The sequence below is a fragment of the Pristiophorus japonicus genome, chromosome 9 (genome assembly GCF_044704955.1).
Source record: "Pristiophorus japonicus isolate sPriJap1 chromosome 9, sPriJap1.hap1, whole genome shotgun sequence".
Taxonomy (NCBI): Eukaryota; Metazoa; Chordata; class Chondrichthyes; family Pristiophoridae; genus Pristiophorus; species Pristiophorus japonicus.
Genome location: NC_091985.1, coordinates 187,837,009 through 187,981,187, shown reverse-complemented (window position 1 = coordinate 187,981,187; position 144,179 = coordinate 187,837,009). Strand labels below are relative to the sequence as shown.

Genomic DNA, 144,179 nt, shown 5'->3' with positions numbered 1-144,179 from the left:
GACGGTTATTACTAAAGCATACACAGTCCTTGGCTTTCCAAACAGAAACATCGGCCCTGAATTCACGGCGCCTCCGGGCTCCCGCGGGGACAATGCAATTCCAGGTTTAGGTCTGTGATCAGTCAATAATCCTCTGACAGATCGCACACATCTGGAAGTAGAGCATTTCCACGAGTGGTAATTTGGGCTATTTGTCCAACTTCTGCGCAGCAAATGCCCGTGAAATTCATCGACTGATAAAAGCAGGCAAAAAGCAGGCTTTTATTAGCATGAGAAAAATTAAAGACAGAAGAAGACATTTTTAAATAATCCAAACATTTAAAATCTGGTTGAATAAGGTAAGTTTATTTATATGCTCTTTAACATATGTACATTTATTTTCAATTGAAAGAAAACGGAATTAAATAATTAAATAAATTCAATTTTGATGAATTTTACATACGTGTTTTCTAAAAAATGAATATTTGAAGTGTGTTTTGGGGATATTCCCTTTCATGCTTAGGGTGACATACGGAACTTACCACAAATATGACAGGGACTACCCTACTTTGATTGGTTATACCAGGACATATATGAAGCACATACCTTCCTGGAATATGTCGGCCTCTACTTAGGCCTTCAGGTAGAACCCCAGGACCGAAAGTTTCCGAACCAAACAGACCACCAGGAAAGTTACTGCAATTTTTTTAGGTCGGAGGTCACCGCAATTTTGGGGCCATAGAGTAACAAAACTCAGGAAGAAATGCTAACATTTTCTAAATCATTGGTCAAGGTCCAGTGGGAATACTGTGTCCAATTCTGAGCACCACACTATTGCAAGGTAGTCAACGATCAGAGAAGACGCAGAAGAGGTTGATTAGAATGGTACCAGGGATCTGAGACTACAGTTCCTTGGAGAGACTGGAGAAGCTGTGTTTGTACTCCTTAGAGCAGCGGATGTTAAGGGGAGATTCACCAAAATGGTATCAGGATTGGAGACTACAGTTACGTGGAGAGACTGTAGAAGCTGTGTTTCAACCCTTTAGAGCAGCGAATGTTAAGGGGAGATTTACCAGAATGGTACCAGGGATGAGGGACTTCAGTGACCTGGGGAGACTGGAGAATCTGGGATTTTTATCTTTCGAGCAGAGAAAGTTAATGAGACATTGACCAGAATGGTACCAGGGATGAGCGATTTCAGTTAAGTGGAGAGAGTGGAGAAGCCGGGGTTGTTCTCCTTAGAGCAGAGAAAGTTAATGCAACATTGACCAGATTGGTACCAGGGATGAGGGACTTCAGTGACATGGAGAGAGTGGAGAAGCCGGGGTTGTTCTCCTTAGAGCAGAGAAAGTTAATAGAACATTGACCAGAATGGTACCAGGGATGAGCGACTTCAGTTAAGTGGAGAGAGTGGAGAAGCTGGGTTTGTGCAATTCGGAGAAGTGACAGTTAAGTGGAGATTTAATATAGATGTTTAACCTCAGATAGTTACAATCTATAGATGACTGGACTGAGTTTGCCAACGATACTAAGCAAGTGGGAAGGTAAGCAGTGAAGAGGGCACAACGAGCCTGCAAAGGGTTATTGACTGATCAAGTGAGTTTACAGCTGGAGTATAATGTTCGGAAATATAATTCACTTTGGGAGGAAGAATAAACAAACAGAATATTTTTAAATGATAAGAAACGATTAAGTGCTGGTGTTCAGAAAGATTTAACGATACTTGTACAGAAAACACAGAGGGGATGAAATTGGTGAATTTAGGGTGGCAATTTTTATTATTGGAGAAACCTTAGAACCCGGATAGATGGATTTTCAAATTGTGGCATATAGGGAGTTTTCACCATAGCAGTGAGGGTGGGGATCGATAAATGAGGCACTAATGGCCTCAGCTTGGCATTTCCAGGGTGCAGCCATGTGACTCCAGCTCCAGGCCTGCGCACATCCTGACGTACACGCACTGCAACGTGCAGTCAAGAGAGGCTTCCAGACCAAGATCTCGCGTGGTGGCATCAGCTTCAGGTAGGTGGGCATAATTTTTCTAAAATCTATTCGAACACCTGCTGAAAGCCGGGATTTCAGGGCCGCTCTTTTTTTTTTACCCTTTGCTGTTCATTGCATCTTTCACATTCACCATTTTTGTATACCTTTTCCTGTAGTTTTATGCTGCACTCTATCGCTTTAGTCATACATGGATGTTTTATTTTTGACGTGTGAAGCTCTTGACCCTTAGGTCTATTAACTGGTTCTATATCACCTTAAATACAGTTTGAAAACCTCCCAGATCTAATAGCTGGATATAGAGAATTACCGCGGAAACCAATAGCAAAAAGAAAAGAGTAGATTACAAGAAGATTTACACAGTTACAGTTTGTAGAGTTAATAGCTGGCTATAGAGACATACGTGGAACACCTAAGCAGAAAGTAAGGCAAAGTAAATGACAAGAACAGTAATAGAGTAAAGCATGATTTACAGAATTAATACAGAGACTTACCAGGGATATCAAGAGCAGCAAGGAGAGGATAGTAAATGTATTGAATAATCAAAAGTGCAACCCGTATTCGCTCTTCTAATGATAGTATATTGAAATATACAGAAAATGAGTCAATATCCGAGATGAAACTTCTATCCATTGTTGTAACATTCCATTCCACTGTTTTCAGATTCTGATCCATTGTTGTAGCATTCCAATCCATTTATCTCCAATTCCAATCCATTGTTGTAGCCTTCCAGTCCACTCTTCTCAGATTCCGACTGACACTCTGTTAACAGCGCACTGATCCCTGTTAATGCCAGAGGTGATGCTCTCACTGACACTATGGGATAACACATTGAAATGAATCTCTTATTAATAGAAGAGGGAAACCCTTCACTGATACAATTAGGTCCATGGAGACTGACATTAATTACAGTCACTGAACAAACAGGTTCAGTTAACCCGCGGAGATTGACATTAAATAAAATCCCTGGAGAAATAGCTTCAGTTAACCCCTTTCAATCTATGACTTGTTGTACCACAGTAAAGTAGAACATTTACCCGGTCCGTATGGGATGAATGAGGGTTGTTGAGTGAAGAAATGGTGGAAATAACTTAGGCTCAGGCCAGAATCTTTCAATCTTCCTTGGATTTGGGAGTGAAGCCAGAGGTCTGGAGGGTTGCAAATGTTACAGCCATTTTAAAATGGAGAGAATTATAAACTCTAATTACAGGCCAGTCAGCCTAAAGTCGGTGGTGGGGAAAAATCAACAGGCCATAGTCCCGAGACAAAATTATGTGTCACTTGGAAAAACATGAATTAAAAAATTACAACCAGAAGAGATATTTTAAAGTCAACGTGTGTCTGGCAAACTTGATTGAGTTATTTGATGAAGTAACGGAGAGGGTTGACGAGCCTAGTGCGGTTGATGTTGTGTATCTGGACTTTCAAAAGGCGTCTGATAAAGTACGGCTTAACACAGTTGAGAGGAGAACAGATAAATCTTGGGATGAATGGGGCAGTGACTGTGTGAATACAACATTGGCTAAATGACTGACATCAGAGAGCAGTGATGAACAGTTGTTTTTCACGTGGAAGGGAGGCATACCGTGGTGTCACCCACCCCAGGGTTCGATATTAGGCCCAGTGGCCATTTTAATAGAGATTAATGGTCTGGACATAAGTCTAGAGACATAATTTCAAAGTTTGCAGATGAAACAAAACTCAGAAATATAGTAAGCAGCGAGGAGAGTAGCAGAATTCAGGAGCAAATAGACAGTCTGGTGAAGTGTGTAGAAATGTGGCAAATAAAATTTAACAAGTGCGAAGTGATACATTTTGGGAGAATAAATGAGGAGAGGCAATATAAACGAAATGGCACAATTTTAAATGGGGTGCAGGTACAGAGGGACCTGGGTGTTTAAGTTTTCTAATCTTTGAAGGCCAAGTGATAAGATTCTAAAAAGCAATTGCAGGATCTTTGACTGTAAAAATCACTGGGTACGGTAGTATAGTGCTTATGTTACTGGACCAGTAACCCCAAAGGATCAGACTAATGTTCCAGAGACATGAGTTCTATCCCACCATGGCAGCTGTGGAATTTAAATTCAATTAAATAAACCTGGAATAAAAAGATAGTATCATTAAGGGTGAGCATGTAACTATCAGATTGTCGTAAAATCCCATCTTTCCTGCACTAAACCCGTATACCTTGATTCCCTTAATATACAAAAATCTATCGATCTCTGGCTTGAATATAGTCAACGACCGAGCCGCCTAAGATTCAACACCAAATACATTTCTCCTCATCTCAGTCCTAAATAATGGAGCGCCGATTCTGAGATTGTAACCCCTAGTTCTAGATTCGCTAGTCGGTGGAAACATCTACCCTGTCAAGCCCTGTAAGAATTTTGCATATTTTAATGAGATCAGCTTTAATGTCAGAGAATATAAACGTAATCTACATAATCTCTCCTTATAGGAAATTCCCCCCATCCCAGGAATCAGTCTGGTGAAACTTCGTTCCATTCCCTCTACGGCAAGTCTATCCTTCCTTAGGTAAAGAGACCAAAACTGTACACAATACTCCAGGAGGGTCTCACCAGGGCCCTATATAATTGCAGTAAGATGTCATTACTCTTATACTAAAATCTTATGTAATAAACATAGAAACATAGAAAATCGGTGCAGCAATAGGCCATTCGGCCCTTCGAGCCTGCACCACCATTCAATGAGATCATGCCTGATCATTCACCTCAGTACCCCTTTCCTGCTTTCTCTCCATACCCCTTGATCCCTTTAGCCATAAGGGCCATATCTAACTCCATCTTGAATATATCGAATTAACTGACTTCAACAACTCTCTGCGGTAGGGAATTCCACAGGTTAACAACTCTCTGACTGAAGAGGTTTTTCCTCATCTCAGTCCAAAATGGCTTAGCTCTTATCCTTAGACTATGTCCCCTGGTTCTGGACTTCCCCAACATCCTGCATCTACCCTGTCCAGTCCCGTCAGAATCTTATACGTTTCTATGAGATCCCCTCTCATCCTTCTAAACTCCAGTGAATACAGGACCAGTCGATACAATCTCTCTTCATATGTCAGTCCTGCCATCCAGGGAATCAGTCTGGTGAACCTTCGCTGCACTCCTTCAATAGCAAGAACGTCTTTCCTCAGATTAGGAGACCAAAACTGAACACAATATTCCAGGTGAGGCTTCAAAACGGCCCTGTACAACTGCAGTAAGACATGCCTGCTCCTATACTCAAATCTCCTAGCTATGAAGGTCAACTTACCATTTGCCTTCTTCACCACCTGCTGTACCTGCATGCCAACTTTCAATGACTGATGTACCATGACAGCCAGGTCTCGTTGCACCTCCCCTTTTCCTAATCTGCCGCTATTCAAATAATATTCTTCCTTCGTGTTGTTGCCACCAAATTGATAACCTCACATTTACCACATTATACTGCATCTGCCACTCATTTGCCCACACACCTAACCTGTCCAAGTCACCCTGCAGCCTTTCAGCGTCCTGCTCACAGATCACACCGCCACCCAGCTTAGTGTCATCTGCAAACTTGGAGATATTGCACTCAATTCCTTCATCCAAATCATTCATGTATACTGAAATAGCTGGGGCACCAGCACTGAGCCCTGCGGCACTCCACTATTCACTACCTGCCATTCTTAAAAGGACCCGTTCATCCCGACTCTCTGCTTCCTGTCTGCCAACCAGTTCTCTATCCACAGGTACATTACCCCCAATATCATGCGCTTTAATTCTGCACAACAATCTCTTGTGTGGGACCTTGTCAAAAGCCTTTTGAAAGTCCAAATACACCACATCCGTTTGGTTCTCCCTTGTCCACTCTACCAGTTACATCCCCAAAGAATTCTAGAAGATTTGTCAAAAAGGATTTCCCTTTGATAAATCCATGCAGACTTAGACCAATCCTGTCACTGCTTTCCAAATGTGCTGCTATTTCATCTTTAATAATTGTTTCCAACATTTTCCTCACTTCTGATGCCAGGCTAACCGATCTATAATTACCTGTTTTCTCTCTCCCTCATAAAAAGTGGTGTTACATTAGCTACTCTCCAGTCCATAGGAACCGATCCAGATTCGATAGACTGCTGGGAAATTATCACGAATGCATCCATATTTCTAGGGTTACTTCCTTAATTACTCTGCGATGCAGACTATCAGGCCCCGTGGATTTATCGGCCTTCAATCTCATCAATTTCCCTAACACAATTTCCCACCTAATAAGGATTTCCTTCAGTTCCTCCTTCTCACTGGACCCTCGGTCCCTTAGTATTTCTGGAAGGTTATTTATGTTTTCGTTCGTGAAGACAGAACCAAAGTAGTTGTTCAACTGTTCCGCCATTTCTTTGTTCCCCATTATAAATTCACCTGCATCTGACTGCAAGTGACCAACGATTGTTTTCAATAACCTTTTTCACTTCACATATCTATAGAAGCTTTTGTAGTCAGTTTTTATGTTCCCAGCAAGCTTCCTCCCATACTCTATTTCCCCCTCCTAATTAAATTCTTTGTCCTCCTCTGCTATATTATAAAATTCTCCCAGTCCTATGGTGTGCTGCTTTTTTTGGCCAATGTATATGCCTCTTCCTTGGATTTAACACTATCCTTAATTTTCCTTGTTAGCCACGGTTAAGCCACCTTCCCGGTTTTATTTTTACTCCAGACAGGGATGTACAATTGTTCAAGTTCATCCATGCAATCTTTAAATGTTTGCCATTGCCTATACTCCATCAACTCTTTAAGCCTCACTCGCCAGTCTATTCTAGCCAATTCACGTCTCATACCATCGAAGTTACCTTTCCTTAAGTTCAGGATCCATAAAGGCCAATATACCATTTGCTTTCTTAATTGCAGGTCAATTTAGTGTTACTGGTTTCGTTTAAAGATGCTGAGGACCTTTATTGTTGCTGATTTAGATTATAGATATTTGGTTACTTTGTTGGCGCTTGTTTCATTTATAGATATTGGATTATATTATTTTTGCTGGCTTAGTTTATAGATACTGGTTGACTTTATTGCTGTTGGTTTAGTTCACAGAATCATAGAAACACAGAAATGTACAGCAAGGAAGGAGTCTATTTCGGCCCATCATGTCCGTGCCGGCCAGCAAGAGGCTATCCAGTCTAATCCCACTGTCCAGATCTCGGTGCGTAGCCCTGCAGGTTACAGCCCTTCGAATGCATATCAAAGTATATTTAACTGTGGTGCGGGTTTCCGACTCTGCCACCCTTTCAGCCAGTGAGTTCCAGACACCCACCACCATCTGGGTGAAGGAATTTCCCCTCAAATTCCCTCTAACCTTCTACCAATTATTTTAACTTCATGCCCTCTTGTTGTTGGCCTCTCTGCTAATGGAAACAGTCCCTTTCTATATACTATATCTAGGCCCCTCATAATTTAAAAAACCTCAATGAGGTCTTGTAGTAGCCTCATCTGTTCAAAGGAAAACAAACCCAGCCTATCCAATTTGTCCTCCTAGCGAAGATTCTCCACTCCCGGCAACATCCTCATAAATCTCCCCTGTAACCTCTCTCGTGCAATCACGTCCTTCCTGTAATAAGGTGACCAGAACTGCACGCAGCACTCTAGCTGTGGCCTAACCAGTGTTTCATACCGTTCAAGCATAATTCCCCACCCCAGCCTCCTCCACCATGCTCTTGTATTCTATGCCTCGGCTAATAAATGCAAGCATTCCGTATGCCTTATTAACCACCTTATCTGTCTGGCCTGCTACTTTCTGGAATCTGTGGACATACAATCCAAGGTCCCTTTGTTCCTCTACACTTCTTAGTGCTACCATTTAATTTGTATTCTCTTTCCTTGCTAGCACCCCCCCCCCCCCCCCACCAAGTGCAATACATCGCATTTCTCTGGATTAAATTCCATTTGCCACTGTTCTGCCCACCTGATCAATTGACTCAGATCTTCCTGTAGTCTGCAGCTCTCTTCTTCATTATCAACAACACAGCCAATTGTAGTATCATCTGCAAACTTCTTAATCATGCGCCCTATATTCAAGACTAGATCATTGATGTTAATCACAAAAAGCAGGGGACCTAGTACTGAGCCCTGGGAACACCACGGAAAACATCCTTCCATTCACAAAAACACCCATCAACCATTATCCTTTGTTTCCTGCCTTTGAACCAATTTTGTATCCAACTTCTCACTTTGCCCTAGATCCGATGGGCTTTTACTTTCGTGACCAGTCTGCCCCATACCAGGAACCAGTCTGGTTAACCTTTGTTGCATTCCCTCGATGGCAAGTATATCCTTCCTTTAGTAAGGTGTACACAACACTCCAGGTGTTGTCTCACCAATGCCCTATATAATTGCAATAAGATATCTTTACTCAATACTCAAATCCTTTTGTAATAACGGCCAACATACCATTTTATTTCTTAATTGCTTGCTGTACCTTCATGCTACCTTTCAGTGATTCGTGTACAAGGACACCCAGGTCTCTCAACAACATTTCCCAATCTCTCACCATTTAAAAATTCTTCAGCTTTTGGATTTTTACTTCCAAAGTGGATAAGTTCACATTTCTGCACATTATCTGCCATTTGCTCTGATCTTGCCCATTCACATAGCCTATCTATATCTCCATGAATCCTCTTTGCATCCTCCTCACAACTTACATTCCCACCTAGCTTTTTATCATCAGTGAACTTAGATATATAACATTTGGCCCCCTCATCCAAAATCATTGATATAGATTGTAAATATCTGAAACCTAAGCACTGATCATTGTAATACCCTACTTGTTATAGCCTGACAACCCGAAAATAATGTTTATTCCTACTCTCTGTATTTTGTCCATTAACCATTCCTCGGTATATGCTAATATATTATGCCCAATTCCATGAGCTCTAAATTTGTTTAATAACCTCTTGTGTGGCGCCTTAGCGAAAGCCTTCTGAAAATCAAATAAACCACCCTTATCTATTCTGCTATTTACAACCTCAGAAAGTCTAACATATTCGGCAAACAAGATTACCCATTAATAAATCTGTGTTGAATCTGCCCAATACTATTACTATTTTCTAAGTACCCAGCTAACACGTCCTTAATAATAGATTCTACCATTTTCCCTATTACTGGTGTCATTCTAACTGGTCTGTAGCTCCCCGTTTTCTCTCTCGCTCCTTTCCTAAATAGCGGTGTTACATTTGGTAACTTCCAATCTGCAGAAACTGTTATAGAATCTATGGAATTTGAAAAATGACAGCCAATGCATCCACTATCTTTATAACCAGCACTTCCAAAACCTAGGATGTAGGCCAAAAGGTCCAGGGGATGTATTGACTTTCAGTCCCATTAATTTCACCAGTATTATTTTTTTACAAATACTAATTTCTTTCAGTTACTCATTCTCGCTAGACCATTGGTTCTTTGATATTTCTGTGAGGTTTCTTGCACATTCTTCATGAAGGCAGTCACAAAATATTTGTTGATTTTGTAGTATTCTCTATTATAATTGCTCCTGTCTCAGCTTCCAAGGGACCCACATTTACTTCCTCTAATTTTTTTCTTTTGCATACTTATAAAACTTTTAGTCTCTTTTCATTGTTTTTGATAGTTAGCTGTCATATTATATTTTCCCTTTCTTCATAAATGTATAGGTCCTCCTTTGCTGTATTCTAAAATCCCCCCCAATCCTAATGCTTACTCCACCTTTTGGCAACATTAGAAGTTTCTTCCTTTGTTCTAATAATACCTTTGCTTGTCTTTTTAGCCACCATTGGAGCACCTTTCCTATCGGCTTTTTGTGCCTTAAAGGAATGCATATTTGTTGTTAATAATATATTAATTCTTTAAATGGCAGCATTGCTTGTCGACCATCATAACTCTTAATGTAGTTTGTCAATATTCTGCAGCCCATCGCTCATAACTACGTAGTTGCTTTTTTACATTAAAGACCCACGTTTCGGATGTAACAAAATCACGTTCAAAGTCCCTTTGTCCCTCCCTCCCCGCCTCTCTAACTCTCACTCTCTATTGCTGCATTTCTCTTCCCTCTGTATCTCTCTGCTCCTCTGGCTCTCACTCTCGCTATTTATGGCTCCCCACGCCCTAGCTTGTATATCTCTTTTTTTTATCTCTCCGTCTGCCCATTCCCTGTGTGTCTCTTTCTCTATCTGTTTATCTCTATCAGTCTAGCTCTTTTTGCCCCCTCTATTTCTCTCAATCTCTCTCTCAATATTTCTCTCAATGTCTCTCTCAATGTTATTCTGTTTCCTATTCTGTCTTTTTCTCTGGCTCTTTCCTTCTCTGTCTCGTTCAATGACTCTCATAATTGTTCAGGGTGACGAGGAGTTTATTGGCCCATTTCATAGTGGCAGCGAAACAGTTAAAAAACGCACCGCGCAACCTGTTAATTCAAAGAATAGTCATTTAATTCAAGGCCACATTTACACCCAGTTCACCATTCGGCCATTCCTTAAAATCGAGGTTGACTTGCTTCCACTCTAAAAGTGAGTTCTCACGTGATTGTACAGTTCAATACGGGAATTACAGTCTCTGTCACAGGTGGGACAGACAGTCTTTGAAGGAAAGGCTGGGTCGGGAGTCTGGTTTGCCGCGTGGTCCTTCCGCTGCCTGCGCTTGTGTTCTGCATGCTCTCTGCGACGAGACTCGAAGTGCTCAGTACAATCCCAAATGCTCTTCCTCCACTTAGGGCGGTCTTTGGCCAGGGATTCCCAGGTGTCGGTGGGGATGCTGCACTTTATCAGGGAGGCTTTGAGGATGTCCGTGAAATGTTTCCTCTGCCCACCAGCGGATCGCCTGCCGTGCAGGAGTTCCGAATAGAGTGCTTGCTTTGGGAGTCTTGTGTCGGGCATGCGGACAATTACTGACTAATGGAAACATATTTTCTAATTTCCAGCCCTCCAGTATAGAACACGCAGATCAAAGTTAAACAAGAGAATGTAATTATTGATGGAACAGTGAATAATTTCTGCTCCGACATTATACTCGGTGATGTGGGCAGCAGTTCTATTTCAGATTGGACAGGACTGTTATAAAATACAATAAATTACTGTATGTGTAAAGCAACTGAAAAACGGTTTCAATATTCTGAAACTCAATCTAACAGGAGAATGTTTCTGGACAAGAAAAGGCTATTGGTCCTCAAAGCCTCTCCCTGTTAGAGAGATGAACCACCAACCGCTCCTCCTAGTTTATCCACAGAAACACGTTCAATTATCTGTGGACCCTATTTACACTGATCCTTTAGTGTCCTTCCCAGGTATCTAATACCACGCTCTATTATGCTCCGGATGAACAATATCACCTTGACTTCATTCTCAGTCCTCACTTCACAATCTCAGCTGATCCGTTATTAAATCATGTTGTTATTTGCGAGTTTGTTTCCCGCATTCATTTTATGAACTCCCTTCAAAATATAGATCAATAATTCAACATGATTTGTCTCATCCCGCAACAATACAAATCCAACTCTTACAGCCTTTCCTCTGTCGATATTCCTGGCACACACAATATTTTTGATTCTTCTTTGTATCTTCAATGTTGTAAAAACAGTGTTCCTATAGTCAGAGAGTTGGAAGTGCACACACTACCCCAGATAACCTGCCCACAGTCTGATACAGTAATAGTGGTACCCTGATCATTCATAGTCTGTCCCTCTCCCAGTGTACACAATACCCCAGATAGCCTGCCCACGTTCTGATACAGTAACAGTGGTACCCTGACCATTCACAGTCTGTCCCTCTCCCAGTGCACACAATACCCCAGATAACCTGCCCACAGTCAGACACTGCAACAGTGGTACCCTGACTATTCACAGTCTGTCCCTCTCCCAGTGCACACAATACCCCAGATAACCTGCCCACAGTCAGACACTGCAACAGTGGTACCCTGATCATTCACAGTCTGTCCCTCTTCCCGTGCACCCACTTGTCCAGATAGCCTGCCCACAATCTGATACAGTAATTTTGGGACTCCTGACCATTCACACGCTGTCCCTCTCCCAGTGCCCACATTAAACCAGATAGCCTGCCCACAGTCTGATACAATAGTAGCCTGACAATTCAAAATCTGTCCCTCTCACAATGCACACAATAGCCAGATAACCTGCCCACAGTCTGATACAATAACAGGGGGACTCCGGGCTATTCACACTTCCTCTCTCTCCCAGTGCACACACACAACACCCTAGATAATCCGCCCCTGGTCTGATTCAGTCACAGTGGTACCCTGACCATCCACAGTCTGTCCCTCTCCCAGTGCACACAGTACCTCAGATAATCTGCCCACAATCTGATAAAATAACAGGGAGATTTCGGGCTATTCACAGTCTGTCCCTCTCCCAGTGCCCACACTAAACCAGATAACCTGCCCACAGTCTGATACAATAACAGTGGTACCCTTACCATTCGCAGTCTGTCCCTCTCCCAGTGCCCACACTACCCCAAATAACCTGCCCACGGTCTGATACAGTAAAAGTGGTATCCTGACCATTCACAGTCTGTCCCTCTCCCAGTGCACCCAATACCCCAGATAACCTGGCCACCGTCTGATACAGTAACAGGGGGACTCCGGGCTATTTACAGTCTGTCCCTCTCCCAGTGCACACACTGCCCCAGATAACCAGCTAACTGCCCGATACAATAAATAGGAACTCTTCATTGATGGAGGCCATTCGTCCCCTCCTGTCTCTGGCAACTTTTTGTCAGAGCTTTCCAATTAGTCCCAGTCGCCTACTCTTTCCCTTGACCCTGTTATCTTTCCTTCAAGTATTTATTTAATTGCCTTCTGATAGTTAATGTTGGATCTGATTCCACCACCCTTTCAGGCAGTGCATTCCAGACAATTATAACTTGCTGCTTAAAAGAGTGTTTTCCCCATGTCGCCTCTGGTTCTTTGGCCAGTCACTTTCAATCTGTGATCTATGGTTACCGACCCTTCAGCCACGGCCAACTGTTTATCCTTATTTATTCTATGAAAAGCGTATATTATTTTGAAAACCTACCAAATCTCCTCTTAAGCTGCTCGGCTCCAAGGATAACAGTACCATCTTTTCCAGTCTCTATTCATCTCTAGTCCCATTCTAGTAAATCTCTTCAGCACCCTGTCATATTTCCTAGTGTGGTGCTCAGAATTCGACGTAATACTCCAGCTGAGGCCTAATCAGTGTTTTATAAGGGTTTATCATAAATATGCTTTTCAACTGTTCCTCTATTTACAAAGCCAATGATCCTATATCCTTTTTAAAAGCTTTCTCAACTTCTCAAACAAAGACTTGTGTACATACAAACCCAGGTATAATATTGTACAGTTTATTTTATATTGCCTAGACCTCTGCAGTACGCACAATATCCTAGATAACCTGTACAAGTTTGTAAGTCACCTTCTCCAGATGGAATGCATCCTAGATTGCTGAAAGAGGCGTTGTTCACAATCGTTCAATCCTCATTGGATTCAGGTGTAATGCCGCAGGACTAGAGGGTGGCTGATGTTATACCACTATTCAAGAAAGTGGAGAACCTGCCATGGATTTGTTAAAAGGCAAATCGTGTCTGACTAATTTGATTAAATTATTTGAGATACCAGAAGGTTGATCAAGGTACTGCAGTATATGTTATATATATGCGCTTTAGGAAGGCATTCGGAAAGATGCGACACACGCGGCTTAGTAAGAGGATGGAATCTTAAAGAATTAAGGGGAACGCGGTGGTATGGTTGCAAATTTGAATCAGGGACAGGAAGCGAGGGTTGGTGGTAGTTGGATGTTTTTTTCAGACCAGGAGGTAGTTTGCAGTGGTATGTCCCAAATGTCAGTTTTGCATCGACATGTATTATTCATTTTAATCTTTATAACTGACCTAGAATCTGGTTTAGGAAGCAACATAACAAAGTTTGCAGGTGATACGAAACTTGGCAATGTTGTCGATCATGATAATGGCAGTTATAGGCTTCAGGATGACATAATCAGGAGAGTGAGATGTGCAGAAACATGGCAGATGGAGTTCAATGCGGAGAAGTGTGAAGTACTGCACTTTGGGAGGTCTAATATGGAATGGCCATATGCTATAAATTGCACGATTTTGGAAAGTGTAGATGAGCAGAGAGACCTTGGCGTACATATACACAAATCCTTCATGGTGGCAGAGCAGGTTGAGAAGGTGGGGTAAACAGCTATAATTTAATTGAGTTTATAACTCTAATTGGGCTTCCAGAAGGCATTTGAGAAGGTGCCACATAAAAGGTTACTGCACAAGATAAAAATTCACGGTGTTGGGGGTAAACTATTAGCATGCATAGAGGATTGGCGAACTAACAGAAAACAGAGAGTCGGGATAAATGGTTAATTCTCTGGTTGGCAACCAATAACTAGTGGGTGCTACAGGGATCAGTGCTGGGACCCCAACTATTTACAATTCATATTAACGACTTGGAAGAAGGGACTGAGTGTAACGTGGCTAAGTTTGATGACGGTAGAAAGGTGGGAGGAAAAGCAATGTGTGAGGAGGACACAAAATATCTGTAACAGGATATAGACAGGTTAAGTGAATGGGGAAAAATTTGGAAGGTGGATATAATGTTGGAACGTGTGAGGTCAAGCACTTTGGCAGAAAAAAAATCAAAGAGCAATTTATTATTTAAATGGAGAAAGATTGCAAAGTGCTCAGTACAGCTGGACTTGTGCATGAATCGCAAAAGGATAGTATGCAGATACAGCAAGTGATCAGGAACGCCAATGGTATCTTGGCCTTTATTGCAAGGGGGATGGAGTATAAAAGCAGGGAAGTCTTGCTACAGCTATACAAGGTATTGGTGATGCCACACCTGGAATACTGCGTGCAGTTTTGGTTTCCATATTTAAGAAAGGATATACTTGCTTTAGAGGCAGTTCAGAGAACGATCACTAGGTTGATTCCAGAGAGGAGATAGTTGACTTATGAGGAAAGGATAAGTAGGTTGGGTCTCTACTCATTGGAATTCAGAAGAATTAGAGGTGATCTTATCAAAACGTATAAGATTATGAGGGGGCTTGACAAGGTGAATGCAGAGAGGATGTTTCCACTGATAGGGGAGACTAGAACGAAAGGGCATGATCTTAGAATGAGGGGCCACCCATTTAAAACTGAGATGACGATAAATTTCTTCTCTCAAAGGTTGTGAATCTGTGGAATTCGCTGCCTCAGAGAGCTGTAGAAGCTGGGACATTGAATACAGTTAAGACAGAAACAGACATTTTCTTAAAAGATAAGGGAATAAGGGGTTTTGGGGAGCGGGCGGGGAAGTGAAGCTGATTCCATGATCAGATCAACCATGATCTTATTGAATAGCGGAGCAGGCTCGAGGGGCCATAGGGCCTACTCCTGCTCCTATTTCTTATGATACTTATAAATAGAGAAATAGAATATAACTGGAAAGAGATCATGCTCTAACGTTATAAATCACTGGTTCAGCCTCAGCTGCAATATTGTGGATAATTCGGGGCGCTACACTTCAGGAAAGATGCAAAACATTAGAAAGGGTAGAGAGAAGGTTCACGAGGGATGAGGGAATTTAGTTACGTGGAGAGGTTGGAAAAGTTAATTCTGATCTCCTTGGAACAGAGCACGCTAAGTGGTAACCTAATGCAGGTTTACAAGATGGTGAGAGGTATTGATAAAGAAGATAGAGGAAACCTATTCCATCTGGTGAAGAGATCAATAACTAGAGGTCATAGATTCAAATCATTGGATCAAAAGATCTGGAGGGGAGCCGAGGAGATATTTTTCATTGGTTGTTGGTGTCTGGAAAGCTCTACCTATAAAGATGCTGGAAGCTCATTCGATAAATAATTTTAAAATGGATTTGTGCAAGTACATGAGGATGAGGAACTGGCAGGGTTGCTGACAAAAAGCGTGGTAGGGAGGGCAGGATTAAGCATAACTGCTCATTCAAGGAGCCAGTACAGGCACGACGGGCCGAATCACCTTCTGTGCTGTATGATGCGATGATACAATAAGAGTGGGACTCCTGACCATTCACACTATATCCCATTCCCACTGATATACAATCCCATGATTCACATTTCTGCAGAAGTTAAGCCCCACTGGCTATTTCAAAGATTGATCCATAGAACCTCTATGGTACAACCAGTTTCGTGTGTGATTTGTAATGAGATGTCGATAGTACAGGGCAGGCTTGAGTGTATTGACCATTAGAGGGAAAAGATCGACTTCATAGAAAACTCCATATTCAGCAAATATTAGTATCCAGTGATGATTTGGAATTTGTCTCGGCTTTTGGTCACTTCAAGCGAGGTTTCCATTAACTGGGTTTTAATTTCCACACCTCTGTTGACGCTGTGAAAGAATTCTTATATATTTTACTGAATAGCAAAGGGGTATTTAGAAGATGTATTTTTACAATACAACTAATACTGAGAACCATTTTCTGTCCGTTCTAATTGAAGGTGTTCAATGGAAACACAAGGAAACACTTCGGGTACAAATTGCAACACTAATAGAAAACACTATCCTAATAAGGGAGAAAGTTAAGATTTTCCAGCTGGTTGATCGATGCGCTGAGCTATGGGTCATTTCTACTGTTCGACACATCGGACAGTTGTAGAAAATGAACTGCTGGCAAGAGGCCAGGACCATGAAGATTGGAGAGAGAAAAATCTCCGGAGTGAACTGGAAAAAATCCGAACTGATCAATTGTTCCAGAGCAGTTTTTCCCAGAGGCACAGTGTGCTTCAGAAAATGAAAGCTTTGATCCATCGACCCAATTCTGGGAGATCAGGAGCAGTGAGCGGGGTCTCGGGGTGTTCAGCAGCAGTGAGTGGCGTCCCGGGGAATGGAAAAACAACACTTGTACAAAAGATTGTTCATGACTGGGGCACTGGGAAAATATACCCACACTTTCAATTTGTTTTCAGTTTTATATTCCAGAATTTGAACGCTATTAACTGTAGATTAAATCTGAGGAATCTGATACTGGATCAGTGTCAATACTTTGGGAATATTCTGAGAGAGCTCTGGAAGAATCTTGAGGGATTGCTGTTTATAGTCGATGGTTTGAATGAATTCAAGGACAGTATCGATTTTGCTGACAATCGGAGAAATACAGAACCTCAGCACAGGTGCACAGATCCCGAAACTGGTGTGAAATGTCTGACATTGTATACAGTTCAATACAGCACAAGCTGCTCCCAGGATGTTCAGTGCGAGTGACCAGCAGCCCCACTGCATTACATTTAATGGAAAAGGCTGAGATCAGTGTCTGGGCTGAAATCCTGGGATTTGTTGGTGAAGAACGGAAGGAATATTTCAACAAGTTTTTTGAGGAACAGACGTTGGCAGCAGCTGTTTGGAGGAAAACGAGATCCTGTACACCATGTGCTACAACCCTTCCTACTCCTGGAACCTCGGTCTGTCACTGGACCCCTTCTTTACACAAAGAGACAGGAAACAGCAGCGAGTTCCCAAGACCATCACCCAACTGTATTCATATTATATCTATATTCTGAAAAACCACAGCCGCGAGACTGCAAGCCCCTGTGATGTGTTACTGAAGCTCGGTGAGATGGCTTTCACAGGAGTCTCCAAGAAGAAGATTGTGTTTAGAAATGAAGATTTGATCAAGTACAATCTTTCCAGTTCCTGTCTGGGTTCATGATAGAGCTTTTGGAGAGAGATGATTCTGCCCAGAGCGTGGTGTATACATTCCCGCACCTCACCATCCAAGAGTTTGTAGCTGCACTCGCACAATTCCTGACTACAGATCCCGGGGACATCTGGAAACTGCTCAGTAAATCCCACAGCAAAGAAGATGGGCGATTTGAGATGTTTCTCCGTTTTGCTGCTGGTCTCTCCTCCCCACACTCAGCTCGGCTCCTGGAGGAGTTTCTGGGTCCATTTCTTCATCAAACCTGCCGAATGATTGACTGGGTGAAGGAGAAGGTTGAAGGGCAGATTGGGAACACAGAGAGCGATGCTGGTAAAAGGAACCTCCTGAACATATTCCATTACCTTTTTGAGTCTCAGACTACAGCACTCGCTCGGTTCACAGTGGGATCTGTGGAAACACTGAGATTTCGTGGATTGCCACTGACCCCGATTGACTGTGCGATCCTGTTTCATGTCATTGGGCTCTGTAATACAATCAAAGACCTCGATCTGGAGTGATGCTCCTTTCAGTGTGAAGGACTCCAACGCTGGGTCCCGTACTGCACAAATTACGGGAGTTGAGGTAACTGTTTATTTATTTCTGCTGTTGTTATTTCCATTGTTGAGCAGTCATTGGCTACAGTAATGATTCATTATTAAAGAAAACCTTCCAGTTAAGCCACAGAGGGACACGGTGATAAACACGTCGCAAAGAAATAACAGGACAAGGGTAAAATTCCAAGGCGGAAAATGAGTATGGAGCCTTTGCGAGCAAGTGGTGATGTTACACTACTTATCAGTGACTGAAAGAGTGTGATAAGGAAATTATGGCGGGAAATTCCGTTACAGGGATTGGCAATGGACGGCAGAAAATAGACATATGGTCAGGTTCAACACCATTGCAAATAAAAATATTTAAAATTCTAAAATACGTTGCTATATCAATTGTAAACTGTATACAAATCACGAGGTAGAATTAGTCTTGTATATTATAATGAATGATCCAATGTCAGGCAAAATGTCTTGGATTTAGAAAATGAGGTAAAAGGACATCTCCAGGTCTAATTATTGCAAGTTGTTTCCAATCCTGTTAATTAAATAAAGAATGCTGTCGTTGTTTTACACTTCAAAGCTCCACTATTGTCCGGTTATGTCACAGGATGACTGGGAGGAATTTTCGCCAGGCTGGTTTTTGCACATAGTGCACAGTTACTGGTAAAATCACGGGTGATGATCACTGAATTTTTTGCTAATCTGCCCCCTGGGCAAAGATCTGTCGGGAGCAAGGATATTCCTCAAAATATAGCAATACCTGAATCTGAAATCAAAATAGAGCCAGTTTAATGGGTCAAAAATGAGAGACTCCCCTATAAATTAGGATTACAGGGACATTTAAAACTTATAATGGAACAGAATAAACTCTTTTTGTTACATAAAATCTTGGGGGAAGGATTTTCCAGCAGCATTTAGCGTCGTTTTACACTATAACTCACCCTGAGATATTATACAGAATAATATAATGCACAGAATACAACGTACAGGGAATCGCCGCTTCATCATTGAATTCGGGGAAAATCACCCCATTCCCATAAAATCCGTATATAATTGGCGGTCGATCCAATATCGTCCATTATACTGTGTCGACAAAAATTCAAAGTACCCCAACTGAGTTTAATTTTGAACCAGTATACTGTCTGCAATATTTTCCTGATTTTGGTTCCATGTTTCCTCTAATATGGGAGCGACAAAATTAGAATCACGACCGGAGTTTGACCCAATGTTTCCCACATTACAACTGTCACTACACTCCAAAAGTACTTCATTGGCTGTAAAGCTCTTTGAGACGTCCAATGGTCGTAAATGGCGCAATACAAATGCAAATCTTTCTTTCAATGTGTTTCTCACTCTTTGTCTGTGTTGAGTCTGCAGAATAATAAAATGGGAGATTCAGGAGTGAAGCTGCTGTCTTCGGCTCTGAGGAACCTGGGCTGTAAAATACAGAAACTGCAGTAAGTACCAGACTGTGTGAGATTGTGTTTATAATAACTGGATGTCTGACACTGAAAATTATTATCAGTGTCAGTAATAGTGATATTAATAAACACAGTACATTATTAGTATCATTAATAGTATTATTAATAATCACTGCATATTATTCGGCTCAGTATTAGTGTTATTAACATCCATCATTAGTATCAGTAATAGTGTTATTAGTAAACACTGTATATTATGAGCACCATTAATAGAGTAATAAAACAACGTACATTAATGTCAGTACTAATTGATGAAACACTGTACATAATTATTATATCAGTAATAGTGTTATTAATAATAACGCACAGTGTTTATTAATATCAGTAATAGAGTTATGAAACACTAAATTATTATAAATATCAGGAATAAGAACATAAGAACATGAGAAATAGAAGCAGGAGTAGGCTATTTGGCCCCTCGAGCCTGCTCCGCCATTTAATGAGATCATGGCTGAAACATAGCAAAATAGAAAAAAAGAAAATAGGTGCAGGAGTAGGCCATTCGGCACGTCGAGCCTGTACCACCATTCAATAAGATCATGGCTGATCATTCACCTCGGTACCCCTTTCCTGCTTTCTCTCCATACCCCTTGATCATACCCCTTGGCCATATCTAACTGCCTCTTGAATATAGCTAACGAAATGGCATCAACAACTCTCTGCAGTAGACAATTCTAGGTTAAAAACTCTCTGAGTGAAGAAGTTTCTCCTCATCTCGGTCCTAAATAGCTTACCTCTTATCCTTAGACTGTGACCCCTGCTTCTGGATTCTCCCAACATCAGGAACATTCTTCGTGCATCTAACCTGTCCAGTCCCCTCAGAATTTTATATGTTTCTGAGATCCCCTCTCATTCTTCTAAACGCCAGTGAATACCGCCCAGTTGATCCAATCTCTGCTCATATGTCAGTCCTGCCATCCCGGGAATTAGTCTGGTGAACCTTCGCTGCACTCCCTCAATAGCAAGGACGTCCTTCCTCAGATTAGGAGCCCAACACTGAACACAATATTCCAGCTGAGGCCTCACCAAGGCCTTGTGCAACTGCAGTAAGACCTCCGTTCCCCTATCCTCAAATCCCTTAGCTGTGAAACCAAGATCCCATTAGCCTTCTTAATCGCCTGCTGCACCTGCGTGCCAACATTCAATAACTGATGTATCATGACACCGGGTCCCATTGCACCTTCCCTTTTCCTAATATGCCGCCATTCAGATAATATTCTGCCTTCATGTGGATAACCTCACATTTATGAACATTATACTGCAACTGCCATACATTTGCCCACTCACTTAACCTATCCAATCAACCTGCAGCCTCCTAGCATCCTCCTTACAGCTCACGCAGCGTGGTGTCATTTGCAAACTTGGAGATATTACTCTGAATTTCTTCATCTAAATCATGGATGTATATTGTAAATAGCTGAAGTGCCAATACTGAGCCCTATGGCAAGCCACTAGTCACTGCCTGCCATTCGGCAAAGGATCTGTTGATCCCGACTCTCTGCTTCCTGTCTGCCAACCAGTCCTCTATCCACGTCAATACATTACCCCCAATACCATGTGCTTTGATTTTGCACACCAATCTCTTGTGTGGGACATTGTCAAAAGCCTTTTGAAAGTCCAGATACACCACGTTCACTGGTTCTCCATTGTCCACTCTACTAGTTACATCCTCATAAAATTCTAGAAGATCTGTCAAACATGACTTCTCTTTGATAAATCCATGCTGACTTAGACCGATCCTGTCACTGCTTTCCAGATGCGCTGCTATATCATCTGTAATAATTTGTTCCAACATTTTCCCCACTACTGATGTCAGGCTAACCGGTCTATAATTCCCTGTTTTCTCTGTCCCTCCTTTCTTAAAAAGTGGTGTGACATTAGCTACCCTCCAGTCCATAGGAACTGATCCAGAGTCGATAGACTGTTGGAAAATGATCACCAATGCATCCACTATTTCTCGGGTCAATTCCTTAAGTACTCTGGGATGCAGACTATCAGGCCTTGGAGATTTATCGCCCTTCAATCCCATCAATTTCCCTAATACAATTTCCTGACTAATAAAGATTTCCTTCAGTTCCTCCTTCTCGCTAGACCCACAGTCCCCTATTATTTTCGGAAGGTTATTTGTGTCTTCCTTCGTGAAGACAGAACCAAAGTATTTGTTCAATTGGTCTGCCATTTCTCTGTTCCCCCATTTTAAATTCACCTGATTCTGACTGCAAGGGGCCTACGTTTGTCTTCACTAATCTTTTTCTCTTCACATATCTATAGAAGCTTTTGCAGTCAGTTTTTATGTTGCCAGCAAGCTTCCTCTCATACTTTATTTTCCCCCTCCTAAGTAAACCCTTTGTCCTCCTCTGCTGAATTCTAAATTTCTCCCAGGTTTGCTGCTTTTTCTGGCCAATTCATATGCCTCTTGCTTGCATTTAACACTCTCCCTAATTTCCCTTGATAGCCACGGATGAGCCACCTTCCCCATTTTGTTTTTAGTCCAGACAGGGATGTACAATTGTTGAAGTTCATCCATGTGATCTTTAAATGTTTGCCATTGCCTATCCACCGTCAACCCTTACGTATCATTCGCCAGTCTATTTTAGCCAATTCACATCTCATACTTTCGAAGTTACCTTTCCTTAGGGTCAGGACACTAGTCTCTGAATGAACTATGTCACTCTCCAGCTTAATAAAGAATTCTACCATATTATGATTACTCTTCCCCAAGGGGCTCGCACAACAAGATTACTAATTTGTCCTTTCTCGTTACACATCACCCAGTCTAGGATGGCCAGCCCACTAGTTGGTTCGTTGACATATTGGTCTAGAAAACCATCCCTAATACACTCCAGGAAATGCTCCTCCACCGTACTACCACTAGTTTGGTTAGCCCAATCTATATGTAGATTAAAGTCGCCCATGATAACTGCTGTACCTTTATTGCACGCATCCCTAATTTCTTGTTTGCTGCTGTCCCCAACCTCACTACTACTGTTTGGTGGTCTGTACACAACTCCCACTAGCATTTTCTACCCTTTGGTATTCCGCAGCTCTACCCATACATATTCCACATCATCCAAGCTAATGTCCTTCCTTATTATTACGTTAATTTCCTCTTTAACTCGTAACGTTACCCCACCTCCTTTTCCTTTCTGTCTATCCTTCCTCAATGTTGAATACCCCTTGATGTTGAGTTCCCATCCTTAGTCACCCGAGAGTCATGTCTTCGTAATCCCAATTATATCATATTCATTAACAGCTGCCTGCGCAGTTAATTTGTCCACCTTATTACAAATACTCCTCGCATTGAGGCACAGATCCGTCAGGCTTGTCTTTTTCACACATTTTGTCCCTTTAGACTTTTGCTGTAATGTGGCCCTTTTTGATTTTTGCCTTATGTTTCTCAGCCCTCCACTTTTATTTTACTTCTTTCAATCTTTTGCTTCTGCCCCATTTTACCTCCCTCTATCTCCCTGCATAGTTTCCCATCCCCCTGCCATATTAGTTTAACCACTCCCCAACAGCACTAGCAAACAGTCCCCCTAGGACATCGGTTCCGGTCCTGCAAAGGTGCAGACCTTGGACTCAGTTCCACTACCCTGCCCGCTCCCCAAAGCCCATCACCCATTATCATTCAAAAATCTGTCTATCTCCAGCTTAAGTATATTTAATAATCCAGCCTCTATAGCTCTCTTGGTCAGAGAATTCCATAGATGTATGTCCCTTTGAAAAAAGAAATTCCTTCTCACCTCAGTTTTAAATGGGCGACCCCTAATTTTAAAACTATGCCCCTTAGTTTTAGATTACCCCACGGGTGGAAACATTCTCTCAGCATCTACTTTGTCGAGCCCCTCAGTATCTTATGTTTCAATAAGATCACCTCTCATTCTTCTAAACTCCAGAGTAGAGGCCCAACCTACTCAACCTTTCTTCATAAGTCAACCCTTTCATCTCATGAATCTACATAGTGAAACTACTTTGACTGCCGCCAATACAAATATATCCCTCGTAAATATGGAGACCAAAACTGCACGCAGTACTCCAGGTGTGGTCTCACCAATGCCCTGTACATTGTAGCAGGACATCGCTGCTTTTATACTCTATCCCCCTTGCAATAAATGCCAACATTCCATTTGCCTTCAGATTATTTGCTATACCTGCATATTAAGCTTTTGTGTTTCATGCACAAAAGCCCCAGGTCAGTCTGTACGGCAGCATTTTGTAATCTCTCTCAATTTAAATAATAATTTGCTTTTTTATTTTTCCTGCAAATAAATAATATGGTATTAATAAATAGTGGGGTGAAGCTGGACATGGCATGGAAGTAAAATGGGCGGAATTGCATTTGCGGGCTGCTATGACCATGCTTAACAGGTCTATTGAAAAAGATGCAATGGAGCATGTAATATGTGACCAGTGGTTTCCACCCGTGCCCAATTTTACCCTCGCTCTGATTTGCCCTGATTTCCATTATTTTTCTCCTTCTGAATGCTAGTCTTTCTGAAAACGATCTCACATATTCTTCTGCCGGAGATCTCGCCTCCCCTCTCAGTACAAAACGCTCACTGACGGTTCTAGACATGAGTTACAATAAACTGGGAGATTCAGGAGTGAAACTGCTGTCTGCAGCTCTGAGGGACCCGGACTGTAAAATACATAAAGTGCGGTAAGTAGCAGAGTGTTTGAGATTGTGTTTATAATAACTGGATGTCTAAAACTGTATATTTAGTGTCATTAATATTGTCATTAAAAATATTATGCTTTATTATCAGTATCAGTAATAATGTTAATAATTAAGCCGTGACTGCTGCAAACGAATGGGGAATTGTTGTGCACATGCGTGCTTCAGGATCATAACCGGAGTGGGCATTGAATTGTTTTCGGTCATTACGGGGAGAGAGCGCACTTCCGGGAAAATGTGCTGGGGAGGGAGTGTAAAATGAGGAATAATATCGGGGAGGGAGCGCGGAATGGGGAATAATACCGGAGAGGGAGCGGGAAATAGGGAATAATACGGGGCAGTGAGCTGGAAATGGGGAATAATACCGGGAAGGGAGCGGGGAATGGGGAATAATACCGGGGAGGGAGCAGGAAATAAGGAACATACTGGGGAGGGAGCGGGAAATGAGGAATAATACCGGGGAGGGAGCGGGAAATGGGGAATAATACCGAGGATGGAGAGGGAAATGGAGAATAATACCAGGAAGTGAGCGAGAAATGGGGAATAATACCGGGGAGTGAGCGAGAAGTGGGAATAATACCGGAGAGGGAGCGGGAAATGGGGAATAATAACAGGGAGTGGGAAATGGGGAATAATACCGGGGAGTGAGTGGGAAATGGGGAATAATACTGGAGAGGGAGTGGCAAATGGGGAATAATACAAGGAGGGAGCAGGAAATGGGGCATAATACCGGGGAGTGAGCGAGAAATGGGGAATAATACCGGGGAGGGAGCGGGAAATGGGGAATAATACCAGAGAGGGAGCGGGAAATGGGGAATAATACCGGGGAGGAAGCGGGAAATGGGGAATAATATCGGGGAGTGAGCGGGAAATGGGGAATAATACCAGGAAGGGAGCGGGAAATGTGGAATAATACCGGGAAGTGAGCGAGAAATGGGGAATAATACCGGGGAGGGAGCGGGAAATGGGGAATAATACCGGGGAGGAAGCGAGAAATGGGGAATAATACCGGGCAGGGAGCGGGAAATGGGGAGGGAGAGGGAAATGGGGAATAATACCAGGGAGGGAGCGGGAAATGGGGAATAAATGGTTCATGCTTCCGGTTCCAGATTAATGCACATTGCGCTCCTGCGCAGCATCGCGCCGTTGGCAGCGGTCACTCCCTATTAATAAACACTGTATTTATTATTAGTATCACTAGCAGTGCTGTTAATCTATGATTTATTTTATTTCTCTCTCTGTTCCCCAGGCTGTGTGATGTCGGTCTCACAGGTTCTTGTGCCGGGGATCTCGCCTCCGCTCTCAGTACAAACCGCTCGCTGATGGTTCTGCACATGGGTAATAATAATCTGGGAGATTCAGCAGTGAAACTGCTGTCACCGGGTCTGAGTTGTTCGGTCTGTAAAGTACAGGAACTGGGGCAGGTACCAGACTGTGAGAGATTGTGTTTACAGTACGTAGATCATCGCTGTGTTCTATTCCGTTCTGTCCAAAATAACGTCTCCATGCGTATATACTTTCCTACACCGATTCACGGCCAATCCATCATCACACGTGGCCTTGTTATTCCGCTTGTCTCAATCAGATTCCTTCTTTCACTCAACAATCGCATTCCCTTCCCCTTCTTTCACTACTTCCTGTTGTGTCTGCCGCTGCAAAAATCCTTCCCCATATCATTTCCAACCACGCTTTCAGATTTCCAACTGTTTAACCTCCATGCGCCACAATAATACATGTTTTTACTCATTCGTGGGATGTGGGCGTCACTGGCAAGGTCAGCTTTTATTGCGCATTCCCCATTGCCCTTGAGAAGGTTGTGATGAGCTGCCTTCTTGAACAGCTGCAGTCCTTGTGAAGGTACTCCCACAGTGCTGCCTTTGTCATAGCGGTTGGATGCGATGGAGTGGCTTGTTAGGCCTTTTCAAAGGGCAGTTCAGATTCAACCACATTGCTATGGGTCTGGGGTGACATATCGGTCAGACCAGGTAAGGACGGCAGATATCCAGCCCTTAAGGACATTAGTGAACCAGATAGGTTTTTATCACATTCTGGTAGTTTCATTGTCATCATTACTTACACTAACTTTTTAATTCCAGATTTATTTGCTTAACTGAATTTAAATTCCCCGAGCTGCCATGGTGGGATTTGAACTTACAACTCCAAATTATGAGTCCAAGCCTCTGGGTTACTGACAAAGGTCCCAAACCTGAAACTTTAACTCGGTTTCTCTGTCCACGGATGCTGCCTGGTCTGCTGAGTGTTTCCAGCATTTTCTCTTTTTGTCTCTGTATTACTGGTTCAGTAACATAAGCACTATTACCATCGATATACTCAATCACACCTTCACCTCTTTCTTTCAGGCCCTTGTCCCCAATATAACATTACTCCGACTGCCCTAGTATGTCACCGAGTATAACACCCATATACGCTCCTTTAATTCCAAGGGATGCTAATTTGAGCGTTTATTGAGGACGTTTGGTTAAGCCATTCATTGCCAGACGTAGCTGGACGACACATAGCACGATCGGGTCTTGTTCTTCTCTGGCAAAACTGTTCACCAATTAAGGATCATCCTGCAAGACAAATAAAACCCAGCTTCTCTTCTCCACTACCATGCAGCTTCTTAAATTCCGCATTTGTTGGAGGTGAGGTTGTAGTGGGCAGGGGAGAGGAGACCTCCTGGGCTCCTTTGTAATTACGATTTAGACCATTTGTTCAACTGCCTCCGCCGCTTCCTTCCCTACCCATAGCCCACGGGGAGAAACTTTCCTTAAGGTTTACCCTGCCCTAGCCCTGAATGTCTTTCTGTGTCTAGTTTCTCTGCTGTCTCCCCCGATGAGCTCTCCGAGATCATCTTGTCCATGAAAGTCAACTCCTGCTTTCTCGCCACTATTTCCAGTAAATGGCAAATCACCCACCTTCCCTTCCTGAGCCTCAAACTAGATGATATTGTTAAAGGTTACTGCTCCTCTTTCATTGACCCCTCTCCTTCAACTTTGCCTCATTACACACTTTTCAAAAAGCCCACCCTTGAAATCTTAGCCCCAGCAAACTACCGCCGCATTTCCAATCCTCCTTTCCTTTCTAAAGTCCTTGAACAGTTGTTGCCTCCCAAAACCATGTACATATTTGCCGAAGCTCCATTTTTGCACCTCTGCAGTCATGTTCCTGCACTTGCCACAGCACTGAAAATGCAGTTTTCAAAGTCACAAATGATATCATATGTGACTGTGGCTGTGGAAAACTATCCCACCTCATCCTTCTCGACCCGTCTGCTGGCTTTGACACCACAGCATCTTCCTCCAACGTCGCTCCCCCATAGTCCAGCCGGGTGAAACTCCACTCACCTGGTTCCATTCTTGTCAATCCAGTCGTAACCAAACAATCTCCAGGTATGGGTTATCTTCCTGCTCCCGCACCATTACCTCTGGAGTGCCCCAAGGATCTATATTTAGAAACATAGAAACATCGAAAAATAGGTGCAGGAGTAGGCCATTCGGCCCTTCGAGCCTGCACCTCCATTCAAAAAGATCATGGCTGATCGTTCACCTCAGTATCCCTTTCCCGCTTTCTCTTCATACCCCTTGATCCCTTTAGCCATAAGGGTCATATCTAACTCTGTCTTGAATATATCCAAGAAACTGGCATCAACAACTCTCTGCGGTAGGGAATTCCACAGATTAACAACTCTCTGCTTGAAGAAGTTTCTCCTCATCTCAATCCTAAATAGCTTATCCCTTATCTTTAGATTATCTCCCCTGGTTCTGGATTTCCCCAACACCGGGAACATTCTTCGTGCATCTAACCTGTCCAGTCTCATCAGAATTTGATGTGTTTCTACAAGATCCCCGCTCATCCTTCTAAACTCCAGTGAACACAGGCCCAGTCGATCCAGTCTCTCCTCATATGTCGATCCTGCCATCCCGGGAATCAGTCTGGTGAACATTCGCTGCACTCTCTCAATAGCAAGAACGTGCTTCCTCAGATTAGGAGACCAAAACTGAACATAATATTCCAGGTGAGGCCTCACTAAGGCTCTGTACATCTGCAGTAACACCTCCCTGCTCCTATACTCAAATCCCCTAGCTATGAAGGCCAACATACCATTTGCCTTCTACACCGCCTGCTGTACATGCATGCCAACTTTCAAGGACTGATGTAACATGAGACCCACGTCTCGTTGCACCACCCCTTTTCCTAATCTTCCGCCATTCAGATAATATTCTGCATTTGTGTTTTTGCTACCAAAGTGGATAATCTCACATTTATCCACATTATACTGCATCTGCCACGCGTTTGCCCACTCATCTAACCTGTCCAAGTCAACCTGCAGCCTTTTAGAATCCTTCTCACAGCTCACACCGCCACCCAGCTTAGTGACATCTGCAAACTTGGAGATATTACACTCAATTCCCTCATCCAAATCATTACTGTATATCGTAAATAGCTGGGGTCCCAGCATTGAGCCCTGAGACACCCCACTAGTCACTGCCTGCCATTCTGAAAAGGACCCGTTTATCCCGACTCTCTGCGTCCTGTCTGCCAACCAGTTCTCTATCTTCGTCAGTACACTACCCCAATACCATGTGCTTTAATTTTGCACACCAATCTCTTGTGTGGGACCTTGTCGAAAGCCTTTTAAAAGTCCAAATACACCACATCCACTGGTTCTCACTTGTCCACTCTGCCAGTTACATCCTGAAAAAATTCTAGAAGATTTGTCAAGCAGGATTTCCCTTTCGTAAATCCATGCTGACTTGGACCGATCCCGTCACGGCTTTCCAAATGTGCTGATATTTCATCTTTAATAATTGATTCCAACATTTTCCCCACGACCGATGTCAGGCTAACAAGTCTATAATTAGCCGTATTCTCTCTCCCTCCTTTTTTACAAAGTGGTGTTACATTAGCGACCCTCCAGTCCATAGGAACTGATCCAGAGTCGATAGACTGTTGGAAAATGATCACCAATACATCCACTATTTCTAGGGCTACTTCCTTAAGTACTCTGGGATGCAGACCATCAGGCCCCAGGGATTTATCGGCTTTCAATCCCATCAATTTCTCGAACACAATTTCCCACTTAATAAGGATTTCCTTCAGTTCCTCCTTCTCACTGCACCCTCGGTCCCCTAGTATTTCAGAAAGGTTATTTGTGTCTTCCTTCGTGAAGACAGAACCAAAGTATTTGTTCAACTGGTCCGCCATTTCTTTGTTCCCTATTATAAATTCACCTGAATCTGATTGCAAGGGACCTACGTTTGTTTTCACCAATCTTTTTCACTTCATATATCTATAGAAGCTTTTGCAGTCAGTTTTTATGTTCCCAGAAAGCTTCCTCTCATACTCTATTTCCCCCCTCCTAATTAAACCCTTTGTCCTTCTCTGCTGAATTATAAATTTCTCGCAGTCCTCAGGTTTGCTGCTTTTTCTGTCCAATTTATATGCCTCTTCCTTGGATTTAACACTATCCATAATTTCCCTTGTTAGCCTCGGTTGAGCTACCTTCCCCATTTTATTTTTACTCCAGACAGGGATGTAAAATTGTTGAACTGCATCCATGCGATCTTTAATTGTTTGGCATTGCCTATCCACCGTCAAAACTTTAAGTATCACTCGCCTGTCTAGTCTAGCCAATTCACGTTTCATACCATCGAAGTTACCTTTTCTTAAGTTCAGGACCCTAGTCTCTGAATTAACTGTGTCGCTCTCCAGCTTAATAAAGAATTCTATCATATTATGGTCACTCTTTCCCAAGGGGCCTCGCACAACAAGATTGCTAATTAGCCCTTTCTCATTACGCATCACACAGTCTAAGATGGCCAGCCTGCTAGTTGGTTCCTCGACATATTGGTCGAGAAAACCATCCCTAATACATTCCAGGAAATCGTCCTCTACCAAATTGCTACCAGTTTGGTTAGCCCAATCAATATGTCGATTAAAATCGCCCATGATAACTGCTGTACCTTTATTGCACGCATCCCTAATTTCTTCTTTGATGCTGTCCCCAACCTCACTACTACTATTTGGTGGTCTGTACACAACTCCCACTAGCGTTTTCCGCCCTTTGATATTCCGTAGCTCCACCCATATTGATTCCACATCATCCAAGCTAATGTCCTTCCTTACTATTGCATTAATTTCCTCTTTAACCAGCAATGCCACCCCACCTCCTTTACTTTTATGTTTATCCTTTCTAAATGTTGAATACCCATGGATATTGAGTGCCCAGCCTTGGTCACACTGGAGCCATGTCTCAGTGATGCCAATTACATCATACCCATTAACTGCTATTTGCGCAGTTAATTTGTCCACCTTATTCCAACTACTCCTTGCGTTGAGGCACAGAGCCTTCAGGCTTGTCTTTTTAACAGACTTTGCCCCTTTAGAATTTAGACCCTCCTATTTCACATCGACATGCTGCCCCTGGGCGACATTATCCGAAAACACAACCGCAGGTTCCACTTGTATGCTGTCGACACCCGGCTCTCGCTCAGCACTAACTGTCTCGATACCTCCAATGCATTGGAATTTTCAAGCTGCTGGTCCTAAATGCGCACTGGATGAGCAGATATTTTCTCTAATTAAATGTGAGAAAGACTGAAGCCATTGTCCTCGGTCCCCACCACAAACTGCATCCCTGAGCCATCGATTCCCTGCCCCTCTGGAACGATTATCCGTAGCTCAACCAGACGGTCCACATCCTCGACGGCCTATTTGGCCCTGAGCTGAGCTTTCAACTACAATCCCATCATCAAGATCCCCTACTTCCACTTCCGTAACATCGCCCATCTCTGTCACTGCCACAGCCCGTCTGCTGCTGAAACTCTCAGCAAGACCTTTGTTACCTCCAGACTCGACTATTCCAATGCTCTCCTGGACGTCCTCCTATTTTGCTCCCGACATCAACCTGGACTCATCCAAAATTCTGCTGCCCGTATCCTCACTCACACCAAGTCCCATTCACCCATCCCCCCTGTACTCGCTGAACCTACCTTTCCTCACGGTCTCACAACGACATTTAAAATTGTTATCCTTCTATTCAAATCCCTCGAAGACCTCGCTGTGCCCTCTCTCTGGCCCTCCGAGGTATCTGCACTCCTTCAATGTGTCCTCTCGCGCATCTCCGGTGTCCTTCATCCCTCGATTGATGGACATGCCGTCAGCTGCGTGACACTAAGCTCTGTAATTCCCTCCCTCAACCTCTCTGCCTCTGTACTTCTCTCCTCCTCTAAGACTCTCCGAAAAAACCTACCTCGTTGATCATGCCTAATTTCTCCTTATTATATTATATTATAGGAAAGACGTGATTGCACTAGAGAGGGTGCAAAGTAGATTTACTTGGATGCTGCCTGGAATGGAGAATCTTAGTTATGAGTACAGATTGGATAGGCTGGGTTTGTTCTCATTGGAACAGTGGAGGTTGAGAGGAAACCTCATTGAGGTGTACAAAATATTGAGGGGCCTGGACATAGTAACCCTGAAGGTTTACGGACCTCGAGCTTGTAATTGGGTTTGGAACATAAGAACTTAAGAAATAATAAGTGTTGTGTATGAAGAAAGAGTCAGACTGATCACTGTGAGCTCAAAGTAAAGTGTGACCTTAGTCTTTTATTGCAGGTCCCCAGAGTACCTCTACAACCTGTGAAGCCTCCTTAAATACCTCTGCTCCCAAGGGATTATGGGATCCCTTGGGACTCCATGGGGTGAGCCCTGTGGTGGCTGTGCAGAGTAAATACAAGTTTACATATATAACAACACTCCTCCACAAAGTCAATAGTGTAACTATTTACAATATGAGTCGATCTGGGGCCCTTCTTCCCCTGGTTGATCGTCTCAGTGTGAAAGCTGGCGTTGTTGAATCCTTTGTTTGGCTCTAGCTGGGCTGCTGTGCAGCTGGCCTTGCTGGGCTGCCTGGTGTGTTGGGCCCTACTGGGCTGCCGTGGATGATGGGTTCTGCTTTGGGGTCAACCGTGGTGCCGGTTGCCACTGGTGTGTATGGTGGGGGATCATAAAAGGTAGGGTCCAAGGAGGGTTGCTCAGGATAGTCCTTGAATCTGAGGTTCATTTAGTCCAAGTGTTTCTGGTGAATGAGTCTATTTGAATGTTGGACCCGAAACACCCTGCTCCCCTCTTTGGCCACAATAGTGCCAGGAAGCCCTTGGGACCTTGTCCATAATTTAATACAAATACAGGATCATTGATTGCAATCTCACATGACATGCTTGTACTATCATGGTATGCACTTTGTTGAAGCTGCCTACGTGCCACCTGTTCATGTAGATCAGGGTGAACTAACGAGAGCCTTGTCTTAAGTGCTCTTTTCATAAGCAGTTCAGCACTGGGATCCCAGTGAGTGAGTGGGGTCTCGTGCAGTAGCTAAGCAGGACTCAGGATCGGCGAGTGTGCAGTGAGCCTTCAATTACTTTCTTCAAGCCTTGCCTGATGGTTTGCATTGCTCTCTCTGCCTGACCATTGGACGGTGGTTTTAAACGGGGCAGGTGTGACATGTTTGATCCTGTTACGGGTCATAAATTCTTTGAACTCAACACTGGTAAAACAGTACTGGCCCGTTGTCGCTTATCAGGTCATGATAGACTGTGTGTGGCAAACATGGCCTGCAGGCTTTCAGTAGTGGCAGCGGACTTGGTAGTAGACATTATCTCACATTCAATCCACTAGGAGTACGCGTCTGCAATCACGAGGAATATTTTACCCAAGAACGGACCTGCATAGTCGGCGTGTATCCTAGACCGCGGTTTGGAGGGCCAAGACCATAAACTTAGTGGCGCCTCCCTGGGTAAATTGCTTAACTGCGAGCATGTATTACATCTGTGAATGCAGGACTCGAAGTCCGCATCGATACCGGGCCACCATACGTGGGATTTGGCTATCGCTTTCATCATTACGCTGCCTGTGTGGGTACTGTGGAGATCATTGATGAAGGATTCTCTGCCCTTCTTGGGGACCACTACTCGATTGCCCCAAAAAAGGCTGTCTGCCTGTATAGACATTTCATCTTTGCGCCGCTGGAATGGCTTTATCTCTTCCTGCATTTCCACTGGGACACTGGACCAGCTCCCGTGAAGCATATAGCTTTCGACGAGAGATAATAAAAGGTCCTGGCTTGTCCAGAGTTTGTACTGCCGGGCAGTGACGGGTCATTCCTCACTCTCAAATGCTTCCATAGCCATGGCTAGATCTGCGGGCTACGCCATTTCCACCCCCGTAGTGGGCAATGGCAGCCTACTGAGAGCATTGGCGCAGTTTTCTGTGCCTGGCCAGTGGCAGATGGCATAGTTGTATGCAGACAACGTGAGCACCCATCTCTGGGTGCGGGCCGATGCATTGGTATTTATCCCTTTACTCTCGGAGAACGGGGATATAAGTGGCTTATGGTCAGTTTCCATTTCGAATTTTAGCCCAAACAGATATTTTCTTTACCCCATAAACACACGCTCCCTCTTCTTTTTCAATCATGCTGTAGGCTCTATAAGCCTTAGACAGACGCCTGGATGCATAGGCAACCAGTTGCAATTTCACGAAATCAATAGCTTGTTGCAATATACACCCGATGCCATATGACGATGCATCACATGCTAGTACCAAACGCTTATATGGATCATTCAACACAAGCAATTTGTTTCAGCATAACAATTTTCTCGCTTTTACAAAGGCATTTTCTTGGCTTTTGCCCCAAACTCATTAGTCCCCTTTTCGTTGTAAGACATGCAGTGGTTCTAACAGTGTGCTGAGACCCGGTAAGAAGTAACCAAAGTAGTTCAGGAGTCCCTGCTTTTATACTCCATCCCCTTTGCAATAAAGGCCAATATACCATTGGCTGTACCTGCATACTATTCTTTTATGTTTCATGCACAAATACCCCCAGCTCCCACTAGACTTGGTGGCATTTTGTTGAACGGCACAGATGTAATGGTAAGTACTGCAGGGAATAGAATACGGCCAGGGTGATCTCCTGGACTAGTTTCGATCACCTGGATGGAGCGGAGAGGAATTTCCCCAGATTTTTCTCTTCCTAAATTGGCCTGGGTTTTTTCTGGTTTTTGCCTCTCCCAGGAGATCACATGGCTCCAGTTGGGATGGAGTGTAAAATGTTTCAGTATATGGGGTTTTGCAGTTGTTTGAGGTGGACTGGTTGGGCTGGATGCTCTTTGCCTTTCCGTCCTTGTTCATAGGTTTATATGTAACCTCTTGGGCTGTTGACTAAGTATCGTGCGGCTCTATGTCGGCTGGCATGGACACGATGAGCCAAAATGGCGTCCTTCTGCACTGTAAATTTCTATGATTCTACATGACTAGCTACCATATTTTGTCTGATGTTTGCTGCAATAAAGCAAACGGGGACGTGTTACTTCGTTAAATAAGGTATATAAATGTAATATAAAGGGAATATGCTGAAAATACTCAGCAATTCAGGTATCGTCTTTGGAGAGAGAAGCAGAGTTAGTGTTTCAGGCCTGTGACCTATCTTCCTAACTGGAAAATGTTACAGATGGAACAGGTTTTAAATAAGTGTAGGGGAAGGGAAAGTTGGGAGGGGAGGAAACAACAAAAGGGAAGGTCTGAGACAGGTTGGAAGGCAGCACTGATTAAAAGTCAAAAGGGATCATTGTGCAAGGCAAAAGGAGATGCCACTCAATTACAGATTGGAAAGACTGAAACCATCGTCCTTGGCATCACTGCGCACTCTGTTCCCGAGCCACCGATTCCACATCCCAATCCTAGCGACTGGACGAGGGGCATTTTGCCTTGCACCATCATCCCTTTTGTAATTCAATTATTCCACCCCTCCCATCCCCATTGCTTGTCGTTGTATTGGTTAAAACCTGGAGGAAGTACAAGAATGTGATGTTACATTTATAATAACTGGATGTCTGACAATAGATTGAGGATTATTATTAGTATAAATAATAAACACTGTGCATTATTATTATTAGTAATAGTGTTATTAATAAACGCAGGGGGTTTACTCAGATTCCTGTTATATCTCTCTCTGATCCCCAGGCTGGATGCTGCCGGTCTCACAGATTCTTGTACCAAGGGTCTCGCCTCCGCTCTCAGTACAAACTGTTCAATGACAGTTCTGAACCTGAGATCAAACTCACTCACAAACCGATCTGTCCCCGCTCTCTGCCACCTCATACTGTCCTGCAGGAGTATGGAGCGGATCCGGTGAGTGTTTGCGTTAATGTTTAATGTAACAAATGACATATAAATGGGATTCAGTCACTATTTATGGGTAATATATGTCAGTAATTATTATTGAAATATTACCCCAGTCTCGCTATTATTTACACTGTTGTTCAATCTGTTTATTTCCTGCTAAATCTTTAATCTGTTGCAGGTTGGGGATGAATCAGTTCAGTTCAACTGGAAAAAGACACGTGGAGTCGCTGCGGGAATCCAGACCCAGACTGGTTGTGACTGTGTGAACATGTCACTGTATGACCATCACTGCTCACATTGTGTGAACATTTCACTGTATGACCAACACTGCTCTTATCGTGTGAACATGTTAGTGTATGACCATCACTGCTCTCATTATGTGAAAATTTCACTGTATGACCGTCACTGCTCTCATTGTGTGAACATTTTACTGTATGACCATTACTGCTCTCATTATATGAACATTTCACTGTATGACCATCACTGCTCTCATTGTGTGAACATTTCATTGCATGACCACCACTGCTCTCATTGTGTGAACATTTTACTGTATGACCATTACTGCTCTCATTATATGAACATTTCACTGTATGACCATCACTGTTCTCATTGTGTGAACATTTCACTATATGACCATCACTGCTCTCATTATGTGAACATTTCACTGTATGACCATCACTGCTCACATTAGAAGAATATTTTGGGCCGATTTCCTGCCCCTCCCCTTTAAACTCACACGCTCCAGGTTTAAATCCTGACGGCCCTTTAATGATTTCCCGCATGAGCTGAGCAAGTGTCATCTCCCATTATGATGTCAGAGGCCCCGCCACAGGGTCACGTGACTCAGCCGCACCGCCCCACAGCGCTGCTTCTGCAGGATATCCGGGGCTGAATGTTCCCCAATGGGGCACTGGGGCAATGCACAGACAGGAAGGGCCCAGGGTGGGGCTCAGTCTGGGCTGCAGTGGGACACTGGCAATTATGCTCAGTATTCCTGGGTGTGTATCCCAGTGAGGTGTCAGACTCTGTGACAAGTGTCCCTGTGTAAAGTGTGTCTCCCAGTGAGGAGTCAGACTCTGTGACAAGTGTCCCTGTGTACAGTGTGTCTCCCAGTGAGGAGTCAGACTCTGTAACAAGTGCCCCGACAACTCTCCGGGATCTATCCACTCCTCTGCCCTATTGCGCATCCTCCATTTTCATCGCTCCACTGTTGTGCCCATGTCTTCAGCAGCCAAGGTCCTAAACTCTGGAATTCCCTTCCTGAACCTCATCGCAGATCTATCTCCTCTCCTCCTTCTTCAAAAGCTTCTTAAAACCTACTTTTCACTGAGCTTTTGGTCATCCGTCTTACCATCGCTTCATGTGGCTCAGTCTTAATTATTTCTGATAATTGCCTTGTGACGTTTCATTTCTTTAAAGCCGCTATATAAATGCAAGTTAATGTTGTTGTCCCGGTGTTATGTTAATAAAACGCCACCGCTTACTTCAGCTTGCACATGGTCTCCTCGTTATTTTCATCTAAACTGGCTTCATTGTTTTAATATATTAAATAAAGTTTCATCAAAAGTGCATCCCACCTTCTCCAAAAGGTAATGTAGACGCGACCTGTCGTTCTATTGCACCGGGTGATCTTACTCGGGAGGGTGGTTATGTAATTTAATGATCTGTTGGAGATATGGGCAAGGGGCTGACAGAGCACCCGTCCCATCTCATTAATCATCCTTGGGTGCGTATCATCTGGACCTTGCACGTATCAGGATTAAACCGCACAGCAACTCTGCTGTCCGTGAAGAGAGACGAGAGAGAGACCAAAGCGCTGTTTGTCCCTCTCAGTGTGTCCCTGAAGGACTGTGCCCAGGCTAAAGTTCTCCCCCCATACAATCCTCCCCCCAGATCGTCCTTTCTCAGCTCCAGCCAGATGATGCTAAACACTCAGGTGGCAAAGACAAAAATCCACAGCACTGCGTTGAAAGCAACACTAATTTATTTGTTTATATCCCAAATATTAAACTCCAGTCCCATTACAGGAGTTATTAACATCAGCGTTACAGGAGTTATAAACCCAACTGTCAGAATGAACACGATTCAGTCCGGGATGTGTTTAACAGCAGCAATAACAGCACAATCCAACCCCTGCAGTCACTTGTGAGCTCGCTGGTGTCTCAGCAGGTGGGATGACAGAGTGAATCCCTTCCCACACTCAGAGCAATTGAATGACCTCACCCCAGTGCGAACTTGCTAGTGTGTCAGGAGGTGCTGTTTGCTTTCAAAACTTTTCTCACAGGCAGAACTTTGAAACGGTTTCTCCCCAGTGTGAACTCGCTGCTGTGTCAGCAGATAGGATAATGCAGTGAATCCATTCCCACACCCGGAGCAGCTGAACGGCCTCTCCCCAGTGTGAACTCGCTGGTGTGTCCGCAGGTGGGATAACCGAGTGAATCTCTTCTCACAGTCGGAGCAAGTGAAAGGCCTCTCCCCAGTATGAATTCGGCGATGTGTTTACAGCTGGGACAGGTAGTTGAATCATTTCCCACAGTCCCCACATTTAACTGCTTTCTCCCCAGTGTGACTGCACAGGTTGGATGATCGGCAGAAGCCTCATCCCCCCCACTCGGAGCACGTGTACCGTTTCTCCCCACTGTGAACGGTGCCTTCTGTTTCTATGGTCAAAAGCCGATGATATTCCAGTCCGGATATATTGAGTGACTCTGTCAGATCTTGAGACGATGTTTGGTTTGAGCTTCCAGTCTACAAATCCTCTCCTTTTAACACCCTGTAAAGTGAATTTCAAACAGGAAAAAGGGAGTGTGAGAGAGAAATCAAAGGCAAAAATTCAAAAAGGGCCACATTGCCACAAAATTATAAATTGTTAAAAAAACAAGCCTAATAAGGATTTCCTTCAGTTCCTCGTTCTCACTGGACCCTCGGTCCCCTCGTATTTCTGGAAGGTTATTTGTGTCTTCCTTCGTGAAGACAGAACCAAAGTATTTTGTTCAATTGGTCTGCCAGTTCTCTGTTCCCCATTATAAATTCACCTGAATCTAACTGCAAGGGACCTACGTTTGTCTTCACTAATCTTTTTCTCTTCACATATCTATAAAAGCTTTTGCAGTCAGTTTTTATGTTCCCCGCAAGCTTCCTCTCAGACTCTATTTTCCCCCTTCTAATTAAAGCCTTTGGCTCCTCTGCTAAATTATAAAATTCTCCCAGTCCTCAGGTTTGCTGCTTTTTCTGGCCAATTTATATGCCTCTTCCTTGGATTTAATACTATCCTCAATTTCCCTTGTTAGCCACGGTTGAACCACCTTCTCCGTTTTATTTTTACTCCAGATAGAGATGTACAAATGTTGAAGTTCATCCATGTGATCTTTAAATATTTGCCATTGCCTATCCACCGTCAACCCTTTAAGTATCACTCGCCGGTCTGTTCTACCCACTTCACCGAAGTTACCTTTCCTTAAGTTCAGGACCCTAGTCTCTGAATTAACTGTGTCACTCTCCATCTTAATTAAGAAATCTACCGTATTATGGTCAATCTTCCCCAAGGGACCTCGCACAACAAATCTGTTATGTTCAAACAAACTGCTTCTTCTGTATAACCCATGTAAATGATTAGGGCTAGCTTGCGATGCGTCGTCATACAGGGTCGGGTGTGTGTTACAAAAGGCTAATGAATCGGGAACATTGCAACCGGTCGCCTATGCATCCAGGAGTCTCTCCAAGGCCGAAAGGGCTTACAGCATGATTGAAAAAGAAGCTCTGGTTTGTGCTTACGTGGTGAAAAAAATGCACAAGTATCTGTTTGGTTTCAAGTTCGAGCTAGAAACCGAACATAAACCGTTCATATCGCTATTCTCAGAGAGCAAAGGGATTAACAGCAATGCCTCTGCCCGCATCCAAAGATGGGCGCTTACGCTGTCGGCATACAACTATGTAATTCGCTGCAGTCCAGGCACAGAGCACTGCGCTGATGCTCTCAGTCGGCTCCCATTGCCCACCACCCGGGTAGAAATGGCACAGCCTGCAGACTTGCTGTTGGTGATGGATGCATTCGAAAATGAAAAGTCACCTGTTACGGCCCGCCAGATCAGGACCTGGACCAGCCAGGATCCTTTACTATCCCTGGTAAAAAAAAAAACTGTGTCCTCCATGGGAGCTGGTCCAGCATCCCAGCGGAATGCAGGAAGAGAACAAACCATTCCAGAGGCGCAAAGATGAAATGTCCTTACAGGCGGACTGTCTTTTGTGGAGTAATCGCGTGGTCTTGCCCAAGAAAGGCAGGAAAACGTTCATACGCGACCTACACAGTACTCACCCAGGCATAGGCAGATCCCATGTGTGGTACCCCAGCATGAACTCAGATTTGAGTAATGCGTGCACCAATGCAACACTTGCTCTCAACTGAGGAATGCATCCAGAGAGGCACCGCTAAGTTTGTGGTCGTGGCCCTCCAAACCATGGTCTAGGATCCACGTTGACTTTGTGGGCCCATTTCTAGGCAAAATGTTCTTGATTGTTGTGGATGCTTATTCAAAATGGATTGAATGTGTAATAATGTCTGTAAGCATGTCCACCGCCACCATCGAAAGCCTACGAGCCACGTTTGCCACACACAGCCTGCCAGATGTCCTTGTCAGTGACAATGGGCCCTGTTTCACCAGTGCCGAATTCAAGGAATTCATGACGCGCAATGGTATCAAACACATCACATCTGATCTGTTCAAGCCTGCATCCAACGGCCAGGCAGAATGGGCAGTTCAAACCATCAAGCAAAGCTTGAAACGTGAGTCGGAAGGCTCCCTGCCAACCCGACTGCCCAAGTCCTGCTCAGCTACTGCACCAGACCCCACTTGCTCACTGGAGTTTCCCCAGCCGAGCTGCTCATAAAAAGGGTGCTCAAAACAAGGCTCCCTCTTGTCTAGACTGATCTCCATGATCACGTTGAGGGCAGGCGGCATCAACAAAGCATGTATCATGATCGCGCAAATTTGTCACACGATATTGAAGTCAATGACCTTGTATTTGTACTATGGACATGGTCCCAAATGGCTTGCTGGCACGGTCATAGCCAAAGAAGGGAGTAGGGCATTTCAGGTCAAATTGGCCAATGGACGAAGGTGCAGAAAGCATTTGGACCAAAACAAATTATGGTTCACAAACAGCCACGAGCAACTGAAGAGGACACCACCAACTTCGACCCTTCAACACACATGCAAGTGGCAACCAACATCACTGTTGACCACGAAGCCGAACTCACCATCCCCAGCAGCCCGGCAAGGCCAGCTGCCCAGCAGCACACCGAAGAATTAACTCACTCACCCACACCTGCATTTGTACCGAGACGATCGACAAGGGAGCGAAAAGCCCCAGATTGTCTCACCCTGTAAATAAGTGTACTACTGACTTTGGGAGGGAGTGATGTTATGTATGTAACCCTTGGCAACTTGTATCACACCACCACCAGAAGGCCTACCGATTGGACTCCCAATGGATCCCAGCATCCCTTGGGAGCACTGAATATAAGCAGGCCACCCACGAGGTACCTGCATTCTGGAGTTTAATTAATGGAGCTAATGTCACACATACTCATTGCATACAGTACTCAGTTGTATCCTTTATAATGAGCATAACAATATCTTCATTCATTACCCACCTTTCGCCCCAATTAGAGTTGCTTTCACCAGCATGACCATTCCCCATACTGAGGCTCTCGAATTTCCGAGCAGAGCATAAACACTGGCATCACTGGTTCATCTGAATGGCCCATTTCTGTGCCGTATATCCTAGGTAATTTTGTAGTCTCAGTATAAGTGGTCCCTGGATTTGATGCTCAGTGTTACTGGTCCCTGGATTTGTTGTCATGGTATTAGTAATCCCTCAATTTGATGTCACGATGTAATTCATCGTGGATTTGATGTCTCATTATAACTGGTCCCTGAATTTGGTGTTACAGTATAAGTGTCCCTGGATTTGATGCCTCAGTGTAAGTGGTCCCTTGTTTGGTTTCACAACGTTAGTGGTCCCTGGAGTTGCTATCACAATGCAAGTGGTCCCTGGATTTGGTATCACAATTTATGTGGACCCTGGATTTGGTATCACAATGCAAGTGAACCCTATATTTGGTGTCACAATGCAAGTAGTCCCTGGATTTGTTGTCACCAGCACCTCGTCACTGGGACTGGGGGCAAACCCGCAGCCCAGCAACGCATTCAGCACAGAATGATGCCACAGAAATCTATTCTCAATTAACACTCCCCACATTAATTCACCAGAAACTGTCCAGTGCTTGCAACGAAATGCAACACCACGTATAACTTCAGTGAAACACACAATACAAAACATTAAAGGAAAAATAAACCCCATCATAGTTCAACAGAGGCGATTAATGGGAAGTAAATCCCCCTCACTCCTACACCTCCTTCACCCCCTCTCCAACCCCTCACCACAACTCCTTTTTCATCCCATTTACCTCAAACCTTCACCCCCGACTCCTCTCTCACTCCTAATTTCCAATTCTCCTAATCCAACTCCTCTTTCACCCCTACTCTCCAAACCTTTCACTCCAACTCCTCTTTTACCCCTACTCTCCAAACCTCTCACCCTAACTCCTCTGTTACCCCTACTCCCCAAACCCCTCACCCGAACTCCTCTTTTACCCCTACAATTTAATTTTGAACATCACTTACACAAGCCATCCACACTGGAGGTAAATCTGAGGAGCTTCTGTGTGACGGTGAGGTGATCACTGGACAATAAAGTGCAGAAACTGGTGGGTGGCTGCTCATTACCCTCGGTGTGATTTAATCCCCTTTCCCACTGAATACTGCGGACAGACATGGTCATCTTGGTAACGGAATGGTCAGTGTGACATCACTTTTTAAACAACAGCACACAAGACAACGGGTTATCAATAAATGGTAAAGGGATTCAACACTCTGCAAGTACATTGTAAGTAATAGGAAATAAAATGCTGGAAAAGAACTGCGAAGAGAATAACTTATCTCTGTAGCATAACTTATCTCTGTGGCATTAAGAATGATGTGTTTAGTTTACACACACACACACACATACTAGATATATAGGGAGCAAAGACATTGTGTGCACACTTTTCATTGTTCTGCTCAACCTGATGCTATTTTTAATTTTTAGGTCTTTAGGACCCTGCGGAAGCCCATCCGGCGGAGCTTGTGCGTCAGGATACAAAGAGACCGCGCGCTGTTGCTCCTCCCACTGCCTCGGGGAATGGGGCAGATAGTTAAAGGAACAGTCCAATTTATCTCGGAGTTTCGAGGACTTCACGAACCGAGCTCCCATTAACAGTCGCTCCCTTCTGTACTGTGCAGTGATTGTAAAGCTGTCTATTTCAGTGATTTGCGCCTTTCTAAAATGTCTCACTGTTTTTGATGATCCATTTGACGCTTGTCTAATTTGGAAATACTTCAGAATTGTGCAGTGTGCAGAAGGTTTTGTTGAGTAAAATTTGTTTCAAAATATTATTTCTAACCCTCCCCCAACCCCCCAAATTTTAAAACACTCTGCAACACTGATTAGGAAGGTTCCAAGTTCGATCCATGATCTGGGCTGTTAGTTGATCTCAGCCAAGGCAGCAGTTCAGGGGTATAATTGTCCTCAGTACCACTGGGCTAAATATGAGTAAAATTAGCCAGTGCCCCTGCTCTTGATACCGATCCAATGACATCAACTGGGAAATTACTTCAACTGGGAAGTGTGTGGATCTCATTTGAGGGCAGGTTTGGACTCGGCTCTGATGCTTACCACAGTGGAAATTTATATCCTATACTTAAAGTAACAACTTTTGTAACCTCCATTTGCAGGGTATTAGAAGGAGAGGATCTGCAGCTGGGAAACTCAAACCAAACATCACGTCAAGATTTGAGAGATTCACCGGATTGATCAGGATCACCTTATCATCAGCCTTTGGAAAAACACCAATCACAGCGGGGAGAAACAGGACACATGTTCTGTGTGTGGATGCACCTTCAACCAGTCGTCTAGCCTGTGAGACTCTTGCGCCCAGCTGACTCAACACTGTAAGTGTGGGGACTCTGGAAATGGATGCAGATGCGCGTTGGGTGGAAACATATCAGGGAGAGGCTGTTTACCAGCTGAGTGTGGAAAGAGATTTAGTCGCTCATCTCACCAACTGACATTCGAGGATTTAGATATCAGACTTTCTCCTGTGAATATAAAACTGTGTTATTGGGCCGTGATGTTTTTACTTGTTCATCTTGTTGACTGTAAACCTTTGCCAATTATTTGATGTGATCGGTTTACTTGTACATATTTTTAAAAATACATTTACTGAGTGGATTCAAATTTAAATTGAAACCAGCTTTGCAGGTGTGATACTCTATTCACACATCGAAGGTGAGAGAGATGCTGTGCGGCACCCGAAAAGTCCAGTATCTGAGCGTAATTGACGAACTGGGTTTTGTGTTTAGTGATCCTGGGAGTGTTAGCTATCCCTACCCTGGAGACCAAGGCAAAAAGAGGCACTCTGGAAGATATGGGGAACTGAGAGTTGTGCCTGAGCGTCACCAAAGGCATGAAAACTGAATCACTCTAGAGTTAGAAAGGAGAAAGGGCGCAAAATGGAGCAGTCGGTAACAGGACATCAATTAGTCTCACCTTATCATGGAGATATTGTGGATATCTGAACGGAATATATGGAATTAAGGACAGTAAAGTAAACGGGATATATGAAAATGTATAAGCCATGGAAGAATAGCTGGGAGAATGTCAGATTGCAAATAGTGCAACATCAGCATAGCTAACAGTCTTTCCCAAGGTTTCAAGTCACTAATCCTGCCAATAACATCCAATTGTAACATGAAATAAATCTGCAGAATTGCAAGGTCTCAGTTAATAGTCACACCACTAGATTGAAACATTTAGAAGCAATGCTTGAGCTTTCATAAAAACATCTCATATAGATTGACTAATGAGTGGCTGAGTTAGAATGTCAATCTAATTGTATTTTGTTATTTGATTTCAAAACTGTATAACTGTTGACGCTTTACGATGTAACTTCACCTATCCATAGGGAGTGTGTACGCTCTATCCAGAGAGTATATCTTCTGTCTGATAGGGCTTACTGGCCGGTAATAAAGACTGCTTTGTTCAAAGCACAAGAGGTATTCGACTCAGTAATTTTACTGAACCAGATTGAGGTAAAAGAATCCGGGAATTTACATTTGGTGTCAGAAGTGGGATCTCAATGGACGACTGCCGAAAACTTGCGAATTAAGAGCCAGACTGGCCTTGGACGAGACGAGGGGAAAGTGGCCACTGGAGTGAGTATGATTTCAATACTGCTCCAGTTTCCCCCGGTTTCAAAAGTCTGAGGAAAGTTTAGCCACTCGCTGGTTCTCAGGTAGTGTCTGAACGAGATTCAGGACAATCTGGTGAATACCTTTCAAACTTAGAATAGGGATAGAGATAGGGAAATTGCGCGATGACGCAAACCAAGCGGCGACTTGGAAAGATAGTTAGAGCTAGATAGGGATGGATGATCAATCATGGATCCAAAAATTAATAGTAAAGAAAAGAGACTCTTGTGAATGTCTGTTTAAATGAGAAATGCTTCTGTGATTTTTACTGTAAAAAAAGCCGGGGAGTTGTGGTTTGTTTTATCTCAAACAGAATGAAAGTTTGTTTTAACCCTTCGTAGTGTTGTCCTGTATGTGGGAAGTTTAAGAGTGTGAACCTTATTGAATTACGTATATTCGGATGATAAGTTACGGAGCCAGGAAATGCACAAAGGATAGGTTTGTTAAAAAAAAAGAAAAAATTACATGGTCCCGGTGGTTAAAAAAAAGAGAAAAACTTGTTGAAAGAAAACATTCAGAGAAGGCACAGCAAAACAACTGAGATGGATTCAAAAGGATTCAAAAAAAAATGATATTAAATAACACGACCTTGAGGCTGGAACAATTGAGATAACGAAAAGCAGTCCACAGCCTACGTGCCAGACTTATCTCTAGTCATGAAAAAAAAAAGTAACGTACTAAATAGGTGCTGAAAGAAAAAAATGTTCTGAGATTTTAAATTATGAAAAAAATTCCACTGCAGTAAAAAAAAAATCACTCCTGTCCAGTTGGCAGAAAAACTCCATTAAATTAGGGCTTTCATTGACTGATTGAATTTGAACTGCGCAGTAACGCGATAGGATAGGGAAATTTGGAGACTGAAAGGAATAAGAAATCAAATTTAGAAAATTAGGCTCACAGGGAATAAAATGAGGATTTAAATAGAGGATAGGTGTTCAACTCAGGTACGACGTCGACCTTGTATATCACTTGGCCCGTCTAGGCTCTGATTGAATTTTTTTTAAAAACACCCGCAGCAACTCGGAAGGTAGGGCCGACGTAAACGCACAGCTGCACAGACGCACAAACGATGCGAGACGTGCAGCGGCGTGAGCGTGCGGCCGAGAGGAGAAGGGCCGACGCGAACGCGCAGTGAAGCGAACGCGTAGTGACGCAGACGCGCAGCGGCGCAAGAGTGCGGCCGAGTAAAGGAGTAAAGGAAGGCTGATGCAGACGCACGGCAGCGTGAACACGTGGTGACGTGGGACGTGCGGCAACACGCACCCGAGTAAACGTGGGCCGACGTGAAGGCACAGCAACGCGAATCGCGAAAGTCAGTGCTAGTGTCAGTAAGTCTTTGTTAGTTTTAAGTGTTTTAAAGTCTTAAGTATTCTAATCACGCGGCGACGCGAACCGCGCGCGACGCGGGAATCTTAAGTGTTCTAAATCGCGCGGCGACGTGAACCACATGGCGACGCGGATCAGTGTTAGAAGTCTTTGTTTATCTTGTGTTTTAAATCTTAAGTATTCTAATCGCGCGGCGACGCGAGCCACGGTGTGACGCGGATTGTGTGGCGACGTGAACTGCGAGGCAACGCGGATTGCGCGGCGACGTGAACTGCGGGACGACGTGGGAATCTTAAGTGTTCTAAATCGCGCGGTGACGCGAACCGCGCGGCGATGTGGATCAGTGTTAGCATTAGTAAAGTTTGTTTATTTGGAGTTGGTTAAAAGTCAGTGTTAGTTTCTGTAAAGTCTGTGTCTATTTTTAAGTTTGTTTAAATTGCACGATGACATGAACGTGTAACGACACGGTAATACGAGGGGCAGCGTGAAAATGCGTAATCAGTTGGATAAAACAACGGATGCGGATAGTCCGCTACAAAAGTTATGTGAGGAATTCCCTGAAAGAGCTGAAGACTTTAGAAAATTATCAGGAGCCCTGAACAAATTATTAGGGGATGATCAGTGGCCTCTAGGTGGCACTAGAAGCGTAGAGGTAACAAAAAAGCACAGGGATTAATTTGGAGAAGAGGACGAGGAAAAGGGGATAAAAATTTAATTGCAACCTGGCGACATTATTGTCAAAAATTAAAAGATGCATCACTTCTGTCAAGTTGGCAAACAAATGCTATTAAATTAGGACTTTCATTGACAGAGGGAACACATGTTAAAACTGTAGACTTCTTAAAAAAAGAATGTGCGCACGAGAAACTTGCTAAGAGATCCTCTGGGACCTCTGAGAAAGGTATTGATCAACTACGAGTTAAAATGGCTGGCTTTGTGTTAACCGAGGCTAATGATGAAATTGATGAGTGGCCACTGACTCAGCACCCAACGGCGCCTCCCGCACCCCCTGGCCTCTTGCTCCAGTCCTCTTCCCAACACCCTCCACCTAACACTCCGGCAAAAAGAGTTAGGAACAACCACATATCACCAAAGCAACAAACCCAAACTGACTCCTCATCCTCTGATAGCGATTCGGATCACCAGTTTACAAGCAATATAGCCGAAAGGACCAGATCTCACACTCGAAAGGGCAGAACTATATCTCGACATCACAAACAGTCCCGTAAATCTTCTAGTCAATCTACCAGTCCAAGTTGTGAAAGACATAGCAAACACCCCCGCCGATCGAGACGCAGAACTGTCAAGCAGTCAGACAGCTCTGAAACATCCTCCGGCCTAGAAATGATTTCCAAGATCCCAAAGTCCCGACACCAATTCCCTGTCAGACCAATGCCAAACCCTGATGCACAACAAGCTGCAGACCACCTCTCTATAGATGTCTGTGATTTTCAAACAATTATTTGATTGCTCACGCTATCCGGACAGATGGAGAGGACAGTTAGGTATTATTGGCAGGAAAAGAAAGGGGAGGTGGGAGGTGCGCCCCAACCCGGGTCAAGACTGAATACGTGACTAGAAAGGAAGAGCCATCTCGGGAGGAAGGATCAATAGAACCGTAGTGTTGCATACAGGATTGGATGGATAAGCAAGGATACGGTTATACTAAACAACCAAACGGCCCGAGCCCTGCTAATAAACCTCCCTATTGTCCCCGGCATGGTATGGGAAGAGGCCGGGACTGGGTAAGAGGAATTGACTGTTTTACTTGTGGGCAGGAAGGACATTGGAATAAAAATTGCCCCTACCGTCAGCATGTAAAAGGAAGAGGAGGAAGAGGAGGGGGGCAAGGGGGGAGAGGAGGATCTTACACTAACTTCTCCCAAAAACAACCCCTTTGGTCAATTGTCTCCCAATTGACTACACTGCTTGATTGTGCAGGGATCCTCCCCGGACGACAAACCCATTCTGAATGAGTGGCAACCCTTTTTGATAGATACGGGAGCTTTCATGTCTTCTGTACAATCAAAGCTTAAACTCCCTGCCTCTACTGAAACACAGGAACTTTCAGGATTCCTGGGACAAATCTCGACATTCCCAGTGTCAGAACCGGTTAAAATGGGTTACCAGGAAGAATCACAATCGAGTTGTTATCACAACCAATCTGGACTGTAACTTGATGGCTAGAGACCTCCTTTGCAAATTCCAGTTGCATTTGGAGTGTGGACATGATGGGATTATTGTAAAACAGGAAACCCTTAAGCGGCAGTATTATACCACTAGAACCCCTCAGTGGTGGTCTCTGGACCTGCCGCAGGCACCCTATCACGTGACCCTAGCATAAGATCCCAGTGGAAAGAATCAGGACCTGCAGAACTTTTATCAGGATCACGAAGGGGAAGTGAAGGGAATTCTATTAAGGGCTAGAGTGACTGGACTGGAAAGAGAGGCAGATTTTGTGGAAGTGGATAAGAATCTGTGGAAACAGCCCCTAACAATGGCACCGCATATTGCTCGTGAAGTATTAGCCCCTCACCATGCTAAAGATTTGGGAGTTATGATACGCAAGGCCATAGATGAGGCTGACCCTACCAGCTGGGATGTGCAAATCGTAAAACATGGCCGAACAGTCCAATTTCATGGGGACCCCGAGAAGGTCTTAACGACTCTACAGCATCATACTGGCTCGGACATATCTGACTATGTGGATCCTCATGTGTGGGCAGAGGACCCCTCTCAAGTGGGTTATACTCCCATTGATCCGATTGAGATCCCAGTGCAGGGCAATGTGGACTGGCCCTCTATCCGACAGAACCCACTGAAATCACAGGCAATCCTAAACTGACCTTTCGGCACTGTACTGCAATTAATCCGGCCTGTTTCATAGAAGAAGAAACATAGAAAATAGAAACATAGAAACATAGAAAATAGGTGCAGGAGTAGGCCATTCGGCCCTTCTAGCCTGCACCGCCATTCAATGAGTTCATGGCTGAACATGCAACTTCAGTACCCCATTCCTGCTATAGAAACATTCCTTACTGAGCCACCCCAAGATGAGGAAGAACCCAGTCATGATTGCTTATCTTTAATTTAAGAGGCCACATCAGTCAGGGAAGATTTAGTTGATGTACCAATGGAAGATCCAGACTGTATTCTTACTGAGCCAACCCAAGATGAGGAAGAAGCCAGTCATGATTGTTTATGTATGTTGACGGAAGTACTTCTATTAATCCAGAAGATACACGAATCTCAGGATACGCCATAGTAAACCAGGAGAATCAGGTCTTGGAATCTGCCGCTTTTGAAATCGCCTATTCTGCTCAACAAGCTGAACTATTCGCCCTCACCCGAGCCTGTATCTTGGCCAAAGATCTCAAAGTCAATATCTATACCGACTCTAGGTATGCCTTTGGGGTGGCCCATGATTTCGGACAATTATGGAAAAATAGGGGATTCCTAACCTCACAGGGGAATGAGATATCTCATAAACAGCTAGTATCTGATTTGTTGCAAGCCCTCATGTTCCCCAAACGCATTGCCATTGTCAAATGTACCGCCCATACTACCGGAAATTCTCTGGTTGATATAGGGAATCGTTGTCCTGACCAAGAGGCCAAACAGGCCTCTCGTGACCAACAGATGGTAGTGCCCAAAATTATGAGTCAGACTAAAAATCCTGCGAAGGATAAGTTAGCCTCGGAAAAACCAATGCCAACCATCCAAGATGTTATAAAAGCATAGGAGGACGCTCCTGAAAAAGATAAACTGTTGTGGAAATATTATGCATGTACTTATGACAATGTTTCTAAACTCTGGACCACTCCCGCGGAACAGACTTGCATGTCTGACAAGTTGGCTCTATGAGTTATTGAATGTATGCATTTTGCTACTCATTGTGGAGCAAGGACCACGAGTGACACACTTTTGACTACTTGGGGGCACCCTAGACTCCAGGCGCTCACCCAGAACATCAGTAGTCGTTGCCTGGTTGGCCAGCAACATAATCCAGGGAAGGGAGTCCCCTGAGATTGGGGTAAAACGCCCCTACCCGAAGGTCCCTTTGAGACATTTCAGTTGGACTACATTGAGTTGCAAAAAGTTCAGTGTTACAAATATGTGTTAGTAATAGTAGATGTGTTTGGCAAATGGATTGAAGCCTACCCTAACCTGGACAATAAGACGCAGACTGTTGTTAAGGTGTTAATGAGGGAAATTGTTCCTAGATATGAGATCTCAGCTAGACTGATGACCACCTATGTTCTTTCTCTGACTCAGGCTCTGCGACTAGTTCACAACCAGGTTCAAGATGCTCACCTCGACCTCCCAGTTTTACCCGAATTGTCCCTCGTGGCACCAGGGAAGTATGGATTCGGAAGGGATTAGAGCCACAATGTGAGGGGCCTTTTCAGGTGTCACTCACTACCCCCACTGCAGCCAAGGTTGAGGGGAAAAGTGCCTGGGTTCACCTGCACCACTGCAAGCTCATCACCATTTAAACAAATTTTGCTGGTTAGTCTAATTCCTGTTTCTGTTCCAGATCTCCTCCTCCCCATAGCTGAACAAGGCAGTTGAAGGAGGATCAGTTTGAACTTTTACCCGTAAGAAGCCAAATACACTGACGGAGACCTGAAGAAGGGAAACGGGAAAACAGAACTCTTTTTATCAGCTAAATAATTGGACTATTTATAAGATGAGACTGTGTCTGTATGCCACTGTCTGCATAATAGTATTGATATATGACAGTTTTGGCGCACGGGAAGGAAGACAAAGGCGAGAGCTCCATGTAAACACCTTTTTGTATATGTCTTACGTTTATGCGGAAAAAGGGCACTTCACTAGATGCTGGGTGTGTTCACATATCCCTATACATTCCAAAGGGGGAATTCCTTTGCGCACCGTTCCACTGACCCTAACTGAGACTGTTAGATGGATTCAAAGAAACGATATTGGAACAGGTAGCTAACCGCACTGCTGAGGCTCTGGAGGGCATCACAGCTGAAATGGTAGCGATAAGGACCGTAGCATTACAAAACCGAATGGCCCTCGATTACCTGTTAGCTGAGAAAGGGGGAACGTGTGCCCTGATAGGATCTGAATGTTGCACTTACATTCCTGATAGTTCAAAAAACATAACCCACCTTGCCGATCACATAAGGAGGGAGGTGAAGAAGTTATCCACACCAGCAAAAGAACTTAGCAGGTTTGATTGGTTTCTGGGTGGATCTTGGAGTTCCTATCTAATACATGGGGCAATTGTTCTCATCGTAATAATAATTACCTGCTGTTTGATTGTTGGTTGCCTTAACCTCTGCTGTAAAGTAATGATGACAAGGTTAGCAGACCCTCTTGTGGTCAAGGGTTCCCAGGTTATGATCCAACAAACTAGAGAACTACTCAACAATAATATGATTCTGGAAAGGGAGTGCGAACGGATGAATGCAATACTCCTAGAATTATCCTAAATGTTATCATAGAATGATAAAAGGAGGGATGTGGATATCTGAATGGAATATATGGAATTAAGGACAGTAAAGTAAACGGGATATATGAAAATGTATAAGCCATGGAAGAATAGCTGGGAGAATGTCAGATTTTAAATAGTGCAACATCAGCATAGCTAACAGTCTTTCCCAAGGTTTCAAGTCACTAATCCTGCCAATAACATCTAATTGTAACATGAAATAAATCTGCAGAATTGCAAGGTCTCAGTTAATAGTCACACCACTAGATTGAAACATTTAGAGGCAATGCTTGAGCTTTCACAAAAACATCTCATATAGATTGACTAATGAGTGGCTGAGTTAGAATGTCAATCTAATTGTATTTTGTTATCTGATTTCAAAACTGTATAACTGTTGACACTTTACGATGTAACTTCACCTATCCGTAGGGAGTGTGTACGCTCTATCCAGAGAGTATATCTTCTGTCTGATAGGGCTTACTGGCCGGTAATAAAGACTGCTTTGTTCAAAGCACAAGAGGTATTCGACTCAGTAATTTTACTGAACCAGATTGAGGTAAAAGAATCCGGGAATTTACATTATCAAATATCGACACATTGTATTATTTGAAACATCACAATATTAAACACCATCCCAGTATTCGGAGTTATTAACATCAGCAGAAACAAATCCAAAATGACAGAACGAACACGATTCAGTCAGAATGCGATTATCAGCAGTAATAACTGTAGAACCCAACTCCTGCAGTCACTTGTGAACTCGCAATTCAGATAACTGAGTGAATCCCTTCCCACACTTCCCCAGTGTGAACTCGCTGGAGTTTCAGAAGGTCGGATGACTGAGTGAATCCCTGCGCACACACCGAGCAGGTGAATGGCCTCTCCCTGGTGTGACTGTAACGATGAATTTCTAGATCAGACAGGGAAATGTAACCGTTCCCACAGTCCCCACATTCCCACGGTTTCTCCATTGTGCTGGTGTCCTTGAGTCTCTCCAGGTTGGACAATCAGTTGAAGTCTCGTCCACTCATAGAACACGCATAGTTTCTCCCTTGTGAATGGTGCAATGTTTTTTCAGGCTCTGTAACTGGTTGAAGCTCTTTCAACAGGCAGTGCATTGGAACACTCTCACTCGGGTGTGTGTGTGTCTCGGTGCTTTTCCAGTCACAGTGATGTTTGAAATATTTCCCCACAGACAGAACAGACAAACATTTCTCCTTCCGCATTCAAAGGCCGATGATGTTCATCATTTCCAGCTTACATGGTTGGGTTCAGACCTGCACCCGCTGTGCGTAGAGTGAGAGTAAAATCAATGAGATGCTGATTTTCTTTGCTGGTCACTGGGTCTTTCGTGCTGGCACAATAGGGTGAGCCTGGGCTGGCACAATAGGGTGAGCCTGGGCTGGCCCAATAGGGTGAGTCTGGGCTGGCCCAATAGGGTGAATCTGGGTTGGTCCAATAGGATGAGCCTGGGCTGGTCCAATAAGGTGAGTCTGGGTTGGTTCAATAGGGTGAGCCTTGATTGTTCCAATAGGTTGAGCTTGGGCTGGCGCAATAGGGGAGCCTGGTTGGCCCAATAGGGTGAGCCTGTGTTGGCCCAATAGGATGAGACTGTGCTGGCCCAATAGGGTGAGCCTGGGCTGGCCCAATATGGTCAGCTTGGGCTGGGCTGGCTCAATAGGGTGAGCCTGTGCTGGCCCAATAGGGCGAGCCCGGGCTGGCCCAATAGGGTGAGTCTGGGCTGGCCCAATAGGGTTAGCTTGGGCTGTGCTGGCCCAATAGAGTGAGCCTGGGCTGGCCCAATAGGGTTAGCCTGGGCTGTGCTTGCCCAATAGCATGAGCCTGTGCTGGCCCAATAGGGTGAGCCTGGGCTGGCCCAATAGGATGAGACTGTGCTGGCCCAATAGGGTGAGCCTGGGCTGGCCCAATATGGTCAGCTTGGGCTGGGCTGGCTCAATAGGGTGAGCCTGTGCTGGCCCAATAGGGCGAGCCCGGGCTGGCCCAATAGGGTTAGCCTGGGCTGTGCTTGCCCAATAGCATGAGCCTGTGCTGGCCCAATAGGGTGAGCCTGGGCTGGTCTAACAGGATGAGGCCGGGCCCAGGGTCACCAGACAAAAATCAGAACAACAACGTTCCCTTTCAGGGGTCACTGACCTGGGAACAAACATGTGACCAATCAAACTGACAGACACCCTGAAGCCCCGCCCACACTTTGTCCCTGCCTAAAAGGCCGCGCATGCGCCATGATACCTGTCCTGACTGAGATGGTGGCCGCTGAACCTGCTCCCCCAGCACCTCCCCCCCACCCCGCCGGGGAAAACAGTTACCGACAAGAAAGCCGCGAAGAAAAGGGTCCCTGAACCCCCAGCGAAGGTCGACAAGCAGCGCAGAAAGTCGAGGAAGGAGAGTTACTCCATCTAAATCTACAAAGTGATAAAGCAGGTTCACCCCGACACCGGCATCTCCTCCAAGGCCGTGGGCATCATGAACTCATTCGTGAACAATATTTTGGAGTGCATCACAGGTGAGGCTTCCCGCCTGGCTCATTACAACAAGCGCCGCACCATCAGCTCCCAGGAGATCCAGACCGCCATTCTCCTGCTGCTGCCCGGGGAGCTGGCCAAGCACGCCGTGTCAGAAGAGACAAAGGCGGTGACCAAGTACACCAGCTCCAAGTAAAACTGTGCGCTGTCCTGAGAGAACAAACCCAAACACAACGGCTCATTTAAGTGCCACTCACAGCCTCTCTGAAAGAGCTGCACAAACCCATCATCATTTAAGAAATAGGAGCAAAGTAGTCCATTTGGCCACACGAGCCTGCTCCGCCATTCAATAAGATCATGGCTGATTTGATCATGGACACAACTCCACTTCCCTGCCCGGTCCCCATAACCCTTTACTCCCTTATTGCTCATAAATATGTCTATCTCCACCTTAAATATATTTAATAACCCAGCCTCCACAGCTCTCTGGGCAGAGAATTTCATAGATTTACAACCCTCTGAGAGAAGAAATTTCTCCTCATCTCAATTTTAAATGAGTGGCTCCTTATTCTGAGTCTATATCCCCTAGTTTTAGTTTTCCCTATGAGTGGAAAGATCCTTTCTGCATCCACCTTGTCAAGTCCCCTCATTATCTTATAATTTTCAATAAGATCACCTTGCATTCTTCTGAGCCCCAACCTACTCCACCTATCTTCATGTCAACCCCATTATCTCCGGAATCAACCTAGTCAACCTTCTCTGAACAGCCGCCAATGCAACGATGTCCTTCCTTAAATACGGAGACCAAAACTGTAAGCAGTACTCCAGGTGTGGCCTCACCAATACCCTGTACAGTTGTAGCAGGATTTCACTACTTTTACACTCTATCCCCCTTGCAATAAAGGCCAACATCCCATTGGCCTTCCTGATTACTTGCTGTACCTGCATACTAACTTTTTGTGTTTACTGTACTTATTTCCTGACAACCTTTGAAGTTCCAACTGTAGATTTAGTTTTGAATTTTCAGATAAGCAGCTTCACTGTCCGGTTCGGCCTTAGCGTCGCTGTTGAATTTCCTGCCAAACTACAAACACGGTCCCTGGTTGCTCTATCCCTTTGCTATCACCCGTTGATTTATAGCACCTGCCGACAAATTAAGAGCTTGTTTTAGGGCTGAGACTCAGATAGTAGCCACCGCATTCCCTTTCATGGCCTTTCCAATTGAAAAAAAGTTCTAGTTAGTGGTCAAACCGTTTATTAACCTGAGAGTCCGAGTGTAACAACCCAGAATGGGAGATCTTATAGAGAGCAAAACGGGGGCAGTCTGAACACTCTGTCCTTCTTCGCTTTTCACAGAAGGACTCCCAGTTCTGGTCTCACTGCCACCTGTGCGGGGGATCGATCAATAATAAGAACATAAGAATTAGGAGCAGGAGGAGGCCATATGGCCCCTCGATCCTGCTCTGCCATTCAATAAGATCATGGCTGATCTGATCATGGACTCAGCTCCACTTCCCCATCCGCTAGCCATAACCCCTCATCCTCTTATCATTTAAGAAACTGACTATTTCTGTCTTCAATTTATTCAATGTCCCAGCTTCCACAGCTCTCTGAAACAGCGAATTCCACAGATTTACAACCCTCCAAAAGAAGAAATGTCTCCTCAGCTCTGCTTTAAATGGGTGGCCCCTTATTCTAAGACCATGCCCTCTCTGTATCCTCTCTGCATCCACCTTGTCAAGTCCCCTCAAAATCTTATACATTTCGATAAGATCACCTCTCATTCTACTGAATTCGATTGAGTAGAGGCCCAACCTACTCAACCTTTCCTCATGTCAACCCCCTCATCACCGGAATCAACCTAGTGAACCTTCTCTGAACTGTCCCCCAAAGCAAGTATACCCTTTCGTAAATATGGAAACCAAACCTGCACGCAGTATTCCAGGTGTGGCCTCACCAATACCTTGTATAGCTGTAGCAAGACTTCGCAGCTTCTATACGCCATCCCCTTTTCCATAAATGTCAAGATAAAATTGGCCTTCCTGATCACTTGCTGTACCTGCATACTATCCTTTTGTGTTTCAAGTACAAGTACCCCCAGATTCCGCTGTACTACGGCACTTTGAAATCTTTCTCCATTTAAATAATAACTTGCTCTTAGATTTTTTCTGCCAAAGTGCATGACCTCACACTTTCCAACATTATACTGCATCTGCCAAATTTTTGCCCACTCGCTTAGCCTGTGTATGTCATTTTGCAGATTATTTGTATCCTTCTCACACATTGCTTTTCCTCCCATTTTTATATCGTCAGCAAACTTGGCTACGTTACACTCGGTCCCTTCTTCCAAGTCGTTAATATAGATTGTAAATAGTTGGGGTCCCAGCACTGATCCCTGCGGCACCCCACTAGTTACTGATTGCCAACCCGAGAATGAACCATTTATCCAGACTCTCTGTTTTCTGTTAGTTAGCCAATCCTCTATAATCTAGGAATCTCCAGTTTTACAAAGCTTGAGCTGGAATGTGTGCCGTTACAGAATCATTGGTGATTCAGTTTAAAACTGAACCTGAATTTAATCCTGATTGTCACAGACTGGAATTTGATAGAGAAATATGGAATATGATAAAAGAAACAAAACGTATTTGGAAATATTTGGCTAATGTTGAAGTTTTTAACATAATCCGCAATTTTAACAATTATTGGAGGGATTTTTGACTTTCTGAATCGTTTGAGGACTGACTTTTGAGGACAGTAATTTCATCCCTGGATTCATTTGCGGGCTATAGAGACTTTGATTGGACATCGGAAAAGACCAATGAAATTCACCACAAAGCGACCAATCACAAGTTCGCTCCCTGCATTCCTCCAGAAGGGAAAAAGGCAGATGTGGGAGGAGTTTCTCATTATTTCTCTGAATGTGTTGATTGTGGAAATGTCTGGAAGAGGAAAAAGCGGCGGTAAAGCTCGGGCCAAGGCCAAGTCTTGCTCCACCCGGACCGGACTGCAGTTCCCTGTGAGCCGTGTTCACAGGCTCCTGCGGAAGGGGAAATACGCTGAGCAGGTGGGTGCCGGAGTCCCAGTCTACATGGCTGCTGTGCTCGAGTATCTGACCGCTGAAATCCTGGAGCTGGCTGGCAACGCGGCCCGTGACAACAAGAAGACCCGCATCATCGCCAGACACCTGCAGCTGGCCTTCCGCAATGAATAGGAGCTGAACAAGCTGCTGGGAAAGGTGACCATCGCTCAGGGCGGGGTGCTGCCTAGTATCCAGGCTGTGCTGCTGCCCAAGAAAACCACCGGTGCGTCCATGAGCAAGTAAAGCGGACACGATTTAATCTAAGAACCGAACAGCTCTTTTCAGAGCCACCCACAGTATCTGAAAGGGTCCTTAATGTTCGATGGTTCTCATTTGTCCGTGGATCTATGGATAATAATTATCCCAGATCTAATTTAACATATTGAATTTCGGCAATGAAGCTGAGCGTTTCCTGATCTCGGTTATAAACCGGTCACTCTCTGTCGAACATGTAGAAATCTAGATCACCAAACACTGCCACAGGTTTGCTGTCAGCGGATATTCCCATCAATGGTTCAATATAGAGAGAGACCTACTTCAGAGAAATGCAAAACAGACGGAACCTGAACGTGAGACCGGCCTTCAGTGAACACGTTGTCTGAGCCGAATATAAACGGATGTTAAGAACCGAGTATAAAGGGAATCAGCGGTTGATGGCCCAACGTTTCTGACTGAGAATTCATTTGTTGGTTCAACTCCGTTTTAATTCCATGGGAGACTCACATGAATGATTTTCGTCAACATTCATTTCATTGTCAAAAAAAGTGCAGTACAAATAATTGTCAGACAGGCATCTGTGAAGCCCCGCCCCCCGCACTTTTTTGACAGATATGCGACAAGCCCCGCCCCCTGCCGGAATCATTCCATGGACGTGGTACCGAGAAGAAACACGTGAAGCTCCGACTATCTCCCCCTGGGGCCGCTCGGTCATTTTACAATGCTGCTGTTACAAGCTCACATAAGTCATTTCTGACCTGACAGGAATATTAAAATGACAGCGGTTGCGATGGACGGGAATCCAACCCGGGTCAACTGCTTGGAAGGCAGCTATGCTCACCACGATAACATCATCGCCTCCACGACATGCGTTGCATTTACGACTAACTCGGTCTTGTGGTTCTTAAGTGGGACAAATACTATGTTCAGTAATCAGAACCTAAGCACTATGCTGGGACACTTTCCCTCCGATTAGAAATGGTTACTGTGAATAGTTAACTTGCTTGGGATGTGCCCACACCCCATTTATTATTTGAAGCCCTTTTAGCCTAAAAAATAATTATCAACAGATATGAGGAATATTTTTTGTAATTTTTTTAAAGTTGCACATCTTTTGACTAATTTGAGCGACATAATCCTGCTGGAAGGCACTGAGTTTGGTTCAAAATTACCATCGCGTGACCATTATATTAAAACCAGCCTGCTTTCGATGGGCAGGTATCTGGAAGACAGCTCTGTTCACCACTATACCACCATCGTGCTCTGTGTAAACTGTGAGCTTCTCTATGTACAGAGCACTGGTCATGGGTCATTGGAACATGTAGAGTATGTGAGTATGTGATTGATTCTGTACCTGTTGGCTTCCGTTGTGTGAGTTCAGGTTTTATTCTGCACATGTCAGTGTCGGATATGGCAGTGTGGGTTTTATTCTGCAACTGTCAGTTTCTGGAATGTGAGATTGGGACTCCTGTCACTTTCTAAAATATGAAGATATGTGAGCGATGGTGTATAGTGAGTGGTGAGCTGCCTTCCAAGCAGTTAACCCGGCTTCGATTCTCCGCCATCGCAATCGAGCTAAGCTTACCGTCTGCGGGCCAGAAATGATTTATGGTACCTTGCAGCAGGATCTTATAACAGCAAACCTGTTGCATTGTCTGTCGACAGTGATCAGTTTATAACCGAGAATGTCTGAGGGTCATTTCTGATCAGGAAACTAACACCTTAATTGCAGAGATTCAATGTTAATTGTGATCCATAGAACAGTAACCAGCCCTTTCACTGAAACTGTGGGTGGCTCTGAAAAGTGCCTTTGTGTTATTAGATTAAATCCTGTCCGCTTTACTTGCTCTTGGACGCACTGGTGGTTTTCTTGAGCAGCAGCACAGCCTGGATATTAGGCAGCGCCCCCCCCCCCCCCCCCTTGAGCGATGATCACCTTTCCCAGCAGCTTGTTGAGCTCCTGGTCGTTGCGGTTGCCAGCTGCAGGTGTCTGGAGATGATGCGGGATGCATTGCCGGCCAGCTCCAGGATTTCAGCAGTCAGATACTCGAGCACAGCAGCCATGTAGACCGGGACTACACACGTAGCTCAGCGTAGTTCCCCTTCCGCAGGAGCCTGTGAACACGGCCCATAGGGAACTGCAGTCCGGCCCAGGAGGAGGAGACTTGGTCTTGGCCCGAGCTTTACCGCCACTTTTTCCTCTTTTTGACATTTTCACAATCGACAGTTCAGAGAAAGAATGAGAGACTCCTCCCACATCTGCCTTTCTGTGTGTGTGTGTGTCTGGAGAATGCAGGGAGCGAAGTTGTAATTGGTCGCTCTGTGGTGCATTTCATTGGTCTTTTCCGATAACCAATCACTGTCTGCTTAGCCCACCAATGAAAGTAAGGCCGAAATTACTGTCTGCAACAGTCAGAATAATGATTTTTTATTCAAAACCCACGCCAATAATTTTAAAACTAGCGGATTATGTTAATAAATTCACCATTAGTCAAAGATTTGCCAACACGTTTTAATTTGTTGCGTCTTATTCCACATATCCCTTGCAAGTTCCAGGCTGTTACAGTCAAGATTAAATTCGGGTGCTATTTCAAACTGTCTGTAATGGGCGGGAATCAATCGCCACTGATGCTGTAACGGGATACATTCCAGCTCAATCTTTGCAAAAGTTGGGTTCCATAGATTATTGATCGATCCCCCGCAAAGGCGGCAGTGAGACCAGAACTGGGAGTCCCTCTGTGAAAAGGGAAGAGGGACAGAGTGTTCAAACTGTCCCCGGTTCTGGTCTCTGTAAGAACTCCCATTCTGGGTTGTAACACTGCGGGGAGTGTCGGGTTAATAAACGGACTGACCCGCAACAGGAATTGAAAAATAAACTTGAAAAGAGCTTGCGAGAGAGAATGTGTGATTGAAACCTGACTCTCAGCCCCTAAACAAGCTCTTAATTCGGCAGGCGGTGTAAATGAACGGGTCTGAGAGCAAAGGGAAACAGCGAGCAGGGACCGTGTTTGTAATTTGTGGGCGGGAAATTCCAGCGACACTGAGGGCGAACCGGACAGTGAAGCTGCTTATCGGAGAATTCAAAACTAAATCTGCAGCTGGAACTGCAAACACTTGTTCAGGAAATAATTAGTGATTTGAATCTAAAGGGTGATGCGTTTGTTCAGCTCTTTCAGAGAGGTTGTGGGTGGCTCTTAAAAGAGCCGTTATGTTTGGGTTTGATCTCTCAGGACAGCGCGCAGTTTCACTTGGAGCTGGTGAACTTGGTCACCGCCTTTGTCCCTTCCGACACAGCGTGCTTGGCCAGTTCCCCGGGCAGCAGCAGGCGCACGGCGGTCTGATCTCCCGGGAGCTGATGGTGCGGCGCTTGTTGTAATGGGCCAGGCGGGAAGCCTCACCCGCGATGCGCTCCAAAATATCGTTCACAGCCGAGTTCATGATGCCCATGGCCTTGGCGGAGATGCCGGTGTCGGGGTGAACCTGCTTCATCACATTGTAGATGTAGATGGAGTAACTCTCTTTCTTCGACTTTCTCCGCTTCTTGCCGCCCTTCGGTGGGGGTTTTCGTGATTACTTTCTTGGTGTCTTTCGTGGCGGAAACTGTTTTGGGGTGAGAGAGCTTACCGGCCGCCAGCTTGGTCAAGGTAGGTCTTGCAGCGCATGCGCAGTCTTTTGGCCAGGGACAAAAAATGGGCGGGGCTTCAGAGTCTCTGTCAGTTTGATTGGACAGGTGTTTGTGCCCAGCTCAATGGCCCCTGAAAGGGAGCCTTTTTGTGCTGCTTGTTGTCTGGTGACCCTGGGCAGCACAGGCTCACCCTATTGGGCCAGCCCGCACCTCACCCTATTGGGCCAGCCCGGGCTCACCCTATTGGGCCAGACCAAGCTCACCTTATCGGGCAACCACGGGCTCACCCTATTGTGCCATTCCGGGCTCACCCTATTGGGCCAGTCCAGGCTCACCCTATCGGGCTAGCACGGGCTCACCCTATTGGGTCATTCCAGGCTCACCCTATTCGGCCAGCTCCAGCTCACCCTATTGAGCCAGCCCAGGCTCACCCTATTGGGCCATACCAGGCTCACCCTATTTGGCCAACAGATGCTCACCATATTGGGCCAACCCAGCTCACCCTATTGGGCCAACCGAGGCTGACCCTATTGGGCCAGCACAGACTCACTCTATTGGCCAGCACAGACTCACTCTATTGGGCCAGCACAGGCTCAGCCTATTGGGCCAGCCGGGGCCCACCCTATTGGGCCAGCCCGGGCTCACCCTATTGGGCCAGCCCGGGCTCACCCGATTGCGCCAGCTCGGGCTCACCCGATTGGGCCAGCCTGGGCTCACCCTATTGGGCCAGCACAGCCTCTCCCTATTGGGCCGCACAAAAGGCCCAGTGAAGTTTTCTGTTCTCCTCCTCTCCCTCTGGGTAAAGTTGAAGGTGAAGCCCCTTCCTTCCTTCTGTTCCTGGGCTGGTCTCAGGGCTCTCCAAGCAGGAGCTCAAGTTGCTAGCAGCCTCTCTCACTGCTCTCAGCTCCTACTGAGCAGGACACGCCTCCACTGCTCTCCAATTGGTCCTTGTGCATGAAACTCTTTTGAGTTTATCTGTGAAAACATAAAACATTAAACGGTGCCACCCGACCTGGGTGACACTCCAGACATTTACAAGGCCCATTTTTTTTTTTTCCCCTTTTTTGTGTTTTTTTTTTTTTCTTTTTTTTTTGTTTTTTTTTTTTTGGGCACTAAAATCACAATTTTTCCCCAGTGCCCCCTATAAAAGGGAAGGGGACACTAAAAGCACCGGCAATTAAAACAAATTAACTTTAAAACGTAAAATCAAATTAAAATTTGGTTGCCGGGCGTGATGATGCACTCCAGTCCCTCCGGTGCCCACCTCTCGCGGAAGGCCGCGAGCGTACCGGTGGACACCGCGTGCTCCATCTCCAAGGAGGCCCAGTGACCAGCAGAGAAAATCAGCAGCTGATTGATTTTATTCTCACTTTTCCCACAGTGGATGCAGAACTGAACCCAACCTTGTAACCTGGAAATGATGAACATCATCGGCCTTTGAATGTGGAAGGAGAAATGTTTGTTCTGTATGTGGAAAGTATTTCGAACATCAATGTGACTGGAAATGTACCAAGACACACACACATCCGAGTGAGAGTGTTCCAGTGCACTGACTGTAGAAAGAGCTTCAACCAGTTACACAGCCTGAAAAAACATTGCATCATTCACAGCGGGGAGAAACTACACATGTTCTGTGTGTGGACAAAACTTCAATTGATCATCCAACCTGGAGAAAAGGATACCCGCACCATGGAGAAACCATGGGAATATGGAGACTGTGTGAAGCAATTCAGTTCCCCGTCTGATCTAGAAAATCATTGTCGCAGTCACACCAGAGGGAGGCCATTCACCTGCTCCATGTGTGTGCATAGTTTCACTCAGTCATCCGATCTGCTGAAACTCCAGCAAATTCACACTGGGATCTGTGGGAAGGGACTCACTCAGTCATCTGAATTGCGATTTCACAAATGACTGCAGAGGTTGGGTTCAACTGTTATTACTGCTGTTAATCGCATCCTGACTGAATCATGTTCATATTGTCAGTTGGAATTTGTTTCTGCTGATGTTAATAACTCCGAAAACTGGGCTGGAGTTTAATATTTTGATATTTCAAATAACACTGTGTTGATATTTGATGTCTCCATGATAAGCGGAGACAAATTGATATCCTGTCACTGGCTGCTCCATGTTGCGCCTTTCCTCCATTCTAACTCTAGACTATATTAGTTCTCATGCCTTTGGTTACTCTCAGGGACAAGTTCCCCATACTTTCCCGATTGCCTCTCTTTGCCTTGGTGTCCAGGGTAGGGATAGCTAACACGCCCGGGATCACTAAACACAAAACCCAGTCTGTTAATCACTTACAGCGACAGGACTTTGCGTGTCCCCACCCCATCTCTCTCACCTTCCATGTGTGAATAGAGTATCATGGATGCAAAGCTGCTTTCAATTTCAATTTGAATCTACTCAGTAAATGTATTGTTTTAAGATATGTACAAGTAAACCGATCACACCAAACAATTGGCAAAGATTTACAGTCAACAAGATGAACAAGTAAAAACATTATGGCCCAATAACACAGCTCTATATTCACAGGAGAAAGTCGGTTATCTAAATCTTCGAATGTCAGTCGGTGAGGTGAGAGACTGAATCTCTTTCCACACTCAGCTGGTAAATGGTCTCTCCCTGATGTGTTTCCACCCGATGCGCATCTGCATCTTTTCACACTGTCCCCACATTTACAGTGTTGAGTCAGCAGGGCACACGAGTCTCACAGTCTGAACGATTGGTTGAAGGTGCATCCACACATAGAACATGTGTCCTGTGATTGGTGTTTTTCCAAAGGCTGATGATAAGGTGATCCTGATCAATCCGGTGAATCTCTCAAATCTTGATGTGGTGTTTGGCTTGAGTTTCCCAGCTGCAGATCCGAGTCCAATTCTGCCCTCAACTAACATCCACACACTTCCCAATTGATGTCATTGAATCGGTATCACGAACAGGGGCACTAGCTAATTTTTACTCATATTTAGCCCAGTGGTACTGAGGACAATTATAACCCTGAACTGTTGCCTTGGCTGAGACAACTAACAGCCCAGATCAAGGACCGAACTTGGGACCTTCCCAGTCAGTATTAAAGAGTGTTCTAAAATTTGGGGGTTGGGGGAGGGTTAGAAAGAATATTTTCAAACAAAGTTTACTCCACCTTTAAATAAAACCTTCGGCACACTGCACAATTCTGAAGTCTTTCCAAATTAGACAGGCAAGCAAGGATTATCAAAAGCAGTGAGACATTTTAGAAAGGTGCAAATCACTGAAATAGACAGCTTTACAATCATTGCACAGTACAGAAGGGAGCCATTGTTAATGGGAGCTCGTTTCGTGAAGTCCTCCGACACTCCGAGATCAACTGGACTGTTCAGTTAAGTATAAATAGGCAGAGAAAAGTTAGTCCCTGTCCTTTTAAATATCTGCCCCATTCCCCTATCAAGCACCGCCGGATAGGCTCCCGACAGGTCCGAAAGACCTAAGAATATATATTTCATCATGTAAAACAGAACAACTGAAAAGTGTGCACACAAAGTCTTTGCTATCTATCAATCTATATATTATATATATATATCTATATATATATATGTGTGTGTATACGTGTGTGTGTAAACTAAACACATCATTCTTAAAGTTTGCTAGTCAATTCCACAGAGATAAGTTATTATCTTCACCAGTTATTTTCCAGCATTTTATTTCCATTTTGTTTACAATGTAATTGCAGAGTGTTTAATCCCTTTACCATTTATTGATGACCCATTGTCTTGTGTGCTCTTGTTTAGAAAGTGATGTCACACTGACCATTCCGTTACCAAGGTGACCATGTCTGTCTGCAGTATTCAGTGGGAAAGGGGATTAAATCTCACTGAGGATAATGAGCAGCCACCCACCAGTCTCTGCACTTTATTGCCCAGTGATCACCTCATCGTCACACAGAAGCTCCTCAGATTTACCTCCAGTGTGGATAACTTGTGAAAGTGAAATTACAAATAAAATTGTAGGGCTGAAAGAGCAATTGGGTGAGGGGGGTTTGGAGAGAAGGGTGAAAGAGGAGTTAGGGTGATGAGTTGGAGAGTAGGGGTGAAGAAAGTGTTGGGGCGAAGGGTTTGGCGAGTAGGGGTGAAGGAGATGTTGGGGTGAGGGTGTGAGAGGAATGGAGTGATAGAGGAGTTGGTGTCACGGGTTAGAGAGTAGGGATGAAAGATTAATAGGGAAGGGGGTGTTGGAGAGCAGGGGTAAAGGAGGTGTATGAGTGAGGGGGATTTACTGCCCATTAATCGCCTCTGTTGAACTATGATGGAGTTTATTTTTCCTTTAAAATGTTTTGTATCGTATGTTTCACTGAAGTTAGAAGTGGGGCTGCAGTTCCTTCCAGGCACTGACTGTTTGTGGTGAATTAATGTGGGTAGTGTTAATTGGGAATAGATTTGCGTGGGATCATTCTGTGCTGAATGCGTTGCTGGGCTGCGGGTTTTCCCTCAGTCCCAGGTATGAGGTACTGTTGACACCAAATCCAGGATCCACTTAATTGTGACATCAAATCCAGGGACACATACTGTAACAGCAAATCCAGGGACCGCTTACACTGAGGCAACAAATCCAGGGACCAGTTACAATGAGACATCAAATCCAGGATTAATTACATCCTGACACTAATTGAGGGATTACTAATACGGTGACAACAAATCCAGGGAGCAGTAACACCGAGGCATCAAATCTAGGGACCACTTACACTGAGACTACATAATTGCATAGGATATAAGGCACAGAAATTGACCATTCGGATGAACCAGTCCATGCTGGTGTTTATGCTCTGCTCAGGAATTAGAGAGCCTCAGTATGGGGAATGGTCATGCCGGTGAAAGCAGCTCTAATTAGGGGGAAAGGTGGGTAATGAATGAAGATATGATGGTGGAATCAGATGGTGACTGGTTGGGCATTGTGACAGATTATTGTCAGAAGCTCTTTTCAGGCAGGCTGATGATTAGATGTAATCATTGCAACAATTGTATCCATCTGTTCTTGTCCCAAAATTGCCAAATCTAATGTCACTAATTTATTTCTCTGTGAGAAATAGAGATGTGAAAGAAGGGAGGAAATTAGGTTTGCGCACCAAAGAAGATTCCTTGAATGAACTTGGATAGGTTAGGTAAGTGGGCAAATGCATGGCAGATGAAATATAATGTGGATAAATGTGAGGTTATCCACTTTGGTGGTAAAAACAGAGAGACAGACTATTATTTGAATGGTGACAGATTAGGAAAAGGGGAGGTGCAACGAGACCTGGGTGTCATGGTACATTAGTCATTGAAGGTTGGCATGCAGGTACAGCAGGCGGTTAAGAAAGCACATGGCATGTTGGCCTTCATAGCGAGGGGATTTGAGTACAGGGGCAGGGAGGTATTACTACAGTTGTACAGGACATTGGTGAGGCCACACCTGGAGTATTGTGTTATATTTTGGTCTCCTAACTTGAGGAAGGACGTTCTTGCTATTGAGGGAGTGCAGCGAAGGTTCACCAGACTGATTCCCGGGATGGCATATCAAGAAAGACTGGATCAACTGGGCTTGTATTCACTGGAGTTCAGAAGAATGAGAGGGGATCTCATAGAAACGTTTAAAATTCTGCCGGGTTTAGACAGGTTAGATGCAGGAAGAAAGTTCCAAATGCTGGGGAAGTCCAGAACCAGGGGTCACAGTCTAAGGATAAGGGGTAAGCCATTTAGGACCGAGATGAGGAGAAACTTCTTCACCCAGAGAGTGGTGAACCTGTGGAATTCTCTACCACAGGAAGTTGTTGAGGCCAATTCACGAAATATATTCAAAAAGGAGTTAGAGGTAGTCCTTACTACCAAGGGGATCAAGGGGTATGGCGAGAAAGCAGGAATGAGGTACTAAAGTTACATGTTCAGCCATAAACTCATTGAATGGCGGTGCAGGCTCGAAGGGACGAATGGCCTACTCCTGCACCTATTTTCTATGTTTCTATGTTTCTTTCAAGTGTTGGTTAAAAGGTACGTCAAATGAGTGTAAAGTGAGAGACTCCGGTTCAGTCGATGACACCCACAAGCCGTATACTGAAACGAAAAAAGCTTTGGATTTGATGTGGGAAAAGATGAACTGCGTGAGAAGTGAAATAATCTAGACTAAGACAAGGCACAAAATGGAAGGGGAGGGAATATTAATTAGTCTCCTTTTATTATGGAGAAATCAAATATTCGACAGAGGGTGATTGAAACAAGCTGATTTATTCAATATTTATAGAGAACATTAATCTCCAGCTGAGGTGTAGGGGATATGTAGAGCAGCAGAAACAAAGTCTAACTGCCAGAATGAACATGGTTCAGTGCCCAATGCAATCAGAGTCATCATCATAGGCAGTCCCTCAAAGCGAGGATGACTTGCTTCCACGCCAAAAAGTTCACAGCTGTTTCAATGAAGGACCTAATATTCCAGATCTCGAACTACATCTTGGAGGGTGGAAGATGCCTGTGCTTGGATTTTTGTAACGTGTGGTGGCTGTTGCACACCAGCCACCACACAGTCTTGACAGAGCTAGGTCTTAGTCCAGTGGTAAGAGTTAACCAAGACGATTGGAGACCAGCTCTGCTGCACGGAACGAGCGCGCACACATATAGCAAGGTGGGCTGACCCGTGCTGCCCCTGGGCCTTCGTCTCTCCTGGGCCCTGGTCACTTCCTTCTACAAATTCTTGCTCCTTCGCCCCTCCTGCTGTGCCTGCCCGCACTGCAATCAGCGACCTGACTTCGCAGCCGTCGCCCTCCTGCAGTGGTACGCCGCCGTACGCTGCTCCCTCTGATAGCCCCGGCCTGCTGATGGTCTTGCAGGCCGTGACCGCGCGGATTTACTGGCCGGGCCGCCGCACTCTGCTCCCTCTAATGCAGCCTTTCAATCACAATAAATTCACCTCAATTCACTAACGTGGTCTTTCAATGGCGGTGTATTTACCCAGCATTCCCGCCGACGGAGAATGTGCCGAACCCAGATTACACGGGCCCAGTGCGCAGGCGCGGAACCTGGCTGTGTTTGGGGCATGCGCGGTGCGTGTAATGGCGGAGCGCACATAGTGAACATCTGCTGCGCAAAATAGCCCGTTTTCAGCGGGGCGGAGGGGAGTAACGGACCAGCGGGTAGCCGGAGAGGCTTCATAAACAACTGGTGCCCGCCGGGAGCCCGGAATAATAACCGGAATATCGGCGACTGCAGTTTCCGGGCTTTTTCCCGGTCACAGGCCCAGGGTAACGGCGGCCATCTTTGTACAGGAAGGCAAGATCAGCGTTCCACCATCTTGATTCAATGAGCAGCAAAACGCATGCGCGGCCATCTTGGTGGAGGATGAACGTGAGGTGCGGTCAGTGTCTGTTTCCAACCGGTCCTCCTGGGTAAAGCAACAACTTGTTTATTTTATTCTCACTCAACACCTCGGATTTCTCACTATTTCTCCTAAAGACGCTGCTCAGTGCTAAGCTTACGGTTTACCTCCCAGACAATTGTAACAGGGAAGCCCCAGAGCTGTTCACTCCCTGGGTTAGAAACCCTGTCAACAGTCCCATGGTTATTATCTCATAACAACATAAGAAATAGGAGCACGAGGAGGACATTTGGCCCCTGGAGCCCGCGCCGCCATTCAATATGATCATGGCTGATCTGACCATGGACTCAGCTCCACTTCCCTGCACACTCCTCTTTATTCCCTTATCGCTCAAAAATCTGTCTACCTCTGCCTTAAATATATTCAATGACCCAGCCTCCACAACTCTGGGGCAGAGAATTCCACAGATTCAAAACCCTCTGAGTGAATAAATTTCTCTTCATCTCAGTTTTAAATGGGTTGCCCCTTATTAGGGTAAACTAAAACTAGCGGGTACAGTCTATGGGTGGAAATATCCTCCCTGCATCCACCTTGTCGATCCCCCTCTTTATTTTAGATGTTTCGATAAGATCACCTCTCATTCTTCTGAACTCCAATGTGTATAGGCCTAACCTACTCAACCTATCCTCAGAAGACAACCCCCTCATCTCTGGAATCAACCTCTGAACAGCCCCAATGCAAGTATATCCTTCCTTAAATACGGAGACCAAAACTACACGCAATACTCCAGGTGTGGCCTCACCAATACCCTGTACAGTTGTAGCAGCACTTCTTTGCTTTTATACTCTATCCCCCCCCTTGCAATAAAGGCCAACATTCTATTTGCCTTCCTGATTCCTTGCTGTACCTGCATACTAACTCTTTGTGTTTTATGCACAAGGATCCCCAGGTGTCTCTGTACTGCGGCACTTTGCAATTTTTCTCCATTTATATTATAATTTGCTTTTCTATTATTTCTGCTAAAGTGGATAACCTCACATTTTCCCACATTATACTACATCTGCCAAATTTTTGCCCACTCGCTGAACCTGTCTATATCCGTTTGCAGATTTTTTGTGTCCTCACAATTTGCTTTCCTACCCATCTTTGTATCATCAGCAAACTTGGCTACATTAAACTCGGTCCTTTCATTCAAGTCATTAATAATAGATTGTAAATAGTTGAGGACCCAGCACCGGCACCAATCGGAAAGTGACACATTTATCCTGACTCTCTAACTAACAGAAAACAACCAATCCTCTATCCATGCTAATATATTACGCCCAACGTCGTGAAATTTTATCTTGTGCAGTAACCTCTTATGTGGCACCTTATCGAATGCCTTCTGGAAATCCAAATACACTACATCCACTGGTTCCCTCTTATCCACCCTGCTCATTACATCCTCAAAGAACTCCAGCAAATTTGTCAAACAGGATTTCCCTTTCATAAAACCATGCTGAATCTGCTTGATTGAATCATGCTTTTTCAAATGTTGCGCTACTGCTTCTTTTATAATGGACTCCAGCATTTTCCCAACGACAGATGTTAGGCTAACTGGTCTATAGTTTCCAGCTTTTTGTCTGCCTCCTTTTTTAAATAGAGGTTTTACATTTGCGGTTTTCCAATCTGCTAGGACCACCTCAGAAGCAAGGGAATTTTGTTAGATTACAACCAATGCTTCCACTATCTCTGCAGTCACTTCTCTTAAGAATCTAGGATATAAGCCATCAGGTCCAGGTGACTTGTCGGCCTTTAGTCCCATTATTTTACTGAGTACTGCTTCATTAGTGATAGTGAATGCATCACGTTCCTCTCTCCCTATAGCCCCTTGATTATCCACTTCGGTATTACTCTCAGTGACCGAATTAAACTGATCTCGGACTATTTCTGTCAGATATTAACTCTTGCACGGTCCCAGCAAACTCCCTCGTCCCTCCGATGTTTCTGCAGGATTGCTTTGTGAAGACGGGCTCATGGAGAGAAACACCCTGCACAGAATGATCCCAAATTCAGCATCTCCAAGGGACAGGATTCCCAGCTTTAATCATTCTCTGTCCTTTCTGCCCAGGCACAGTTCCTTTGCTCAGATTCTGATAAAAGTAAATTGGGAAAAGTGCACTTTGATTTTTACAGGTTGTATTAGTGCAGAGAGCTGCGCATGTGCGGTTCAGCTCCGTCCCCTGTGTCGATTTGCAGTGAGCAGAAGAGCACATGTGCCCTGCCCTCCCCTCCCCCAGCCCTGCCTGTGATCGCCATTCACTCAGTAAGTGGAAGAAGATGGTTTAAAACAGCCGGAAACGGAGACCCCGCGGCCCCGGGGTAAGGCAGCGAGCAGCAGCCTCCTTACAGCAGCGCAGCGCTTTGGGAGCGTGTCTGCAGATGGGCTCAGAGATCGGCATGGAGTCCAAGGGGGAGATCAGAGTCGGAGCTGTGTGTAAGAGGCAGAGTGGAGCAAGAACCAGTCTCAGTGAGTGGGGGAAGGGAGAGGCCATTCTCGGGCTGTGTTTCGACAGTGTAAGGTAACAGAAAGTAAATCACCTCGCTCTTTCAAATCATTGCTGCTTTCTTTCCCCAAATCAGCAGTGAATGTTTCTGATTCAGTTCCAATCTCACCGTGTCTGTTGTTCTTGGACAGTGAGCAATGGAAATATAGCCTGACAGTGAGGATGTGGGGAGTTTCACAATGTGCATCTATTGCAGACATCAGGAGAGGAGTGTGGGAGAAGATATTTTAAAGTTGGGTTATATTGTTTTGGTGTGTTGAGTTCTCCAGAACAATGTTGCTGGTGATCGAGAGATATATTGTCGCTCCCTCAGATACATCATATTCTCCCCCGCAGCCATATCTTAGAACTAATAATGTTATCGTATTATTATTCTCAGAGCAAAATTCTTCAACCAGCCAGAACAAATGTGAGCTTTCCTCCTCCACCCAGAACATAAGGAACAGTGCAGACAGCTCCTTCTCACACACAGTAAGTACATTATCACTCACAGAGCAGAGACCCAGAACTGGCCTCAATCCTCTTGTCACAGGCAGCAGAAGCTGTCAGTCCCACGGTGATCCGAAGTGGCAGTTACATTGTGAATCTTACAGCCACATGGAGCAGTAGAATCAGATGCTGTTAAGCCATTGAAACAGATCACACTGACAGGTACATTAAACACCCACACTCACTTGCCAGACACTGACAGGTACAGATTATAACCCACATTCATTTGCCAGAAACTGACAGGTACAGATTATAACCCACACTCATTTGCCAGAAACTGACAGGTACAGATTATTCCGCACACTCACAGACCAGAAACTGACAGGTACAGTGTAAAACATAAAACCACATAGACAAATAGATACAAATTCAAGGCAGACTAACGTACCAGAAACCTAGACACACAGCTTAAACCCCCTCACACACACCAAAACCTATCTGGTACAGAATAATACGCACACTCGCATATCAGAGACTGAGAGATACAGTATAAAACCCACACTCACACATCAGAGGCTGACATATTACAATCCATATTCCCATAACATAAATTGACATACAGCGAAGTGCCAATACTCATTTACCAGTTATTGACAGGTACAGGGTAAATACCTCTCTTCCATACTAGAAACTGACAGATATAGAGTAAGGCCTACAATCTCGTATCAGAACTTGACAGGTACAGAATAAAACCCAGGCTCCCATAATGGAGAGACAGAGAAAGGCCCACACTCACATACCAGAGACAGATAGATACAGAGTGAAACTCAGACTCATTTACCAGAGACCGACAGATACAGGGTAAACACTCACCTCCATAACAAAAATTGACAGTTAGAAAGTAAAACAAATACTCTATCAGGAATTGGTGGTACACAGTAAAACAATTCTGTATCTTTCCATTCCTGGTGTGTGAGTGTGTTTTGTGCTGTATCTGTCCATCTCTGTTATGTGAATGTGAGCTCTATTCCATACCTGTCATTCTCCAGTATGTTAGTATTAAAGGAACATAGAAACATAGAAAATAGGTGCAGGAGTAGGCCATTCGGCCCTTCTAGCCTGCACCGCCATTCAATGAGTTCATGGCTGAACATTCAACTTCAGTACCCCATTCCTGCTTTCTCGCCATACCCCTTGATCCCCCTAGTAGTAAGGACCTCATCTAACTCTTTTTTGAATATATTTAGTGAATTGGCCTCAACAACTTTCTGTGGTAGAGAATTCCACAGGTTCACCACTCTCTGGGTGAAGAAGTTCCTCCGCATCTCGGTCCTAAATGGCTTACCCCTTATCCTTAGACTGTGACCTCTGGTTCTGGACTTGACAAGCTTGACAAATCTTCTGGAATTTTTTGAGGCTGTTTCCAGTAGAGTGGACAAGGGAGAACCAGTTGATGTGGTATATTTGGACTTTCAGAAGTCGTTCGACAAGGTCCCACAGAATCTGTCACATCGTGTCAGAGAATGACAGAGGCAGTATCTATCCAACACTCACCTGTCACATAGTATCAGAGAATGAGAGAGGCAGTATCTATCCAACACTCACCTGGCAATCCAACTCTGCCTCACTGTATCAGAGATTGAGAGATGCAATATCTATCCTATGTCAACAAATATATCCCATACTGATAGCAATATCAGAGAATGAAAGGTACAGTGTCTGTCCGATACACACCTGTCAATCCCACACTGACACACAGTACAGAAAGTGACAGGTAAAGTGTATAGTCTATCCTAATCAAGCAATTTAAAACTGTCCCATTGTATCAATGAGTGACAGAAACAATATCTGTCCCTTTTCACCGGACTAGTGAGTGTAGAACTGAAACCAGCCAGAGCCAGCACCTTCAGGGGAGGGAGAGGGAGGGGCACCAGTGAGTGTAGAACTGAAACCAGCCAGAGCCAGCACCTTCAGGGGAGGGGAACCAGTGAGTGTAGAACTGAACCCAGCCAGAGTTGGTGATGATAATTAGGAGCGGAGGACAATCTGCCTTCAGACGTGCGATGTGTTTTAATTTCAGGGCAGGGACGGGGAAGAGTGTATGGGGCGGGAATTTACTGCTTTGGAGGAACAAGAGAGGAAAGAATGTTCCATACAATCCAGAATTGTCTGTTCTGAATTTCTGTCCTGTACTTGCAGTAATGATTTTGTGAACTCTTTTCCAGGGTATCAGGAGGGGAGGATTTGCAGACGGGAAACTCAAACCAAACATCACATCAAGATCTGATGGAATCACTCGATTCCTCAGGACTTGAATATCATCGGCCTTTGAACGTGGAAGGAGAAATGTTTGTTTGTTCTGTCAGTGGGAACAGATTTCAAACATCAGTGTGACTGGAAAAGCACCGAGACATACACACCCGAGTGAGAGTGTTCCAGTGCACTGACTGCAGAAAGAGCTTTAACCAGTTACACAGCCTGAAAAAATATCGCACGATTGACAGCGGGGAGAAACCGTACACGTGTTCTGTGTGTGGACCAGGCTTCAACTGATCGTCCAACCTGGAGAGAAACAAGGACACCCACACCATGGAGAAACCGTGGGAATGTGGGGACTGTGGGAGGGGATTCAATTACGCGTCTGAGCTGGAAGTTCATCGACACGGTCATACTGGGGAGAGACTGTTCACCTGCTCCGAGTGTGGGAAGGGATTCACTGTGTCATCCCAGCTGCTGAGACACCAGCAAGTTCACACTGGGGAGAGGCCGTTCACCTGCCCTGAGTGTGGGAAGGGAGTCACTACATCATCCCACCTGCTGACACACCAGCGAGTTCACACAAGGAAGAGACTGTTCACCTGCCCTGAGTGTGGGAAGGGATTCACTACATCATCCCACCTGCTGACACATCAGCGAGTTCACACTGGGGAGAGACCATTCACCTGCTCCGAGTGTGGGAAGGGATTCACTCGATCATCCCGCCTGCTGGAACACCAACGAGTTCACACTGGGGAGAGACCGTTCACCTGCTCCGAGTGTGGGAAGGGATTCACTGTGTCATCCCAGCTGCTGAGACACCAGCGAGTTCACACTGGGGAGAGGCCATTCATCTGCTCCGAGTGTGGGAAGGGATTCACTCGGTCATCCAACCTGCTGACACACCAGCGAGTTCACACTGGGGAGAGGCCATTCATCTGCTCCGAGTGTGGGAAGGGATTCACTCAGTCATCCACCCTGCTGGAACACCAGCGAGTTCACACTGGGGAGAGACCGTTCACCTGCTCCGAGTGTGGGAAGGGATTCACTCGATCATCCTGCCTGCTGACACACCAGCGAGTTCACACTGGGGAGAGGCCATTCACCTGCTCCGAGTGTGGGAAGGGATTCACTCGGTCATCCGACCTGCTGACACACCAGCAAGTTCACACTGGGGAGAGGCCGTTCACCTGCTCCGAGTGTGGAAAGGGATTCACTCGGTCATCCAGCCTGCTGACACACCAGCGAGTTCACACTGGGGAGAGGCCGTTCACCTGCTCCGAGTGTGGGAAGGGATTCACCAAGTTATCCAATCTGCTGAGACACCAACGAGTTCACAAATGACTGCGGGGTTTGGATTCTGCTGTTGTCCCAGACTGAATCATGTCCATTCTGACAGTTGGGCTTTCTTTCTGTTGATATTGACTACCCCTATAACTGGGCTGAAGTTTAATATTTGGGATATTTCATCAATTAATCAACGGGAAGAGGGTCAGATAAAAAAATAATGCTGATTGTGTTTGTATCCATACTTCACCCTTTAAAAAACATAAGAAATAGGAGCAGGAGTAGGCCATTGGCCACTCGAGACTGCTCTGCCATTTAATATGATCACAGCTGATCTGATCTTGGGCACAGCTCCACTTCCCTGCCAGCTCCCCATGAACCTTCACTTCATTATCGCTCAAAAATCTGGATATCTGGGGTCGAGAATTCCAAAAATTTATGACCCTCTGAGAAAAGAAATTTCGCCTCATCTCTGTTCTAAATCGGCGACCCCTTATTCTTAAACTATGCCCTTGGTTCTAGATTTTCCCATGAGAGGAAACATCCTCTCTGCATCTACCTTGTTGAACCCCCTCAGTATCTTATATGTTTCGATACGATCACCTCTGATTCTTCTAAACTCCAATAAGTATAGAAACATAGAATCATAGAAAATAGGTGCAAGAGTAGGCCATTCGGCCCTTCGAGCCTGCACCGCCATTCAATAAGATCATGGCTGATCATTCCTTCAGTACCCCTTTCCTGCTTTCTCTCGATACCCCTTGATCCCTGAAACCGTAAGAGCCATATCTAACTCCCTCTTGAATATCTCCAATGAACTGGCATCAACAACTCTCTGCGGCAGGGAATTCCACAGGTCAACAACTCTCTGAGTGAAGAAGTTTCTCCTCAACTCAGTCCTAAATGGCCTATCCCTTATCCTAAGACTATGTTCCCTGGTTCTGGACTTCCCCAACATCGAGAACATTCTTCCTGCATCTAACCTGTCCAGTCCTGTCAGAATCTTATATGTTTCTATAAGATCCCCTCTCACCCTTCTGAATGGCAGTGAATAAAGGCCCAGTTGATCCAGTCTCTCCTCATATGACAGTCCAGTCATCCCTGGAATCAGTCTCGTGAACCTTCGCTGCACTCCCTCAATAGCAAGAACGTCCTTCCTCAGACTAGGAGACCAAAACTGAACACAATATTCCAGGTGAGACCTCACCAAGGCCCTGTACAACTGCAGTAAGACCTCCGTGCTCCTATATTCAAATCCCCTAGCTATGAAGGCCAACATACCATTTGCCTTCTTTACCGCCTGCTGTCCCTGCGTGCCCACTTTCAGTGACTGATGAACCATGACACCCAGGTCTCGTTGCATCTCCCGCCATTCAGATACTTCGTGTTTTTGCTCCCAAAATGGATAACTTCACATTTCTCCATATTATACTGCATCTGCCATGTATTTGCCCACTCACCTAATCTGTCCAAGTCACCCTGCAGCCTCTTTGCATTCTCCTCACAGCTCACACCGCCACCCAGTTGAGTGTCAACTGCAAACTTGGAGATATTACACTCTATTCCTTCATCCAAATCGCTAATGTATATTGTAAAGCTGGGGTCCCAGCACTGAGCCCTGCGGCACTCCACTAGTAACTGCCTGTTATTCTGAAAAGAATCCGTTTATCCTGACCCTCTGCTTCATGTCTGCCAACCAGTTCTCTATCCATGTCAGTACATTACCCCCAATACCATGCGCTTTGATTTTGTACACCAATTTCTTGTGCGGGATCTTGTCAAAAGCCTTTTGAAAGTCCAAATACACCACATCCACTGGTTCTCCCTTGTCCACTCTACTAGTTACATCCTCAAAAAATTCCAGAAGATTCGTCAAGCATGATTTCCCTTTCATAAATCCATGCTGACTCGGTCCGATCCTGTCACTGCTTTCCAAATGGGCTGCTATTTCATCCTTAATGATTGATTCCAACATTTTCCCCACGACTGATGTCAGGCTAACCGGTCTATAATTACCCGCTTTCTCTCTCCCTCCTTTTTTAAAAAGTGGCGTTACATTAGCTACCTTCCAGTCCATAGGAACTGATCCAGAGTCGATAGATAGTTGGAAAATGATCACCAATGCATCCACTATTTCTAGGGCCACTTCCTTAAGTACTCTGGGATGTAGACTATCAGGATCCGGGGATTTATCGGCCTTTAATCCCATCAATTTCCCGAACACAATTTCCCACCTAATAACGATATCTTTCAGTTCCTCATTCTCACTAGACCCACTATTGCCGAGTACATTCGGAAGGTTATTTGTATCTTCCTTTGTATTGGTTCAATTGGTCTGCCATTTCTTTGTTCCCCATTACAAATTCACCTGAATCCAACTGCAAGGGACCTACGTTTGTCTTTACTAATCTTTTTCTCTTCACATATTTATAGATGCTTTTGCAGTCAGTCTTTATGTTCCCTGCCAGCTTCCTCTCGTACTCTATTTTCCCCTTCTTAATTAAACTCTTAGTCCTCCCCTGTTGAATTCTAAATTTCTCCCAGTCCTCAGGTTTGTTGCTTTTTCTAGCCAATTTATATGCCTCTGCCTTGGTTTTAACACTATCCTTAATTTCCCTTGTTAACCATGGTTGAGCCACCTTCCCAGTTTTCTTTTTACTCCAGACAGGGATGTACAATTGCTGAAGTTCATCCATGTGATCTATTAATATTTGCCATTGCTTATCTACCGTCAACCTTTTAAATATCATTTGCCAGTCCATTCTAGCCAATTCACACCTCATACCGTTGAAGCTACCCCTCCTTAAGTTCAGGACCCTAGTTTCCGAATTAACTTTGTCACTCTCCATCTTAATAAGGAATTCCACCACATTATGGTCACTCTTCCCCAAAGGGCCTCGCACAACAAGATTGCTAATTTGTCACTTATCATTACATATCACCCAGTCTAGGATGGCCAGCTCCCTGGTTGGTTCCTCGACATATTGGTCTAGAAAACCATCCTTAATACACTCCAGGAAATCCTCCTCCACCGCAGTGCTACCAGTTAGATTAGCCCAATCTATATGTAGATTAAAGTCGCCCATGATTACTGCTGTACCTTTACTGCACACATCCCTTATTTCTTGTTTGATGCTGTCCCCAACCTTACTACTACTATTTGGTGGTCTATACACAACTCCCACTGGCGTTTTCTGCCCTTTGGAATTCCGCAGCTTCACCCATACCGATTCCACATCATCCAGGCTAATGTGCTTCCTTACTATTGTATTGATTTCCTCTTTAACCAGCAACGCCACCCCGCCTCCTTTTCCTTTCTGTCTATCCTTCCAAAATGCTGAATACCCTTGAATGTTGAGTTCCCAGCCTTGGTCACCCTGGAGCCATGTCTCCGTGATGCCAATCACGTCGTATCCGTTAACTGCTATCTGCGCAGTTAATTCATCCACCTTGTTCTGAATACTCCTCGCATTGAGGCACAGAGCCTTCAGGCTTGTCTTTTTAAACACACTTTGCCCCTTTTGAATTTTGCTGTAATGTGGCCTTTTTTGATTTTTGCCTTGGGTTTTTCTGCCCTCCACTTTTACTATTCTCCTTTCTATCTTTTGCTTCTGCCCCCATTCTATTTCCCTCAATCTCCCTGCATAGGTTCCCATCCCCCTGCCTTTTTAGTTTAACTCCTCCCCAACAGCACGAGCAAACACTCTCCCTTGGACATTGGTTCCGATCCTGCCCAGGTGCAGACTGTCCAGTTTGTACTGGTCCCACCTCCCCCAGAACCAGTTCCAATGTCCCAGGAATTTGAATCCCTCCCTTCTGCACCATAGGCCCAAGCTGTTCAACCTTTTTTCATGAGTCAATCCCTTCACCTCAGGAATCAAACCAGTGAAGCTTCTCTGAACTGTCTCCAATGCAAATATATCCCTCCTTAAATAAGGAAATCAAACTGTAGCAGTATGCCAGGTGTGGTCTCACCAATACACTGTACAGTTGTAGCAGGACTTCTCTAATTTTAAACTCCATCCCCCTTGCAATAAAAGCCATCATTCCATTTGCCTTCCTGATTACTTGCTGTACCTGCATACTAACTTTTTGTGTTTTACGTCCTCTACAGTCTTTACGGTAGAGGACACTAACAATATCCCAACAGTGAATAGTCAAGGAGCTATACGGCGGAAAGGAACTTAACACAATCACAATCACTAAGGAGGTGGTACTCAGTAAGATACTGGGACTAAAGGCAGATAAATCCCCTGGACCTGATGGCACCCTAGGGTCTTAAGAGAAGTAGCGGCAGGGATCGTGGATGCATTGGTTGTAATTTACCAAAATTCCTTGGATTCTGGGGAGGTCCCAGCAGATTGGAAAACCACAAATGCAACACCCCTATTTAAAAAAGGAGGGAGACAGAAAGTAGACTAGTTAGCCCAACATCTGTCATTGGGAAAAAAGCTGGAGTCCATTATTAAAGAAGTAGTAGCAGGACATTTGGAAAAGCAGAATTCGTTCAGGCAGAGTCAGCATGGATTTATGAAGGGGAAGTCATGTTTGACAAATTTGCTGGAATTCTTTGAGGATGTAATAAACAGGGTGGATAAAGGGGAACTAGTGGATGTGATGTATTTGGACTTCCAGAAGGCATTTGACAAGATGCCACATAAAAGGTTACTGCACAAGATGAAAGTTCACAGGGTTTGGGGGTAATATATTAGCATAGACAATTGGCTAACCAACGGAAAACAGAGAGTCGGGATAAATGATTCATTGTCTGGTGCAGCAAGGATCAGTGCTGGAACCCTAACTATTTACAATCTATATTAACGACTTGGAGGAAGGGACAGAGTGTAACGTAGCCAAGTTTGCTGATGATACAAAGATGAGAGGAAAAGCAATGTGTGAGGAGGACACACAAAACTTGCAAAATGACATACACAGGCTAAGTGAGTGGGCAAAAATTTGGCAGATGGAGTATAATGTTGAAAAGTGTGAGGTCATGCACTTTGGCAGAAAAAAATCAAAGAGCAAGTTATTTAAATGGAGAAAGATTGCAAAGTGCTGCAATACAGTGGGACCTGGGGGTACTTGTGCATGAAACCCAAAAGGTTAGTATGCAGGTACAGCAAGTGATCAGGAAGGCCAATGGAATCTTGGCCTTTATTGCAAAGGGGATGGAGTATAAAAGCAGGGAAGTCTTGCTACAGTTCTGCAGGGTATTGATGAGGCCACACCTGGAATACTGCGTGCAGTTTTGGTTTCCATATTTACGAAAGGATAGAAACATAGAAAATAGGTGTAGGAGTAGGCCATTCAGCCCTTCTAGCCTGCATCGCCATTCAATGAGTTCATGGCTGAACATGCAACTTCAGTACCCCATTCCTGCTTTCTCGCCATACCCCTTGATCCCCCTAGTAGTAAGGACTTCATCTAACTCCCTTTTGAATATATTTAGTGAATTGGCCTCAACTACTTTCTGTGGTAGAGAATTCCACAGGTTCACCACTCTCTGGGTGAAGAAGTTTCTCCTCATCTTGATCCTAAATGGCTTACCCCTTATCCTTAGACTGTGAACCCTGGTTCTGGACTTCCCCAACATTGGGAACATTCTTCCTGCATCTAACCTGTCTAAACCTGTCAGAATTTTAAACGTTTCTATGAGGTCCCCTCTCATTCTTCTGAACACCAGTGAATACAAGCCCAGTTGATCCAGTCTTTCTTGATAGGTCAGTCCCACCATCCCGGGAATCAGTCTGGTGAATCTTCGCTGCTCTCCCTCAATAGCAAGAATGTCCTTCCTCAAGTTAGGAGACCAAAACTGTACACAATACTCCAGGTGTGGCCTCACCAAGGCCCTGTACAACTGTAGCAACACCTCCCTGCCCCTGTACTCAAATCCCCTCGCTATGAAGGCCAACATGCCATTTGCTTTCTTAACCGCCTGCTGTACCTGCATGCCAACCTTCAATGACTGATGTACCATGACACCCAGGTCTCGTTGTACCTCCCCTTTTCCTAATCTGTCACCATTCAGATAATAGTCTGTCTCTCTGTTTTTACCACCAAAGTTGATAACCTCACATTTATCCACATTACACTTCATCTGCCATGCATTTGCCCACTCACCTAACCTATCCAAGTCACTCTGCAGCCTCATAGCATCCTCCTTGCAGCTCACACTGCCACCCAACTTAGTGTCATCCGCAAATTTGGAGATGCTACATTTAATCCCCTCGTCTAAATCATTAATGTACAATGTAAACAGCTGGGGCCACAGCACAGATCTTGCGGTACCCCACTAGTCACTGCCTGCCATTCTGAAAAGTACCCATTTACTCCTACTCTTTGCTTCCTGTCTGACAACCAGTTCTCAATCCATGTCAGCACACTACCCCCAATCCCATGTGCTTTAACTTTGCACATTAATCTCTTGTGTGGGACCTTGTCGAAAGCCTTCTGAAAGTCCAAATATACCACATCAACTGGTTCTCCCTTGTCCACTTTACTGGAAACATCCTCAAAAAATTCCAGAAGATTTGTCAAGCATGATATCCCTTTCACAAATCCATGCTGACTTGGACCTATCATGTCACCTTTTTCCAAATGCGCTGCTATGACATCCTTAATAATTGATTCCATCATTTTACCCACTACTGAGGTCAGGCTGACCGGTCTATAATTCCCTGTTTTCTCTCCCTCCTTTTTTAAAAAGTGGGGTTACATTGGCTACCCTCCACTCCATAGGAACTGATCCAGAGTCAATGGAATGTTGGAAAATGACTGTCAATGCATCCGCTATTTCCAAGGCCACCTCCTTAAGTACTCTGGGATGCAGTCCATCAGACCCTGGGGATTTATCGGCCTTCAATCCCATCAATTTCCCCAACACAATTTCCCGACTAATAAGGATTTCCCTCAGTTCCTCCTCCTTACTAGACCCTCTGACCCCTTTTATATCCAGAAGGTTGTTTGTGTCCTCCTTAGTGAATATACTTGCTTTGGAGGCAGCTCAGAGAAGGTTCACTCGGTTGATTCCAAAGATGAGGGGGTTGACTTATGAGTAAAGGTTGATGAGGTTGGGCCTATACACATTGGAATTCAGAAGAAAGAGAGGTGATCTTCTCGAAACGTATAAGATTATGAGGGGGCTTGACAAGGTGGATGCAGAGAGGATGTTTCCACTGATAGGGGAGACTAGAAATAGGGGGCATAAACTTAGAATAAGGGGCCGCCCATTTAAAACTGAGAAGAGAATAAATTTCTTCTCTCAGAGGGTTGTAAGTCTGTGGAATTCGCTGCCTCAGAGAGCTGTGGCTCATTGAATAAATTTAAAACAGAGATAGACAGCTTCTTAAACAATAAGGGTTATGGGGAGTGGGCAGGAAAGTGGACCGGAGTCCATGATCGGATCAGCCATGATCATATAAAATGTCGGAGAAGGCTCGAAGGGCCGTATGGCCTACTCCTGTTCCTATTTCTTCTGTTCTTATGACAGAGACCCCCCCAGTCCCTCTGTACTGCAGCATTTTGTAATATCTCTCCATTTAAATAATAATTTGTGTTTTTCTTTTTCTTGCCAAAGTGGATAACCACATTATACATCATCTACAACATTTTTGCCCACTCTCTTAGCCTGTCACTATCCCTCTGCAGATTCATTGTGTCCTCCTCACAACTAGCTTTCCCACCCATCTTTATATCATCAGGAAACTGAGCTACATTACACTTGGTCTCAATAGTTGAGGTTCCTAGCACCGATCCCTGTGGCACCGCACTAGTTACTGTTTGACAACCGGAGAATGAACCATTTATCCTGATTCTCTGTCTTCTGTTAGTTAGCCCTCCCTTTATCCATAAGAACATCAGAAATAGGAGCAGGATTGGGCCATTTGGTCCATCGAGCCTGCTCCTCCATTTAATACAATCATGGCAGATCTGATCATCGTCTCAGCTCCACTTCCCTGTCCACTCCCCATAACCTTTATTCCCTTATCACTCAAAAATCTGTCTATCTCCACCTTAAATATATTCAATGACCCAGCCTCCACAGCTCTCCGAGGCAGCAAATTCCACAGATTTACAACCCTCTCAGAGTTGAAATTCCTCCTCATCTCTGTTTTAAATGAGCGGCCCCTTATTCTAAGATAAGGATCAAAGATCATCCCTCTAGTTCTGGTCTCCCCCATCAGTGGAAACATCCTCTCTGCATCCACCTTGTCAAGCCCCCTCGTAATCTTGTACATTTCAATAAGATCACCTCTCATTCTTCTGAACTCCAATGAATAGAGGCCCAACCTATTCAACCTTTCGTCATGTCAACCCCCTCATCCCCGGAATTAACCTAGTAAACCTTCTCTGAATTGCCTCCAAAACATGTATATCTTTTCGTAAATATGGAAACCAAAACTGCACGCAGTATTCCAGGTGTGGCCTCACCAATACCTTGTATAGCTGTAGCAAAACTTCTCTGCTTTATCCACCTTGCAATAAATGCTAACATTCCATTTGCCTTCCTGATCACTTGCTGTACCTGCATACTAACTTTTTGTGTTTCATGCACCAGGAACCCCAGGTCCCTATGTACTGCAGAACTTTGCAATTTTTCTCCATTTAATTTGTAATTTGCTTTTCTATTTATTCTGTCAAAGTGGATAATCTCACCTTTTCCCACATTATACTCCATCTGCCAAATTTTTGCCCACTCACTTGGTTTATCTATATCCCTTTGTCGATTGTTTGTGTCCTCCTCACAATTTGCTTTCCCACCCATCTTTGTATCATCAAGAAACATGGCGGCATTACACTTGATCCTCTCATCCAAGTCATTAATATAGATTGTAAATAGTTGAGGCCCCAGCACTGAACCCTGCGGCACCCCACTAGTCACTGATTTTGGCAATCAGAAAATGTCCCATTTATCCTGACTCTCTGTTTTCTGTTAGTTAGCCAATCCTCTATCCATGCTAATATATTACCCCCAACCCCGTGAACTTTTATCTTGTGCAGTAACCTGTTATGTGGCACCTTGTCAAATGCCTTCTAGAAATCCAAATACATCATATCCACTGGTTCCCCCTTATTCATCCTGCTCATTACATCCTCAAAGAACTCCAGCAAATTTGTGAAGTGAGAGTTCCCTTTCATAAAACCATGCTGACTCTGCTTGATTGTATTATGCTTTTTCAAATGTCCTGCAACTGCTTCCTTAATAACGGACTCCAGCATTTTCCTTATGACAGATGTTAGGCTAATTGGTCTATAGTTTCCTGCTTTTTGTCTACCTCCTTTTTTAAGGACAAAGCAGCCCACTTGATTGGCTCTGCATCCACCACCTTCAACATTCACTCCCTCCACCACCGGTGCACCGTGGCTGCAGTGTGCACCATCTACAAGATGCACTGCAGCAACTCACCAAGGCTTTTTTGGAAGCACATCCCAGACCTTCGACCTCTACCACCGCGAAGGACAAGGGCATCAAATGCATGGAAACACCATCACCTGCAAGTTCCGCTCCAAGTTACTCACCATCCTGACTTGGAAATATCTCCTTCATCGTCGCTGGGTCAAAATCTTGGAACTCCCTCCCTATCAGCACTGTGGGAGCATCTTCACCACACGGACTGCAGCGGTTCAAGAAGGCGACTCACTCTCACCTTCTCGGGGGCATTTAGAGATGGGCAGTAACCATGACCAGAAAGTGGTTCTCCCTGGATCAGGAAGGTGGTTCTCCTATGCTTTTTGGAAATAGGAGGTGGGTGGGGGGCTTGCCCCGTCCACCTCCATGGAGATGGGTGGGGGACGCCCCATCCAACACCATGCACGAACCTGGTATTGCAGTACTTCCAGGAACGGTGCAGCCTTGGCTCTAGGTCTTTTGGCTAAGAGCAAAATCATTGGGCAGATTGATCTTTGTTTGGGCGCAAGGTGACCTTTGGCATTTATGATCTGACAAGTTGATTTAACAAAGAATTGGAAAGATTGGCAACGAATAAAACATTAAAAAAAAAAATGCTGGCCTCGACAGCGCCGCCCACATCTGAAGAACAAATGAAGAAAGGAATCAAATTAATCAGAATGCATCAGATTAAAGTGACAATTCAGCACTTTCTGGGGAGGTGATTGGCCCAGACATTGGGACTGAATAGTATTTCGAAAGTTCCAGATAAAGGGGCAGGGGGAACACAGATACAAAGAGAGACACAAATATAGCCACACGCGTACACACAGACACACATATAAGCACAGACATATAATCACACACACAGCCTGTACACAGACATATATCACACACACAGCCAGTACACAGACATACATCACACACAGTCCGCTCTTGATGCCAGGCGCTGCAACAGTTGACGCGCCCAGGATTCAAATCAGAAGCCACGTGACTGGGAGCGCCTCCAGCTGTGCGAATGGGCGGGGAGCTCCTGGAGCTGTGGCACGCCGCGATTGGCGGGGCGCGCTGTCAATCAGCTGCTTTCACCCAATAGCAGTGACGCATCACGTCGACTCGCTGAGCGCGCTCTGCGCATGCTCCGGATACCCGGATGTTGACGGTTGGTGAAGGAAATACATAATGGCGGCAAGTGATCGGTGGCTGAGGGAGGTGTCCCGGGGGGAGAGGAGACACGGAACAGACTGACCGGGGAGTGAGGAGTGAGGAGTGAGGGGTTCCTGGGAAAGCTGAGGGACTCCTGTAAACGTCCTCTTCCCCGCCTCCCACTCCCCTCCCGCGTGTAACCCGGGGCTGAGCCCAGTGAGATCAGACAGTGTGCAACCCGGGGGTTGGGCCCAGTGAGATCAGACAGTGTGTAATCCGGGGGCCCAGTGAGATCAGACAGTGTGTAACCTGGGGGTGGGCGCAGTGAGATCAGACAGTGTGTAACCCGGAGGCCCAGTGAGATCAGACAGTGTGTAACCCGGGGGTGGCCCAGTGAGATCAGACTGTGTGTAACCCGGAGGCCCAGTGAGATCAGACAGTGTGTAACCCGGAGGCCCAGTGAGATCAGACAGTGTGTAACCCGGGGGTGGCCCAGTGAGATCAGACAGTGTGTCACCCGGGGGCCCAGTGAGATCAGACAGTGTGTAACCCGGGGGTGGCCCAGTGAGATCAGACAGTGTGTCACCCAGGGGCCCAGTGAGATCAGACAGTGTGTCACCCGGGGGCCCAGTGAGATCGGACAGTGTGTAACCCGGGGGCCCAGTGAGATCGGACAGTGTGTAACCCGGGGGCCCAGTGAGATCAGACAGTGTGTCACCCGGGGGCCCAGTGAGATCAGACAGTGTGTCACCCGGGGGCCCAGTGACATCAAAAAGTGTGTAACCCGGGGGCCCAGTGAGATCAGACAGTGTGTAACCCGGGGGTTGGGCCCAGTGAGATCAGACAATGTGGAACCCGGGGAGAATTCTGGTGTTTTTCTCTAAGCCCAGAATGGCGGGACAGAGATCTGAGGAAAAGGATAAAATCAAACAAATACTGGACATGTACTTTGCTGAAATGTTGGGAAAACACTTTACACTACATTCCACTTCACGATATTAATATTCTTCTCATTTTCTGCCCTGTCATAATTAGTTGTCCCGGTGAATGGCGGAGTGATTGAGAAAGTTCCACAGCTGGAAGGAAACAGGGATTGTGGACTGAGGAACAACAGCAGGTGAACCAGCGCAGGATTGTGAGAGCACCAACCAGTGAGCCCCTTCCGATTGAAAGTGCTTCAATAGATCGACGAGGGAGGAAGGTAAGAGAAAGTGCCATTTACTCAGATACACAGCGGTCCTGTAGACAGTACACACAGGTTACACAGTAAGCCAGGAAATGAGACTGGGAGAGTCTGACCACCGAGCACAATTATCCAGCATGAGGCCGTGTAATGGGATGTGAAGTGAGATCAGTTTCTGTCTCTAAACACAGTCACAGTGAATCTTGTGTGTGTTTTAGAGTAATGGGGCTTTGATCTAAGAGGTGACTCCAGTTTGAGGCAGAGCCCAGCAGATGGACCGGTCTCTGTACATTAGGTGCGGCTGCACTCACACCGACACCATCAGATCTCATTGTTCAAATATTTCCCATCTGGTGAGAAAGCCAATGGAAAGATTGAAGCGGAAGCACAGAGACAATTCACTGATCACGATGCACAGACCCATCTGAAAGACCAGCACGGCCTATCACCCATAGAATCAATTATTCATTCATCAACATTTAGAATTATAAGAAAATATATTGATAACTACTAATGTTGAAGCATTGATCACTTGAGATGTGTAGTATTCTAATATACTGAAACACAGATATGGAGAGTTGCAATTTATTGATTGGCGTCGTACTTGACTCAGAGATGAACTTCCGAGCCTATATTCCCGCAATCACCGAATACACTTACTTCCCCCTCCATAATATCGCCGGTCTCTACTCTTTCCTCAGCTCATCTGCTCAAACCCTCATCCACGCCTCTGATCGGCCTCACACCTCATACTCTCCGTAAACTTAAGCTTAAACTTAAGGGGCATAGTTTTAAGGTGGTTGGTAGAAGGATTTGAGGGGGGGGTTCTTTACGCAGAGGGTTGTGGGGATCCGGGACTCACTGCCTGGAAAAGTGATGGATACAGAAACCCTCACCACTTTTAAGAGATGGTTGGATAGGCACTTAAAGTGCCGTAACCTGCAGGGTTACGGACCTAGAGCTGGTAATTGCGATGAGAGGAGATCACCTCTTGTTGCCCGGCACAGGTGTAATGGTAAGTGCTGCAGGGAATCGAATACGGCCAGGGTGATCTGGACCAATTTCGATCGCCTGGATGAGTAGGAGAGAAATGTTCCCAGTTTTTTTTCCCTAAATTGGCCTGGGTTTTTACCTGGTTTCTGCTTCTCCCAGGATATCACATGGCTCTGGTTGGGGTGAAGTGTAGAATGTTTTGGTACAAGGGGTGTCGCAGTTGTGTGAGGCGGACTGGTTGGGCTGGGTGCTATTTATCTTTCCGCCATTGTTTATTGTTCATAGGTTTATATGTAACCTTCAGGGCTGCTGACCGAGGGCCGTGCGGCTCTTTGTCGGCCGACTTGGACACGATGGTCCGAAATGGCCTCCTTCTGTGCTGTAATTTTTTATGTTTCTTCTATGTTTCTGCCCTTTGAGCCTGCACCGCCATTCAATGAGTTCATGGCTGAACACTCCTGCCCGTATCCTTACTCAAGAACACAAGTAGCAGCAGCAGGAGTAGGCCATACGGCCCCTCCCAGGAGTAGGCCATACGGCCCCTCCCATCTGCTCCGCCATTCAGTAAGATCTCTATTCGATAGAGAATTTCAAAGATTCACAACTCTGAATGATGAAATAGCTCTTCCTCATAGTCTTAAATGACCGATCTGTTATCTTAATACTAGGACCCCTAACTCGAGCCGATCCAGCCCTTGTCAATTCCTCTAAGAATTTTATATGTTTCAATGATATCACCTTCCGTTCTTCTAAACTCCAGAGAATATAGGCCTACTCTACTCCATCTGTCCTCAGCCCTCTCATCCCAACTTGTACCAATCTCCGTTCACCCATCACCCCTGAGCTCGCTGAACTACATTGGCTCCTGCTCCATTAATGCTTCGCTTTCAAAATTCTCATCCTTGTTTTGAAATCAGTCCAGGATCTTGCCCCTCCCTATTGCTGTAATCTCCTCCAGCCCTACAACCCTCAGAGATCTTTGCATTCCTTCAATTCTGGCCTCTTGACCAGCCCCAATTTTCATCCCTCCAATATTGGTGGCCGTACCTTCAGCTGCCGATGCTATAAGCTCTGGAATTCCCTCCCTAAACCTCTCCACCTTTAAAATGCTCCTTAATACCTACCCTTTTGAACAAGCTTTTTGTCACCTGTGCTAATATTTCCTTATGTGACTGGGTGTCAAATTGTGTTTGATAACGGTCCTGTGAAGTGCCTTGGGACATTTTACTATGTTTAGGGCGCAATTTAAATGGAATTTGTTGCTGATAACTGAAGATATTTCAAATTGTAATATAACAAAACTACAGGCATGGGGAATTGCACTAGATTAATAACTGCAGAGGAAGAGGATTGTTATGTATTGCTAATAGCGTGAATTCTTTTAACATGAGGTGGCCCTTGTACATTAGTTACCACACGGGCTTAAAAAAAATAAGAACATAAGAATTAGGAACAGGAGTAAGCCATCCAGCCCCTTGAGCCTGCTCTGCCATTCAATAAGATCATGGCTGATCTGGCCGTGGACTCAGCTCCACTTACCCGCCCGCTCCCCGTAACCCTTAATTCCCTTATTGGTTAAAAAATCTATCTATCTGTGACTTGAATACATTCAATGAGCTAGCCTCAACTGCTTCCTTGGGCAGAGAATTCCACAGATTTACAACCCTCTGGGAGAAGAAATTCCTTCTCAACTTGGTTTTAAATTGGCTTCCCTGTATTTTGAGGCTGTGCCCCCTAGTTCTAGTCTCCCTGACCAGTGGAAACAACCTCTCTGCCTCTATCTTGTCTATCCCCTTCATTATTTTAAATGTTTCTATAAGATCACCCCTCATCCTTCTGAACTCCAACGAGTAAAGACCCAGTCTACTCAATCTATCATCATAAGGTAACCCTCTCATCTCCGGAATCAGCCTAGTGAATCGTCTCTGTACCCCCTCCAAAGCCAGTATATCCTTCCTCAAGTAAGGTGACCAAAACTGCAGGTGTGGCCTTATCAATACCCTATACAGTTGCAGCAGGACCTCCCTGCTTTTGTACTCCATCCCTCTCGCAATGAAGGCCAACATTCCATTCGCCTTCCTGATTGCCTGCTGCACCTGCAAACTAACTTTTTGGGATTGGAACCAATCGTGGAGCAGTGGAGGCGTGTCCTGCTCAGTTGGCTGAGTGAGCAGTGAGGAGAGTAGCTCCTGTTGCAGCTCCTGGCTGGGCCTGTGAATCAGCCCAGGAAGAGAAGGAAGGAAGGGGCTTCACCACCAACTTTCATCCAGAGGGAGAGGAGGAAAGCAGAAAACTTTGAACAACTTTACCATTTCTACAAAGAGTTGGAGAGAGGGGGAAAGACCAACAACAACATCCAGTGTGGAAGGAGGGAGACTCTACCATTCTACAGGTGGGTGTGGGTGCATTTCCCTAAAAGACTTTGCTGTATCGGTAGGGGGAGGAAAGAAGACCACTGAGGGCCGGAACATCGCGGGGGGTGTGTGTGTGTGGAAGTGTGTGTGGGGGCCTTGCTTACAACTAGGCCCCACACACAATTGAAACACCCCTCCCCCAATGCCTAGCCTGGGATAGCTGGAGCTACCAGGCTGAAGATTTCTTAAATTACCCTAAGAACATCGTTGGGAGTGTGTGCCTGGTTGGCTCTAGCTGCCCCAGGTGAAGACATCTTCTCCCCCACCCGAAGACTACCCCAAAGACTGTGCTTTGTTTTTTTACCATCTGGGGAGTGCACCCACCCATTGCTGTGAGGGGAGACCTGCCCTCGCAGCCTCCCTCTTTCCCGCACCCCCATCTCTCTGTTTCTCTCTCTCTGTCTCTCCCCTCTCTCTCTGAGAGCCCTTTCCTCCTAATTTTAATATAAAAAACAACTGAGCAGAGGGAGCAAGGCCCCTCCCCAATTGCCAACTAGGGGAGAGGTGTGCCTCGTTAAGAGCTCCTCTGCTCAGTCTTTATTATACGAGGCCAATTAAGACCATTAAGGCCTGTGACTTTGGGGTGGGTGTAGCCCTTAAAGGGACCCCGTGATGACGACCCCATCCACGCCGGTCCAGGGCCAGCAAAGACATATGCGCAGGTGGCAACCGCTTCCACGGCACCTCCTGCGCCACCCGCTGCCCTGCCACCTTTCACACTTATTACAAAGAAACACGGGGTCAAGAGCTACACTCACCCCACAATGAGCATCGAGGAGTGTGTGCGGGCGATGGCTGGGGTAGTCGGCTCCTCGGCCATTGTCGCAGCCTCCAAGATGTCTGGGAAGGCTGTGTTCTTCCTGGGGTCGGAGCGGGCGGTGTCCCTGGCCCTTGAAAAGGGGCTCACGGTGGGCGGGACGTTCCTGCCGGTGGACCCTCTCGAGGCCACCGCGCAGAGGGTCATCATATCAAACGTCCCGCCCTTTGTTCCCGCTGAGCTCCTCCTCCCTCACCTACACCAACTGGGGGAGGTAAGGTCAGGGATCAACCCCATACCGCTTGGCCTCTGGGAGAACAGCCTGCGCCACGTGTTCTCCTTCCGCCACCAGCTCTTTGTCCGGCTGGCGCGGGAGGAGACGACAGAGGGGTATTTTAATATGGTGCACGAGGGGACTGCCTACCGCGTCTTTTGGACGGCGTGCGGTGCCATGCCTGCAGGGAGGTGGGGCACGTTCGCAAGAACTGCCCCGCCTCCAAGGCCGCCAAACCACCGAAGGCGGCTAAGGCTGGCGCCGCCGCCACCCCTCCCCCTAGTTGCGTCCGCTTGCCGGGAGCCGTAGGTGCGCGGGCATCGCCAGGGGCCGATGCTTTCACGGCCTCTGGCGGGGGGGAGGGAGAGAATCCGACCGGGAAGAAGGCGCGGAAGAAGGCAAAACATCCAGAGGCGGGTCCCCTCAGTGCGCCAGAAAAGTTGACCACCGCGCTCAGCCCAACCCCGTCACCGGCAAGCGCGGGGTGCCCTGAGCCCGTGCCCGAGCCCTTGACCAATATCGCAGAGGGGCTCGGGCGCGGGCAAAAAAAGAAAAAGGGGGGGGTGGAGCGGGAGGCCTCGGCAGGTATGGAGGTCTCCCTGCCTCCGTGCACCCCCAGCAACAAAAGGAGGCGCCGCTCCGTTGAGTCGGAGGGGAAACAACATCCCTCCGCGGAGGAGTCGGTGCCCGCCGCGTGTGCCGCGTCCCCCACCAGCGCCCCCAAGCTGCGCCTTAGGCGGGAGGGGTCTGTCCCCGGGGAGGCTGAGACAGTCGAGGCTGCCCAGCCTCTGCCTCCCGGGGATGGCGTGGAGGATCTGCCCTTCGTGGGGGACGTGGGGCCAGCGGAGGAATGCTTTGCCGCCGGGCCGGGCGTCCCGGGGACTGAGGCGGGCGGGGCCGAAAAGGCCGAACCTGAGCCCGCCCAGCTATTATCCAACTTCCCCCGGGAGTCGCTCGACCCGGCAGAAACCGAAACTCATAATTTTAACAACACTACATGCTGGGCCGGGGGGTGGCAGCGGGGAGGGGGAGGAACACCCACCCTCGCCCCCGACTTTGGAGCTGGAGCACTTGGAGAGCCTGGGGATTTCCTATGGCCGGGTCTCTCCTTGTTCCCTGGTTCCGGGGGCGGATGGGGAACCCCTTCCGCTGTCGTTTCCCTACCCAGCACCATTTTTAAAAGAGCCCAGTGGGGACTCCTCTGCCGACGATCCTGGGGGTGGGATCGGGGCAGAGCCAGGGCCGGTTGGAGCGGCTGGGTCATTTGCCGTACCTTGTGCGGTCGATGGGCCGGCTGCTGGCGGCCACCTCCCGGAAGAGGACGGGGACTCGGTGGGGGACGCGGGAGAAAATCTAGAGACCACCGCCAGCGAGGCGGTGGATCTGCTCGCGGCCGCCGCTGAGACCCTCCTCATTCCTGCAAAGGAACTCCGGGACTTTTTGGCCCAGAGCCGGGGTCGCTGCAACCAAGCCCGACTGGCCCTGGAAAAATGGTCCGAGCCAGAGCTGATCAAGGGGTCCGTCCGCGCCGCTGCTGAAACCTTGGCCGTGGGCGGGCCCTTGACAAAGGCGCAACACCTTGAGCAGCGCGAGCTCGAGGGACTCCTCGCTGGGCTGCGGAGGGAGTGGAGTTCAACAAAAGACTCCGCTCCCTCCCCCACAATAGGTTAAGGTAGAGGTTGCACTATGCTTTTGCCATGAAGATAACCATAGCCAGCCTCAACATCAACGGCGGCAGAGGGGCACGCCGTAGATTTGACAATTTTTCGCTCCTGCGGGAGGGGAAATATGCGGTGTGCTTCCTGCAAGAAGCCACGTGGCTCCTGGAATGGCAAGGAGAGGTCCGCATAGGCCACCTCACCGCCACTTCTAGTGGGGTGGCCATCTTGCTGGGCCCGCATTTTCAGCCGGAGATCTTGGGGGTCGAGGAGCCCGTGCCAGGCCGCTTGCTGCACGTAACGGTTCGCCTAGGGGACGTGCCGCTCCATCTCGTCAACGTGTACGCCCCTCAGCCCGGCCCGCAGCAAACGCGCTTCTTTGAAGAGGTGTCCGCTCTTCTTGGCTCCGTCGACGTCGGTGACTGCATTGCCCTCGGGGGGGATTTTAACTGCACCCTCGAGGCGAGGGACCGCTCCGGTGCCCCGCAGTGCATGACGGCGATGGAGAAGTTGAGGGACCTGGTCGGGTCCTTCGACTTGGTGGACGTCTGGCGAAATCTCCACCCCGACTCCAGCGCCTTTACTTGGGTGAGGCCTGGAGTAGGATGGTCCAGAGTCGACCGCCTTTACGTGTCTCGGGCATACGTTTCCTGCGTCCCGGCGGCCTCCATGCGGCCGGTGCCGTGTTCGGACCACCACCTGGTGTGGGCGGAGCTCGCTTCGCTCCGCGCGAGGACGGGCTCCGCGTACTGGCATTTTAACAACCGGCTGCTGGATGACGTGCGGTTCCAGGACTCGTTCCGTCGTTTCTGGGCCGACTGGAGAAGGAAGCAGGGGGGCTTCCCCTCCTTGAGGCTATGGTGGGACGTGGGCAAGGCTCACGTCTGCGTCTTCTGTCAAGAGTACGCGAGGGGGTCGACCAAGAGGTGGGCGGCCAGGGTCGGGCGCCTAGAAAAAGAGGTGCTCGACCTGGAGTCCCGTCTCGGTCAAGTCGTCGAGGACCCGGCCCTGCGGACGGTGTACGAAACGAAGAAGGCCGCGCTGAAGGACCTGCAGCTCGTCGGGTCCCGAGGCGCGTTCGTGAGGTCGCGGATCCGGTTCCTGCGGGATCTGGACCGCGGCTCCCCCTTCTTCTACTCGCTGGAAAAAAGACAGAGTGTCCGTAAGCAGCTCTTGACGCTGCTGGCCGACGACGGCTCTCTCGTCTCGGATCCGGAGGGCGTCAACAACAGGCCCGTGAATATTACGGGGCTCTGTTCGCTCCGGATCCGTCCAGCGAGGAAGCGCGTAGAGTTTTGTGGGAGGACCTGCCGAAAGTCAGCCCGGAGCTGACCGGTGCCCTCGACCGGCTCTCGAGGGGAAAAACCCCGGGGTTGGACGGACTGACCGTGGAGTTCCACAGGGCGTTCTGGGACGTCCTGGGGAGCGACTACGCGCAGGTCCTGGGGGAAAGTCTGGCGACCGGGGAGATGCCCCTCTCTTGGCGCAGGGCAGTCATCGTCCTGCTGCCTAAGAAGGGCGATCTCCGCCTCCTTAAGAACTGGCGCCCGGTCTCCCTTCTCAGCACGGACTACAAAATCTTCACCAGGGTGATGTCTGTTCGCCTTGGTGCCGTGCTGGACCACATGATCCACCCCGACCAGTCCTACACGGTCCCGGGCCGGACAATCCACGACAACATCCATCTGGTCCGGGACCTCATCCATCATTCCCAGGAGGCTGGTCTGTCGGTCGCCTTCTTATCTCTCGACCAAGAGAAGGCGTTCGACAGGGTGGATCACGACTATCTGCTCGGAACTCTGCGCGCTTTCGGGTTCGGGACGCATTTCGTCGCCCGGATCCGACTTTTGTACGCCGCCGCGGAGTGTCTGATTAAGGTTAACGGGTCCTTGACGGCGCCCCTTCGCTTTAGGAGAGGGGTGCGCCAGGGATGCCCCATGTCCGGCCAGTTATATGCCATCTGCGTGGAGCCTTTCCTGCGGCTCTTGCGGACGAGGTTGACGGGACTGGCTCTGCAAGGGCCGGGCGTTGAGGTCGTCCTCTCGGCTTACGCCGATGACGTGCTCCTCGCGGTAGAGGATCCCGCTGACCTGCGGAGGATGCGTGAGTGCCAGGAGATTTACTCGGCCGCATCCTCCGCCAGAATCAACTGGGAGAAATGTTCCGGACTCCTGGTGGGTCAGTGGCGGGTGGACTCTCTGCCGGAGGAGCTCAGGCCTTTTGCCTGGAGCACGACCCATGTCCTCTATCTGGGAGTCTACCTTAGCCCCGACAAGGAAGCCTGGCCGGCGAACTGGCAGGAGCTGGAGGCCAAGGTCGCCGCTCGCCTAGGGCGCTGGACAGGACTGCTCCGAGTGCTGTCCTACAGGGGTCGAGCGCTAGTCATAAACCAGCTGGTGGCCGCGATGTTGTGGTACCGGCTGGTCACTTTGACCCCTCCCCCTGCGTTTGTCGCCAAGATACAGAAGAAGCTGGTGGACTTCTTCTGGAACAACAGGAAGCACTGGGTCTCTGCTGCGGTCTTGAGTCTCCCGCTTGGGGAGGGCGGTCAGTCGTTGGTGTGCGTCAGCGCCCAGCTCGCGACTTTCCGTCTTCAGACCCTGCAGAGATACCTTTACGTCGAGCCCCCTCCTAGGTGGTGCACTCTGGCGACGTATTTCTTCCGCCAGCAGCGCGACCTCAACTACGACACGCAGCTCCTGTTTGTGACCTTGGGGGGTGTCAGGACCACCCTCCGGGAGCTGCCTGTCTTTTACAGGGACCTCATCAGGGTCTGGAACAAAGTCTCCACCAAGCGCAGCTCTCCGCCGGCTGGAGTGGCGGCTGTCCTGCAGGAGCCGCTACTCGGGAATTCGTACCTCCACGACCGAGGTTTTATGTGGCGGTCGGAAGAGAGGGCTGTGGCTGGTGAGGTGACCAGGGTCAGGGACCTGCTCGATGGCGGAGGAGTGGGCTGGATGGCGCCAGGCACGCTGGCGCGGCGCCTAAATTCAACCGACGTCCGCCACGCGGCCGAAGCCATCGAGTCGCTAAAAACAGCTTTGGGCCCTGACTCTGTTAGGTGCATCGAGGAGGCTCAAGCACGTGGGGAGATCCCGTCCGAACTGACCCCCGTCCGGACGGAATTCCTCATTGGCGCCAAATCCCGGAACCTCCCTCGGGGGCCGGCGCCTCACAACTTGAGCCGCCTCGGGGAAATCCCCTCCGTGCCTTTCAGTTCCGCGCGGAGGGGTTTCCTGTACCGGCTGCTCCTGCACACTCTCAACTTTGCCATCCTCGCCGGCCGTCCGGACACGCCATGGCGTACCATCTTGCCGTCCGGAGGAGGCGGGGGTCCCCGATGGAGGGCACTCTATGCGGGAGTCCTCCCACTATTCATCGGAGACTTGGCCTGGAGGGTGGTGCACGGAGCAGTCCCGTGCAACAAATTTTTAAGCCGGTTCACGGACTCCCAGGCCGCCTGCAATTTCTGCGGTCTGGAAGAGTCCGTGTTCCATGTTTTTACTGAGTGCACGAGGTTGCAGCCCCTGTTTTATTATTTAAAGGGGCTGCTCCTGAAATTCTGGCTGCACTTCAGTCCCACTCTCCTGATCTTTGTGCGGAGGGGAGCGGGTAGGTCCGAGGGCCTCCTCGTAGGACTGCTCCTGGGCACGGCCAAGGGTGCCATCAGCCGGTCCAGGCAGCGGGCGGTCGAGGGGGTCGTTCAACCTGACTGCCTGCCTCTCTTCCGCTCTTACATCCGGTCCAGGGTGTCCTTGGAGATGGAGCACACGGTGTCCACCAGTACGCTCGCGGCCTTCCGCGAGAGGTGGGCACCGGAGGGACTGGAGTGCATCATCACGCCCGGCAACCAAATATTAATTTGATTTTACGTTTTAAAGTTTCATTTGTTTTAATTGCCAGTGCTTTTAGTGTCCCCCTCCCCTTTTATAGGGGGCACTGGAAAAAATGTGATTTTAGCGCCCAAAAAAAAAAAGAAAAACACAAAAAAAAACACAAAAAAGAAAAAAAGGGCCTTGTAAATGTCTGCTGTGTCATCCAGGGCGGGTGGCACGGTTTAATGTTTATGTTTTTTTTTCAGGTAAACTCCAAAAGAGTTTCATGCACAAGGACCCCCAGGTCCCTCTGCACCTCAGCATGTTGTAATTTTTCCCCATTCAAATAATATTCCCTTTTACTGTTTTTTTTCCCAAGGTGGATAACCTCACACTTTCCGACATTGTATTCCATCTGCCAAACCTTAGCCCATTCGCTTAACCTATCTGAATCTCTTTGCAGCCTCTCTGTGTCCTCTACACAACCCGCTTTCCCACTAATCTTTGTGTCATCTGCAAATTTTGTTACACTACACTCTGTCCCCTCTTCCAGGTCATCTATGTATATTGTAAACAGTTGTGGTCCCAGCACCGATCCCTGTGGCACACCACTAACCACCGATTTCCAACCCGAAAAGGACCCATTTATCCCGACTCTCTGCTTTCTGTTCGCCAGCCAATTCTCTATCCATGCTAATACATTTCCTTTGACTCCGCGTACCTCTATCTTCTGCAGTAACCTTTTGTGTGGCACCTTATCGAATGCCTTTTGGAAATCTAAATACACCACATCCATCGGTACACCTCTATCCACCATGCTTGTTATATCCTCAAAGAATTCCAGTAAATTAGTCAAACATGATTTCCCCTTCATGAATCCATGCTGCGTCTGCTTGATTGCACTATTCCTATCTAGATGTCCCGCTACTTCTTCCTTAATAGTTTCAAGCATTTTCCCCACTACAGATGTTAAACGAACCGGCCTATATTTATCTGCCTTTTGTCTGCCCCCTTTTTTAAACAGAAGCATTGCATTAGCAGCTTTCCAATCCGCTGGTACCTCCCCAGAGTCCAGAGAATTTTGGTAGATTATAACGAATGCATCTACTTTAACTTCCGCCATCTCTTTTAATACCCTGGGATGCATTTCCTCAGGACCAGGGGACTTGTCTACCTTGAGTCCCATTAGCCTGTCCAGCACTACCCCGCTAGTGATAGTGATTGTCTCAAAGTCCTCCCTTCCCACATTCCTGTGACCAGCAATTTTTGGCATGGTTTTTGTGTCTTCCATTGTGAAGACCGAAGCAAAATAATTGGGCTTGGCAGAGCAAGATCTTGCTCCAATGGCAAGGGGAACCCAAGATGACTGGAGATCAGGCTGTGCTGCATGTTTCCTCTGGCACTGATTCTCACTGGAATAGGTTCAGGGGGATGGGAACCTATGCAGGGAAACAAAATGGAGACAGAAGCAAAAGATAGAAAGGAGAAAAATAAAAGTGGAGGGAAGAGAAACCCAAGGCAAGAAAACAAAAAGGGTCACTTTACAGAAAAATTCTAAAGGGGCAAAGTGTGTTAAAAAGACAAGCCTGAAGGCTCTGTGCTTCAATGCAAGGAGTATTCGGAATAAGGTGGACGAATTAACTGCGCAGATAGCAGTTAACGGATACGACATGATTGGCATCACGGAGACATGGCTCCAGGGTGATCAAGGCTGGGAACTCAACATCCAGGGGTATTCAACATTTAGGAAGGATAGACAGAAAGGAAAAGGAGGTGGGGTGGCATTGCTGGTTAAAGAGGAAATTAATGCAATTGTAAGGAAGGACATTAGCTTGGATGATGTGAAATCGGTATGGGTGGAGCTACGGAATACATAAGGGCAGAAAATGCTAGTGAGAATTGTGTACAGGCCAACAAATAGTAGTAGTGAGGTTGGGGACAGCATCAAACAAGAAATAAGGGATGTGTGCCAGAAAGGTACAACAGTTATCATGGGCGACTTTAATTAACATATAGATTGGGCTAACCAAACTGGTAGCAATGTAGTGGAGGAGGATTTCCTGGAGTGTATTAGGGATGGATTTCTTGACTAATATGTCGAGGAACCAACTAGGGAGCTGGCCATCCTAGACTGGGTGATGTGTAATGAGAAGGGTCTAATTAGCAATCTTGTTGTGCGAGGCCCCTTGGGGAAGTGTGACCATAATATGGTAGAATTCTTTATTAAGATGGAGAGTGACACAGTTAATTCAGAAACTACGGTCCTGAACTTAAGGGAAGGTAACTTTGCCGGTATGAGGCGCGAATTGGCGAGATTAGATTGCAAATGATACTTAAAGCGTTGACAGTGGATAGGCAATGGCAAACCTTCAAAGATCATATGGACGAACTTCAGCAATTGTACATCCCTTTCTGGAGTAAAAATAAAACGGAGAAGATGGCTCAACCGTGACTAACAAGGGAAATTAAGGATAGTGTTAAATCCAAGGAAGAGGCATACAAATTAGCCATAAAAAGCAGCAAACCAGAAGACTGGGAGAAATTTAGAATTCAGCAGAGGAGGACAAAGGATTTAATTAAGAAGGGGAAAATAGAGTACGAGAGGAAGCTTGCAGGAAACATAAAAACTGACTGAAAAAGCTTATATAGATATCTGAACAGAAAAAGATTAGTGAAGACAAACGGAGGTCCCTTGCAGTCGAATTTGGGTGAACTTATAATGGGGAACAAAGAAATGGCAGACCAATTGAACAAGTACTTTGGTTCTGTCTTCACAAAGGAAGACGCAAATAACCTTCCGGGGACCGAGCGTCGAGTGAGAAGGAGGAACTGAAGGATATCCTTATTAGGTGGGAAATTGTGTTAGTGAAATTGATGGGATTGAAGGCCGATAAATCCCCAGGGCCTGATAGTCTATATCCTAGAGTACTTAAGGAAGTGGCCCTAGAAATAGTGGATGCATTGGTGATAGTTTTCCAGCAGTCTATCGACTCTGGATCAGTTCCTATGGACTGGAGGGTTGCTAATGTAACTCCACTTTTTAAAAAAGGAGGGAGGGAGAGAGAAAACGGGTAATTATAGACCGGTTAGCCTGACATCAGCAGTGGGAAAATGTTGGAATCAATCATTAAGAATGAAATAGCAGCGCATTTGGAAAGCAGTGATAGGATTGGTCCAAGTCAGCATGGATTCATGAAAGGGAAATCATGCTTGACAAATCTGGATTTTTTGAGGATGTAACTAGTAGAGTGGACAAGGGAGAACCAGTGGATGTGGTGTATTTGGACTTTCAAAAGGCTTTTGACAAGGTCCCACACAAGAGATTGCTGTGCAAAATCAAAGCACATGGTATTGGGGGTAATGTACTGACGTGGATAGAGAACTGGCTGGCAGACAGGAAGCAGAGAGTCGGGATAAACGGGTCCTTTTCAGAATGGCAGGCAGTGACGAGTGGAGTGCCGCAGGGCTCGGTGCTGGGACCCCAGCTGTTTACAATATATATTAATGATTTAGATGATGGAATTGAGTGTAATATCTCCAAGTTTGCAGATGACACTCAAACTGGGTGGCGGTGTGAGCTGTGAGGAGGATGCGAAGAGGCTGCAGAGTGACTTGGACAGGTAGATAGATTTTTAACCAATAAAGGAATTAAGGGTTATGGGGAGCGGGCGGGTAAGTGGAGTCCATGGCCAGATCAGCCATGATCTTTTTGAATGGCGGAGCAGGCTCGAGGGGCTAGATGGCCTACTCCTGTTCCTAATTCTTATGTTCTTATGTTAGGTACTGCATTGGTTCGAGGCAGAGTTCATCTCCCTGTACGATGTCCCATCAAACATTGCAGAACAGGTACAGCACGGGGTTAGATACAGAGTAAAGCTCCCTCTGCACTGTTATTGAATGGGGAGCGGGCTCGGGGGTCCGGGTGGCCCACTCCTGCTCCTATTTCTCATGGTCTTATGTACGCAGCATGCCCCGCGGAGAGAATGTGCCGCACCCAGACTACAGGAGCTCAGTGCGCAGGCGCGGGCCCTGGCTGTGTTTGGAGCATGCGCGGTGCATGGAATGGCGGAGACGACATGTTTTGGACAGGCTCCACAGAAGTGTCCTTTTCAGTGGGACCGAGCGGAGTAAAAGACCAGCGGGGAGCCGGGGAGGCTTCATAAACAACTGGTGCTCGCCGCAAGCCTGGAATAATAACTGGAATATCGCCAGTTGCAGCTTCGGGGCTTTCTCCCGATCACAGGCCCAGCCTAACGGTGGCCATCTTGGTGCAGAAAGGCAGGTTCAGTGCTCCGCCATCTTGATTCAGTGAGTAGCACAGTGCATGCGCGTCCATCTTGGTACTGGAACTGTACCCAGCCAGAGTCAGTACCTTCAGGGGAGGGGAACCAGTGAGTGTCGAACTGAACCCAGCCAGAGTCAGTACCTTCAGGGGAGGGGAACCAGTGAGTGTAGAACTGAACTCAAACAGAGTCAGCATCTTCAGCGGAGGAGAGGGGAACCAGTGAGTTGAACTGAATCCAGCTAGAATCAGCACTTAAGGGAAAGAGAGGGAGGGGAACATAAGAAATAGGAGCAGGAATAGGCCATACGGCCCCTCGAGCCTGCTCCGCCATTTAATACAATCATGGTTGATCCGATCATGGACTCGGGTCCACTTCCCTGCCCAATCCCCATTACCACTGAATCCCTTATCAGTTAAGAAACTGTCTAGCTCGGTCTTAAATTTAATCAATGACCCAGCTTCCAAAGCTCTCTGAGGCAGCAAATTCCACAGATTTACAACCCTCTGAGAAGAGAAATTCCTCCTCATCTCAGTTTTAATTGGGCGGCTCCTTATTCTAAGTTTATGCTCCCTAATTCTAGTCTCCCCTATCAGTGGAACATTCTCTCTGCAACGGCCTTCTCAAGCCCCCTTCTAATCTTATATGTTTCGATCAGATCACCTCTCATTCTTCTGCATTGCAATGAGTAGAGGCCCAACCTCCTCACCCTTTCCTCATAAGTCAACCCCTCATCTCCGCAATGTACCTAGTGAACCTTCTCTGAACTGCCTCCAAAGCAAGTATATCCTTTCGTAAATATGGAAACCAAAATCTTTACACAGTATTCCAGGAGTGGCCTCACTAATAGTCTGTATCACTGTAGCAAGACTTCCCTGCATTTATACTCGATCCCCTTTGCAATAAAGGCTACGATTCTATTGGCGTTCCTGATCAATTGCTATACCTGCATGCTAACCTTTTGTGTTTCATGCATAAGTACCCCCAGCTCCCACTGTACTGCAGCACTTTGCAATTTTTGTCCATTCAAATAATAACTTGCTCTTTGATTTATTTCTGCCAAAGTGCATGACCTCACACTTTCCAATATTAGACTCCATCTGCCCAATGTGTGCCCACTCACTTAGCCTGTCTGTAACCTTTGCAGGTTTTTTGTGTCATCCTCACACCTTGATTTTCCTCCCATCTTTGCATCGTCGGCAAACTTGGCTACGTTACACTCAATCCTTTCTTCCAAGTCGTTAATATAGATTGTAAATAGTTGGGGTCCCAGCACTGATCCCTGCGGCACCCCACTAGGTACTGATTGCCAACCCGAGAATGAACCATTTATCCCGACTTTCTGTTTTCTGTTAGTTAGGCAATCCTCTATCCATGGTAATATATTACCCTCAACCCGGTGATATTTTATCTTGTGTGGTAACCTTTGATGTGGCACATTGTCAATGCCTTCTGGAAGTCCAAATACATCACATCCACTGGTTCTCTTTTATCCACCCTGTTCGTTACATCCTCAAAGAGTTCCAGCAAATTTGTCAAACATGACTTTCCCTTCATAAATCGATGGTGACCCTGCCTGACCAAATTATGCTTTTACAAATGTCCTGCTACTACTTCTTTAATAATGGACTCAAACATCTTCCCAACCACAGATGTTAGGCTAACTGGTTTATAGTTTCCTGCTTTTTGTCTGCCTCCTTTTTAAATAGAGGCGTTGCACTGGCAGTTTTCCAGTCTGCTGGGACCTCCCCAGAATCTAGGGAATTTTAGTAAATTACAACCAATGCTAATTCCCAGTCTCATCCTCCTAGATTTCATAGAGTGCATAAGGGACGGGTTCCTTGAGCAGTATGTAACTGAACCAATCAGCGGGCAGGCTATTTTGGATCTGGTCCTGTGTAATGAGACAGGATTAATAAACAATCTCTCAGTAAAGGATACCCTTGGAATGAAAGCCCATAGCATGGTTGAATTTCAAATTCAGATTGAGGGTGAGAAAGTTGGAATTCAACCAGTGTACTCAGCTTAAATAAAGGAGACTTCAAAGGAATGAGGCTGAGTTGGCTGAAGTGGACTGGGAAAATAGATTAAAGTGTAGGATGGTTGATGAACAGTGGTGTACATTTAAGGAGATATTTCACAACTCTCAAGAAAAATATATTCCAGTGAGGAGGAAAGGTCGTAAGAGAAAAGATAGCCCTCCGTGGCTAACAGAGAAATAAAGGACAGTATCCAATTAAAAACAAGGACATACAATGTGGGCAAAACCAGTAGGAGGACAGAAGTTTGGGAAGCATTGAAAAGCTAACAAAAAATGAATCAAAAAATGATTAAGAAAGGGAAGATAGACTATGAAAGTAAACTAGCACAAAATATAAAAACAGATAGCAAGAGGTATATATAGGTATATAAAAAGGAAAAGATTGGCTAGAGTAAATGTTGGTCCCTCAGAGGACGAGACCGGGGAGTAATAGGGAACATGGAGATGACAGAAACTCTGAACAAATATTTTATATCAGTCTTTACGGTAGAGGGCACTAATAATATTCCGACAGTGGATAGTCAAGGGGCTACAGGGGAGGAAGGAACTTATCACAATCACAATCACTAAGGAGGTGGTACTCAGTAAGATAATGGGACTAAAGGCGGATAAATCCCCTGGAACTGATGGCTTGCATCCCAGGGTCTTAATAAAAGTAGCGGCAGGGATAGTGGATGCCTTGGTTGCAATTCATCAACATTCCCTGGATTCTGGAGAGGTTCCAGCAGATTGGAAAACTGCCAATGTAACGCCCCTATTTAAAAAAAGGAGGCAGACAAAAAGTAGGAAACTATAGACCAGTTAGCCTAACATCTGTGGTTGGGAAAATGTTGGGGTCCATTATTAAAGAAGTAGTAGCAGGAAATTTGGAGAGAAAAAAATTCGGTCAGGCAGAGTCAGTATGGATATATGAAGGGGAAGTCATGTTTGACAAATTTGCTGGAATTCTTTTGAAGATGGAATGAACAGGATGGATCAAGAAGAACCAGTAAATGTGATGTATTTGGACTTCCAGAAGGCATTTGACAATGTACCATATAAAAGGTTACTGCACAAGATAAAAGTTCACGGTGTTGGGGGATTTCAAAGTGCTGCAGTACAGCGGGACCTGGGGGTACTTGTGCATGAAACACAAAAAGTTAGTATGCAGGTACAGCAAGTGATCAGGAAAGCCAATGGAATCTTGGCCTTCATTGCAAAGGGGATGGAGTATAAAAGCAGGGAAGTCTTGCCACAGTTGTACAGGGTATTGGTGAGGCCACACCTGGAATATTGCGTGCAGTTTTGGTTTCCATATTTACGAAAGGATATACTTGCTTTGGAGGCAGTTCAGAGAAGGTTCACAAGGTTGATTCCAGAGATGAGGAAAGGTTGAGTAGGTTGGGCCTCTACTCATTGGAATTCAGAAGAATGAGAGGTGATCTTACTGAAAAGTATAAGATTATGAGGGGACTTGACAAGGTGGATGCAGAGAGGATCCACTGATAGGGGAGACTAGAACTAGGGGGCATAATATTAGAATAAGGGGCCACCCATTTAAAACTGAGATGAGGAGAAATTTTTTCTCTGAGGGTTGTTGATCTGTGGAATTCACTGCCTCAGAGAGCTGTGGAAGCTGGGACATTGAAAAAATTTAAGACAGAAATAGACAGCTTCTTAAATGATCCGGGATTAAAGGGTAATGGAGAGCGGGCAGGGAAGTGGACCTGAGTCCACGATCGAATCAGCCATGATTGTAATCAATGGCGGAGCAGGCTCGAGGGGCCGTATGGCCTACTCCTGCTCCTATTTCTTATGTTCTTACGTACTAGCATACCCCCCGCCCCCTCCCCCCGGCGAGGATATTGGTCCCGGCGCTGTTGAGGTGCAAGCCGTCTGGTCTGTATAGGTCCCACCTCCCCCAGAAGCGGTCGCAATGCCTCAGGAAACTAAAGCCCTCCTGCATACACCATCTCTTCAGTTACGCATTCATCTGCTCTATCCTCCTATTTCTGTACGCACTAGCTCGTGGCACCGGGAGTAATCCGGAGATTACTACCTTTGAGGTCCTGCTCCTATCTCCCTAAACTCTGCCTGCAGGACCTCATCCCTCTTTCTACCGATGTCATTGGTCCCGATATGGACCACGACCTCTGGCTGTTCACCCTCTTCCCCCCAGAATGCCCTGCAGCCACTCGGTGACATCCTGGACCTGTTACCTGGGTGACATCCTGGACCTGTTACCTGGGAGACAACATCCCATCCTGGAGTCACGTCTGCGGCCGCAGAAACACCAGTCTGCTCCCATGACTATTGTATCCCCTACCACTATAGCTCTTCCATTCTTCTTCCTCCCCCCTGTGCAGCTGAGCCACCCGTGGTGCCGTGGATTTGGCTTTGGCTGCACTCCCCAGAGCCACCATCGTCCTCACTGGTACTCAGAACAGAGTACCGGTTGGAGAGCGAGATGGACTCGGGACTCCTGCACTACCTGCCTGGTCCTCCTCTTCTGTCCGGTGCTCACCCACTCCCTCTCTGCCTGGACACTCTAAAGCTGCGGGGTGATCACCTCTAGAAACGTGCTATCCACAAGCTCTCAGTCTCACGGACACACCGCAGTGATTCCAGACGCTGCTCAAGCTCCAAAACACACAGCTCGACTTGGTGCAGCTGAAGACACCTCCTGCACACGTGGTCGTCCCGACTGCACGAAGCATCCAGGATTTCCCACATGCCACAGGATGTGCAATCCACGGGACTGGGCTATCCTGCCATCCCTCGAGTTACACTCACAACTATCAAGTAGAACTAAACTCTAAACCTTAGAAAAACACACCCAACAACTACTCAGCAATCAGCTGATTTAACTAATCTTTATTTAAAGACTAAGTACTAACTTAACAGAGAAAAAAAAAACCTTCAGGGGAGGAGAGGGAGGGGAACCAGTGAGTGTAGAACTGACCCCAGCCAGAGTCAGCACCTTCAGGGGAGGGGAACCAGTGAGTGCAGAACTGAACCCAGCCACAGTCAGTACCTTCAGGGGAGGGGAACCAGTGAGTGTCGAACTGAACCCAGCCAGCGTCAGCACCTTCAAGGGAGGGGAACCAGTGAGTGTAGCACTGAACCCAGCCACAGTCAGTACCTTCAGGGGAGGGGAACCAGTGAGTGTCGAACTGAACCCAGCCAGAGTCAGTACCTTCAGGGGAGGGGAACCAGTGAGTGTAGAACTGACCCCAGCCAGAGTCAGTACCTTCAGGGGAGCTGAACCAGTGAGTGTAGAACTGATCCCAGCCAGAATTGGTGGTGAAAATTGGGAGTGGAGGAGAAACAGTCTGATTTGGATTTCAGCACAACAGGAGGGACAATGTGTGGGACAGTGATTTACAGCTTTGCAAGAACAAGAGAGGAAAGAATGTTCCATGGAAACTAGATGTGTCTATCCTGAATTTCTGTCTTGTACTGACAGTGATGAGTTTTGTTATCTCCTTTTACAGCGTATTAGAAGGGGAGATTTTCTGACAGGAAACACAAACCAAACAACACGTCAAGATCTGATGGAGTCAATTGATTCTTAAGGACGTGAATTCATCGGCTTTTGAAAGTGGAAGGAGAAATGTTTGCCTGTTCTGTCTGTAGGAAAAGATTTCAAACATCGGTGTGACTGGAAAAGCACCAAGGCACACACACCCGAGTGAGTGTTCCAGTGCACTGATTGTGGAAAGAGCTTTAACCAGTTACACAGACTGAATAAACATCGCACCATTCACAGTGGGGAGAAACTGTAAATGTGTTGTGTGTGTGGGCAAGGCTTCAACTGATCGTCCAACCATGGAGAGTCACAAGGATACCCGCACCGCGGAGAAACCGTGGAAATGTGACTGTGGGAAGGGATTCAGAAAACCATCTGAGCTGGAAATTCATCGACGCAGTCACACTGGGGAGAGGCCATTCACCTGCTCTGAGTGTGGGAAGGGATTCACTCATTCATCCACCCTGCTGAGACACCAGCAAGTTCACACTAGGGAGAGGCCGTTCACCTGCTCTCAGTGTGGGAAGGGATTCACTCTGTCAACCACCCTGCTGATACACCAACGAGTTCACACTGGGGAGAGGCCGTTCACCTGCCCCGTGTGTGGGAAGGGATTCACTCAGTCATCCAACCTTGTAGTTCACCAGCGAGTTCACACTGGGGAGAGGCCGTTCACCTGCTCTGAGTGTGGGAAGGGATTCACTCAGTCATCCACCCTGCTGACACACCAGCGAATTCACACTGGGGAGAGGTCGTTCACCTGCTCTGAGTGTGGGAAGGGATTCACTACATCATCCAACCTTGTAGCTCACCAGCGAGTTCACACTGGGGAGAGACCGTTCACCTGCTCTGAGTGTGGGAAGGGATTCACTCAGTCATCCACCCTGCTGATACACCAGCGAGTTCACACTGGAGAGAGGTCGTTCACCTGCTCTGAGTGTGGGAAAGGATTCACTTTGTCATCCATCCTGCTGATACACCAGCGAGTTCACACTGGGGAGAGGCCATTCACCTGCTCTGAGTGTGGGAAGGGATTCACTCTGTCATCCACCCTGCTGAGACACCAGCAAGTTCACACTGGGGAGAGGCCATTCACCTGCTCTGAGTGTGGGAAGGGTTTCACTCAGTCATCCACCCTGCTGATACACCAGCGAATTCACACTGGGGAGAGGCCATTCACCTGCTCTGAGTGTGGGAAGGGATTCACTCGGTCATCCCACCTGCTGAAACACCAACGAGTTCACAAGTGACTGCAGGGGTTGGAATGTGCTGTTATTGCTGCTGTTAATCACATCCCGACTGAACCATGTTCATTCTGACAGTTGGGGTTTGTTTCTGCTGATGTTAGTAACCCTATAACTGGGCTGGACTTTAATATTCTGGATATATTGCTGATTGTGTTCTTGGGGCTGCAGTGTCCATTTATGAAACGCTGTCTGTTATCTTTCCCCTTAATTCAGCACTCACAACAGAAATTCAATTTGGAATAAAATTATGAACTTTTGCTTTAATTCTAAATTGATCTTTGGTTCAAAATCTACGATAGTGTGGGAAAATTTCTACTGAATAAAATCTCCAATTAGAAAGAGCTTGGTGACAATTCTTACTGACTTGCACATTACACACAGTGGCCTCTCCATTATCCACCAGAAAGGGGAATGGGAATTGGCGGGAAATCAGTGTCCCCAAATGTTGCCCCTCCCGTCTGGTGTAGCAATCCCCTCGGCATGGGAATGGAGACAAGTCAAGACCAAAACTGTACGCAGTACTCCAGGTGTGGTCTTACCAACGACCTGTACAGTTGTAGCAGGACTTCCCTACTTTTATACTCCATCCCCCTTGCAATAAAGGCCAGCATTCCATTTGCCTTCCTGGTTATTTGCTGTAACTACATACTAACTTTTTGAGTTTCATGTACAAGAACCCCCAGATCCTTCTGTACTGCAGCATTTTGTAATTGTCACATATAAATAATTTACTTTTTTATTTTTCCTACCAAAGGGGATAACCTGACATTTTACCACATTATAGTCCATCTGCCAGATTTTTGCCATCTCATTGAGCCTGTCTATATCCCTTTGTAGATTATTTGCGTCCTCCTTACAACTTGCTTTCCCACCCATCTATGTATCATCAGCAAATTTGGCCGCGTTACACTCGGCCCCTTCATCCAAGTCATTAATATAAATTGTAAATAGTTGAGGCCTCAGCACTGATCCCTGCGGCACCCCACTAGTTACTGATTGCCAACCAGAGAATGACCTATTTATCCCGACTCTGTTCTCTGTCAGCCAATCCTCTTTCAATGCCGATATATTACCTCCAACCCTGTGAACTTTTACCTTATGCAGTAACCTTTAATGTGGCACCTTGTCAAATGCCTTCTGGAAGTCCAAATGCACCTGATCCACTGGTTCCCCTTTATCCACCCTGTTTGTTACATCCTCAAAGAATTCCAGCAAATTTGTCAAACATGTCTTCCCCTTCATAAATCTATGCTGACTCTGCTTGATCGAATTCTGCTTTTCCAAATGCCCTGCTACTGCTTTAATAATGGACTCCAACATTTTCCCAACAACAGATGTTAGGTTAACTAGTTTACCGCTTTTTGTCTGCCTTCTTTTTTAAATAGGGGTGTTACATTTGCAGTTTTCCGATCTGCTGGAACCTACCCAGAATCCAGGGAATTTTGGTAAATTACAACCAGTGCACCCACTATCCCTGCCGTTACTTCTTAAGACCCTAGGATGCAAGCCACTCCGCTGCTCTTGCCTCAGAACCCTGAAAATCTTTCCAACTCAAATCTTTATCTCTTTTGAAAGTAACATGTGAATCTGCTTCCATCACCCTTACAGGCATAGAAACATAGAAAATAGGTGCAGGAGTAGGCCATTCGGCCCTTCTAGCCTGCACTGCCATTCAATGAGTTCATGGCTGAACATGCAACTTCAGTACCCCATTCCTGCTTTCTCGCCATACCCCTTGATCCCCCGAGTAGTAAGGACTTCATCGAACTCCTTTTTGAATATATTTAGTGATTTGGCCTCAACAACTTTCTGTGGTAGAGAATTCCACAGGTTCACCACTCTCTGGGTGAAGAAGTTTCTCCTCATCTCGGTCTGAAATGGCTTACCCCTTAACCTTAGACTGTGACACCTGGTTCTGGACTTCCCCAACATTGGGAACATTCTGCGTTCCAGGCCATAACATCTGGCTGCTTAATTTTTCCCCCTCGTGTAGCATCTGGTTCATTTGCCAATCACCTTAAATTGGTGTCCTCTGGTTACCGAGCTTCCTGACACTGAAAATTGTTTCTCCTTATTAAGAGAGTTGGTGGGCTGGAGGAGGTTACAGAATAGGGAGGGGTGAGGCCTTGGTGGGATTTGGACAAGAGTATTTTAAAGGTTGAAGCCACCAGCTGTCTCTCCCACTGCAGAATGTGACTCACTGCTAACAGGAAAAATTTTTGTTTAACGACTAAAGATGCATAATGAGTGTAAATCAATCCCTGTACCTTTAACTAACAGCAAAATGGAAAGAGGGAAATGAATGACCTTTAAACACGTAGTTATCGACCCCCGACACTGTAAATTGTTTCTCATTATAGAAGCATAGAAATTTATAGCACGGAAGGAGGCCATTTAGGCCCATCATGTCTGCGCTGGACGACAGAGAGCTATCCAGCCTAATCCCACTTTCCAGCTCTTAGTCCGTTGCCTTGTAAGTTACAGTACTTCAAGTACACATCCAAGTACTTTTTAAATGTGGTGAGGGTTTCTGCCTCTACCAACCTTTCAGGCAGTGCGTTCCAGACCCCCAACAGCCTCTGGTTGAAGAAATTTCCCCTCAAATCCCCTCTTAAACCCCCTACCAATTACTTTCAATCTATGCCCCCTGGTTGGTGACCCCTCTGCAAATGGAAATAGGTCCTTCCTATGCACTCTATCTAGGCCCCTCATAATTTCCCCTCAGCCTCCTCTGTTCCAAAGAAAATAAACCCAACCTATTGAGGTTTGTTGGGCTGGAGGCAGTTACAGAGAGAGGCAGGGGTGATACTTTGGAGGGATTTCAACAAGTGGAGGAGTATTTTAAAGGCTGATGCCACCAGCCATCTCCTCCAGCACAGAATGTGACTCACTACCAATACGAAGGATGTTACTTTACCACGAAAGTATAATGAGGGGAAATCAATCTCTGTACCTTTAACTAACAGTGACATGGTAAGAGGGGAATGAATGATCTTTTCAACATCTATTCCACTTGGTACTGAAGTGTCTGGAACTCATAATAGGAACTTCAGGGAAACAAAATACTGACAAATATTAAACTGTTTTGTTGACAAAACAAACCTTGATTTAACTGTTAAAAGATAAATTCTTTAAGAGGGGTTCACACTGATTCACCTGACAGACCGACTCAGGATCCAAACCTCAAGCACCGCAATTGGTTGCAGAACACGCTGTTGCCTTGGCCCATCAATCATGTATGTAACCCCAGGCAATCTGTATAATACCGCCACCAGAGAGCTTACCTATTGGAGTCCCAAGGGATCCCAGCATCCCTTGGGAGCACTGTACACACGCAGGCCTACCATGCTGTACCAGCATTCAAGAGTCTGAATAAAGGAGCTAAGGTCACACTTACTCATTGTCTACAGTACTCAGTTGCATTACTTTATTATAAGCATAACAATTGGTGATGAAATAACGAACAACCACGCGGAAATGCAGAGAACTGTTGGTATCCTGGAGAAATTCTCAGAAGGGGATGATTGGGAGGCCTTCATGGAGCGACTCGACCAATACTTCGTAGCCAATGAGCTGGAAGGGGATGAGAACGCTGCCAAACGAAGTGCGATCCTCCTCACCGTCTGTGGGGCAACAACCTATGGCCTCATGAAGAATCTTCTCGCTCCGGTGAAGCCAACAACCAAATCCTATGAAGAACTGTGTACACTGGTCTGGGAGCACCAAAATCCGAAGGAAAGCTTTCTGATGTCAAGGTATCGATTCTACATGTTTCAGCGGTCTGAAGGCCAAGAAGTGGCAAGCTACATTGCCGAACTAAGGCACCTTGCAGGACATTGTGAATTCGATGGATTCCTTGAGCAAATGCTAAAAGACTTTTTTGTGCTTGGCATTAGCCATGAGGTTATCCTTTGCAAACTATTGACTGTTGAAACATGAACCTGAGCAAAGCCATAACAATAGCCCAGGCATTTATGTCCACCAGCGATAACACCAAACAAATTTTGTAGCATAAAGAGGTTTCGGCAAGTACTGTACACAAAGTAACATCGTTTTCAGGCAGTAAATGCATATGGCAGAAAGTAGACGCCTGCAACTGCACGACCTCAGATGACCCAGTCTGCCATCAAACGTTAATGCGAGGCAGTTAACACCTTGTTGGCGTGGCGGAGGTGATTGTCGAGCCCATCAATGCCGCTTCAAACACTATATGTGCTCAGGCTGTGGAGCAATGGGACACCTCCAGCGAATGTGCAACCCCTGCAAACCACCATGTTGCAGAGGAGGATGGATCCACAGCGGATCAGGCTGAACTAGAGACTCGAACTGAGGAGGCAGAAGTTTACGGGGTACACAACTTCACCACGAAATGTCCACCGATCATGCTAAAATTCGAACTGGACAGAATTCCAGTTTCCATGGAACTGGACATGGGTGTGAGTCAGTCTATCATGAGCAAAAATGCCTTCGACAGGCTGTGGTGCAACAAGGCACACAGGCCCAAGCGTAGCCCCATTCATACCAAGCTAAGAACTTACACTAAAGAGCTGATCCCTGTAATTGGCAGCACAGTATTAAAAGTCTCCTATGATGGAACAGTGCACGAACTCCCAGTATGGATTGTACCAGGAGATATCCCCACACTGTTCGGCAGAAGCTGGCTGGGAAAAATCCACTGGAACTGGGACGACATCCGAGGGCTCTCATCCGTCGACAATGCCTCATGTGCCCAGGTTCTGAGCAAGTTCCTGTCATTGTTTGAGCCAGGCAGCAGAATTTTCTCGGGGGTGAAGGTGCAGATCCACTTGGTTCCTGGTACACGACCCATCCACCACAAGGCACGGGCGGTGCCATATATGATGCGAGAGAAAGTGGAAATTGAGCTGGACAAGCTGCAACGAGAAGGCATCATCGCGCCAGTGGAGGTCAACGAGTGGACCAGTCCAATTGTTCCGGTTCTCAAAGGCGATGGCATGGTCAGAATTTGTGGGAATTATAAAGTAATGATTAACAATTTTTCGCTACAGGACCAGTATCCCCTACACAAGGCAGACGACTTATTTGCGGCCCTGGCTGGAGGAAAGACGTTCACCAAGTTGGACCTGACTTCGGCCTTCGAAAGGGCTCACCTGCATCAACACGCACAAAGGTCTGTTCATCTACAATAGATGCCCGTTTGGGATTCGATCGGCCGCGGCAATTTTTCAAAGGTACATGGAGAGTCTGCTAAAGTCGGTTCCGCGCACTGTGGTTTTCCAGGACGACATACTGGTCACAGGTCGGGACACCATCGAACACTTGAAGAACCTAGAAGTGGTTCTAAGTTGGCTAGATTGCGTGGGACTCAGGTTGAAATGCTCGAAGTGTGTTTACCTGGCGCCAGAGGTGAAGTTCATAGGGAGAAGATTATGGCAGGCGGCATCAGACCCACTGACGTCAAGAACGAGGCCATCAAGAACGTGGCGAGATCACAGAATGTGATGGAGCTGCGGACGTTCCTGCGACTCCTCAACTATTTTAGTAATTTCCTACCTGGGTTAAGCACCTTGCTAGAACCCCTACACGTGCTGCTACGCAAGGGAGATGACTGGGTATGGGGGAAATCACAAGGAGCTGCTTTTGAGAAAGCCAGAAATCTGTTATGTTCCAACAAACTGCTTGTTCTGTATAACCCATGTAAACCCGGTGTGAGCTGTGAGGAGGACGCAAAGAGGCTGCAGGGTGACTTGGAAAGGTGAGTGGGCAAATGCATGGGAGATGCAGTATAATGTGGATAAATGTGAGGTTATCCACTTTGGGGGCAAAAATACGAAGGCAGAATATTATCTGAATGGCAGCAGATTAGGAAAAGGGGAGGTACAATGAGACCTGGGTGTCATGGTTCATCAGTCATTGAAAGTTGGCATGCAGATTCAGCAGGCCGTGAAGAAGGCAAATGGTATGTTGGCCTTCATAGCTAGGGGATTTGAGTATAGGAGCAGGGAGGTCTTACTGCAGTTCTACAGGGTCTTGGTGAGACCTCACCTGGAATATTGTGTTCAGTTTTGGTCTTCTGATCTGAGGAAAGACGTTCTTGCTATTGAGGGAGTGCAGCGAAGGTTCACCAGACTGATTCCAGGGATGGCTGGACTGACAGATGAGGAGAGACAGGATCAACTGGGCCTCTATACACTGGAGTTTAGAAAGATGAGAGGCGACCTCTTGAAACGTATAAGATTCTGACAGGACTGTACAGGTTAGATGCAGGAAGAATGTTCCCGATGTTGGGGAAGTCCAGAACCAGGGGACACAGTCTCAGGATAAGGGGTAGGCCATTTAGGACTGAGATGAGGAGAAACTTCTTCACTCAGAGAGTTGTTAACCTGTGGAATTTCCTGCCGCAGAGAGTTGTTAATGCCCGTACATTGGATATATTTAAGAGGGAGTTAGCTATGGCCCTTACAGCTAAAGGGGTCAAGGGGTATGGAGAGAAAGCAGGAAAGGAGTACTGAGGGAATGATCTTATTGAATGGTGGTGCAGGCTCCAATGGCCGAATGTCTTACTCCTGCACCCATTTTCTATGTTTCTATGTTTCTAACCCATGTAAACGTTTAGTGCTATGTTGTGATGCGTCTTCATATGGGGTCAGGTGTGTGCAACAAGCAAATGAATCGAGAACATTGCAACCGGTCACCTATGCATCCAGGAGTTTGTCCAAGGCCGAAAGGGCCTACAGCTCTGGCATTCGTTTACGGGTGAAGAAAATGCACCAGTATCTGTTTGGTCTCAAGTTTGAGTTAGAAACCGACCATATCCCTATTCTCAGAGAGCAAAGGGATTAATACAATGCCTATGCTCGTATCCAAAGATGGGCGCTTATGCTGTCTGCATATAATTATGTAATCCGCCACAGACCAGGCACAGAGAACTGCGCTGATGCTCTCAGTCGGCTACCATTGCCCACCACTGGGGTGGAAATGGCACAGCCTGCAGAATTGCTCTTGGTGATGGATGCATTTGAAAATGAAAAGTCACCCATTACGGCCCGCCAGATCAGGACGTGGACCAACCTGGATCCTTTACTGTCCGTTGTATAAAAACTGTGTCCTCCATGGAAACTGGTCCAGCGTCCCAGTGGAGATGCATGAAGAGATCAAGCCGTTCCAGCGGCGCAAAGCTGAAATGTCCATACAGACAGACTGTCCTTTGTGGGGCAATCGTGGTTTTGCCTAAGAAAGGCAGGGAAACGTTCATACATGACCTACACAGTATCCACCCAGGCATAGTAATGATAAAAGCTATAGCCAGATCCCATGGTGTGGTGGCCCGGCATCGACTCAGATTTGGAGTCATGCATGCGCCAATGCAACACTTGCTCTCAACTGGGTAATGCACCCAGGGAGGCACCGCTAAGTTTGTGGTCATGGCCCTCCAAACCATGCTCGAGGATCCACGTTGACTTTGTGGGCCCATTTCTAGGCAAAACGTTTTTGGTTGTTACGGATGCTTATTCAAAATGGATTGCGTGTGTAATAATGTCTGTAAGCACATCAACTGCCACCATCGAAAGCCTACGAGCTATGTTTGCCATGCATGGTTTGTCTGATGTCCTTGTCAGCGACAATGGGCTGTGCTTCACCAGTACTGAATTCAAGGAATTCATGACCCACAATGGGATCAAGTATGTCACATCTGCGCTGTTCAAGCCCGCATCCAATGGCCAGGAAGAATGGGCAGTCCAAATCATCAAGCAAAGCTTGAAACGTGTGTCGGAAGGCTCCCTGCAGACCTGCCTGTCCCGAGTCCTGCTCAGCTACTGCACCAGACCCCACTCGCTCACTGGGGTTCCCCCAGCCGAACTGTTCATGAGAAGGGCGCTCAAAACAAGGCTCTCTCTTGTTCACCCTGATCTCCATGATCACGGCGGGGGCAGGCAACATCAACAAAGCATGTACCATGATCGCGCAAACTTTTCACGCGATATTGAAGTCAATGTCCCTGTATTTGTACTCAACTATGGACATGGTCCCAAATGGCTCGCTGGCACGGCCATAGCCAAAGAGGGGAATAGGGTGTTTCAGGTCAAACTTGCTAATGGACTAACTTGCAGAAAGCATTTGGACCAAACCAAATTGCGATTCACAAACAGGCACGAGCAACCCGAAGAGGACACCACCAACTTCGACCCACCAATACACACAAGTAGTAACCGACATCACGGTCGACCACGAAGCTGAATTCACCATTACCTGCAGCCCGGCAAGACCAGCTGCCTAGCAGCCCAGTGACGGACCAACAAACTCACCCACACCTGCATTTGTACCGAGACGATTGACAAGGGAGTGAAATGCCCCAGATATTCTCACCCTGTAAATAAGTGTACTATTGACATTGGGAGGGAGTGATGTTATGTATGCAACCTTAGGTAACCTATATCATACACTGCCACCAGAGGGTATACCTGTTGGAGTCCCAAGGGATCCCAGCATCCCTTGGGAGCACTGTATATAAGCAGACCTCCCATGCTGTACTGGCACTCTGGAGTTTGATTAAAGGAGCTAAGGTCACACTTAGTCATGTCTACAGTACTCAGTTACATTACTTTATTATGAGCATAATAGTTGGGGCTGCAGGAGGTTACAGAGATAGGGAGAGGTTTAGGGCTGGAGGAGGTTACAGAGATAGGGGGGATATAGGGGCTGGAGGAGATTACAGGGATAGGGACGTGTGTAGGGACTGGAGGAGGTTACAGAGATCGGGAGGGATGTAGGGCTGGAGGAGTTACTGAGATACGGAGGGGCGTAGAGGCTGGAGGAGGTTACTGAGATACATAGGGGTGTAGGGGCTAGAGGAGGTTACAGAGATAGATAATGGTGATATGCTGGAGGCAGTTACAGAGATAGGGAGCGGTGTAGGGGCTGGAGGGGTTACAGAGATAGGGAGGGGTGTCGGGGCTGGAGTCGTTTACAGTGATAGGGAGAGGTGTAGGGGCTGGAGGACATTACAGAGATAGGGAGGGTTGTATGGGCTGGAGGAGGTTACAGATATAGGGAGGGGTGTAGGAGCTGGAGGAGGTTACAGAGATAGGGAGAGGTGATGCCATGGAGGGATTTATCGGTGTAGCAGAGCAGGTCTCCAATGGTCCTGGTTAACCCTTGCCACTGGACCAAGACCTTGCTCTGTCAAGCCCGTGTGGTGGCTGGTGTACAATCCACACACAGGCATCTTCCACTCTTCAGGATGTAGTTCGGGATCCGGAATATTAGGTCCTTCATTGAAACATCTGTCATCCTCGATACGAGGGTCTGCCTAAGATAATTCTGTGATACAAAGAAATTCTGTGACGTATTTCTCCCTTTCCTCCCTTTCTCCGTTTCCCACATTACAACAGTAACCACACTCCAAAAGTAGTTCATTGGCTGTAAAGCGCTTTGTGACGTCCGGTGGCAGTGAAAGGCGCTATATAAATGCAAGTGTTTCTTTCTTCTTTCCTATCTTCTCCCTTTACCATCTTGTATCACCCTGCCCCTGCATTTCTTTCCACCCTTTCCCCTCCTCTCCCACCCCCTGACTTTCCACAATCCGGTTCCCGCTTTAATGGGGTCGGGACTGAATTATAGTTGTATAACCAATATTTGCGCGGATGGGCGGCTCCGCTTTCAGGGCGATCCCAGAGAGGGGCCGTGCGGTCAGAAGCGCGATGACGCAATGGCGCTGGGACAGTGACGGAAGGGGAGCTGGAGCGGCCTTGTGATTGGTTGGCGGGAGCTGTCCATCACCCAGCCGAGCAGGCAGATTCCCTCACAGCCGGACGACTCTGCCATTGGCTGATGCGGCTGCCCATTCAAGAAGAGGAGCTGCTGCCATTGGCTGAAGCGATGGATGCAGTGTGAAGCGCCCCCCTGCAGGGCTGGGTGGGTATTACAGGGTGTCATCAAACACAACAACAACTTATATTTATATAGTATCTTTACCGTACTCTCCCAGGGCAGGTCCAGCACGGGTTAGATACAAGAAGAAAGAAAGACATGCAATTATATAGGGCCTTTCATGGCCACCGGACGTCTCAATCACTTTATGGCCAATGACGTACTTTTGGGGTGTGCTCACTGTTGTATTGTGGGAAACGCGGCAGCCAATTTGTGCACAGCAAGATTCCACACACAGCCAAGTGATAATGACCAGATAATCTGTTTTTGTTATGTTGATTGAGGGATAAATATTGTCCCCAGGAAATCGGCGAGAACTCCCCTGCTCTTCTTCCAAATAGTGCCCTGGGAACTTTTACATCCACCTGAGAGTTTAACGTCTTTAACGCCTCGGTTTAACGTCTCATCTGAAAGACAGCATCTCCGACAGTGTGGCACTCCCTCAGTACTGTCCCTCCGACAGTGTGGCACTCCCTCAGTACTGTCCCTCCAACAGTGCAGTGCTCCCTCAGTACTGCCCCTCCAACAGTGCGGCACTCCCTCAGGGCCGCCCCTCCGACATTGTGGCACTCCCTCAGTACTGTCCCTCCGACAGTGCGGTGCTCCCTCAGTACTGCCCCTCCAACAGTGCGGTGCTCCCTCAGTACTGCCCCTCCGACAGTGCGGTGCTCCCTCAGTACTGCCCCTCCGATAGTGCGGTGCTCCCTCAGTACTGCCCCTCCAACAGTGCGGTGCTCCCTCAGTACTGCCCCTCCGACAGTGCGGTGCTCCCTCAGTACTGCCCCTCCGACAGTGCGGTGCTCCCTCAGTACTGCACTGGGAGTGTCTGCTTGCATTTATGTGCTCCAGTCCCTGGAGTGGGACTATGAACCCACAACCTTCTGACTCAGAGGCGCGGGTGCTGCCCACTGAGACATGGCTGATAGTGCAGGTACAGCACGAGCTAGTTATTGTATTACACCCAGAACTTAGGTTAATGCTCCCTCCTGGTGGTGATTTAACGTATTACACCCAGAACTTGGATTAATGGTACCTCCTGGTGGTGAGTTATTGTATTACACACAGAAATTAGTTTACTACTGCCGCCTGGTGGTGAGTTACTGTATTACAGCCAGAACTTGGATTAATGCTGCCTCCTGGTGGTGAGTTACTGTATTACACCCAGAACTTGGATGAATCCTGCCACCTGATGATGAGTTATTGTATTACACCCATAACTTGAACGAATGCTGCCTCCTGGTGGTAAGTTATTGTATTACACCTAGGCTCTTTGGTGGAGCTCTCCAATTAGCCCCACCTCTTGCACTTTCACCATTGCCCTGCAATTATTTCCTTTTTGAAGTGTTTTCCAATTGTTTTTTAAAACTTGCTGTTGAATCTGCTTCCACCACCCTTTCAGGCAGCCCATTCCCAAGCACAACAAATTGCTGCATATTTTTCGCCTCTCTTCTCACCTCTGATAACTCACCACCAGGAGGCAGCCTCGCTCCATGTCCCGGGTGGAATTCAGTAACTCACCACCAGGAGGCAGCCTCGCTCTATGTCCTGGGTGTAATTCAGTAACTCACCACCAGGAGGCAGACTTGCTCCATGCCCTGGGTGTAATTCAGTAACTCGCCACCAGGAGGCAGCCTTGCTCCATGCCCCGGGGGTAATTCAGTAACTCACCACGAGCATGCAGCCTCGCTCCATGTCTTGGATGGAATTCAGTAACTCACCACCAGGAGGCAGCCTTGCTCCATTATCCTGGCTATCATACAATAACTCACCACCAAGAGGCAGCCTCGTTCCATGCCCTGGGTGTAATTCAGTAAGTCCCCACCAGGGGGCAGCTTTGCTCCATGCCCTGGGTGTAATTCAGTAGCACACCACCAGGAGGCAGCCTCGCTCAATGTCCTGGGTGTAATTCAGTAACTCACCACCAGGAGGCAGCCTCGCTCCATGTCCTGGGTGTAATTCAGTAACTCACCACCAGGAGGCAGCCTCGCTCCATGTCCTGGGTGTAATTCAATAACTCACCACGAAGAGGCAGCGTCGCTCCATGTTATGGTTGTAATGCAGCAACTCACCACCAGGAGACAGCCTCACTCCATGTCCTGGGTGTAAGTAATCAAGTCTCGATTTCAAAATTCTCATCCGTGTTCACAAATCCCTCCATGGCCCTCACCCCTCCCTATCTCTGTAACCCCCTCCAATCCCTACACCCCTCCCTATCTCTGTAACCTCCTCCAGCCCCTCAGCCCTCCCTATCTCTGTAAGCCCCTCTAGCCCCACAAACCCCCCTGACAATTCTGGCCCCTTGAACATCCCTGATTAGAATATTGTTTGATAATCGCCCCGTGTGAAATGGCTTGGGACATACTATTCGGCTAAAGGCGCTATATCAATGCAAGTGGTTGCTGAGGTTGAATGGCCTGATTCTGTGCTCTATCATTATCGGAGAAATTAGGGCAGGTGACCAAAAGCTCGGTCAAAGAGGTCCGTTTTAAGCAGCATCTTGAAGGAGGATAGAAGTAGAGAGGGGGAGAGGTTCAGGGAGGGAGCTCCAGAGCTTGGGACTCAGGCAACAGAAGGCACGGCCACCGATGGTGGAGCGATTATAATCAGGGATGCTCAGGAGAATTAGAGGAGCGCATACATCTCGGGGAGTTTTGGAACTCGAGGAGGTTACAGAGATAGGGAGGGCTGTAGGGGGTTACAGAGATAGGGAGGGGTGTAGGGGCTGGAGGAGATTACAGAGACAGGGAGGGTTGTACGGGCTGGATGAGGTTACAGAGATAGGGAGATGCGAGGGGCTGGAGGAGGTTACAGACACAGGGAGGGGTGTAGGGGCTGGAGGAGATTACAGAGACAGGGAGGGTTGTGCGGGCTGGAGGAGGTTACAGAGATAGGATGGTGTTAGGTGCTGGAGCGAGTTACAGACACAGGGAGGGGCGAGGGGCTGGAGGAAGTTACAGAGATAGGGAGGGATGTAAGGGCTGGAGAAGGTTACAGAGATAGGGAGGAATGTAGGGGCTGGAGGAGATTGCAGAGACAGCGAGGGTTGTAGGGGTTGGTGGAATTAACAGAGATAGGGAGGTATGTAGGGGCTGGAGGGGGTTACAGAGAAAGGGAGGGGTGTAGGTGCTGGAGGAGGTTACAGAGATAGGGAAAGGTGTAGGGGCTGGAGGAGGTTACAGAGATAGTGAGGGGTGTAGGGGCTGGAGGGAGTTACAGAGTTAGGGAGGGCTGTAGGGGCTGGAGGTTATACAGATACGGAGGGGTGTAGGAGCTGGAGGAGGTAACAGAGATAGGGAGGGGTGTAGGGGTGGAGGAGGTTACAGAGATAGGGAGGAGTGAAGGAGGTTACAGAGATAGGGAGGGTGTAGGGGCTGGTGGAGGTTACAGAGATAGGGGGTGTGTAGGGGGGAGGAGATTACAAAGATGAGGAGTGTAGGGGCAGGAGGAGGCTACAGAGATAGGGAGTGGTGTAGGGCTGGAGGAGGTTACAGAGATAGGGAGGTATGTAGGTGCTGGAGGAGGTTACAGAGATAGGGAGGGATGTAGCGGCTGGAGGAGGTTACAGAGATAGGGAGGTGTGTAGGTGCTGGAGGAGGTTACAGAGATAGGGAAGGGTGTAGGGGCTGGAGGAGGTTACAGAGATAGTGAGGGGTGTAGGGGCTGGAGGGAGTTACAGAGATAGGGAGGGCTGTAGGGGCTGGAGGTTATACAGATACGGAGGGGTGTAGGAGCTGGAGGAGGTAACAGAGATAGGGAAGGGTGTCGGGGTGGAGGAGGTTACAGAGATAGGGAGGGTGTAGGGGCTGGTGGAGGTTACAGAGATAGGGGGTGTGTAGTGGCTGGAGGAGATTATAGAGATGGGGGGGTGTACATGCTGGAGGATGTTGCTGAGATCGGGAGGGGTGTATGAGCTAGAGGAGGTTAAAAAGATAGGGAGTGATGTAGCGGCTGGAGGAGGTTACAGAGATAGGGAGGAGCAACAGATATGGAGGGATTTGTAAACAAGGATGAGAATTTTGAAATCGAGGCTTTGCTTAAGCGGGATGCTAATATAGATCAACGAGCAAAGGGTGTGATAGGTGAGCGGGACTCGATGTGAGTTCGGACACGGGGCAGTGAGCACAGGGGTGATGGGTGAGCGGGACTTGGTGTGAGTTAGGACGCAGGGCAGTGAGCACAGGGGGTGATGGGTGAGTGGGACTTGGTGTGAGTTAGGACTTGGGGCAGTGAGCACAAGGGGTAATGGGTGAGTGGGACTTGGTGTGAGTTAGGACGCAGGGCAGTGAGCATAGAGGGTGATGGGTGAGCGGGACTCGGTGTGAGTTCGGACATGGGGCAGTGAATACAGGGGGTGATGGGTGAGCTGAACTTGGTGTGAGTTAGGACTTGGGGCAGTGAGCACAGTGGGTGATGGGTGAGTGGGACTTGGTGTGAGTTAGGACTTGGGGCAGTGAGCACAGGGGGTGATGGGTGAGTGGGACTTGGTGTGAGTTAGGACTTGGGGCAGTGAGCACAGGGGGTGATGGGTGAGCGGGACTTGTTGTGAGTTAGGACGCAGGGCAGTGAGCACAGCGGGTGATGGGTGAGTGGGACTTGGTGTGAGTTAGGACACGGGGCAGTGAGCACAGGGGGTGATGGGTGAGTGGGACTTGGTGTGAGTTAGGACGCAGGGCAGTGAGCATAGAGGGTGATGGGTGAGCGGGACTCAGTGTGAGTTAGGACATGGGGCAGTGAGCACAGGGGGGTGATGGGTGAGCGGGTCTTGGTGCGAGTTAGGACACGGGGCAGTGAGCACAGGGGGTGATGGGTGAGTGGGACTCGGTGCGAGTTAGGACATGGGGCAGCCGAGTTTTGGATCACCTCTAGTTTACGCAAGTTTAGAACTCCCTCCTTAACAGCACCTTCACCACACGGACTGCAGCGGTTCAAGAAGGCGGCTCACCACCACATTCTCAAGGGGCGATTGTGGATGGGAAATAAATGCCGGCCTCGCCAGCGACGCCCACATCCCAGGAACAAATGCAAAAGAGGAAATAGCAGAGGCCTTGACTATCATTTTCCAGTCCTCTTTGGTTTGGGCATGGTGCCGGAGGATTGGAGGACTGCTAATGTGGTAACCTTGTCTAAGAAGGCAGAAAGGAAGGGATAGGCCGAGTAATTATAGGCCTGTCAGCCAACCTCAAGTGTGGAAAAATTATTGGAAACAATCCTGAAAGGCAGGATGGATTTGTTAAGTGAAGATTGTGTTTGACTAACCTGATTGAATTTTTTGAGGAGGTAACCAAGACGGTCGATGAGGGTAGTGCGTATGATGCAGTATATGGACTTTAGCAAGGCACTTGATAAGGTCCCACATGGCAGACTGGTCATGAAGGATAAAGCCCATGGGGTCCACGGCAAAGTGGCAAGTTGGATCCAAAATTGGCTTGGAGGTAGGAAGCAAAGGGTAATGATTGCTGGATGTTTTTGTGACTAGAAGGATGTTTCCAGTGGGGTTCTGCAGGGCTCAGTATTGGGTCCCTTGCTTTTTGAAGTATATATCAATGACCTGGATTTGAATATAGGGAGTATGATTAAGAAGTTTGCAGACGACACTAAAATTGGCTGTGTGATTGATAATGAAGAGGAAAGGAGGATATCAATCTACTGGTCAGGTGGGCAGAGCAATGGCAAATGGAATTTAATTCAGAGAAGTATGAGGTGAAGCACTTTGGGAGGGCTAATACGGAATTGGTATACACATTAAACGGTAGGCCACTTAATAGTGTAGATGAAAAAAGGGACCTTGGGGTGCTTGTCCACAGATCCCTGAAAGTAGCAGGCCAGGTACATAAGGTGATTAAGAAGGCATACATAATGCATGCCTTTATTGGCCGAGGCATAGAATGTAAGAGCAGGGAGGTTATGCTTAAATTGTATAATACTTTGGTTAGGCCACAGCTGGAGTATTGCATGCAGTTCTGGTTGCTGTATTATAGGAAGGACATGATTGCAGTAGAGAGGGTGCAGAGGCGATTTACTAGGATGTTGCCTGGAATGCAAAATCTTAGTTATGAGGACAGATTGAATAGGCTGGGTTTGTTCTCATTGGAATAAGGGAGGTTGAAAGGAGACCTCGTTGAGGTGTACAAAATATTGAGGGTCCTGGACATAGTGAATAGTAATGGTCGATTTCCATTGGTGGAGGAGTGTATTACGAGGGGGCATAGTTTGAGGGGGGTCTTCTTTACGCAGAGGGTTGTGGGAAATGGAACTCGCTGCCTGGAAGAGTGGTGGATGCAGAAACCCTCACCACTTTTAAGAGATGGTTGGATGGGCACTTAAAGTGCCCTAACCTGCAGGGTTACAGACCTAGAGCTGGTAATTGGGATTAGACTGGATGACCTTTTGTTGGATAGCGCAGATATAATGGTAAGTACTGCAGGGAATAGAATATGGCCAGGGTGATCTCCTGGACTAGTTTCGATTGCTTCGATGGGTCGGAGAGGAATTTTCCCAGATTTTTTCTCCATAAATTGGCGTGGGTTTTTATCTGGTTTTTACCTCTCCCAGGAGATCACATGGCTCTGGTTCGGGTGGAGTGCAGAATGTTTCAGTATAAGGAGTATCGCAGTTGTGTGAGGTGGACTGGTTGGGCTGGGTGCTCTTTGCCTTTCCGTCATTGTTCATAGGTTTATATATAACCTTTAGGGCTATTGACCAAGAGCCCTGCAGCTCTTTGTCGGCCGGTGTGGACACGATGGGCCAGAATGGCCTCCTTCTACTCCGTAAATTTCTGTGATTCTAAATACATGGGACGCGACACCTTCTGCACAAGATAAAAGTTCACGGGCTTGGGGGTAATATAGTAGCATGGATAGAGGATTGGCTAACTAACAAAAAACAGGGAGTCAGGATAAATGGTTCATTCCCGGGTTGGCAATCAGTAACACGTAGGGTACCACAGGGATCAGTGCTGGGACCCCAACTATTTACAATCTACAGTGATTGTGACCATTTTTTAAAAAGAGACAAGTCGGACTGCAGCAACTAGAGGGGAATCTCCCTGCTATCAGCTACTGGGAAAGTTGTTGCTCGAGTTCTCCTCAATCGTCTTCTCCTTGTGGCTGAGGAGCTCCTCCCGAAATCACAATGCGGATTTCTTCCCCTACGGGGCACAACAGACATGATCTGTGCAGCGTGATAGTTGCAGGAAAAATGCAGGGTGCAGCGCCAGCCCTTATACATGGCCTTTTTCGATCTTACAAAGGCCTTTGACGCTGTCAACCATGAGGGTCTATGGAGCGTCCTCCTCCATTTCGGATCCCGCAAAAGTTTGTCAACATCCTTCGCCTGCTTCATGATGACATGCAGGCCGTGATCCTTACCAACGGATCCATTACAGACCCAATCTGCGTCCGGACCGGGGTCAAACAGGGCTGCATTATCGCTCCAACCCTCTTCTCAATCTTCCTCGCTGCCATGCTCCACCTCACAATCAACAAGCCTCCCGCTGGAGTGGAATTAAACTACAGAATCAGTGGGAAGCTGTTTAACCTAAACCACCTCCACGGCAGGTCCAAGATCACCCCAACCTCTGTCGTTGAGCTGCAGTATGCGGACGATGCCTGCGTCTGTGCACACTCAGAGGCTGAACTCCAGGACATAGTCAATGTATTCACTGAGGCATATAAAAGCCTGGGCCTTACGCTTAACATCCAAAAGACAAAGGTCCTCCACCAGCCTGTCACCGCCGCACTGCACTGCCCTCCAATCATCAAGATCCACGGCATGGCCCTGGACAACGTGGACCATTTCCCATATCTCGAGAGCCTCTTATCAACAAAGGCAGGCACTGATGCGGAGATTCAGCATCGCCTCCAGTGCGCCAGTGCAGCCTTTGGCCGTCTGAGGAAAAGAGTGTTTGAAGACCAGTCCCTCAACCTACCACCAAACTCATGGTCATAAGGGTTGCAGTAATACCCGCCCTCCTGTATGGATCTGATGATGTATAGAAGGCACCTCCAGTCGCTGGAGATATATCACCAACGATGTCTCCGTAAGATCCTGCAAATCCCCTGGGAGGACAGGCACACCAACATCAGTGTCCTCGACCAGGCTAACAGCCCCAGTATTGTAGCACTGACCACACTCGATCAGCTTCGCTGGGAAGGCCACATAGTACGCATGCCACAGCCTGGAACTTGCAAGCGATATGTGGAATAAGACGAAATAAATTAAAACGTGTTGACAAATCTTTGACTAATGGTGAATTTATTAACATAATCCGCTATTTTATAAAATTCTTGGCGGGGTTTTTGAATAAAAAATTCGTTATTCTGACTGTTAGAGACAGTAATTTCAGCTCTACTTTCATTAGTGGGTTAAGCAGACTGTAATTGGTTATCGGAAAAGACCAATGAAATGCACCACAAAGCGACCAATCACAAGTTCGCTCCCTACATTCCTCCTTTGGCTCGTTTACCATGAAGGAGCTCCACATAAAGCATTTGCTTCGGGAGTCTCGTATCTGGCATGTGAACTCTGTGGCCTGCCTAACGGAGCTGATCGAGTATAGTCAGTGCTTCAATACTGGGGATGTCAGCCTGGTCGAGGACACTGATGTTGGTGCACCTGTCCTCCCAGGGGATTTGCAGGATCTTACAGAGGCATCATTGGTGATATATCTCCAGCGACTTGAGGTGGCTTCGAAACATCGTCCATGCCTCAGATCCGTACAGAAGGGCGGGTATTACTACAGCCCTGTAGACCATGAGCTTGGTGGTAGATTTGTGGGCCCAAGCTCAGCCCAAGCAAGTTAACTATTCACAGTGACTGTTTTTAATCGGAGGGAAAGTGTCTCTGCATCATGCTTATATTCTGATTACTGAACACAGTATCTGTCCCACTTAAGAGCCGCAAATTAGTCTGTAAATAGAACGCTTATGGTGTGGGTAGTGTGGAGCATAGCTGCCTTCCAAGCAGTTGACCCGGGTTTGATTCCCGGCCATCGCAACTGATGTAATTTTACTATCCCTGTCAGGTCAGAAATGATTTATATGAGCTTGTAATAGCAGCATTTTATAACGAAGAATAATTGTCAATGAAATTAATGTTGACGAAAATCATTCATTTGCGTCTCCCATAGCTTTAAAAAGGACTTTGAACCAATAAATGAATACTCAGTCAGAAACGTTGGGCCCATCAACCGCTCATTCCCTTTATACTCGGTTCTTAACATCTCTTTATATTCGGCTCACACAGCGTGTTCACTGAAGGCGAGTCTCACGTTCAGGTTCCGTCTGTTTTATATTTCTCTGAAGTCGGTCTCTCTCTATATTGATTCACTGATCAGAATATTCGCTAACAGCAAACCTGCGGCAGTTTGGTGATCTAGCTTTCTACTTGTCCGACAGAGAGTGACTGGGTTATAACCGAGATCAGGAAACGCCCAGCTTCATTGCAGAGATTTAATATATTAAACTAGATCTGGGATAATTATGATCCATAGATCCAACAATAACTGTAATCCATAGAACATTGCTGAGGCCACACCTGGAGTATTGTGTGCAGTTTTGGTCTCCTAACTTGAGGAAGGACATTCTTGCTATTGAGGGAGTGCAGGGAAGGTTCACCAGACTGATTCCCGGAATGGCGGGACTGACATCTCAAGAAAGACTGGATCAACTGGACTTGTATTCACTGGAGTTCAGAAGAATGAGAGGGGATCTCATAGAAACATTTAAAATTCTGACGGGTTTAGACAGGGTAGATGCAGGAAGAATGTTCCCAATGTTGGGGAAGTCCAGAACCAGGGGTCACAGTCTAAGGATAAGGGGTAAGCCATTTAGGACTGAGATGAGGAGAAACTTCTTCACCCAGAGAGTGGTGAACCTGTGGAATTCTCTACCACAGAAAGTTGTTGAGGCCAATTCACTGAATATATTCAAAAAGGAATTAGATGTAGTCCTTACTACTAGGGGGATCAAGGGGTATGGCGAGAAAGCAGGAATGGGGTACTGAAGTCGCATGTTCAGCCATGAACTCATTGAATGGCGGTGAAGGCTAGAAGGGACGAATGGCCTACTCCTGCACCTATTTTCTATGTTTCTATTCACCTGCACTTTCACAGAAACTGTGGGTGGCTCTGAAAAGAGTCTTTGGTTTATTAGATTATATCCTGTCCGCTTTACTTGCTCTTGGACACACTGGTGGTTTTCTTAGGCAGCAGCACAGCCTGGATATTAGGCAGCACACCGCTCTGAGTGATGGCCACCTTTCCCAGCAACTTGTTGAGCTCCTGGTCGTTGCAGATGTCCAGCTGCAGGTGTCCAGCTGCAGGTGTCTGGGGATGATGCGGGTCTTCTTGTTGCCATGGGCCGCGTTGCCGGCCAGCTCCAGGATTTCAGCTGTCAGATACTCGAGCACAGCAGCCATGTAGACCGGGGCTCCGGCACCCACACGCTCAGCGTAGTTCCCCTTCCGCAGGAGCCTGTGAACACGGCCCACAGGGAACTGCAGTCCGGCCCAGGAGGATCGAAATTTGGCCTTGGCCTGAGGTTTACCGCTGGTTTTTCCGCTTCTAGACGTTTCCAAAATCCACACGTTCGGCGAAAGAATGAGAAACTCCTCCCACATCTGCCTTCCTTATACCTTCTGTAGGAATGCAGGGAGCAAACTTGTAAAAGGACAAAAGGTGTTAAAAAAACAAGCCTGAAGGCTTTGTGTCTTAATGCAAGGAGTATCTGTAATAAGGTGGATGAATTAACTGTGCAAATAGATGTTAACAAATATGATGTGATTGGGATTACAGAGACGTGGCTCCAGGATGATCAGGGCTGGAAACTCAACATCCAGGGGTATTCAACATGCAGGAAGGATAGAATAAAAGGAAAAGGAGGTGGGGTAGTATTACTGGTTAAGGAGGAGATTAATGCAACAGTTAGGAAGGACATGAGCTTGGATGATGTGGAATCTATATGGGTAGAGCTGCAGAACACCAAAGGGCAAAAAACTTCAGTGGGAGTTCTGCACAGACCTCCAAACAGTAGTAGTGATGTTGGGGAGGGCATCAAACAGAAAATTAGGGGTGCATGCAATAAAGGTGCAGCAGTTATAATGGTTGACTTTAATATGCACATAGCTTGGGCTAACCAAACTGGAAGCAATACGGTGGAGGAGGATTTCCTGGAGTGCATAAGGGATGGTTTTCTAGACCAATATGTCGAGGAACCAACGAGGGGGGAGGCCATCTTAGACTGGGTGTTGTGTAATGAGAGAGGATTAATTAGCAATCTCGTTGTCCGAGGCCCCTTGGGGAAGAGTGACCATAATATGGTGGAATTCTGCATTAGGATGGAGAATGAAATAGTTAATTCAGAGACCATGGTCCAAAACTTAAAGAAGGCTAACTTTGAAGGTATGCGGCGTGAATTGGCTAGGATAGATTGGCGAATGATACTTAAGGGGTTGACTGTGGATGGGCAATGGCAGACATTTAGAGACCGCATGGATGAACGACAACAATTGTACATTCCTGTCTGGCGTAAAAATAAAAAAGGGAAGGTGGCTCAACCATGGCTATCAAGGGAAATCAGGGATAGTATTAAAGCCAAGGAAGTGGCATACAAATTGGCCAGAAATAGCAGCGAACCCGGGGACTGGGAGAAATTTAGAACTCAGCAGAGAAGGACAAAGGGTTTGATTAGGGCAGGGAAAATGGAGTACGAGAAGAAGCTTGCAGGGAACATTAAGACGGATTGCAAAAGTTTCTATAGATATGTAAAGAGAAAAAGGTTAGTAAAGACAAACATAGGTCCCCTGCAGTCAGAATCAGGGGAAGTCATAACGGGGAACAAAGAAATGGCGGACCAATTGAACAAGTACTTTGGTTCGGTATTCACTAAGGAGGACACAAGCAACCTTCCGGATATAAAAGGGGTCAGAGGGTCTAGCAATGAGGAACAACTGAGCAAAATCCTTATTAGTCGGGAAATTGTGTTGGGGAAATTGATGGGATTGAAAGCCGATAAATCCCCAGGGCCTGATGGACTGCATCCCAGAGTAGTTAAGGAGGTGGCCTTGGAAATAGCGGATGCATTGACAGTCATTTTCCAACATTCCATTGACTCTGGATCAGTTCCTATTGAGTGGAGGGTAGCCAATGTAACCCCACTTTTTAAAAAAGGAGGGAGAGAGAAAACAGGGAATTAGAGACCGGTCAGCCTGACATCGGTAGTGGGTAAAATGATGGAATCAATTATTAAGGATGTTATAGCAGCGCATTTGGAAAGAGGTGACATGATAGGTCCAAGTCAGCATGGATTTGTGAAAGGGAAATCATGCTTGACAAATCTTCTGGAATTTTTTGAGGATGTTTCCAGTAGAGTGGACAAGGGAGAACCAGTTGATGTGGTATATTTGGACTTTCAGAAGGTTTTCGACAAGGTCTCACACAAGAGATTAATGTGCAAAGTTAAAGCACATGGGATTGGGGGTAGTGTGCTGACATGGATTGAGAACTGGTTGTGAGACAGGAAGCAAAGAGTAGGAGTAAATGGGTACTTTTCAGAATGGCAGGCAGTGACGAGTGGGGTACCGCAAGGTCTGTGCTGTGGCCCCAGCTGTTTACATTGCACATTAATGATTTAGACGAGGGGATTAAATGTAGTATCTCCAAATTTGCGGATGACACTAAGTTGGGTGGCAGTGTGAGCTGCGAGGAGGATGCTATGAGGCTGCAGAGTGACTTGGATAGGTGAGGTGAGTGGGCAAATGCATGGCAGATGAAGTATAATATGGATAAATGTGAGGTTATCCACTTTGGTGGTAAAAACAGAGAGACAGACTATTATCTGAATGGTGACAGATTAGGAAAAGGGGAGGTGCAACAAGACTTGGGTGTCATGGTACATCAGTCATTGAAGGTTGGCATGCAGGTACAGCAGGCGGTTAAGAAAGCAAATGTCATGTTGGCCTTCATAGCGAGGGGATTTGAGTGCAGGGGCAGGGAGGTGTTGCTACAGTTGTACAGGGCCTTGGTGAGGCCACACCTGGAGTATTGTGTACAGTTTTGGTCTCCTAACCGGAGGAAGGACATTCTTGCTATTGAGGGAGTGCAGCGAAGGTTCACCAGACTGATTCCCGGGATGGCGGGACTGACCTATCAAGAAAAACTGGATCAACTGGGCTTGTATTCACTGGAGTTCAGAAGAATGAGAGGGGACCTCATAGAAGCATTTAAAATTCTGATGAGTTTAGACAGGTAAGATGCAGGAAGAATGTTCCCAATGTTGGGGAAGTCCAGAACCAGGGGTCACAGTCTAAGGATAAGCGGTAAGCCATTTAGGACTGAGATGAAGAGAAACTTCTTCACCCGGAGAGTGGTGAACCTGTGGAATTCTCTACCACAGAAAGTTGTTGAGGCCAATTCACTAAATATATTCAAAAAGGAGTTAGATGAGGTCCTTACTACTCGGGGGATCAAGGGGTATGGCGAGAAAGCAGGAATGGGGTACTGAAGTTGCATGTTCAGCCATGAACTCATTGAATGGCGGTGCAGGCTAGAAGGGCCGAATGGCCTAATCCTGCACCTATTTTCTATGTTTCTATGTCTATGTGATTGGTCGCTCTGTGGTGAATTTCATTGGTCATTTCTGATGACCAATCGCAGCCTGTTTAGCCCGCCAATGAAACCTAGGCGGAAATGATTGTTCTCAACAGTCAGTCCTCGAACGATTTAGAAATTCAAACATCCCGTCAATATTTGTTAAAATTGCGGATTATGTTTGTAACTTTACTATTAGCCAAATATTTCCAAACACTTTTTGTTTCCTTTTATGTTAATCAATATTTCACTTGCAAATTCCAGGCTGTTACAATCAGGATGAAATTTGGGTACTGTTTCAATCTCTCTGTAATAGGCGGGTATCAATCCTCACTGATTCTGTAATGGGACACATTCCAACTCAATCTTGGTAAAAGTGAGCGTTCATAGATTATTGATCGATGCTGCACAGAGGCGGGAGTGAGCCCAGAACTGGGAGTCCCTCTGTGAAAAGAGAAGAGGGACAGAGAGTTCAAACTGTCCCCGGTTCTGGTCTCTGTAAGAACTCCCATTCTGGGTTGTTACACTGCGGGGAGTGTCGGGTTAATAAACGGATTGAGCCGCAACAGAAATTGAAAAATAAACTTGAAAAGGGCTTGCGAGAGAGAATGTGTGATTGAAACCTGAGTCTCAGCCCCTAAACAAGCTCTTAATTCGGCCGGCGGTGTAAATGAACGGGTCTGAGAGCAAAGGGAAACAGCGAGCAGGGACCGTGTTTGTAGTTTGTGGGCGGGAAATTCCAGCGACACTGAGGTTGAACCGGACAGTGAAGCTGCTTATCGGAGAATTCAAAACTAAATCTACAGCTGGAAGTGCAAAGGTTCGCACACACTTGTTCAGGAAATAATTAGTGATTTGAGGCTAAAGGGTGATGCGTTTGTTCAGCTCTTTCAGAAAGGTTGTGGGTGGCTCTTAAAAGAGCCGTTGTGTTTGATCTCTCAGGACAGCGCGCAGTTTCACTTGCAGCTGGTGAACTTGGTCACCGCCTTTGTCCTTTCCGACACGGCGTGCTTGGCCAGCTCCCCGGGCAGCAGCAGGCGCACGGCGGTCTGGATCTCCCGGGAGCTGATGGTGCGGAGCTTGTTGTAATGGTCCAGGCGGGAAGCCTCACCGCCGATGCGCTCCAAAATACCGTTCACAACCGAGTTCATGATGCCCATGGCCCTGGAGAAGATGTCGGTATCGGGGTGAACCTGCTTCATCACTTTGTAGATGTTGAAGTAACTCTCCTTCCTCGACCTTCTGCGCTTCTTGCTGCCCTTCGGTGATGTTTTCTTGATTAGGTTCTTGGCGGTAACTTTACTTTCCATCAGACATCATGTCGTTCAGTCCGGCGCAGATTTGAGGAAACTCTGCTCCGAGCCCACATTATATGAGCAGCACCACACTCTGCCCACAGCCCTATGCTAATGAGGGGTGAGTGAAGGCAATGAATGTGATTGGTTCATTGGCCGCCATGTCAATATCTATTGTTCTGTATCTCTATGATTGGCTGTTTAAAAAAACCAATCAGATTTGTTGCTCGCCACAATCACAAATTCTTGAATGACGTCATCAAGAGTGATCATAATATGGTAGAATTCTTTATTAAGATGAATAGTGACACAGTTAATTCAGAGACTAGAGTCCTGAACTTGGGGAAAGGTAACTTCGATGGTATGAAGGGAATTGGCTTGAATAGACTGGCGAGTGATACTTAAAGGGTTGACGGTGGATAGGAAATGGCAAACATTTAAAGATCACATGGATGAACTTCAGCAATTGTACATCCCTGTCTGGAGTAAAAATAAAACGGGGAAGGTGGCTCCACTATGGCTAACAAGGGAAATTAAGGATAGTGTTAAATCCAAGGAAGAGGTCTATAAATTAGCCAGAAAAAGCAGCAAACCTGAGGATTGAGAGAATTTTGTAATACAGCAGGGGAAGACAAAGGGCTTAATTTGGAGGGGGAAAATAAATTATGAGAGGAAGTTTGCTGTGAACATAAAAACTGACTGCAAAAGCTTCTATAGATATGTGAAGAGAAAAAGATTAATGAAAACAAACGTAGTCCCTTGCAGTCAGATTCAGGTGAATTTATAATGGCGAACAAAGAAATGGCGGAGCAGTTAAACAAATACTTTAGTTCTGTCTTCACGAAGGAAGACACAAATAACCTTCCAGAAATACTATAACATGTTCAACAGACATTAACCGGTTTATAACTGAGATCGACTGAGGATCACCTGGTCAGGACACTCCCAGCTTATCAACTGTAGGGATTTAATATTAAGCAGAGAAATAGAGACTTGGATTTATATTGCGCCTTTCACGACCATCGGACTTCTGAATGTGCTTCGCAGCCAATGAAGTACTTTTTGAAATGGAGACACTTTAGTCATGTTGGAAAGGCGGCAGCCATTTCACGCACAGCAAGCTCCCACAAACAGCATTGTGATAAAGACCAGATAAGCTCTTGTATTATGGTGATCGAGGAGTAAGTATTGGCCAGGACACCGCGGATAACTGACCTGCTCGTCTTTAAAATAGTGGCCGTGGGATCTATTCCATCCACCTGAAAGAGCTGAAGGGGCTTCGGTTTAAAGTCTCTTCCTATAGATTGCACCTCCAACAGTGCAGCACTCTTGCATCACTGCACTGGATTGGGACTTGAACCCACAACCTTCTGAATCAGAAGCGAGTGTGCTACCCGCTGAAGCACAGGTGGTAAGATTGTGATCAATAGATCAGTTTATTCAGTCAGTACGCAGCCCTTTCATATAATAGAAATATAGGAACATAGAAATTTACAGCACAGAAGCAGGCCATTTCAGTCCATCGTGTCCGCACCGGCCGACAAAAAGCTGCATGGCCCTTGGTCAGCAGCCCTAAAGGTTATATTTAAACCTTTGAACAATGACAGAAAGGCAAAGAGCACTCAGCCCAACCAGTCCGCTTCACACAACTGCGACACACCTTATACTGAAACATTCTACATTCGACACCAACCAGAGCCATGTGATCTCCTGGGAGAGGCAAAAACCGATAAAAAAAAAACCCAGGCCAATTTAGGGAGAAAAAAATCTGAAAATTCCTCTCCGACCCATCCAGGTGATTGAAATGAGTCCAGGAGATCACCCTGGCCGTATTCTATTCCCTGCAGTACTTACCATTATAGCTGCACCGTCCAACAAAAGGTCATCCAGTCTAATCCCAGTTACCAGCTCTAGGTTTGTAACCCTGCAGGTTATGGCACTTCAAGTGCCTATCCAACCATCTCTTAAAAGTGGTGAGGGTTTCTGCATCCACCACTCTTCTAGGCTGCGAGTTCCAGATCCCCACAACCCTCTGTGTAAAGAACCACCCCCCACCCCCCCCAAAACCCTCCTAAACCTTCCACCAACTCACGCTAAAACAATGCCCCTCGTACCCCTCCACCAATGGAAATAGACCCTTACTATCCACTATGTCCAGGCTCCTGAATATTTTGTTCACCTCAATGAGGTTTCCTCTCAACCTCCTCTGTTCCAATGAGAATAACCCAGCCTATCCAATCTGTTCTCATAACTAAGATTCTCCATTCCAGGCAGCATCCAAGTAAATCTCCGCTGCACCCTCTCTAGTGCAATCATGTCCTTCCTGTAATACGGTGACCAGAACTGCACACAGTACTCCAGCTGTTGCCTAACTAAAGTATTATACAACTTAACCCTAACCTCCCTGCTATTATATTCTATGCCTTGGCCAATAAAGGCAAGCATTACATATGTCTTCTTAACCACCTTATACCTGGCCTGCTACTTTCAGGGATCTGTGGACAAGCACTCCAAGGTCCCTTTGTCATCTACACTATTAAGTGGACTACCGCTTAATGTGTATACCCATTCCATATTAGCCCTCCCAAAGTCCATCACCTCACACTTCTCTGAATTAAATTCCATTTGCCATTGCTCTGCCCACCTGACCAGTAGATTGATATCCTCCTGCAGCCCATGACTTTCCTCTTCATTATCAACCATCCAGCCAATTTTAGTGTCATCAGCAAACTTCTTAATCATACTCCCTATACTCAAATCCAAATCATTAATATATACCACAAAAAGCAAGGGACCCAGTACTGAGCCCTGCAGAATCACACTGGAAACATCCTTCCAGTCACAAAAACATCCATCAATCATTACCCTTTGCTTCCTACCTCCAAGCCAATTTTGGATCCAACTTGCCACTTTGCCCTGTATCCCATGGTATTAACATTCATAACGAGTCTACCATTTGGGACTTTATCAAAAGCCTTGCTAAAGTCCAGATATACTACATCGTACGCACAACCCTCATCGACCCTCTTGGTTACCTCCTCAAATAATTGAATCATGTTAGTCAAACACGAAGTTCCCTTAAAAAATCCGGGGTGACTGTTCCCAATTAATCCTTGCCTTTCTAAATGCAGATTTATCCTGTTTTTCAGGATTTTTCCAATAATTTCCCCACCGCTCAGGTTAGCCTGACAGACCTGTAATTACTCAGCCTATCCCTTTCTCACTTCTTAAACAAGGGTACTATATTGTGGGTGGCTCTCTAAAGAACCCATGTGTTGTTAGATTAAATCTTGTTCACTTTACTTGCTCTTGCTGGGCCCAGCATTGGATTTCTTTGTCAGAAGCACCACCTGGATTTTTGACTGTTCAGCCATGATCATATTGAATTGTGGAGCAGAATTTCCAGAAGGCATTTGATAAGGTGCCACATAAGAGGTTATGGCACAAGATAAAAGCTCACGGGGTTGGGGGTAATATATTAGCATGGATAGAGGATTGGCCAACTAACAGAAAACAGAGAGTCGGGATAAATGGGTCATTTTACGGCAGGCAAACAGTAACTAGTGGGGTGCCGCACGGATCAGTGGTGGGGCCTCAACTATCTACAATCTATATTAATGACTTGGATGAAAGGACTGAGTGTAATGTAGCCAAGTTTGCTGATGATACAAAGATGGGTGCAGAAGCAAATTGTGAGGAGGACACAAGAAATCTGCAAAGGGATAAGTGAGTGGGCAAATTTCTGGCAGATGAAGTATAATGTGGGAAAATGTGAGGTTATCCACTGTGGCAGAAAAAAATAGTAAAGCAAATTATTATTTAAATGAAGCAAAATTGCAAAACGCTGCAGTACAAAGCGACCTGGGGGTCCTTGAGCATGAAACACAACAAATTAGTGTGCAGGTACAGCAAGTAATCAGGAAAGCAAATGGAACGTTGGCCTTTATTGCAAGGGCGGTAGAGTATAACAGCAGAGAATTCCTGCTACAACTGTACAGGGTATTAGTGAGGCCACATCTGGAGTACTGCGTACAGTTTTGGTCTCCATCTGGGTCAGTCACGGACAGGGGAGGGTGGAGGGATGGTCTGCTTCAGTCTGAGACAGGGGAGGATGAGGGGGGTCTGGGTCAGTCTGGGACAGGGGAGGATGAGGGGTGGGGTCTGGGTCAGTCTGGGACATGGGAGGGTGAGGGTGTCTGGGTCAATCTGGGACAGGGGAGGGTGAGGGGGGCCTGGGTCAGTCTGGGACAGGGGAGGGTGAGGGGTGGTCTCGGTGAGTCTGGGACAGTGGAGGGTGAGGGGGTCTGGGTCAGTCTGGAACAGGGGAGGGTGAGGGGTCTGGGACAGTCTAGAGCAGGGGAGGGTGAGGGGGTTCTGGGTCAGTCTGGGACAGGGGAGGGTGAGTGGGAATTGGGTCAGTCTGGGACAGGGGAGGGTGAGGGTGGTCTGGGTCAGTCTGGGACAGGGGAGGGTGAGGAGGGTCTGGGACAGGGGAGGGTGAGGGGGCTTTGGGTCAGTCTGGGACAGGGGAGTGTGAGGGAGGTCTGCGTCAGTCTGGGACAGGGGAGGGTGAGGGAGGTCTGGGTCAGTCTGGGACAGGGGAGGCGGGGTGTGGGTCAGTCTGGGACAGGGGAGGGAGAGGGGGGGGTGGGTTAGTCTGTGACAGGGGACGGTGAGTGGGGGTCTGGGTCAGTCTGTGACAGGGGAGGATGAAGGGGGTTCTGGGTCAGTCTGGGACAGGGGAGGGTGAGGTGGGGTCTGGGTCAGGCTGGGACAGGGGAAGGTGAGGGGGGTCTGGGTCAGTCTGGGACAGAGGAGGGTGATGGGTGTCTGGGTCAGTCCGGGACAGGGGAGGGTGAGGGGAGTCTGGGACAGTCTGGGACAGGGGAGGGTGAGGGGGGGTCTGGGTCAGTCTGGGACACGGGAGGGTGAGGCGTGTCTGGGTCAGTCCGGGACAGGAAGGGGTGAGGGGGGTCTGGTTCAGTCTGGGACAAGGGAGGGTGAGGGGGGTCTGATTCAGTCTGCGACAGGGGAGGATGAAGGGGGTCTGGGTCAGTCTGGGACAAGGGAGGGTGAGGGGGGTCTGAGTCAGTCTATGATTGGGGAGGGTGAGGGGGTTCCGGGTCAGTCTGGGACAGGGGCGGGTGAGGGGGGGTCTGGGTCAGTCTGGGACAGGGGAGGGTAAGGGGGATCTGGGTCAGGAGAGTGTGAGGGGGCGTCTGGGTCAGTCTGGGACAGGGGAGGGTGAGGGGGGTCTGGGTCAGTCTGGAAAGGGGAGTGTGAGGGGGGGGACGAGGTCAGTCTGGGACAGGGGAGGGAGAGCAGGGTTCTGGGTCAATCTGGGCCAGCGGGGGGTGAGGGGTGTCTGGGTCAGGCGAGGGTCAGGGGGTCTGGGTCAGTCTGGGACAGGGAAGGTTGAGGGGGGGGGGTCTGTTTCATTCTGGGACAGGGGAGGGTGAGGGGGATCTGGGTCAGTCTGGGACAGGGGAGGGTGAGGGGGATCTGGGTCAGTCTGGGACAGGGGAGGCTGAGGGGGGTCTGGGTCAGTCTGGGACAGGGGAGGCTGAGGGGGGTTTGGGTCAGTCTGGGACAGAGGAGGGTGACGAGGTGTCTCGGTCAGTCTGGGACAGGGTTGGGTGAACGGTGTCTGGTTCATTCAGGGTCCAAGGGAGGGTGAGGGGGGTCTGGGTCAGGAGAGGGTGAGGGTGGTCTGGGACAAGCGAGGGTGAGGGGGGTCTGGGTCAGTCTGGGACAGGGGAGGGTGAGGTGGGTCTGGGTCAGTCTGGGACAGGGGAGGGTGAGGGGGGTCTGGGTCAGTCTGGGACAGCGGAATGTGAGGGGGGGTCTGGTACAGGGGAGAGTAAGGGGGGGGTCTGCATCAGTCTGGGACAGGGGAGGGTGAGGGTGGTCTGGGTCAGTCTGGGACAGGGGAGGGTGAGGGGGATCTAGGTCAGTCTGGAACAGGCGAGGGTGAGGGGGTCTGGGTCAGTCTGGAACAGGGGAGGGTGAGGTGGTCTGGAACTGTCTGGGGCAGGGGAGGGTGAGGGGGGTCTGGGTCAGTCTGCAACAAGGGAGGGTGAGGGGTCTGGGTCAGTCTGGGACAAGGGAGGGTGAGGGGTGGTCGGGTTCAGTATGGGACAGGAGAGTGTGAGGTGGGGTCTGGGTCAGTCTGGGACAGGGGAAGGTGAGGGGGAGGGGGGGTGGTCAGTCTGGGACAGGGGAGGGTGAGGGGGGTCTGGGTCAGTCTGGGACAGGGGAGGGGGAGGGGTATCTGCGTGAGTCTGGGACAGGGGAGGGTGAGGGGGTCTGGGTCAGTCTGCAACAAGGGAGGGTGACGGGTGGTCTGGGTTAGTCTGGGACAGGGGAGGGTGAGTGCGGGTTCTGGGTCAGTCTGGGACAGGGGAGGGTGAGAGGGTTTCTTGGTCAGTCTGGGACAGGGGAGGGTGAGGGGGTGGGGGTCAGTCTGCAACAAGGGAGGGTGAGGGGGGGTCTGGGACAGTCTGGGACAGGGGAGGGTGAGGGGGGATCTGGTTCAGTCTGGGACAGGGGAGGGTGACGGGGTCTGAGTCAGTCTGGAACAGGGGAGGGTGAGGGGTGTCTGGGACAGGGGAGTGTGAGAGGGGTCGGGATCAGTCTGGGACAGGGGAGGGTGAGGGGTGGTCTCGGTGAGTCTGGGACAGTGGAGGGTGAGGGGGTCTGGGTCAGTCTGGAACAGGGGAGGGTGAGGGGGTCTGAGACAGTCTAGAGCAGGGGAGGGTGAGGGGGTTCTGGGTCAGTCTGGGACAGGGGAGGGTGAGGGTGGTCTGGGTCAGTCTGGGACAGGGGAGGGTGAGGAGGGTCTGGGACAGGGGAGGGTGAGGGGGCTTTGGGTCAGTCTGGGACAGGGGAGTGTGAGGGAGGTCTGCGTCAGTCTAGGACAGGGGAGGATGAGGGAGGTCTGCGTCAGTCTAGGACAGGGGAGGATGAGGGAGGTCTGGGTCAGTCTGGGACAGGGGAGGCGGGGTCTGGGTCAGGGGAGGGAGAGGGGAGGGGTGGATCAGTCTGTGACAGGGGACGGTGAGTGGGGGTCTGGGTCAGTCTGTGACAGGGGAGGATGAGGGTGGTTCTGGGTCAGTCTGTGACAGGGGAGGATGAGGTGGGGTCTGGGTCAGTCTGGGACAGGGGAAGGTGAGGGGGGTCTGGGTCAGTCTGGGACAGAGGAGGGTGAGGGAGGGGTCTGGGTCAGTCTGGGACAGGGGAGGGTGAGGGAGGGGTCTGGTTCATACTGAGATAGGGGAGGGTGAGGCGTGTCTGGGGCAGTCCGAGACAGGAAGTGGTGAGGGGGGTCTGATTCAGTCTGCGACAGGGGAGTGTGAGGGGGGTCTGGGTCAGTCTGGGACAAGGGAGGGTGAGGGGGGTCTGAGTCAGTCTATGATTGGGGAGGGTGAGGGGGTTCTGGGTCAGTTTGGGACAGGGGCGGGTGAAGGGGGGTCTGGGTCAGTCTGGGACAGGGGAGGGTAAGGGGTTCTGGGTCAGTCTGGGACAGGAGAGTGTGAGGGGGGTCGGGATCAGTCTGGGACAGGGGAGGGTGAGGGGTGGTCTCGGTGAGTCTGGGACAGTGGAGGGTGAGGGGGTCTGGGTCAGTCTGGAACAGGGGAGGGTGAGGGGGTCTGAGACAGTCTAGAGCAGGGGAGGGTGAGGGGGTTCTGGGTCAGTCTGGGACAGGGGAGGGTGAGTGGAGTCTGGGTCAGTCTGGGACAGGGGAGGGCGAGGGTGGTCTGGGTCAGTCTGGGACAGGGGAGGGTGAGGAGGGTCTGGGACAGGGGAGGGTGAGGGGGCTTTGGGTCAGTCTGGGACAGGGGAGTGTGAGGGAGGTCTGCGTCAGTCTAGGACAGGGGAGGGTGAGGGAGGTCTGGGTCAGTCTGGGACAGGGGAGGCGGGGTCTGGGTCAGTCTGGGACAGGGGAGGGAGAAGGGAGGGGTGGGTCAGTCTGTGACAGGGGACGGTGAGTGGGGGTCTGGGTCAGTCTGTGACAGGGGAGGATGAGGGTGGTTCTGGGTCAGTCTGTGACAGGGGAGGATGAGGTGGGGTCTGGGTCAGTCTGGGACAGGGGAAGGTGAGGGGGGTCTGGGTCAGTCTGGGACAGAGGAGGGTGATGGGTGTCTGGGTCAGTCCGGGACAGGAAAGAGTGAGGGGGGTCTCGGTCAGTCTGGGACAAGGGAGGGTGAGAGGGGGTCTGGGTCAGTCTGGGACAAGGGAGGGTGTCGGGTGTCTGAGTCAGTCTGCGACAGGGGAGGGTGAGGGAGGGGTCTGGGTCAGTCTGGGACAGGGGAGGGTGAGGGAGGGGTCTGGTTCATACTGAGATAGGGGAGGGTGAGGCGTGTCTGGGGCAGTCCGAGACAGGAAGTGGTGAGGGGGGTCTGATTCAGTCTGCGACAGGGGAGTGTGAGGGGGGTCTGGGTCAGTCTGGGACAAGGGAGGGTGAGGGGGGTCTGAGTCAGTCTATGATTGGGGAGGGTGAGGGGGTTCTGGGTCAGTTTGGGACAGGGGCGGGTGAAGGGGGGTCTGGGTCAGTCTGGGACAGGGGAGGGTAAGGGGTTCTGGGTCAGTCTGGGACAGGAGAGTGTGAGTGGGCGTCTGCGTCAGTCTGGGACAGGTGAGGGTGAGGGGGGTCTGGGTCAGTCTGGAAAGGGGAGTGTGAGGGGGGTCTGGGTCAGTCTGGGACAAGGGAGGGTGAGGGGGGTCTGAGTCAGTCTATGATTGGGGAGGGAGAGCAGGGTTCTGGGTCAGTCTGGGCCAGCGGGGGGTGAGGGATGTCTGGGTCAGGCGAGGGTCAGGGGGTCTGGGTCAGTCTGGGACAGGGAAGGTTGAGGCGGGGGGGGTCTGGTTCATTCTGGGACAGGGGAGGGTGAGGGGCATCTGGGTCAGTCTGGGACAGGGGAGGCTGAGGGGGGTCTGGGTCAGTCTGGGACAGGGGAGGGTGAGGGGGGTCTGGGTCAGTCTGGGACAGGGGAGGGTGAGGGGGGGTCTGGGTCAGACTTGGACAGGGGAGGGTGAGGGGGGTCTGGGTCAGTCTGGGACAGGGGAGGCTGAGGGGGGTCTGGGTCAGTCTGGGACAGGGGAGGCTGAGGGGGGTCTGGGTCAGTCTGGGACAGAGGAGGGTGACGAGGTGTCTGGGTCAGTCTGGGACAGGGATGGGCGAGCGGTGTCTGGTTCATTCTGGGACAAGGGAGAGTGAGGGGGGTCTGGGTCAGGAGAGGGTGAGGGTGGTCTGGGACAAGGGAGGGTGAGGGGGGTCTGGGTCAGTCTGGGACAGGGGAGGGTGAGGTGGGTCTGGGTCAGTCTGGGACAGGGGAGGGTGAGGTGGGTCTGGGTCAGTCTGGGACAGCGGAATGTGAGGGGGGGTCTGGTACAGGGGAGGGTAAGGGGGGGGTGGGTCTGCATCAGTCTGGGACAGGGGAGGGTGAGGGTGGTCTGGGTCAGTCTGGGACAGGGGAGGGTGAGGGGGATCTTGGTCAGTCTGGAACAGGCGAGTGTGGAAAGTATTTTTATCTAAGCTGATACCATACGGTATTTGTGTACCTTTTTATTAAAATGGAGTCCTGGCCCTTCCAGAACTTTCTGCATTTTAGCAGTCAGCTTGCATAAACAGCTAAACCTGCTGTGAGATGGCTGATGGCCATCAGACAGCTAGGAGACAAGTCATGCTGAGACAAGTAACCCCCATGGTGCTCTCCTATTGTCTACACTACAGGAGTTCCATGTCACCCCACCCTTATCTTCTAGCCATTATCTCTTTCCGAGACCTCATCCATTTGATTCAAACAGATAAACTGACCAGGAAATTGAAACAATCCTGACACAATACAAGACAGGTGATAGCCCATTACCTATGACTCATGGAGTAATGGCCGTTTGGCTTTCTGATAACCCTGACCAAAGGAAATATCTGGACACCATGTCAGGACCAGGATATAGTAATTAACTCTTTATCTGTATTCACTGACTGTGAGACAGAGCAATACATAGGGAGAGGCCAGAACTTTGGTTTTACTGTATAAATATCTTGTTAAACTGAACCATTTCGGAGGTGTTCACTTAGCCCTTGACTGAGTGAAACCTACCCCTTGCGAGCAAGTAAATTAAAAAGGAACCTTCTACCGGAGCTGTAAGTGTCGGAGTCATTCTTTTCGGAGGTCAAGATTTCGACACGAGGGTGAGGGGGTCTGGGTCAGTCTGGAACAGGGGAGGGTGAATTGGTCTTGATCAGTCTGGGGCAGGGGAGGGTGAAGGGGTTCTGGGTCAGTCTGGGACAGGAGAGGGTGAGGGGGGTCTGGGTCAGTCTGGGACAGGGGAGGATGAGGGGGATCTAGGTCAGGGGGTCTGGTTCAGTCTGGGACAGGGGAGGGCGAGTGGGGTGGCGGGGGTGTGGGTCAGTCTGGGACAGGGGAGGGTGAGTGCGGGTTCTGGGTCAGTCTGAATCAGGGAAGGGTGAGGGGGGTTTGGGTCAGTCTGGGACAGGGGAGGGTGAGGGGGGGTTCAGTCTGGGACAGGGGAGGGTGAGGGGGTCTGGATCAGTCTGGGGCAGGGGAGTGTGAAGGGGTTCTGGGTCAGTTTGGGACAGGGGCAGGTGAGGGGTGTCTGGATCAGGCGAGGGTGAGGGGGTGTGGTTCAGTCTGGGACAGGGGAGGGTGAGGTGTGTCTGGGTCAGTCTGGGACAGGGGAGGGTGAAGGGAGTCTGGGTCAGTCTGGGACAGGGGAGGGTGAGGGGGGTCTGGGTCAGTCGGGGACAGGGGAGGGTGAGGCGGGTTTAGGTCAGTCTGGGACAGGGGAGGGTGAGGGGGGTCTGGGTCAGTCTGGAACAGGGGAGGGTGAGGGGGGTCTCGGTCAGTCTGAGACAGGGGAGGGTGACGGGGGTCTGGGACAGGGGAGGATGAGGGGGATCTGTATCAGTCTGGGACAGGGGAAGGTGAAAGGGTTCTGGTGCAGGAGAGGGTAAGGGGGCTTTAGGTCAGTCTGGAACAGGGGAGGGTGAGGGGGTCTGGGTCAGTCTCGGGCAGGGGAGAGTGAGGGGGGTCTGGTTCTTACTGGGACAGGGGAAGGTGATTGGGGTCTGGGTCAGGCTGGGACAGGGGAGGATGAGGTGTGTCTCGGTCAGTCTGGGACAGGGGAGGGTGAGGGGGGTCTGCGTCAGTCTGGGACAGGGGAGGGTGAGGGGGGTCTGGATCAGTCTGGGACAGGGGAGGGTGAGGGGGATCTAGGTCAGGGGGTCTGGTTCAGTCTGGGACAGGGGAGGGCGAGTGGGGTGGCGGGGGTGTGGGTCAGTCTGGAACAGGGGAGGGTGAGGGGGGTTTGGGTCAGTCTGGGACAGGGGAGGGTGAGGGAGTTCTGGGTCAGTCTGGGACAGCGGAGGGTGAGGGGGTCCGGGTCAGTCTGGGACAGGGGAGGGTGAGGGGGGTCTGGGTCAGTCTGGGACAAGGGAGGGTGAGGGGGTCTGGGTCAGTCTGCAACAAGGGAGGGTGAGGGGTCTGGGTCAGTCTGGGACAAGGGAGGGTGAGGGGGGGTCGGGGTCAGTATGGGACAGGAGAGTGTGAGGTGGGGTCTGGGTCAGTCTGGGACAGGGGAAGGAGAGTGTGAGGTGGGGTCTGGGTCAGTCTGGGACAGGGGAAGGTGAGGGGGAGGGGGGTGGGTCAGTCTGGGACAGGGGAGGGTGAGGGGGGTCTGGGTCAGTCTGGGACAGGGGAGGGTGAGGGGTGTCTGCGTGAGTCAGGGACAGGGGAGGGGGAGGGTGAGGGG

General features: G+C 47.4%; 2 protein-coding genes and 2 pseudogenes across 2 annotated transcripts; 2 read left to right on the top strand and 2 right to left on the bottom strand.

Moving 5' to 3' along the window:
• Positions 1-57,085: 57,085 nt before the first annotated feature.
• Positions 57,086-60,786, top strand: LOC139274004 (histone H2A type 2-C-like; annotated as a pseudogene).
• Positions 60,787-68,133: 7,347 nt separating this feature from the next.
• LOC139273381 (zinc finger protein 850-like) lies at positions 68,134-108,115 on the top strand. The gene is made up of 5 exons (XM_070890219.1): positions 68,134-68,460; positions 71,316-71,407; positions 73,591-74,953; positions 84,142-84,143; positions 106,769-108,115. The coding sequence occupies exons 3-5, from the start codon at positions 73,955-73,957 to the stop codon at positions 107,616-107,618; spliced, it is 1,851 nt and encodes a 616-aa protein (XP_070746320.1). The 5' UTR covers positions 68,134-68,460; positions 71,316-71,407; positions 73,591-73,954; the 3' UTR covers positions 107,619-108,115.
• A 19,577-nt stretch (positions 108,116-127,692) lies between these two features.
• LOC139274003 (histone H2A-like) lies at positions 127,693-128,141 on the bottom strand (annotated as a pseudogene).
• Positions 128,142-132,065: 3,924 nt separating this feature from the next.
• On the bottom strand, positions 132,066-132,419 carry LOC139274002 (histone H2B 5-like). The gene has a single exon (XM_070891064.1). It carries the CDS (start codon positions 132,417-132,419, stop codon positions 132,066-132,068), a length of 354 nt encoding a protein of 117 aa, XP_070747165.1.
• Positions 132,420-144,179: the final 11,760 nt, after the last annotated feature.

Bases quoted from the DNA above. Each gene is read 5' to 3' on its own strand.
- LOC139273381 (XM_070890219.1), top strand. From the start codon at position 73,955: ATGGAGAAACCGTGGGAATGTGGGGACTGTGGGAGGGGATTCAATTAC.
- LOC139274002 (XM_070891064.1), bottom strand. From the start codon at position 132,419: ATGGAAAGTAAAGTTACCGCCAAGAACCTAATCAAGAAAACATCACCG.